We start from the raw sequence: 119,023 nt of genomic DNA, 5'->3' as shown, positions 1-119,023 counted from the left end.
CTTCTTATTCTTATTCGTCTTCTTTCTTCTTCTTCTTCTTTTCTTCTCTCCTTCTCCTTCTTCTTCTCCTTCTTCTTTGTTTTGTTTTTGTTTTAGTTAATTTAGCCAGTGAGGTGCAGGAGACACAGGTATGAGTAAGATATTCCTCATGTCCTTTTTTATTTCATAATTTGCATAATGTAATAGGGAAGACATATATGAAAGATAATACTTTTACTTGTTTTCCATGTGGTGAGTGAATTTCTTGGGTTTGATTTTAAAACCCTAATTAAAGTTCTTTAACTTTCTTTAGGAGTACAGTCATTTAAGCCCAATATTTAACCAATAAATTTGGCTTTTTTAAGTTATTTATCAGTCTCACATCTTTCTGCTCTATTTGAACTTATAGAACCAAATAAAGAGAGATGGGAGAAGAGTGATGAAGTGGGACATTCTCCAGAGGGGAACAGATCCAGGGAAACCACAAGGTACAGGAAGAATGAACAAGTAGGGCCTGGCAAATTGTTGAAATAAAAGTGAACCATGAAGCTTCTCCATCTTAAGCTGATTTAGTCAAAGTTTTAATCATGAAGTGGAAAGTGATCATCAGAGACTTAGATTACAAATCTTGACTGTCACAAATTTGCCAGGATCCAAATCCAATGAATGACTTTTGATTATGGGTTCACTCAAATCATTATTTCTGTATTTTGCCCTTTCTGTTGTGTTCATGTGCCTGAACAGAGGCTGAACAAAGGGAAACATCAGAGTTTGGAGCAGAGAAAGGTTTATTGCAGGGCCGACCAAGCAAGGAGAACAAGGTGGCTCATGCCAAAGAATACCCTGAACTCCCTGAAGGGTTTTAGCAAAGCATATTTAAAGGTCAGGCAAGGGAGGGGGGTCTCAGGGTAAGTGACCAGCTCATGCACAATCCTCTGATTGGTTGATGTCAATGTAACAAAGTGGTCAACACTATTAACCCCTAGGCACCAGAAGGTCTGGGGGCCACATGCTCAAGATCATCAAGTAGTTGATTTCTTCCATATGATGGTGGGTTTTAGCATCTGAAAAACTCAGGAAATATACATGACATAGTACTATCTGGGTACTTCAGAGAGGAGCTACAGCAGAGGATATGGGGGAGGGGCCTGACCCTGGAAGGCCCCACAGGGTCCTGCTGGGATACAGTTGTGCTAAATAATGTTTATATAGCATGTGTGGATGATTTTTCTATAGAAAATGCTATCTTTTAACTCAAAAATTATACTCTACATTTCTCAAGTAATGCCCATGTAACTATACATATTAGAAATGTAACAATGTTCTAGTTTACAGCCATCAATCATAAACATCATTTGCATAAATAGTATTTTCAAAATACATTTGAATCTAAAGAAGATTCATTATAATTATGATGGACACTAAAAGGAGGGGCATCTGAGAAGTAGAGATTTGCTTTCATAGACACATTGAATTGTGTTCTGAATTTTTTCAAAAAAACGTATTTTCATTCCTAAAAATTTCCTTCGTATGTCTTATAAAGATGATTAAATCTTTTGAATTAAATTTTTTTTACCATAATTTTATGTTTTTTATTATAACCTGTAAATTCTTAAAGCCTATATTAAACACTTGTCCCAACACCAAACAAAATAAATGATCCCAGCACATAAGGTTATCAATATATTTGAGTATATTTATGTTTGTCAGAGTCAGACATCCTGACTTTATGTTTAAAGATACTCATGTTTATGTTATAATAATGTATACACAGTAAGTATATGTGTTTTTAGAGAGTGCTTCATTACATCTTTTATTGTGCCAACGAAGATTTATTATGTGGAAAAGACAATCTCACATCTCTTATTTCCTGCGATCTCAAGCAAAAGAATTGTGTCATAATTATGTTCACTGTTATCTTCAAACAAATTCATAATTACTCTGCTGGCTCTTGAGCTGCAATGGATTGAAAGAAAAATAAGATATCAATGACAACAACAAACAAAAAACATGATCTCTACATTCAAGGGAGTGAAACTTCTTGAGTAAGATTTCTTCTTGGATAAGAACCCTTAATGCACTTGTACTGTGGATATTAAAAAAAACAAAAAGCTAATGGTGCAAAATTCTACATGAATTCCAAAGGAAAGATGGAGCTGGTGAATAAGATTCTGTCAGAGTTGGACACGGATGTGTGTGTTTGGGATAGAGATTCACAGAGAGGAGAATCTTAAACTGAACTTTAAAGGATCAGTTAATCTTGAATTGTGGAAAGATGGGGTGGGGAGAAATCTATTTTATATGTCAAGAAGGAAAGGGAGGAAGGAAGGAAAGAACAAAAGGGAGGAAGAAAAAAATGAGGACTTCTAGAGTCTTCCACTTTTGCTTGGGATATAAAAATAAATGAAAGACTAGCTCACAAGGAAATAACAAGAAATCACCAACTGAAATAAAAAAATAAACAATAAAAAAAAACCAACAATAAAAAAAAAATAATAAAAAAAAACAATAAAAAAACCAACAATAAAAAAAAAAAAAACAGGAACAACATATACTTTTTCAAAAACACTATCAAAGATCTGTGGACACAAAAATTTCATAAGAAATATACTCTGGAAAGACAAGTCTTTTCTAAGTAAATAAAAAAATACAGGACAAACTCAAATCTGAGGTCAGGTGTAGAAAGTGGAGCAGGTGGACTGAAGAACAAATCTGTCAAAAAGGACTACCTTTACTTAGACAAGAAGAAACAAACCAGGGTTTTTGATAAGTCTATGGGCGACCATTGCAGACTGAGGCGGATGCCCGAAATGCAGAAGGAATCCTCTCAGTCAGGTTTTCCCTTACAGGGGAATGTAAGTGATTAAGCAGAGGCTGGGAGTAAAAGCAGAAAGATTTTGCAGACTCGCAGTGTCACTTTCGTCAGGATCTCAGTTTCCTGGTGCCTAACTGGGATCTTAACATCAAGTAGCCTCGTCGGCTGTGGTCTCGCAGTCCTCTGGGCCTTGGAGAAATGGCAAATGTCGAGACTACTTTCTTGATTTTCTTAAAGTCTTTAAAAGTCAAAAACTCTTCAAGAGACTAGTTAAAGAAAAAAATTGTACAATATGTATTATGAAGTTTTAATATGTAAAATTACAGTATGATAAAAATAGCACAAAAGTTGGAGAAAGTATAAATGAAATTACATGGTTATAAGATTATTTCATCATACACAGAATGATACAAGCTAATTCAAGATTGATTGTGATAAATTAAGAATGCATACCATAAACTCAAGTGCAACCATAAAAATCATAATACAAAGTATAGCCAACAAAATCAATAAAAGAGATAGAGTAGAACATTTAACATTTCTACATTAATCCAAAGAGAAGATAAGAAAAGAAAACTGAAGAAACAACAACAAAAAAGGAGGGAAGAAACATGAAAACAATAGCAAAACATTTGACTTAAATTCAGACATACAGTTAAGTACGTTAAATGTAAATGGGCGTAACATGTCTCATGTAAAGAAATAAAAATTTCAGAATGGTTATAAACCAAGACCAAGGATATGCTCTTTACAAGAGATGCACTTTTCAAACAATGGATAGGTTGAAAGTAAAGGAATGGAAAAAATATACCATGGGAAGAGTAATTACAAGAAAGTTTGTGTAGTTAGATTAATATCAAACAGACGAGATTGGAAAACAAGGATATTATTGCCAGAAATGAATTGGATCATTTCATATGAAAAAAGCAACAATTCATGTTGATAAAGATAATCACAAAGGTAAAACAGTCCTAAATATATACTCATCTAATCACGGTGTCAAAGTAAATGAAGAAAAATTAGACCTAAAAGGAGATCTAAATAAATGCAGAGTCATATATGGAGATTTCAATACCTCTGTATCAGTAATTGATAGAATGACTGAGCAAAAAATCATTTCAAAAATAGAAGATTTGAACAACACTATCAAAGACTTGACTTAATTGGCACTTAGAGAACATTGCACCAATAACTGAATATGTATATTTTTTTCAATTAAATGGAGACTCTTCAGCAAGTTACACCATATGCTGGGCTATAAAGTACATTTCAGTAAATTAAAAAGTTGAAATCTTATAAACTATTTCCTCTGATATCAATGAAATTACATTAGAAGTCAGAAACAGTAAAATAGGTAAGAAAAACTAAAAACACATGAAAGTTAAACAATTGACTTCTAAATAACCCAGAGGTTGAATAAAATACCACAAATATAATAAGAAATTATTCTAACTGAATGATAAATAAAAATATAATATATCAAAATTTGTGGGATGTAGTTAAAGCAGCTCCTAGGAGAAATTTATACCTTTACATGCTTAAAAGTGAAAAGAGTCAATTTTTAAGAATCTATCATCTAAACGTTCACCTTAAGAAACAAGAGAAACAATAAAGTAAATCTCAAGATGGTGGAAGTAAAGCAATAAAAGATCAAAGCAGAAATTGGTGACGTAGAAAACAGATAAGCAATAAAGAAAGTCATCAGAATGATAAGTAGCTCTTCAGAAAAGAATAAAATGGATAAACCATTTGCTAGACTGATCGAGTAAAAAGAGAGACAAAACAAATGATCAGTATCAAGATCAAAAGCAGGGCATCACTACAGATCCTATAGAAACTAAAAGGATAATAATAGGATATTCGGAAAAAACAATTTTGCCAATAAATTCAATAGCCTAAACAAAACTGACAGTTTGCTTGAAAAAACATGACCTTCTACATGGTCAACAGGAAGACATTGAAAATTTGCATAAACCTATGTATTAGCCAGCTCAGGCTGCTGTTACAAAAGAAAGCAGACTGGGTGGCTTAAACAAAGAAGTGTATTCTTGTACAGTTCTGCAGGCTAAAAGTCCATGATCCAAGTGCCAGTTAATTTAGTTTCTGGTGAGAGTTCTCTTCTTGGCTTGCAGATGGCTGTCTCCCTGCTATGACGTCATCACATGGCCCTTCCTAGACACTCCGTGTCTCTCATAAGGGCACTAATTCTATCAGATCGGGACTCTATGTTTTTGAACTCATTTAACCTTGATTGTTTCCTAGAGGCCTCATCTTTAAATACTGACATAATGAGGTTAGGACGTCAACATATGTATTTTAAAGAACACAAACCTTCAGTCCATAAAACTGTATATTTATTAAAATATTAAATACACAGTTGAAAGTTTCTCATTCCTCCTACCCACAAAACAAGCAAAGAAACAAAAAAATTCTCAGATCCAGATGCCTTCAATGGTAGCTGCTTTTAAACACTTACAGAAAAATTAATATCACTGTCACACAATATCTTTCATAAAACAGGAAGGATAGAAGACATTCTAATTTGGTTTATGAGTTCAGCATAGCCATGATGCTGAAATATTAAGAAACAGAATACAAATAGTACATTAAAAAATACGTTCTGTCTAAACAACATTTGTCCCAGGAAGGTAAGATTGGTTTAACATTCAAAAGTTAAATTCACCACATTAATAGCATAGAGGAAAAAAAATTACACGATAATCTCAATAGATGCAGAAAAAAAATCATTTGTCAAAATTCAAAAGTCATTCATAATAAAAACTCAGAAAACTAGGAATATTCTTAATCTAATAAAGGGCTATTTACAAAGGTTTTTATTGAATTGTGATACATTTAATGTTTTCATCTAAGGTCAGGGCAGCAGTAAGGAAGTCCTATTTTATTTCATTTTTCCTAAAGGTTGAGCCAGTGCAAAAAAAAAAACAAAAAGAAAAAAGGAAAAAGGGCATAAATATTTAAAAGAAATATGGAAAGCTGTTATTTTTCATAGGGAACCAAATTATTACATAGAAAATCCTAAGGAAACTACAAAAAAAAAAACAAAAAACCTAAAACGAATATGGGAACATTGCAGGACTTCAGGTCAACATATAAAAATTAACAGCATTTCTATGTAATAGCAATATTTTCCAAATAACAGGAAAACACAATTTTAAGATGTTGCTATGTACAAAAATCTCAAAGTCAACCATAATACTGATTGAAACCCAGGTAAAGAGGTCAGATTAACAGACCTAAATGCTAAAGATTCATTTTTCCTAAAAATGAAAAAGCCTGTAGAAATAAACCTGTTCTTACATCCTCTTATATAATCCCCCTTGGTTTGTGTCAGTCTCTATTTCTACAAAAGAAAGTTTAGGGCAGAGAGAAGTCTATCTCTCCATATGGCTTATCCAACATCCCTCAAATTTTCCTCCTTTCTGTTTCTATAATATGGATTTTGTTTCTGCTTTCTCTACGACTCCCTCTCTTTCTCACTGTTACAAAGGGTCAAACTTGAAGATTCAACTTTTTTTCCTCCCTTGCATTCACCAAAGTGCCCACTTACACCACAGCATTAGTGAGTCACATTTTTTTTTTTTCTTTGAGTGAGGAATTGCCAGAAAAGTGGAGGAGAGGTTTACACTGAGCAAAGCACAGTGTCATAGTCCCTAAACCCTTTGCAATATCTCTTCCAGAATTTTTTGTTCTCAGCCTCGCAGAACCCAGGTCGTCTCCATATCACTGTAGCTCAGTCTTGCAGGTTTCAATCTTCTCTCCAAATACTCCCTGAAATCTCTTACTGCCATGGAAAGAAATTTATTACTGCCCCAATGCCTCCAAACTTGCAGATCCTCATCCTACTGTGTAGCCATCAAAGGCCCTGAGAGTCACATTCTGACATGTAATTAAACCCCAAAATGGGACCAGTTTTATTAACCTTGATGTGTACACAATTTTGAGAGCCCTCTTTAAGGAAATAATAATAATAATAATAATAATAATAATAGTAAGAATAATAATAATAATAATAATAATAATAATAATAATAATACAGCATCAGGTACGAAGTGCAATATTTATTTAAAATGAAATAGAAGCACAACAAATTGCAAATTTAAAAAGCTTAACAAATGCGACAAATAACACAAAATCCAGAATATTACCATAACCAGTTTTCAAGTTCCCAGTCTGGCATCTCTATACTTTTCCCTTACATCTTTGTCGACACAGTCTTTGAGGGTCTTTTCATGTAACAGTAATTTCATAATATTTGAAATTTGAGGAATAATTTAGTCTTTTTTTTAATAGGGTAAAACTTAGTGTTTTGAAACTATTGAACCTTTTGGGAAAATATTTTGAAAATTCACAACTCTCATTCATGGTAATTTCACATAAAATTAGAATTATTGTCAAACATGGGAAAAATCTTTCTCAAGTCTTTTTACACACGAGCTATGAGAGTTCAGGGCATTTCAGTTTTTCCTGAGAAGTGAAATCCTTTGACATCACTCATTAACCAGTTTGCTTCCTTCTTGTGAAGGTTCCTGTGTAGTTTCTTCAACATCAGTGTTTTATTTCAAATCATGTAATATTGTTTCTTTTTTTTTCCCCAATGTATTGGGGCTTTCAGCTTCCCCAAGCATCAGCCTCTGATTTTTACTGTATCTATGTTTTTGTCTTCATTGCCATCTATAGACATGCTGAAAAAATGTCTATATTTTCATTTATATTTCTTTCCCATAAACCGTCTCATAGCCTATGTGCTATGTGCTCTATGCCTAAAATAGTTTCTCACTGATGGTAAGAGCGAGATACGAGCTTTCAGAATTAGTTGGATGGGACTGAATTTAATTGACAGTGTAAAAAATTTAATTGGGTTGGTTCTTATCCTTTTTATGCCTTATGGCAAAATCAGAAGAATGCAGGCTTTAGAATTGCTTACTAGCTTTCTTTTTTTTTTAATTTAGGGAAAGTTATTTTACCTCCCTTAGATTCTGCTTTCTAACCTGTAAAATGAGGGAAATACTATTATGCCAGAAATTGTTAATTGTCTTCCTATATTCATACTTGTCTTCTGTAATGAGAGGAGCCCTAGTTTCAGCTGGGTGCATGGCTGCCTAAAATAAAAACTACAGTTCCCAGACTCCCTTGCAGTTAAGTTCTGCTGAATGAGATGTAAACATCAGGAAACTGCTCGCCAGAAGCTTTCTGAAAAGAGAGCTGATGCGCGTCCTGCCCGCCTTCATCTTTTCCTTATCTTGGCACCCAGAGTGCATGTGACCACACTTGCCGTCTTGGACCGTGGAGGAAAAGACCACACTCTCACGGGAGTAGAAATACAGGTGGAAAGGCTGCTCACCTCTTGGGTCTTTTAGCAGCAAGGTTACAGCGGCAATCCTGAGTTGCTCACATTTTGGTTTCAAAGAAATACCATACTGTCTCATTTAAATCACTAAGATTTTGAGCTTCTGTTGTTGTTTGCACTGAATTTAATACTGATGACTGCCTTGCAGGGTTTGTGAAGACTAAATAGAAAAGGTGCCTAGGACAGTGTCTTGCACAGAATTGTATTCTTAGTAGCTGCATGGCATGTTCTTATCTGGATCATTTCTGCTTGTCCAATAAAGTGACCCTCAAAAGTATTATATCCCCGAGGCTGGCTGGTACATATCACCATTCCTTAATTTTCTAAAAATAAGCCTTCTTAATTACATCTACGGATTAAATTAGGAGGGGAAATTCCAGGATGAGATTAAAATTTTGCTACCGTGTAGACTTCCCAGAATGAACTGGTATGTAATTTTTCCTAGTATATAATTTTCATCCTGTTTTCTGTTTTTCCATCTTGCTGTTGTCAGCTATAACTTAGAAAAACATCTGTAAATAGATACCTGGAATTTTTTCAAAAGCCATGTATTTTTTTTTAATTTACAGCACAAGTATCTGTGTATGCGATTTAGAAAATGGCCACATTTTATCCTTTTAATAAATGTCTATGAAGTTAGGTTGAAGAGGGCCTTTCCCTGAATTGCCATGAAACTGAAACAGAAAAGAAAAAATGGCCTTATTCTCTTTCCCCAAGATGTGGATTTAATTCAGATTATTATCACTTTTGAATAGTGGAAATTATATACGTGTTCAGTCCAACCTTCCCCAGTCCCCATTTTTCATGAAAGTTTCCTTCATCTAACTTTCTCCACGCAACGGATTATTTCTTTCCTCTTGGACATGTTTGGTTTTATTATCCTGCCAAGTTCTTTGGATCATGACTTATAGCTCTTTTCCTCTAAAGATGCAACATGCAAATAGAGTGCAAGGCAGAAGAGTGATATTCCAGAAGCAGGGCGATGCTGCGGGAGTGAGGCTCCCTGCCTTCCAGGACCTGGCTCCTTCTTCAATTACAACCCCGCCCCCCCTTCCTTTGGAGCCCTGAGAGGTGCACTTATTAGAGAACACACAACGTACCATCAGCTCGATGAAGGGCCCCCAAATTAATCTTGCCCGGTACATTAGGAAACACTTCGCTGACATTTGCTGTCCCTGTCAGCCCTAATAAAGAGATTTTTACCTGTATTTGCCTATTCAACACTTCAGCCCCTCAGCCAATTTTGGAAATTATTTCTGATTTATGGCCCTCTCTCAGGCGGGTGTCCCCCTGCCTGTCAATTACTCCTCAAAGCAAATGCTAAGTGAAGGCTGGCTGGTAAAATTAATAAGGGAAACCTTTACTCAAAAACCTGGGAAAGAGGCTTGAAAAGGAGATCATTCAACCAGGCAGGAACTCGCTGGCTGCCTGTGATATTTATATGCCCAGACAGAGGAACATGGCAAATTCCGTCACACACAGAAGGGACAACCATTTTTCCCCCTCCGTATTTGGCTCTCAGCTGCTCTGGGGAACACAGAGACCATCGGGGTGAAAGTTCACTGGTTCCAGTCCGCTGCCAAGGGGGCCTGGGTCATGCTCAGGCTTTGCAAAATAAAATAAGTTTTTTTCTTCAGTTTGTTACTACAAACTGTTCCTTTCGGCACAAACCCCCAAACTGGAAAGACACCACCTTGTTCGCTGCTTCTTCTCTTATTAATATTTTTAACTGAAGTATTGCGGGGTTATCATCACCCTGTAAATTCAACTGCAGGGAGCAAGCCATGGCTTCCCTTTTAGCTAGTTGTAGCAATTGATTTGGTATTTTTTTTTTTCTTTCTCCTTCCAAAAAAGAACAACGAACAAAGATCAGCAAGCTTCTCAATCTATCATTCTGGTTCGTACATGTGTCATTTTTCTCCTTGACCAAAATGCCTCCCAGCTCCTGCCTTAAACCCCAACAAATCTCAGATAGTTCTGTTCTGTGACAGGAAGACATCCCTCGTCTGCCACTCTGGTATTGGTGTTAGGCTAAACGCTCAGGATGGCATGAAATAGCCAGCGAGAAATGAAAAGTTCCCAGTGACAACACCGCGGAGTAGTCTGTTGTCTGAGGTACCACTGCAAAGGGATAAAAGACTAGAGCCACAGAATGTGTGTTTCATATGTCTTTGTAATTGCCCTCGATGGTATAATCACACAGGCAGGGTTTCATTTCCCCCTAAATGCTGCACATAGAATGACGGCTTTCAAAATGTCACGGCACGAGTCTATGATGTTCAAAGACCAGTAAGTTACCATTGATTATTCAGGAGAGCTGGAGTTTAATGAGTGACTTAAAGGATTTTGACTTTGAACATGGCTCAGATAAGGCCACATGATTGACCGTGGCTTTCCTTTATCTGGATGTTCACCACTGTCCCACAAGGCTGCAAAACTCGACCACCTATGTTTGTGGAAACTTCTGCCACACACTTGCACGTGCTCAGAGATGCCCCGGCCACCCTCCAGCTCTCACGATGAGGGTGAGTAAATTCATTTTTTTCTCTTTCCTCAAAGATACACACTTAAAATTGTGTGAAATATACATGGTCTCTATGAGCAAAATAAGCAGTGCCGGAACTTTCTTTTGCCAAAGAAACAAAAGGAAAAAAGAAGAGAAAGAGTTGTGTCATCAAGTAAGCTTAGCGCTTAGCTGGGACAACCAATTATAACCTTACTTGAAAATGTGTCCTTCATTTCTGAGTCTCTTAAACAGATAGAAACCGTGACATCAGAGTTACTAAAATGCATATTTTTCTCTACATTTCTATGTTTACGTACAGAATAACATAATAGTATATATAATGTTACATTATTATTGTAAAATTGTGTGATATATTAGCCTTGTAAAAGTGTAAGAAAAATTATAAATTGACATTTACAGTTATATACATTTACAGCTACATACATTATTATTGTAAAATTGTGTGATTTATTAGCATTGTAAAAATAGATAAAAACAGAAAATTATAAGAAAGATAATAAATTATCCTTTATTCCAGTACCTAACTGTGACCTCTACTGTTAGGTTTTCTTGCACAAACTAAAAATTTTGTTTCCTAAGTATCATAATATAGACTCTTAAACATACTTCATTTTAATTTCTGCACAATATAGCACTATGTGGGTATACCATAATTTATTTAAGCAATACTTTGTAGTCCAATATATTTCATTGTTGTTTGAGTTCATAAACTATGTTACAAGGAAAACTTTAAAAAATAAAACCTTCCATTTATATTTTAGATTATTCCTTAGGCTTAACACCTAAGAAAGTAATTACTTGGTCAAAGGCTGTAGAGATGTTTAAGGTTTTGGTTATTAATGCTAAACTGTTTTCAACAACAACAAAATAATTTAAATTGTAAGGATAATTATTTCAGGGGAAGAAACTGTATATAAAATATTCAATATATTTGAATCAATGACTCTACTCTTCAGAGCTTTGACTAGTGAAGGAGGGGAAGAAAATGTAGATATACACACAGAAATTCGCATCTACAGATCCCCAAAATGGTCTTCCCATAGTCCCTTTAGCTATGAAGAGCTTTTGATTAAGAAAGCCTAAAAAAATCATTAGCTCATTTTCAAAACATTTGAAAGAGACACAAAGCATGGCAATCTTTAAATGCCATATCTGAACGTCTTACTGCTTAGCATTCACAGTGTCATCAAATTGTACGACCAGAGGAAAAAAAAACTATAGAGGCATTTTGTTAAATGGGGCTACACATTTTGGGAAACAGATTTCTTTGGGGGCTTGATGAAAGCAGTGGACCTTTTTCCCAGGGAGAAATGCTCACAGCCACAGTCAGCCACAGCTTTGATATAACATTGCTGGATTCAAGTGGTGGGTTCAAAGTTCTTCTGAATTCTCTCCTCAGAGTCCGAAGAGTCTCGGCTGAGAGCCTTTGAGTTCTAATCCCACCACCATCTCCAATGTACAGATGAGAAAATTAAAGTATAAAGGAGTTAAAAGATTTGTCCGTACTCATACAAGGAGTTGCTAATAATGCTGGAACTGTAATCTATGTTTTATGACCTCCTGATGGGTACCATTTTAGACCCATTTTACAGATCACAAAATGGAAATTCAGAAAGGGAAAAGATTGCTAACCATCATCATCTATTATGTGATAAAGAGAGCACAAGAAAGTGACTACGCTTCCAGGCACTTGAGTTCATACCTGAGTTTGTATCCCTTCCCCTCACCATGAAGAAAATAAATTTGTTTTTGGGAATATACATCTTGGAAATAGATCAGTTAACTGTAGGTGGTCAAGTTATTTATCTTGATCAAATAATGCTTTTTCACTGAAATACTTTGTGTGAACTATAGAAACTCCACATATAAAAGCTTCACAGGTGTATTTGCCTACCTGGGTAATTCCCAGGACAGGTGTTTGCTTCTCCGTGTGCTTATCCAATTTGCATTGGCAAATATGAACAGACTTCTCACTGAGAGCATTCTCTTCTGCACTTTCAAGTTTGCCCCTTCTAGTTCTGAAGCTGACAGTAGTCATCTGGTTTAATTTTTGAGTGTGCGATGTCTACAACCAGTAAAGTTCATCAAGCAAATTGAATACTTCTACCCTCGGGCTTGCTCATTTACAAAACACACGGAAGAAAGATGTAAATGTCGCTTGGTTTTGATAAGGTCTTTTATGGATCCTAGTTCCCAATTTGATGGCACAGAAGTGAGATGTCACAAATTGTCAGGAAGCCCACCTTCTTGAAGCCAATAGATCAGTAAATATGGAGACAACCAGGTCCACAGGGCATCACTGCCCATCGCCTACTAGCTGTTTAATCATATCACTGCTCTCAGAATCATCAGAGGCAATTTAATCAAACGGTACCTGGCCACTGGGTAATTGTTTTCTAGGCTTGTTAGAAAAATAAAGGTTGGCATTCATTAAATGAGTATCCCCTTGCATATTGATTGCTCTTCTAATTTCTTGTTGGTAATCCGTTGCTCTATCTTTCAAAAAAAGCCTGAATTCCAGCCTAGTGATTCAGTACCCAGAGGGACAAATTAAAACTCAGAACTACATCAGGGGCCTCCAGGGTCGAGACTCCAGAAAAGTCAGGTCACCAAGCAGAGGGGTCACCCACAAGCGAGCCTGCGTTCCCTTTTCCCTGCACGTTTTCTACTTTTCTGCCAGATATATTTAGGGGCCTAGCTTCTTAAATGACCACTTTCTGTCACTCATACTATGAAAACCGTGACAGTTCACACACTGAAGATAACTTTTATGTCCATCTCAGAACCCGCTTGAAACAGAGCGGACAAGTACTTCTCAGGACTGTCTCCACAGTCAGCTGCTGGAGAAGAAAAGCAAAGAAAAGACTGAAGAACAAGGAATGATTCCTTCATTAGGTTTAAAATCAGCTCATCTTGCTATGCGTTAACTAACCTGGCCACCAGTACTTTTCAGCCAATATATGCTTCTTCCTACAGAGATCATGGTCATACGCCATCCAACCCCTCCTTGAATCGACCCTAATTAAGTGGGCCGATCATCATGTCACCCCAAAAGGGGGAGAAAAAAGACCCCAGTTCCTGTCTTACCAGGAGGTGGTGCGTTGCACAGCAAAAGATGTTAAAGGATTTATTTAGGAAAAAAAAGAAAAGATACGCTTCCAAGAATGGGACATAGACTGATCCAAGGGAGGAAAAGCGCTGGTCTTTGCTTGCTCTCTCTCTCTCATACCCTCGCTTAGAGGTGGTCTTTTGATTGACGGCTCTTGCCCCTGGAATGCTTAGTTCCGTTTGTCCCTCTTGGCCATGGCTTTACCCCTGGTGTATAGAGCAAAACCCATGGGGGGCGGTTGGCGGTGGGGTAGCCAAACTGCAATAGCATTATATTATAATGAACACTGGGTCATGTCCACTTAAGTCCTTTTTCTACTGCGAAGTTGCAGCTGTCGGGTTCTAACCGGTTTTTTTTGCTGGAGCTCATTTAGAAGAGGTAAAGTCCCTTTATGCTGGAGGCAGGCATAACACCATCTTCTGGACCATCCTCTCTGTCCTCCACCTGTCTGCCTGGTGCCCCCACTTATCTACCTACCTAACAATCAGATCACTGATTAAGAGAGTCCCCATTTTGGCTGTCATATCTCTTTTGACCAGATCATGTTGGTCTTTGGTGAAATTTTTCCTTAGAAAGGAGAGACAGAAAATAATCTTTCCTTTTCTGCATGGGCATACTTGCCACAGTGGGTCAAACTTCTAGTTATCTGGACTCAGAGAGACACGGAGTGGGCAAAAGTAGGTGGTCAAATCTTCCGAGGTATTAATCCTCGTTAATGATGACCTTGAATGAATTGTTTTCCCTCACTGAGCTTACGCTGACTCATCTGCAAAATGGAGACAGTGAGATGCTTCAAAGGGGAAACGCATGGAACATTTAGTGTGGGGTCCTGGATATAGTAGAAACTCAATAAATGATAGTTACTCTCAGTAATGGAATGTGAATAGTATTATCAGGGCTTTTTTCCATTTCTGTATTAGCTTCTGATATATTACAGCCTGAAGCTTGAACTGAGATGGCAGACTTAAGTTCCAAGTGAGAGAATCTGAGTTCTTCCTGAAGATCTGAGAGCTACCATTACTATTTAGCCCCGTCACCCTCCACTTGCTCCTGTGAGTGGGCAGGTCGGTGCAGAACCCCAGGATACCTGCATAATAATGACGTGCAGAAAAGGCAGTCCTGGGACCTTTTCAATTTCAAGGAAGTTCTGAAATGAACACAGATGTTATCTTTGATGTGGTCACAATTTTCACAGGATGGGTGACAATTAATTTGGAATCATGAGAAGAGATGTCATCTAATTTCTCTGTGATGAAAGAAAAATCAAATATTTCATTTATTTAATTTCTGGAAAAAATCACTGATTTTTTTCAATTAAAAAAAACAAATGCAAGTTTTAGAGAGCATATTTTTCACCAGGTAGCAGACCAATAGCAGATGCTAGTTCAAGCCAGCATATAAGTACCGTGATTTATTTGAACTGGGTAACTTTCCATAAACTCATGCTTAATATACATTTTCTAGTTGTTGAGATACTATTGTATCAACATGCACGTTATTTCCAAATTCAAATAAAAGAACTATAAAATATGATTTGAGCCATATGCTCTCTCTCTTTTCTTTTAAAAAAAATGACACACAGAAAATAAATTGGGGTATGAATTCGTAGGAGCCTATAGAAATTTATTAAAAAAAATTTTAAATAGCCAGGTGACACCTGAAACAGGGTCTTTGTAACACCCTGAAAAGATCCAGGTTACCTTAGCATCTGGCCTCACCAGCCCCGAGGCTGGAAACCTTGGACAATCCAGCTGGTTCCAGTATGATTTCAGAGCTGGTAGACCTAATTAGCTGAATTTCTCCATCTGCTGGTGAGTTTGCTGGTCTAGGTCTCATGGACTATAATGCACGTGGCGCCTGTGGAGTGGAAAATGGAAACAATGATCTGACTCATTCAACGGACAACAACAAAAAAGTGAAAACCTTGCCTGCTCCACCACCCACTTTTAATCTATTAATTCATTGTGTAAAGCAGGCCAAAAAGTTGAGTCTGATCCCAATTCAGAATTAGAGAAACTGCTTCTATGCAAACAGGTGTTCATATAATCATCGTTGCCATTGTCAGTATCACCATCATTCTTACCATCTGTCTACCGTGTGCCGGGAACTGTGCTCGGACCTACATATTTCACACCAGTTAGGTCTCCAGGCCACGTGGGGAATTAAATATCCTCATTACAGCTAAGAAGAAAGTGACATTCAGAAAGAGCCCTTTCGTGTTTGACAATTTGGAATAAGGTGGAAATACCATTGTCCTTTTGGTGCAAATTCCCTCGGCTTCATTTTGCCACTTGTTTCATAAACACACTTTGCACATACCAGTCACAGCATAAGCAGGCGGGAAAAGGGCTCATCCACAGCTCACCGACCGGGGTTTAAATCCCAGCGCCTACATCTACCTACTGAGTGATGGACTCTGGGCACGTAGCTGCTAACCTGTCTCCTATCTCCCACCTAAAAATGCGGAAACTAGTACTTACCTTATAAAACACATCTAGTGCCCCAAAGAGCATAGGTATTAGTAAAGCAGCTTTGTTATTATTTGACTTTCTTGTGGCTGAGGATCCGCAGTTACCTCTAAAAAGGAAGAGAAATGGTTACTGGCTACCTTAAGAACTTTTACAAAATACAGCTAATTGTTATTCACTTGCTTGAAAACAATAGACAAGCCTCCTATGGCAACTCTGAAGGAGTTACTGAAAAATCAATCCGTCCAGTGCCATTAGGGTGGCCCAGTTCAAAGGAGGCCAAAAGTCACTGCTCTGCCACGTCCTCCGGGTCAGAGCGCAGTCCAGCCTCTCAGCGTCCCACTCCCTCCCCGGGGCCTCTTCACAGCCCCTGAGGCCTGTTCCTGCTACCTCCCGAGGAATCTCAGCCTGCCTGACAAACGGGGATGGATATCATCAAAACTGGCCTCCCCAGAGGGAAGAAGTTCAGTTGTTGGTCTTTTGCCTTTTAAAGCGCAAAAAAATGGCATGTTTTTATTTTTTCGAGAATATGTTTTTGCCAATTTGCACTTGGAAAGGCATAAATATATAAAAAGGGAATTTCCTTTTCTCTGAATAATTAGGAGAGAAAAATGTAGCTTTTGCTCAGGGCACATCTGCTTTAGTTTTTCAGCTGTGTATTTAAAGGAAAAGGCTGTCAAGAGGAGACAGTCCTTTTTGTGCACCCACGATATGCTGGACTCCTACCTAATTCACTGTAATATGGATAATATAGATATGTAGATAGACATATATATTTAACATGGATCCTATGCAAGAAGTATTATTATCATTTCTATGTGATAACAGTTTTATTTGTATAGCATTTGTTATTTTATTTGCAAATAAACATATTTGTATTCATTTGTAATTCAGACTTGTACTAAGAAAGTATTTAATATGGCTGATCCCTTATTTGAAAGATGTGGAAAGCTGTTGTCACGAAAAACTAAATAAATAAAAATAAATATAACTGAAAAAAAAAATAGATATGGAAACTCAAAGAAGTTAAATGCTTTGCCTTGTCAGAAGGTAAATGCCCATAGTTGCAAAGTGATAAATATTACAGCCATTACTTTTGGGATCCAAGCTTCATCTTCCTTTGCATGGTTAATAACTCCTTATCAGTCCAGCTTGTTCAAATTTCTGTCTCCTTATTTCAGAAAACATGTTAGGTGCTAAATGAATTTGGTTGATTTTCTGTACATCCTGCTTGAACATGAGTAACGTATCTTGCAGGCAGGATTTGTTTGGATCACTAGGTTCACGAGGACTTTTGAGGGATGGCGTGCTGGGTCCAGTGTGGGTTAAGGAGACCACCAGAGAATCGGGCACTTCAGCCCTGGATGGGGCCTTGAGGGCTGACAGGTCAGATGCATTTCACCTTTGTTTATTTCTGACTTAAAAGTTCTGTATGACTTTAAACATTGTCAAATATCACCCTCTCTCATTCTCTCGTGTTGGAGAAAGGGTTATCAAATATTTCTTTGCTGACCTAGCATATAATAGAAACTCACTGTTTATGGGACAAGCTGAAGGATTAGCCCCAATCCCCTCCCCCTCCCTCTGTCCATATCCTTGGCCAAGCAAGCGCACAGTGCCTCCCACAGAAGCCGAGTGTGCCGCTCCACCCCGACTTTGAACTTGGCCACGTGACTTCTTTACAAGTTAGTAGGTTCGGCACAAGCAGGGGATTGAAATGTGTTTGTGCCCTTGGGCTTGCCTGCTTGTACTTCTGCCACGCTTCCCTCCATGAGGTTTCTGCCCCTTCCTCCTGAGCTCCAGGTTTATACACAGGGCTGACCAGAGCCCAAGCCATAACGAGGCGGGAAGCCAAGCCCAGCCCGATCCGCTGCTTGAAGCAGCATGGCCCAGCTGACCCCCAGCTGACCCTCAGCAGAGCTGCAGACACAAAACAAATAAATGCTAATTGTATCCTCCACGATTCTGTGGTTGTTCCACAGCAATTGATGTTTGTGTAGCCTCTGATCTGATCATTTTTGGACAGTATAGTAGTAAAACTATAAAATGTATAACCTTAGCAGAGTCTAATGTTTATAAATCTAAGGCTTTTTTAAAATGAGCAATTTCCAGAATATCTGTTGGTTACTGTTCTCTTGTAGAAATTAAACTCAATTTGAAATAAATCCTAGACAAGAAAGCTGTTGGTTGAAGAGGTGGACAGAGAAGGCGAATAACCACTTTCCTCTAATGTTATTACATTGTTCACCCAAGTACTGAACACAGCTCTCATTTGTTCATTAATTTATTCAACAAACTGCACTTCTTTGCAGCAGGTAGGAGCTTTTTCCAGATGAGCAGCCCAGGTTGCCCAAATGAGCTCGCAGCTTCAAAGAGAGACAGGGGTTCAAATAATCGGTCTACCACGTGGTAAGAGGCTAACAAGGATGTGTGAATGGTGTGAAATTTGAAGCAGGCTTCCGAATGACGAAAGCTCAGATGGGTTGCGTCCTTATGGCTAACTCAGTGATGATCTGTGTGCTTTATATCAGTCATCTCATTTAATCTTCAAAACCCTCTGAAATACCATAGAAATAACTAATATTACTTCCATTTTACCGATGAGGTGATAGAGGTCCACAAAGGTTGAGTAACTCATCCAGGGTCGGGTATCCCATAAAGACAGTGGCTGTATTTGAACTTGCACAGTCTGATTCCGAGTCCAGGCTCCTCACCAGTGTACCATGGGCTGGAGATGAAGTTCTCCCTAAGCCAATTCTTCAATGATAAACATAAAGGGGATGCAAGAAACGGCTCTATTGTTAGGGTGGTCCCTTGTAGACACAGCAAGGTGGCCAAACTCAACATCCAAGAAGCTGGGGCTACTCTGCCTTGATTCACACTGTTGCTGCTATTTACAGGGACTCAGAGTCCTATTTTTTGACACTCACACTAAACTGCCAGCCTTGTCTCTTCTTCTTCTTATTCCCAAACATTCTCCTCTTTGCTAAGTCTTTCTTTCCGACCTAGAGTTATGCTGGCGTCATGGCTATACTTTAAAGAGCGATGTAAATAAGACCTTATTCCACCCCCATGATACCCTAAAGAAATAATGACACAATTTTCTTTCCCTTTAGAGTCAAAATTCTTAAAAAAGAAGTCAATGTTTGCTCCTCAGTCCTTCAGTCCTCGACCCACTAAATCTAGCCAAGTGTCGCATCCCTGCGCTGAAACCGCTCTAAGTCACTCTAGACTTGAAATACGCAGAGTATGTTTCCATTCCTGTCTTTTTTTTTTTTTTCCATTCCTCTTGTGTTCAAGCTATCATCCATTTTTTTCTCCTCTTAGGTGTCCATAGTGTGATTCCTCTTTGTCTGCTCCTCCCAACTTCCTGACGTATTCTTTTTCCATCTGCTTCTTAAATCCCTCCTATTTCTTCTCATGTTTTTAACCTGTTGATGTTTCTGTGAATTCTGTATTTCTCCTTCTTCTTCTTTTTTTTTAGTTTTTCTTTCTCTTTTCCTCTACTGATGTCTATTTTATACGCTACCAGAATTTCAACCCCTTGGGGTCATCTTGCTGATGACATTTTTTTTTTTCCAGCAATAATAGTGTAGCAGTTAAGAATGCAGCTTCAGGAGCCAAATTATTGGATTCACCTTATGACTCCACTATTTCCTCGTCATGCCACTGTCAGGAAGTCACTTAACCTTTCTATTTGACTTTTTAAATCATCCTTACATGGGTTTAATTCATTCAATCGTTAATCAAATTCATCATCCCTTCAGGATGAAATGAGTTAAAATATGTAAAGCACTTAGAAGTTTCTGGGACTTAATAAACATCCAGTAAGTGTTATCTGTTATTAAACAACTGTCCAGAAATCCAATTCTATATTTAAAACCACCACTGTCCCCAGATGTCCCATGAGTACCTCGAAATCTTATCCAAAGGCTGAACTCATCATCTTCTCACCACAAAAATCTTTTCCCCTGGCTGCTTTCTTGTAAGATTTGTATCACTGTTTCCATATTTGAAGCCAGAGCCTGGCTGTTGGCTGAGATTTTTTTTTCCCATCTCCTTCCTCTCTATCTTCCAATAGTTACCAAGTCCTATTATTTTTCTGATCAACTTTCCCTCCAGCCCGTCTCTCACCTTTCCCCCCTGCTACTGTTGGGATGCAGGTCCACATCTTTGATGTGTGTGGTGATGCTGGAAGAGTGGAGGTCTAGACCATTACAACTGGTGTCCCCTGACTAAGTCCGTCCTTCCAGTGCGTTATTCACTTGGCACTCCGGGTGTGCTTTTCACAACAAACACATTCATGTCACTCCTCTGTTTGACTCCCTTCAACAGCTCTTTGTCAGCTTCAGTGGAGCATCTTTCAGAGTGATTTACAAAGCCCTCCTGGATTTAACCACAGCTCTCTACCTTTCCAGTTTAAACTCTCACCAGTTCCCCAAGGTGCCCTACAATTCAGTCAGATTCAACCACTTGTGTTTGATGATTTATGTTATCCTTCAAATGCCTTTTTCCCACCTGCAATGTAGGCTCTAATTAGAGGCTAAGTACAGAACTCAGGTAAAAGTTCCAAATATGAAGGACAAAAATAAATTCAGATAAAAGGACAACCTAGATGTATGCAAACTACCTTGAGAATTTAAATCATCTAATTCTATAAAGCCAAAAATCTTTCTGGCTTCCTGTAATCATTTTACTAATTTTCCCCTATTTAATAGATAACTTCTTTAGAAAATACATTCTCTTTCCCCCATCTTTTTAGAGCTTGCTTCACATTCATTATTCCATTTGGCAATCCCTCCCCCAAAGCTGAGCTTAAAACACTTTGAGTTCGGAGATTGCAAAAATGAATCCAATTTGGCAAAAAAAAAAAAAAAATCACAAAGAGATTGATTGAACAAAAAACAAAAACAATGAATAATACATTGGAGTAACTTTCATATTTTCCTATGTGTGTTTGTGTGTGTGCATTTGCATTTTCTAAATTTTCAGACTTACAGACTTATCACATTTGTAATAAGAAAAATTTGTCTAAAATTCAATAATTACCAAGCAGTCAACAATTTGTAATATGTAATGGGATCTACATACATGTTCTCTTAGCATAAAACACTTGGAGTTAAGTGTTGCTGAATGCAAATATGGAGACACCTGCTAGTTAAATATGTACCTTTAAACAGATCCCCTGGGGATTTGCCATATTCTTGCCAGATGTAACTTTCAGATTTTCCCTCCAGCCTCCACAGCAGAACCATTGATGAAACACACAGTGGAATCAGCCATCTGACTCTGGGACGCTCTCAGTATCAGTGTTGATTACGTTTGAACTCAACTCTCTTTAACAAGATTTGCGGAATCTTCCCACATCTCAGAGTGCATGATTGTAAGTGTTTCTCTCTTGGCTTCAAGCACACGGGCTCTCTCTGTCTTTTCTGTTCCCAACCAGTTCCCTGGCTCTGTCCCCACACATCTCTCTATTTATCTCTATGAATGCTACTGCTTTGTTTACAGTATCGGTGACAAGACACAAACCAGGATTTGGAAAGAGTGAGTGGGATGGGACTGACTTTAAGTTGCCTTTAGGAAATATGCTATAACTGTAACATTTGATTCTGGCATTTTGTAGCATGTAGCCCCCTCATCTTATGTTATGTGTGAATTCCAGTCGGGTGATTCATCCTGACATGGGAGTTCTTTGCTCCTTCTACTGCAAAAATGTGAGAGAATGAGGGGAGAAGTGGCTCATTCCTTCTGATTTTTCTAAGTAATCTATTTTTTTTTCCCCTTAGCTGGGAAAGAGATTTTTCCGATGAGAAATGTTGCAGTTATGACATAACAATTCCATGTTTCACAACGCAACTCACTTTTCTTGTTGCTCTTTTTTTTCCCCCTATTTCTCACAATTCAAAGTAAATTGTGAGATTACTAGTACAATTAAGGCTTGGTAAAGAGGAAAACTGCATATTATGGCCTTGATAACCCTTCATGGAGAACAAGTCGCAACTCTGCCCCAACTTCCAATTTTAGAGTTGGCTTCAACAATAATAGTGAATAGGAGAAACACAGGAAAGCAGATATGTGTTTTAAAATCATCCTGACCAGAAATGTTTATCTAGAAACATTAGGCTCCAGTAAGATGTCTATCATCTCCTCCTTTGCATATATTCCAGTTTCGGCAAAATAGTCCTTATCTATTATCTAAGTGCTTTTACAACCTTATTTTGGAAAGGTCTCCCTGGTCACACGTACCTTAAGCTGGAGAGGAAGGCAGCTGATTTCATTTTTTTTTTTTTTTAGCTGAAATAGTTTCTGTAGAACAATGCAAATTATATTTATACCATTGCTTGCAAAGACTAAGATAAATGGAATTGTCACATCTACTCGGATTGGGATTGAAAGTTTCTTTGTTTAGCAGCAATGCACATATTTCGTAACCCAGATACAGCTGTGTGCAAAGGGTCAAAGTAAAACTGCTAAAGCAAGTAATCTATCCAGTGCTTAAATATTTTGAATAAAGATACTCATATTTGTACAGTCTGCTTTCAAGCAAGTACGTAAAAGTTATGAGAATGTGCTTTCCTTCACTGGCAGAGAGGCTGTAATAGATAAAATATCGCTGGGGAGATTTCATATCCAACATGTCACTTCTCTATACTTACTAGCATAGCTATATCCAATCCATACCCTATTTCTACCTCATTTCCATTGCCATTGGTTTAGAATTTCACTGTTTCTACATTTTAGGCTTCTTTCTTGTCTTCTTGCCTTCAGTTAAACTTCTCCAGCTCTTTTTCACAACCACCAAAACTTCCCCTGTACTTGAATTAATTCAATAAATTAGTGAGAATATTTTTTTAATTGAAAGTGACAAAAATTCAATTTAAAAGTACCTAAACTGAAAAGGGAATTTATTGAGCCACGCAAATGGGGACTGCGAGTGGCTGATACAGATCTGGCTCTCAAACCACTGTTTAAAAAGATATAATCAGGACTGGATTAGTCTCTTAATTTCATGACCTTGATTAATCATGCTTGCCTTATTTCTCAGATAGAATCTCTTGCTGTGGTAACAAGATGGTTTCAAGAACCCTGGTACAAAATTCCACTCTACTAAACAATTCCATTAGAAAAGGAAAGGTCCACCTTAATATATTTTCGGGGGAAACAAAAAACAACACTTGGGAAAGAATATGGTTACATTTCACCCTTGAATAATCAAATATTATGTCCAGGGGTTGGGGTGGGGGGTCATTTAAATGGCTAAATCCAGATTGAGAGCCTAGATCCAGAACTTTATCAAATGTCCAGTACACAATAATCAATTAACAGACACACAGAGGAACAATGCAATATGAGAAAGAAAAAAAGCAAAATAACTGGCAATAAAAACAATGTTACAGGTATTCCAAGGATTGGCATTATGAAACCTACAGTTTAAACTAACTATATTAACCATATTCAAGGAGATAAAAGACAATGGAACATATAGGCAAAGAACTGAAAATTAGGAAAAGAACCAAATGAAAAAATATAAATCAGATTAATAACTTGATTGCCTTGAGAGGTGATTGGACATGGCTAAAAATAGAATTTGTGAACTGAATATTACTTTGAAAGGACATGTACAGAATTAAGAACAGAGAAACAGAAAGTTATAAAATAAGAAAGAGAAAGATATTTAGAGGATACAGTAAAAAAAAGATAAAATATGTGAGATTAGAATGGATCATAAATAGTTGAAGAAAAAATGGATGACAATTTTTAATATTTGGAAGAACTAATATAATACAGAAATTTAATATAATATTTACTAAAATATTAGTATAATCAGGTAATATGTATAGGATAACCAGTAGAGGATATTCTTCAGGCAGAAAAAAATTACATTTAGAATCTCAGAAATGCAAAAGGAAACAAAAAGCAGCAGCAAAATGGTAAGAATGTGGACAAATACAAATAATATAGTGCATATTTATTAATAATAACTGTAATCACTTAATATTTTTAAAATATAGCTTATAATACACAAAAATAGTGATGTAAAAACTAGGAGGTACAATGCTCTAAGTTCCTTGTATTGCCCTGTAGGAGGGTAATAAGAACTAACATTTGATTTTGAAAACTCAAGCAGAGTGTGATTTCTGTGATAACTATAAAAAAAATAGTAAAAAGTATAATTCGCTAAGTAATAGAGAAAAAGTTTGGATTAATAAAAATAACTAATCAAAGTTAAAACATGAGAATAGAGAAAAATGAACTTGGAATTAGTAAGTTGATATGTTTAATCTCAAACATACCAGAAATTATATTAAATATAAATTGACTAAATCATTTGATGAAAATACAAAGGTTGTTGGACTGCCCAAAAAACTAACAACCAAATTCTGTGCTGTTTAGAAAAGACATTTAAAGCATACATATACTGAAATACTTAGAGCACAAAGGATGGGAAAAACATGTACAGAGTGAACACTAACTGATTTAAAGCTGTCATGTTATATTAATATTAGGCAAAGTAGAATTTACAGGAAAGTACTAATATAGATTAAGAAGGATAATTTATAATAATAAAAGGGTCGATTAAATGGGCTATCAGTTAAATGAGATGATATAACATTAAAAAAAAAAAACTGTCACAAACACTGTGAGAAATTTTAAAAATCCAGAATCATAGTACATGAATTTAATAAATCTTTTAGTAATGAATAACAGAAGTAGGCAACAAAAAGAATGAGTCAGAATGTAGATAGTTTGAGTTACGTAATTGAAAAAATTTGCCAAAATTTTAACAAAATGCCCACACAGTGCATCATAAAGCATGTCTCAACAAAATTTTTAAAAATTTAATTATGGAATATAATCTCTGGACACAATGTTATTAAGCTGAAGTCAACAGCAAAAAAAAAAAAAAATAGAAAAAAGTGAAATTCCTGTATGTTTGAAACCAAGAAATATACTTCTAAGCTATGAGTAAGGACAAGATGGCAATTAGATATGAGCTGAGTATTAATTAAAATTCCACATGTAACAAATATTGTATTGCATTCCTTACTGCAACAAACTGTTCCAGCTTCAGCCACTGGGAACTCTCTCAGGTTGGCTTCTGTGTCTCTATGACATGTCCCAGGCTATTCTTTTGTCTATTAATTATTTCCATATCTTCTGGCATTTCAAGATGTTCCAGTCTCAAATGTGGTTTTCTTGTCCCCTCTGCAGAAACATCCATTTCACCAAGGTGCTCTATATCTATTTTATTTGAGACAAAAATTTCATTGAGTCAAGTAAGCAGATCCTAATTGTACAGCTCAATACATCTTTGCCTGTAGATGTACTTGTAGCTACTTCCTAGTTCAAGATACAGACCAATTTCATCACTCTGGAAAGTTTCTTCAAACCTTTTCTCAGGTATGAATTCGCTGTGTTCTAGTTTCTGTCGCCCTACTACATTTTGCAGGTTTTATACAATTTGTATTCTTGTTTTTGGCATCTTTCACTTACCATGTTGTTTTTAACATTCATGTATATTATTGTGCATATCAGTACTTTTGTTCTCATATAATAATCCATCATGTGAACAGAGAACAATTTGTTACCCTTTCCTGCTGATAGACATTTAGGCTCCTTTTTTTTTTTTTGCTTTGTTTTGTTTTGCCGTTACGAATTACTATGACTAGAGTGCATTTTGGTAGACATTTTCTTCACTTAGTATAGTGCTTTTGAGATCTGTTCATATTTTTAAATGTATCAGTAGTTCATTCCTTATTATAATGCACTAGTATTTCATTCAATGAATGTACCAGAATTTGTCATTCATTCACCAGTAGATGGATTGTTTCAGCTTTGTGCAATTATAATTGAAATAGTTATAAACATTCATGTACAGACATTTGTGTGGATTTATGTTTTAGTTTCTCATGGGTAAAAATCTAGGTTGGGAGATTCCTGAATCATGTGGTAAGAAACTGTCAAAGTGTTTGCCAAAGTGGTTGATTCATTTTGTATTCCCACAATGTACGGGAGTTCCAATTGCCACACATCTTAACCAGTGCTTCATACTGTCATTTTTTTAAACTATGATAATCAATGTGTAGCAATATCTCATTGTGAATTTAATTTGCACTTTCCTAATGCCTAATGATGTTGAGTAGATTTTCTTGTGTTTATTACCATCTTATCTCCTTTTATAAAGTGTTTGTTCAAATCTTTGATCCATTTTTGAACTGGATTATTTTCTTACTGTGAGAGTTCTTTATAAATTTTGGATACTAGTGATTTATCAGATATGTTTTGGTAAATATTTTATCTTAGAGTATTGCTTTTCATTTCAGTAACAGTGTCTTTAAAAAGCAGAAGTTTTAAATTTTGAAATACAATTTATCAATATTTTCTTGTTTCTTGCTTTTTTGTGTGTTCTAAGAATGCCTTATCTGACTCAAAGTCACAAAAATTACCTCCTATTTTTTATGTAAGCTTTACAGTTTTTGATTTATAGTTAGATCTATGATAAGGTTTTTGTTTTGTTTTGTTTTTTGTTTTTTTGTTTTTTTTCCAGCTCAGTAAAGCTCTTTTGCCTTTGATGCTTTTGGATTCTGATCCAAAAAAAATTCTTGCCAAGACTGACGTCAAGGAGCCTACTGCCTATGTTTTCTTCCAGGAGTCTTATGGCTTCAGGTCTTACATTCAAGTATTTAATCAATTTGAGTTAATTTGTGTGCATGGTGTAAGATAGTAGCTTAGTTTCCTTCTCTTGCACTTGACTGTCCAGTTTTCCCAACACCAGAATGTTTTTCCTATTGTTTCCTGCCTTCTTCATCTTAAATTAATTGGTTATATATGCAGGAGTCTATTTCTGGAATCCTGATTCTGATCCAGTTATCATGTGTCTGTTTTTATGTGAATACCATACTGTTTTGATTACTATAACTTTGTAACGTAGTTTGAAATCAGGGAATGCAACGTCTCCAGCTTTGCTTTTCTTTCTCAAGATTGTTTTGTCTATGTGGTGTCTTTTGTGGTCCCATACGAATGTGAGGGTTGTCTGTTCTATTTCTGTTAAAAAAATGCCATTGGGATTTTGATACAAGTTGCATTTTGTTTGTAGATTGCTTTGGGTAATATGGGCATTTTAACATTAATTCTTCTAACCCATGAGCAAAAAATATCTTTCCGTTTATTTCTGTCTTATTCAATTTCTTTCATCAATGTCTTATAGTTTTCATTGTAAAGATCTTTCACCTCCTTGGTAAATTTATTCCTAGGGTTTTTTTTTTGTTTGTTTGTTTGTTTTTTTTTTTTTTTTGGATGCAATTGTAAATGGGGTTTCTGCCTTAATTTCTCTTTCTGTTAGCATACAGAAACACAACAGATTTTTGTACATTGATTTTTAGCCTTCAATGTTACTGCGTTCAGCTATTAGTTCTAAGATATTTTTGGTAGAGTCTTCAGTGTTTTCCATGTCTAATATTATGTCATCTGTAAATAGTGACAGTTTTACTTGGATGAAATGTTCTATAAATATTTAGTCCCTCTATTTCAAAGTTTTGTTTAAGGTCCATGTTTTCCTGTTGGCTTTCTGTCTGGATGAGCTATCCATTGATATAAGTGGGGTCTTAAAATCCTCTTATATTATCAGACTGCTGTCTTTTTCTCCTTTTAGATTTTTTAATATTTGCTCTGTATATTTAAGTGCTCCTATGTTGGGTGCATAGATATTTAAAATGTCTTATCCTCTTACTGGCTTGATTCCTTTATCCATATGTAATGCTCTATTTGTCTTTTCTTACAGTCTTTGTTATAAAGCCTATTTTGTCTGAAATAAGTGTAACTTCCTCAGCTTTATTTTGGTTTCCATTTGCATGAAACATCTTTTTCTATTCCCTCATTTTCAGTCTATCTGTGTCCTTGCTGAAGTGAGTCTCTTGTAGACAACATATAGATGTAGGTGGGCCTTGGATTTTTTGTTTTTGTTTTTGTTTTTTTAATCCAGTTAGCCACTCTGAATCTTTGACTTTAAATTTGTGACAGCTATTATCAAAACCCATCAGAAAAATACTTGCCTCATCTAATAAAATGCAATTTCTTCTAAGGACATCTTTTCATGGACCAGAAGATTTTTCTGTGATCAGATGAATTCTGTGGCCTCAGGATTAATTTCTCAGCAACTGTAATATCATCTATGTCTAAACCAGTCACCCACCACAAACTCTGGGATAAAAGTTGGTAATCTGGCAGTCCTTAAAGCATGTTGTCTCATTATTGGCATATTTTGCCACAGTGAGATTTGTTTCTCCAGTCCATAGCTGTCTGCATCAAGAAGTACACTCATTCTCCTTACCAATGTCCTTTCACTGGAGAGAGCATAAGACACTCGGTTCATAATAAGCTGAGGTAAATGGGAACCATTAAGTGTTTGCCACATACATGCCAGTGACTGATCAATAAAGTTAGTGAGCAAATAATTGGCATATAATGAAGGGTAGCTTTAGAAAGAACGAAGAATATAGTAAAATATAATCCGCTCTTCAAAACTGATACGTTGTAAAAATACCTTTTTATTTACACTTTCTCTCCATAGCATAATTCTCGGAAAAAGTGGTGAAATCTACCTGTTAAATAAATGAGGTCATAAACTTTGCCCCCTGAGGCTTTCTTACCTACGTTAGCGTCTCCTATTACTTTCGCTCATGCTAATTCTCACTGACTGAATTTCCTTTCGTTTAAAAGTACCAGAGAAATCTTCCCAATGATAAAACAAGAGCTTCTAATCCAAGGGATTAGGCTAAGACTCTTAAGATTTCCTTTATTTTTGTTTACTTGCTTGTTTTAACAGTGAGAATATGAAGATTATGGCTGTGGTCTAATTTTATTTCTAGCTTATACCTGCTCTCCTCAGTTATTTCCGTTCCCATCAGCATGTTGAATATCTAATATGTACTTAGATTTTGACCAAGAGCTTGGAGATACATGGGTGAATTAAATAATTTCTCTGCCCTCAAACAGTTGAGAAGTAAGAGAGACATTTAAGTATAAAAAACTGCTCAGAATCACCAATATGAGCCTTCCCTTCTCACAGTCCCTTACATAATTCTAGGAGCAAGTAGAAATATAAAAAGTTCTAAAGTTCTTCATAACTACTCACTTATAAGAAAAAAAAAAGTACACTTTCTGTGTTATTAGTGTACTTTCAATTCAAGATAAAAATAAAATTTACTAGCTGGCAAATTTACCATTTTAAAAATAATCTACTCTTCAGAAGGTTATATATTTTCTTTTAGATATGTTTTAAAAGTCATTGAATTTAAACCGAAACACTTTTGTACTAAGTACTTGTAAGTTGCCACTAAGATAATTTTGGTCATATTACTATTTCTTTAACCAAGCAAAAACTTAAAATTTTTCTTTCATGGTTTTTTGAAAAGAATTGTATTTCTATGTATAGCTATTCAGCTTTAATTACAAAAAATGGAAACTGATCATTTATTCTCTGACCTGACCCTTGACTAGAATGTACTTCTTTGTTGTATATAATAAATGTATTCACTACATGGGCTAAAACAGAACTTCTCATAACTCTCAGTTTTGCCCAAAATTGATTTAGCCATACCCAAAGTTTGACCCAACTTTCTCATGCCTAATTAAACTTAAGGCAAATGTATATAGATCTAATTTAATCAAACGTCCATCGCATCCAGTCAGCCATATCCAGGTTTGGATCATGCAGCCTAGACATGGCTGCCAGAAACCTATTGCTATAAAGGGGGACTAGAGGTGAGAAATTATAATAAACTGAATATACAACTAGAAAGGCATCAACTTCATTTTCCTCTATGGAGGGTGAGCAAATCTTTCACTCTTCCCAGGAGATTCTAGTTTTATGTATAATATTCTTATGTACTTACTAAGAGTATCTTCTTTCACTGTTAAAGACAATGTGTTGGTTTGGCCAAGAATTATTTGATATGTTTAGACTTTACTTGTATGGTATAAATTGACTTTTTGATAATAAACTCATGGTTCATTTTGACTATGATTATTAGTTTTGGACCATAAGATAAGATTGTTCCTAAGATTTTAGTTTAGCAAGTGCATAAGGAATGCCTATAAGTATGGGTAGGCAGATTAAATTTTAGATGGTCAGCAAAAATATAAACTCACATCATCCCAAAATATCTACACAGAAATTGAGACAAAAAATAATTTATACAGTTATTTAAAATGTTTATAACTTATGATCAGTTAAATAAAGCACTAGGATCCTATGTAGTATTTATCACCGGTTTTCTAGATTGCAGGAGGCCATATTGACTTTCTAAGGTATATTTTCAAGGTTCTTTATCACAGCTAACCCAAATGTAAAAACAGCTCTTATTTCAATACAGAGAATGACCATGCTATTCAAAGACACGGGGACTGGAGGAGAAGCTTTCCAGGGAAGGATGTGCCAGTTGAAGAAATAAATAAAATTTTAGCCTGTTTGTTACTATTCTTCAAATCTAGCACAAGCTGATGTAACAATGGAAGATTCAGTATTGGTTATTCATCTGAAATAATCAGTTTTAGCATACATGTTAAGCACAGGGAGGAGGAGGAAGGAGTCTAGATAGAATGTCTTCTAAGTCGATATTCTTCAGAAAATTGTTTTGCAAACTTTGAAAGAGGTGTTGGCAGCTTTCTAATGGATGCTAAAGATAGAGTTGTCAGAGCATACCTCTCCTGGGCTCTGAATGTCATTATCTGCCAAGACCTGAGCTAAGATTATGAAACTCACAGTGAAAAATTTGTCTCCCTGATCATAGCCCTATGTCTATTTCACTCTGGTTTCATTTCCTTACTGAAATGCCAAGAGGAGAGGAGAGAACCAGATATGCAAATTGAAACCAAAACATAAACAAGGATTCAATCCCATGGTACAATCCTCAGAGGAATGAAAGCACTAGGAAGAAAAGAAGTTTATGAACTCCATGTTCCTTGGAAGCAGGCTACAAAGGAATTTAACTGTCCTTCTAGAAAACAAAAATTAATTTGCTTTGGCCAAATTAAAATTAATTAAAATTATGCAATGTTGCCCTTGTGTTAATTTTAACGGTGAGGTTGTTGTGATTTAAGGCTACAATTAGTTCTAGTGTTTGAAAGAGAAGCTCTGTAATCGAGACAGGACATTTTAATAATCCTGGTTATAAACATTTAATACATCATCTTTAGGGACTCACAAACACATTGTAATTAACTTTTACAACTGAAATAAATCAGATTGCATTAGCATATTGCAAAGGAAAAAATCATTTGCATGATTGAAAACAGCTTCAGAAAATTATGTATAACAGGCTTCGTGCAAACACCAGCATAACTTTTACTAGGTTTCTTATATGGGGATTATTTTTAACAAGTACAGTTGAGGATTCTTCAGCTAATTATAGCTTTTACCATAAAAGGAAATATCCTGGTTTTGAGGAAGCAGCAAGAGTCATTCTGTGGTCAGTAGGACTGTGTCCAAGCTTATTGTAAAGTAATTGGGGAATATTCAAATAAAAGTATGATACATACTTGCTCTGTAGCTACTTCTATGCTAGGAGCAGGAGAAGAGAAATTTTATTCATGCGTTATTCATATATCTAGTGCTAACATCATTAGCAGGAAGAGAGATGCTGATATTGGACTCACAAGCGTTCCTATGCACCCAATCCGCTTCATGACAGTCTGCATGCTCACTTTGGAACTGAGCCACCAGAATAAGTCCTTATCAAATATTGCCGATTATTTTTACCAAAGAGATTTCCAGTCAAGTGGACCAGTTGGATATACTATTTATCCTTTGGCTCTGGTCATTTTGTCTACTGAGTGATCACTGGTACCTGGGTAGCTGGTAAAAGCACAGATTCTGTTGTAGTATTTCCTAGGTTTGAATCCGAGTCCCATCCCTTAGTTCCTATGTGACATTGTATCCCATGCCTCAGTTTCTCCAGCTGTAAAATGATGATAATAAAATGTGTATTGAAAAGTATTCTTCTGAGGCTTAAATTGATAATGCGGGTCATTTATCTTAGAATGATATCCAGAACACTCAATTTGTAAGCACTCTATAAATATTAATGATTATCACTGCCATCATTATTTCTGCGGGCTACCCTTAGGTCACTGCCTAAGTGAACAGAAGAATCAGGTTATTATTGTCTGGAAGCTGCTGACTTTCATGCATATTTAACCAGGGCTTTTTCCAAATATACAATTTGGCCTCCACCTTTCTGTTCATTTATTCAATCACTATTGTGCCTCTACGATGCCGAAAACTTTATCAGATTTGCATGAGAGGACCTGTTGGCGACACTGGCACTGAAGCCAGAGTAGACACAGCAAAGTCTGGGATCAATCAGCTGGTCAGAAGTCTGACCACGTTATGAAATCAGAGTGAGGGGCATGGCCAGGTGTCTTAGTCTCCAGGTGTCTAAGACAAAGCAACTGGAGGCCCACCTGCCACCCTTCCCCAGCCCTCCCCTAACTGGTAAAGAAAACAAACAAAAAAAAACCAAAACCCTAACAATCCCCAAGTAGAGTAGGACAAAAATCAACATTTATGGCTCAATCTTTGGTCAAACTAAGGAAGCAGGGTGAGGAAGGTTGATGAGGATACTCTGAGTTGCACTGAGATTGTTCCCAGGACAATTCTGAAACAGCCCTTTCTCCCTGTTAGACCATGTTAGTGATTAACAACAAAATGACAGTGATCATGACAGCATCTTGGAAGGAGTTGGCTCCTGGGCGGATGTTTCTGAAAGGCAGGTTAAAGCTGGTCATTATAATACCAAGTGAGACAGATGTAGTTGATTTTTGGGGGGGGGGTAGTTTTACAAAAAAAGGTTAGCAGTTTCTCTTCAAAATTTTCTATTCAGATTTCCATTTAATCTTGATTCTAGGAATAGACCATGAATGAACTGGAAATACAATTCACTCTAAAAGTTCTTCTTCATTTGGGTCTTTGTTTTGAAGAAGAGGAGGGGTCTCAGATTCTGTCCCCTTTTGGGGGAAGTGCTTGGACTCTTTTAATGGGAACTTCTCATTTCTCCTGAGGCTATAGTTTATTGACTTAAAAGAGCAGTAGCTTAATTAACAGAAGAAATGAAGCCTACTGCATAATTAACTAGACATTTACCTAAAATCAATAATCTAATTGCCACACCTACACAGGGGATAATGTCCATCCTATTGAAAACAGTTCACTTATATCTACGTGTTAACAAGGTGATTGGTGGTTTGTTTAAGAGACTAACCCGATCTGTAAAGTGATAATTTATTGAACAATCAATTAATCTTTTTAGTACTACAAATATAAACAAGCGAAGGAGAGTCACAGTGTGTCTACTTATGAAAGGTCAGATTTAGCAGACTGGCATCCTGACTTCTTTCTCGATCAGCACTAAGATGTGTAGACAGTGAATAAAATTTTATTCTACGACTAACCCCTTGGACATGTTACTTTCATGGGGAGCCAATAACATGCAAAACATTTGCAAATAGGTAAAGTGATTTAGACCTGTTTCCCATCTTTACAATGGGTTCCTAATCTAAATTGTGTTTGCCTTCTTACAGATACACGTTTGCCTGTCCCAGATGCTTCTGGTAAACACAGATACGTATACTTACATACTCTTTGGGCTTCTAATCCAACAGATTGAAGAATTGGTTCATATCTGTAAGAATGAATTTTCACATGTATCTAAGAATATGGGTCAATGTCAAAAAGCTTTAAGGTTTAGGTTGAATTAAGTATCCCACAGTCTTCATGATTGTCCAAAGTTTATTTTAATCTTTTCATCCTGTGTCATTAGATATGAGGTTTCCTCAGATGTAAGTCACTTCCTGTTTTATGACTGTTCTCAAAACATTTAATTTCTTAAAATATCATCATAGCATAGTATGAATTCTCTTGATCTGTCTTCACACTTGACTATCATTTAAATCCCAGCATATTTATACCATGATACATAAACACTATAATAATGAGATCAGCCTGTGTCTACGTAGGAAAAGCAATTTAAATATCTGAGACTTAGAATCGAAGTTCTTTACAAACTTCATAAAGTGGAACTGTATGTACCGAAGGGCAGACAGGGGAGGTGATGAGGAAAAACACAGAGTGCCAAGCCGACTAAGTGAAAAGAAATTTCTAGGTTTTAGACCAGGGGGTTGAACTTGGGATTGCAGCACAGTCACACGTCATTTGGGGTTCTAGAGCAAGGGGCCCATGAAATTGCATGAACAAAAGTTGCATCTTTATTTTTACTGACTTCTAACTGCAATGCAGCATTCCCTGTCATTATGAATGTGGGTAAAACATCATAGCAGTATTGACAACAATACCTATGAATCGTCACTGAGATACATCACAGACGTGCTCCTATTATTGCTTGTAACTCATAATATCATGTACGCTCGATGCATCTTTGATCAATGGGAGACGGCCAGTATGAGACCCATCACTAGGTCTTGTTACTCACTATACTAACAAAGAAACTTAACTTATGGTATAATGCATTTGCCTTTTTAACATTTTAGTGTTTGTGTTTTAAAATGCATTTTATAATCATCTTTGTTTCTGAGACAGGTTCACAGGCTTCTTCAACCTTCCAAAAGAATCCAAGGGCTGATTTTTTTTGGAACGACACCTGCCTGGGAGTCCACACAGCACGATGCCAACCCTCACTGTACAGGACATGAGGCAGACTAGCTCATGGACTGGGGGTCCCAGACAGCATGTCCCTGAGTGAGGGCTCAGACTCAGAGTCCTTATCAAAGCACTATTTCCAAATATAAATACACTTATTACCAACTGATGGTTCTGTAAGTCCCTCATTCCCATGGGAACTATTTGAGGTGAGATTTTCTACAAATAACGATTACAACCACAGCTGCCATTTACTGAGGACTGCGCACTTCACATACGTTGTCTCACCAGGACTCGCCACCGTCCCCTCAAGTGGATGTCATCGTTTCGTAGATTCAAAGAGTAGCTTAGAAGGTGGCAAAGCCAGTTTTCTAAAATCTCTACTTCTTTCGGTATACTGACACCAACAACTGCATTTCTTTTGAGCAAAGTAATGAGATCACATAGGTTCATAGACCTGTATTTTTAGCCAGTGGATACTGACCTAAAGTAAACATTATATCATTGTTGTCATACGTGGCACTTACTCTAGCTTCCACGTGGCTTTCTATGCTGGTTACCTGATGCTCCATTGTTGCTGTTGGAATTGAAAACAGATAATTAAGAGAGAAAGTCAAAGCATTAGGTTAAGAGCGCAAAGAATGTTCTAGTCAGAAGATGTTGGCATGTCTTGAGTCCCTCTTTTTAGGTAGACCTTTTGTGCTTGGTTCTGAGGTGTCACGGAGTCGAATAAAACTATTCCTGCCTTCCAGGGGGCTTGTGAGTGAAGGAGAGACTGCCAAAAGCTACCCAAAATAAAAGGAAAAGCAATAATGAAAGCTGAGGTTTATGGAGGGTTGGCAAATGCTAAATGCTTACCTAAGTGACTTACGCGTAGTAAGTCACTTAATTCTCAAAATAATTCCAAGAGCAGAGCACTACTATTGTTCTCCCCATTGTGCACAGGAGGAAACTAAGGCAAAGAGATAAATTAGTTGCCCGAGGACACACAGCACAGAGAAGCAGAGCTGGGATTCTGACCAGGCGACACCCTCGAAAACCCTCCCACTCATAATGAATCGAACGTCTGAGTGCAGGGGCACCGATGATGAGAGAAGGATGGATTCTGATTGAAAACCACAGATCACTTTCTCAAGCTGTGTGTTATATACATTTGAACACTTAGGTGACTTAATTGACTCAATAGATATTCCCCGAGTTTCTGCTCTGAGAGACGCGTGCAAGTTTAACCATTTCCTTATCTGACCTTTGGAAACAAAATGCTGATTGGCAGGATCAAGGGGCTATTTAAATTCTATGCAAATATCAAAAAATTTCCCTGAACATTTTCCACTTGAAAAGTGAAGAAGTGGATAAGGAGAATATCACCCAACAGGAAGAATCCCAATGACTTTGGAAAGTACTTCAATGTGTTCATAGTGGGAATCCCCTCCCATATCCATATACATTAATGTTTATGTAAATTTTTAATATTTTAGAGATACATTTAAAATAAGGACAGAGCATTAGCTATTTTTTTCTCCACATTTTCATGAGTTTTCTGTTATGTTGTACTTGGAGGTAACAAAAAATTAAAGTCTAAAATAATGCTTTGCTTTTTCATTGATTTCCAATAAGAATTTTTTTTTCTTGAGAAGTTATTTCTCTACTCAATCAGGGAGGGTTTATTTTTTATTATTTATTTTTAAACTTATTTTATGCTTGTTCCTAATACAATTTAAAGCATTTAAGTAATTTCAGCCATTGGAATGCCTTTTTTAAGATGCAAGCCTTCATTTTTCCATTGGGCTTCTGAAGTCATCTAATTTGAAGACATTGCTGCTACTCTGCAGTTTATCATTTTTCTTCTTGTAATAATACATTCCATAGAATCACCTACTAATGGTTAACTAATTTGCTGAGTTGGAGCTAGTTAACAGCTCAGATGGGCTCTCTAGGAGTCAGTGTTCAGGATATACATCAGACTAAGAACTTCCACAGTATATTTCAAGTATTAGAGTAGAACAGAATTTACTCATGACTAAACAGATCTCTATTTCTGGACCAGAGTGGAATGTGAGGCTCTCCAAGTTTTCAGTTTTGAAATCATAACAGAGAAGTCGGGCAAAGACCAGGTAAGGACTGGAGCCATTGGCAGGAGATGCCGCGTCAAGCCAGACAAACACAGATGAGCAGCAAGTCTGAAATTTAGAAGAGCTTAGAACTGATGAGTTGAAGCAAGACAAAAGGAAACTATAATTTGTACACCGGAGATCCAAGCACATTTGTCTAGTCAGGATTCTAGAATAACGAAGCGTCTTTTCAAAATCTAAAGACACACCATGACAATGTTCCCTTGATGGATATTGAAATCTTTGTATTAAAAGCTCCCAACATGTCTACCTTCTTTTACTCTGAATTCTCTTTAACTTATCAGGGCTCCCCACGTCTTGGCCGGAAACAAACTGCAATTTTCTTCAACTCCATGACAGTGGACAGAAGGGGGCTCCGGATACCACAGGAGCTGGAGTGGAAGCATCCCAGGAGGTAGGGGCAGCCCACACAGACGAAAAGTATTGCTTTTTATCATTATAAAGGGACAAGTTACCACTGAGATTTCTTTTCAAATAGAATGTTCCCTTCACCCCTCCAACGGCCCTGGATAGTTCATTTCTAATAGTTTGCCCATTATCAATTCTGGCCTTACGTCTTCCAGAGGACCATTGTCTTCAAGGTCTTTAACCCTTTCTGGGTTTTGCCACCCCTTCTCTGAGCCTTACTTTGACTCCATTGGACTTTAACCAGCCATACACAAACATTCCAGCTAATCTTTCCAAATTAGCCCAGCACCAGCTCTGGAGGGTCTCATTAGATGTGCAGCTGAGATTTATCAGATCTCATTTGCCTAATATGGAGCCTAACTTTGGGCACCTGGCCCTTGCAGTAGGGGGTAAGGGAGAATAGGAATGGGTCTTTTGTCACTGCTAGGCAGACTCGCTAATTTGCTCCGCCTAATAAAATTACAAATGAATACAGCTTTATTCACATTGCCTTTATAGGTTATAATAACCTTGGTACCCCATAACCTCCTGCTAGCTGAATTAATCAGATCATATTAATATTTCTTCTTACTTTCTTTTAACTGGTTCTTCTCTTAATTAAAGGGGCCAAAGACGTAAACAGGGTAGGTGACTAGAAACATGGCGTCAGGTTATAAACAAGGCTCATTAAAAAGATGGATGTGCGGGCAGACTGCAAAAATTGCTTACTTCGCAAGTGTACATTTTGTAATTTCCTGACGGCTAAAAAGAACTAATGCCAGACCCCAACCCCTCCCTTTTCACATGTATAAAAGATGATAATTTTTGAATGCTGGGGTGGGAACGGCAAAACCGAGGAACCTATTTATCAACTGGAATAAGGTCTTTCATATTATAAGACTCTGCTCCTTTCCTCCAAGCCTCCAAATGCAAAATGTATTAGAAAGTGGAGGAAAGGAAACAAACAAACAAATTAAAAAAAAAAAACAGGAAATGATTTAAGAAGGAAAATGAGACGAGATACTTTTAAAAGAGAACCTAAACATTATTCCACCATGGTTAAATTTGAAAGAGAAAATGAGGGACTTCTTAAAAGACTGATACGTCTTCTGAACTGGTATGTGTTCACGGATGCGGAGAATTTGTACACACGTGTTTGCATGTACACAGAGGGCAGTGGAAAGCTTGATCTTTATGCATGAGAACAATAATTGTCAATGAGGACAGTCCCTAGTGTCAAGCTGACATGAAGTTACAAGCACAACAACCCAGTAGAGCTGGAAAGAGTATGATTTAGGAAATTTAATTCAGGTGTGTTTTCCATTGCTGTAAAGACTTTGTTTCCACTTGTGCATTAAAATGACGGTGCACCTATACAATAATGATAAATGAGATGGTTCAGACAGATGGAAGGATTTTTGTATTATATTTAAAAAATGTTATATATATTATGTGTTTATAATATATAGATATGTATATTTATAATAGATTTTTTTTTATTGGTAGCCTCACACACATGGAGATGCTAATTCAGTTCTGGTCCTCGTTTCGGAAACTTTTGCTCATATTCACTTCACTAAGCAAGAAGGCGCCAGCCTTTTTCTTCTCCCAGCAATTACTAGCAAAGCCTGAGCCCCGATTTCCTGTCCTTCCATCTCCCGTCTCAACAAGAGAGAAAGTCATTCTGACAGGATGATGCACAGCGCGACCAGGCAAGACCTCGCTCCTTCATGAATAAATTAGAGATGAAAGTTTAACTGATCCCCTTGCATTTTTATGGAGGGACCTCGTCCTAATTTACCTAAATGCTTTGAGTAGAAGGAAAGAAAATGTAAGAGGCTAGGGTGGAAAGGTTAAAATCCGTGTTTAAATGGGGAGTTTTTTTTTTTTTTTTTTTCCAGCACACCACAACACATGGACGCCTGCAACTATACTGGTGATTCCTTCCTGAAACATTTAAGGAAGAAAGCAAAGAAAGGAAGAATTTTTTCGCCTGCCACTACTGCTTTTTATATGAGGTGCTGCAGGTGTGACCAGTAATTCTTGTTGCAAGAAATTCTGTACAGATTATATATATATATATATATATATATATATATATATAAAATGCAGGAGTGGAGACTCTGAACAATCTGAAGATATTATTTTTCTCAGTGGAGCTCAAACTCGGTGGAAATGGAATTTTTTTTTCTCTTAAAGCACTTCTAGGATCTGCTTCAGCGAATGACCTATTTCTGTACGTTCTCCACCAATGCCTTTTTAGTACCAGGCAGGCATGCTAGGAGGTAGGGATGTGTGGTCGAAATATTAGGTTTTCCCACATAGCATCAGACCAGTGGGCTAATGGTTTTGGAATCTTGCCTCTGGCGCTGGCCATTACCTGATGCTTCAGAAGCCAGGAATGAATTTGCATGACCCCAGCCCTTAAGATGTCCCCTGCGGAAAAATAGGAGATTGGCAAGTAGGATCATTTCGCGGATGTGCTGAGGTCGTCATTCCTAGAAATCTCTGGCTTCAGCTCTGTGCCTGGTGAGTTCACGTACAAATGGTGTATGAACCGTTCCTATTTGCAATGGATCATTTTTTAGGGAGAAGGAGACCCTACATTCACCCTTAGTCTGCCTTGCTGTTGGCTTTTGAAAAGCTTGCTAAATACCACGTCCTGACAATCTGGCAAACTTGCCAGGTGTGACTGAAACAATGAGGGCTAATACTTTTAAAGAAGGTTCAGTGAAGGAAATTAAATCATTCCAATCACTTCACTCTTTTTTTTTTTTTTAATGGCAGTTTAATATTCAGTTGTAAAACAGCAAAAGGAAAACAGAGGCAAATCTATTCACTTTGTAATTTCGCCCTTCCCTTAAAATTTAAGCAAAATATTCTTAAGGTTTAAATATGGCTTTTGTGTTTTAAATTATGTTTTCTTAGCATAAAATCTTTTTGACGTCTCACTTCACTTTGTCCTAATAAGGAAAACTCTCAGATCTAGTCCATGGCATGCCACATAAACATTTTTATCTAAAGCCTTTTGATTTCACGTAAGTTTTTTCCTAACTGTCCCATCCGTTTCAAAAATAAATAAACCTCAAGGGTAAGATATACCATTTTCATCCCAGTGATTTCGAATTTTAATAGCCATTCTAATTTAGTATTAACTACAAGCTCTCTGTGTGACTGGAGATTCTTATTGTACACTGTGTGTTTTTGCTAAAATAACTGAAGTTTCTGAAATATTTACCACGATCCACCATTAAAATTTTTGACAACATCTTAATTAGCTTTGGGGCATACCCTTGCTCATTTCTACTAAACAGAAGCGGAGCATTTTCAAAGGGTCCCAGAGACTAGCTGTATGTATATTTTTTGAATGTTAAAAACTCTTCTTTTTTTTTTTCTCTTTTGATCATTTTTCTGCAGTGGATTCTCTCTCTTCCCTGCTCACCGTGTGTCATTAGAAGAGTGTAATTTCAAGACCCTTTTCTTCTCCTTGCAACTTCCTCTAAACAAAAGGACACAATAAATAAACACAGGAGATAAGGCAGTTTCTCCCCGCCGTCCACCCCCAGCTCACCCCCTTCCTTTGAATCTCTTGAGTAGCCGGGATTACTTTAGTCCTTCAAATACTGTCCTGAATTAGTACCCACGCTGATGCAGAAGGCGAGAGTTCAGGACCATAATAAACCCCCAGTGGGGTCCCCACTGTAGCATGTGTATGGTTATATATTTTTTCTAGTACTTTTGGCAAACCTATCTTGCTGACGACACTGATGAAGGTTGCAAGTAATTGTGTACGCGTTTCTGTGAAAGATAAATGACCTTCCTTCTCAAGGACACTTGGCCAGGCCTTAATCCTGAGAGTGTGCGTGTGTGTGCGTGTGCATGTGTGTGTGTAACTGTTTTTTGAAGGCCTGACAAGGCATCTTGATCATTTCCTCGTTTTGAGGCCTACCCACAGCCGCGCACACGGCCCCCCTCTCTGAAATGTTATTATTCTGTCGTGAGGCCTTCTTCGGCCAGGATGTTACTTCATTTCCAGGTTTTGTCTCAGCCTGAATGTGACTGATGCCACTTCAGCAATATACAGCCGCTTACGCTCCCTGCTGCTGGCTTACATAAATATACAACACCCGTCCCGCTCTATAACTCACTTCAGGCCTGGAAAAATAGTGACTTCCTTTATTGGTCAGATTCTCTCCCAATTCCCAACAGCTGTGTGTTCTCACCTCCGAGGGTCCTTATCTTCAAGTTTCCATTTGTCTCAGCACTATTCCAGTGGATTGCCAATAAAAATCAGTCCCATTTTTATAACCCCGGAGAACACAGGAGCCAGCTTTCCAGACAAACCGATTCTCTCCCCACCAATAAACAAACAAACAAAACCTTCCTACAACTTAACCAAAAAGGGTGTCTTGTCTTCAGGAGAGGTGGTCTGAGAACTGAGTGAGTGAGCAGGGAGATTCTGGAAAATGTGAAGCGTCGTTTTTAAACAAGTGAATTACTGTGCTGTATGCCAGAAATTGTCATATTGCAACTGACTATACTTCAATAAAAAAATAAATAAATAAACACGTGAGTTATATTCAAGAAAATCTGGGCTTATTTTCTTCCTCAAGAGAACAAATTGGGAGCTATGGCATGCAATCATGAAAAGAACACATGTCCAGAGGTGTGTTTAATATCCAGTGTGCGAGAGCCTATACCTAAAAGGAGTGCCACCTTCATCCCACGTTAGCTGCTTTATCTTCGTTCAGAAGTTTAATTGCTTCCCTGTGTCTCTGAATTGAGAGTGATTTTAAAATGGGTTCATTCTATTGAATTTATTTATTAAAGGAGATGATGTAGGAGAGAAAAAGAAGTGCTTTTGAAATTAAAATAGCTATGCCGTTGAAAGATAGTGTTCATGGGTAAAGGCACTTAATTTACTTGTAGACGCCAGCGGCTTGTGGACTTGAGTGCAGGCTCTAGCTGCTCACTGCTGTGGAATGGGGACAACCTGCCACAGATGTCTGAGCCTCAGTTGCTGCATCTGTCCAATGGGAGCTAAACCCCTCCATCTGGTGATGATTTGAGAATTAAAAAAAAGAGCTGCACTCACCAGTAAAATCCAAAATGCTCTACAAATGGAAGATCTCACGTTACTTTTTTTCCCTCTCTGCAGTAAAGTTGTTGTTACCATTGGCGATTTTTAAATACAGATGTTCTGGAAGAGGAGGGGCAGGTGACAAAGGGAACACAAGCAGTGTGGATATTTGCATTTGTGCCGGGAAACCACATACTGAATGGAAGGAGACGACTGTTAAACACTGATGTGTCAAAGCTACACTTAAAAAAAGATGTGAATTTAAGGAGCGGGGAAATTAGCATATTAAAGTGAGTGATACCCCTCTCTTTTATGACCTCGCAACTCTCCGTGGGAGGAAGAAAAATTGCAGATGTACAGCGGGTGTTAGTGGAAGGGACTGTGTAGGAGCTTTGTGCCCAGTGGAACCTGACAATTGATACTGTATTACGTAAAACTCCGGCTTTGGGGATTGCTTCCTCTTTCTGCTCTCTCTGTCCGACATCATGCCACAGAGCATGAATGATCATTTTGGGAAGTCACCTAGCTGCTTTCAACACACTAAACCTGCCCCTAAAGACAGCTCCCAAATTAACTCAAATTATCCTTTTAGTGTTTATGCTCAATATGTCCCAGAAACGGGCAGGCTATCCCTTTCTTCTCTCTCTCCTTGAATGTATGTGCAGAACTTGCTTTTCAGAAATGCTCCTCGACACTCTCAAATCGGACCCAAATCTCCAAAACTCTCTCAGAACGGGAGGTGATTGTAATCTTATAGCCGACATCACTGAAGGCAGCCGGGTCTTGGATTGCCCATTACCTCAAACAGCTGTGGGTAGAACTTAACATTTTCTTGGGGTCAAATGTTCCCTTGTCAGTGGGGAAATTTTTCTGCTCTAAATGAAATGTTGCAAAATACATTCTCCCCCCAACAAAGCCCTGGACTCAGAGCTGTTTTATTTATCTGACTGTTCTGAGGACTGTAAAACATGCTGTTTCACATTGTAACATAAGCTCTTTTTTAAAGTGTGCCCTGAGTATTTGCAATTGTTATCAGGCCCAGATGTATCCGAGTGTCAGCATGAGCTCTTGTTACTTGGCTCCGATACACAGAATGTAATTAGCTCAAAGGCCTCCGTGCTAAGTTTTTAGTAGAAGCATCGCCTGAGAATAACCATTTGCTCCTCTTGCCTCCTCTCCCCAACCTCACCTCCCGCCAACCCAAAATACGGTGAATCTATTGTTCCTGACACTGAAACTGTTCTTTGAAGAGAAAAACACATGTTTTTGAATGACTGAGAGCCGATGGCAAAAGTTACCTAAAGAAAAGAGGCAAGGTTAATAAAACCTAGGACTGGAAGGAGACGGCTTTAGACGGTCTCAAACAGAAAATGGGATGCTCACTGAGTGTTAAGGCTGCGTGCCTGAAATCCCAGATCATATGATTTTGCTTTCTTCTCCATTCAACTTTCTCCTTCTAGATTTTCGGCTTTTAAAAATAGATCCTAGAAGGGACATTGCCATTTTAGAGCCAACAGTTCCCAACTAGAGCTCCATCCTGTGACTTCTTCCAGAGAAAACGTTCTTGCCATCACGAGGAAAGCCAAGCTGGTCTGATGCAACTGAGGAGGGGAGTGGGCAAACCAGAGCTGCATCCTTAAGGAAACGGATCAGTATTTTAGTTTCAGGGAAAAAGGGCAAAAACCAAACAAAAATGGGGGAGTCATTTACCATCCACAATGCCGTCCACATTGGTGAAGGCAGCGTAATTCCTTCCTGACCCTTGCAGGAAATCAGTTTATGCCCTGAAGCATGAAATTTGATTGTAATTATTTGAGCTTGCTCAGCTACATATGTTATTGATGATCTTTCTTAAAAATCACCAGCCTTTTAGAAATCCTCCCACAGTACTTGACTCAGTGACCTGTAAGGTATACATAATAGAAAAGAAACCATGCAGGGTTTTGCTATTGATCGTTCCACAGAAACTCACTCTTCCTAAAGAGCTGAGCACCCGTGTGATTCCACAACAATGCATAAAACAAGATTGTCTCTACAAATGTCTAAATATTTGTAAAATGTGCAAATTCGACATGCTTTAACCAGCTGCCTGGAAATCTTAAGTAGCCTAGAAAACTCAAAGTTCAAGCAGCCATTTTGCCCTTAACTTATAAAAAGCTTTTTATTTATTTTTTTTTGGCAAGTTCACTGAAGTGATGGGTTGAGACAATTATCAAGTTGATATAGGTTTCCAAGCATATTGTTGAAAACATACATTGAGAGGAAGACCCCAACTGGTCATATGCACTTAGAAGAGTTTTTGAATAACTTTCCCATTCCTCACTTTGCTTTCCTGCTTAATAAATGAGCAAAAAGACTAGATATGTAAGTAAAGAAAAAATCAATCAGATAAGCTTGGTAAAACAAAATTAGAACATCCTTAGGGTCCTGGCTCCCTGAATCCCAACACAGAGGCTTGTGGTATTTATGGATCCGGGGCAGAACTAGTCTCTTTCCCCAGCAGCATCTTACCTTAAGAAAATTAAAGACTTGTCTTGGTAGGCAGAGAACGTTCTTTCTCATAATACAGGAAATACATGACAGCATATATATGTTTTCTGTTATTTTGCTCTTTGGAGAATGTCGCCTTCTGTTCTGAGCAAGAAAACCTAACTGAGATAGAATGAAATCTTGACTCCAACTTGAATCTCCACCCAAACTCCCTAGGAGAGCCAAGTTTTGCTCAGAATTTGAAATGGCTTTGGGTACCTGTCTCTTTCTCTTTATGCTCTGCCTCCAAAAATGTAATGCAAACCTTCTATGTCGTGCATACCTGGCCACAACTGTGTGAACAAACATGAACACCCAGCCTGCAGAATTTCCACCTGATCGATTAAGAGCAATATTTTTAAAACTAATACTGCAGTGAATTCTTGGTGATCCTGTGATAAGTATGTGCTCCGGGAGAATGCCCAGAGAAATACGGCCACAGCTGGTGGCTTGGGGCGCAGGGGGAGGGTTCTTCTGGGAGGGGTGTTTGAATGAGATCTGAGGCTCCAATAAAAACAATGCAAGTGGGAGGCAAAACACATTTCACACAGAAGAGATCTTTCCCTTTCCCGGTGAAAGGAAGGCACTTGAGTTTGCTCGGAGGTCTGAACTCTTCCTTCAGAGGCCAAGTCAGCTTCAGCATGTGAAGGACAAGGTGTGTATAAGACACTTGCTCTGTGAGTTGTCACAGGACACGCCTAATCTGGGGGCATCCCTGCGACTCTTTCTGACTCCACTGTGATTTTTTTTTCCCCAGATTCCATTTTCATAACCCCTGATTTGGCTCAGACGAAGCATAAGAAAGCCTCTTGTACAAAGACTATGATACCCCAAAGGTACAACTCAGACCAGGCTAATAAATGGGGAAAGAGGTTATGAAGCAAGAGGTAGAAGAAAGACTTCCCAAGATATCATTATACTCAGAGAAGAGGATGAAAAAGAAGAGGCAGATAATAGCGGGAAAACGGAGTCTTTTCTAAAGAGCTTTCCTATTTCATTAGTAAAAGAAAAAAAAAAGAGAGAAAGGTCTTATTTTGTTAGTAAAAGAAAAAAAAAAAAGGCACCTAAACACTTAAATGAATGACAGCAGGTAAGAGAGAGAAAATGGGAGAAAGCTCATGTGTCTATGTGAAGATGCTCGACTTTTTCCCCTCCCGCATCGTTCCCACCTGGTTAGATTTTTGCAAGCTCTCACACCTCCTCTTATGAGATAATTTTCCCCTGCAGCCTTAGTTCTGCAAAGTCAACATGGCTTATGAAAATCAAGTTGTAGTCTGTATATTTAATACATCATCTCTAAGGATAATCATTCTGGAATCTGAACTTGTTTCTGTTATCTAGCTCTGCTTGACAATGATTTATGAACCAGAAAACAAGACAGCTTCATTTTCATAAGGCAAACGGAACCTTCTGGACCAGGAGGAGCTGTGAAACTTGTTTTGACTAGTAAACTGAAACAAACATGACATAAAAGTCAATACAACCGCACCGCTGGGCTCTCATTTTACAGAATAACTTTTTCCCCCAATCCAGCAGGATGACAGTTGAAATGTTGCATGATCCAATAGCAATTTTTATCTCACTAATTACCAGCCTGGTGTGATCACGAAGGGGGCTGAAAAATGGAAATCAGCACGTGACAATCATCTCCTAGAAATGCCAGTCTCGCTCAGGAAGTGGGAGCTGCAAAAATGTTTTAAAGGAAATATTTTACAGTTTCTATTGAAAACCCTTTGATGCTTTTAACTTAAAACGATGTCAATAGTATTTGCCGGATGTGGGCATCATTTATCTATAGTAAATGTTACTCATAATGAGAATTTACAAAATAATTTAATGATTACACAAACTACATTAGACATTGTGAAGACAATCTTTTACCTAGACACACACATAACATATGCATAATTATAGTGACAATTTGTCCATTCAGATGGGAGGGAGGGTGATTTGTCAGCGTGGTAGAGAGGACAGACACCACAGTTCAAACCCGAGCACAGCCACCTATTTTGGGTGAGAGTCTTTATATTTCCTGTGCATCATTTTTCTCCTCTGTAAGAAACGGGTAATTAATAGTAGTACAAACCTTATAGGGTTGTTGAGAGAGGATAAAGGGAGACATCGTTTATGTCTTGTGTGCCTTCCATTGTTCTTATTGAGTCGTTCAGCAAACATCATGGGGTGTCTACCATCTGTTTCCATTTCCTGTTGGAAAAAAAATAAAGCAAAGGTAAAAACTATCGAACCAGTATGGATTATTTGAAAATGCAAGAATATGATTTATCTAAATCTCCTAAAATTATACAACAATGATGACTTTAAAGTTACATCATGGACACATCTGAGGGAAATGGGATGATGGTGCTTAAAAGGGCCAGATTTAGTCTTTGAAAATTGTCTTAAAAGGAGACAGGAACATAAAACAATGGGCATTTTAATGGACTGCATTTGGCTAACTTCAACGTCTGAATAATTGATTTAAAGTCATAATCCTCAGACACACTGTTCACTATTAAATGTATACAGAAAGTATTACATGGAACACACAGGATCTCATATAACTCTCGTGTATATTAAATAATCTCTGTCTAGCTTTGATTTAAAGCTGATAGCCTACAGAAACACATTTCTATTTGTGAAATGAAATGTGCAATTTAGAGAGGTGCTCAATTTTACTTACACCAAGGGCTACTAAATGGTCGTGTCAGTTATTTTTTTTGTAATGAAAACAAGAGAAAGGAACGGAGGTGTCTTTGCAGTCACCTCAACCTTTTTTTCTCCTTTTGTTCATCTATTGGGGTTTTTTTTGCATTTTGAAATTTATATTCAAAGGATACATAATGTATAAATGCATATTTTTAAATTATTATTAAATAATATATTTTAAATAATTTAAAAATAAATAATTTTTTAAAAATTATTAAAAGTAATTTAATTAAAAAATACCCTTATACTTATCTTTCAAGGTTAAGAAATATTACAGGACTAGTGCAGTCAGAAGTATCTTTTCCTCTCTTTACCCCCTTCCATCACATGCCCATTCCTTAGCCCACCCACTCATCACATCACTATCTTGAATTTTTGTTAATCATTCTCTCCCTTTTCCTTGAAAGTATTTTCACCTTCATGTGAATCTCTAATCAGCATGAGATTTAAATTTGTTTTTTAAAAAAACTTATGGAAATGGACTCATATGTGTGTATCTTTCTCTGTCTTACTGCTTCTGCTCAATGTTAAGTCTTTGAGGTTCACTGAGGGTCATACACATCACTGTTCACTCCTTTCATTCCATTTTTCCAGTGTATATTTTCCATTGTATGAACATGTCACAATTTATTTTTTTAATTCCATCATTGATGAACATTTGGGTTGTTTCCAACATTAGGCAATTTTGAGTATTGCCCATTTATTAGAATTTCTACAGGCACACATCTAGAAGTCAAATCACTGTGTTGGAGATACCTGGTACCTCCAAATTGCCTGGTACTGTCAAAATGTTGTCCAGGATGGTTATATCAGTTTATTCTCCTCTTAGCAGTGGATGAAGCACTCATTGTCCGACATCTTCACCAAGTCAAAATAGTGAGTATATTCATTGAAACATATTTCAGTCTGGGGGCATGAAATCATTAAGGTGACTTTTTGATTTTGCAACCAGCTGTCTTAGAGTCTTATAAGCATAGGAACATTTAACTACAATGTTCTTCGCTAGTGAACTCAGTAGTGGTGTTTTCTGCGGAACGCTGAAAACGGAGGCAAGCTGCTTGGACAGGAATTGGTCAAGAACTGTCTGAGCAAATGGAATGTCACACAGTCTCTGAAACCTCAAAATCGAGGTGGGGTGTAAGTCATGACAGGAGACATACAGAGGGCTGAGGAAGAGTGCACCTTCCCCTCTGTGTGCTTCCTTTAGCCCCGGGGAAAAGGGAATGTGACAGCCACCACCCAGTGCGTATGTCAAGGCAGGGAGAGCTCAAATGGTAAAATCTGGATCGGCTGTGTCTTGTTTTAGAGATTCAGGAACACCAGCCCGGTGACGCTGAAAGGCCTAAGCAGAGTCACACAGTGTCTTTGAATGTCCACACAAGCCTGCAGAGAAGCTACAGAGCTGTTTAGACACATGAATGATGGTCCATAAATCCTTACGCAATGATTTTTGACTAATTGCCTTGGTGTTTTACACATAAAGATTTAATCAAAAGATATTTTCTCTGGTAAGATCAAACGTTGTAAGCTTTGTAAATGTACAGACTCAAATTAGTCTAACTCCGAATGATTTCTAGCAATAAGTAGACGAAATGATTTTACGACCAACCTTGTGACTGATGGGGAACCCGCACATATCAACAGATATTAAAATCGTATTCATGTTAATGAGACAGTGTGAATGGTCGCATTTTCACAGGACAGTTTCTCAGCACATCAAATTAATGGTTCTCCTTCAGATGACGAGGCATAAAATACTTTAAAAAAGGTTAGGGTAGGTCTTCATGGGGTGGCCAGACCCCACTGAAAAAGACACGATTTAATCATTTCCTTTCTAAGAAAAAATCAGCCTTAGTTACTATATAATTAATCCATCAGAGGCAATTATTGTACTGACTATAAAAATAGACAAAAATATGGAGTTGACCCTGCCCTGTCTTCTTGCTCAGGTGGGTAGAGAGATGGTCCAAAGGATGAATTGTCTTTTTCTCACCAAAATCAGGCACACGCAATGGGAATCTAGAATTTAGGGAGGCATTTCTAATCAAAAATTAAAAAAAAAAGAACTACTAAATTGACACTATAACCTGACCATTCCACTTCGTAAAATATATCTTGAAATATTTGTACAACCCGTGGACATAAAAGTCAGGTGAAGATAAAAGTCTAAATTCTTCTTGGATTGTTTATTCTCGAAGTCATAGTTTTGAATGGCTAAGGATACATATTTTAGATTCATTCAAATAATTTGTTAGAAACCATTTTGGATTATCTAGCGGTGTCTCTTTGTCCGTGTGCCGTGCGGTTGCCTGATGTCATCTGCATATGGGCTCGATGGTCTTGCTATAAACACAGAAGCACGTAAATAAGCTAATGGAGAAAAGCAGGGACTAAATGAATCTCAGATCCAGCTGTCATGGCTCCTGTCACCTGATGCATATAATTTTTTTTTTCTTGCAAGTAACCCATTTTGATGGCCGTGGGCCAACAGAAACAGAAATCTCAATGGAAGATGGAAGACATTACAGATTCATTACTCACTCTTCCAACCAGTATTTATTGATTACCTGCTCTGTGCGGGGCTCTGGGCGAGGTGCAATGATTTTGACTGAAAGGAAGGTATCCCACCGATCTCTTCATTTCTTATTTGAGGCAGTGGTGCCAGCAGGGAGGGCACACATCCAGTAACTAGTCGAATACACATTTTGGGCAATGTGTAGTCAATTACATGATACTGATTCTGCCCACATGAGGCGGTTTTGTTCTGAGTTCTAGCACAGAACTGAAGTGTGTATTTGACTTTAATCTTTTTTTAAGTCATAGAACAATTTGAAGTTTTCTTGGATATAATCAGATTCCCTTGATTGTGTGTGTGTGTGTGTGTGCCCTTATTTTGGGTATAGATTTAAGGCTATCATTGACAATAATTGAAATTTTATGATCAAGGTCATAGATGAGAATATTTACAATGTGAAGAATAAACACGACCCCTGTTAAGATGTACGTCCTGTTTAAACACGAGCTCTAAACCAAATTTATAATTTGACTACATTCACCAAGCGATACGTGTTTATTTTTGAAATTTGAAACACTTACAAAACTCTTGCCACGTTGAGTCTCCCGGTTTACATTGGCATTGTAGATAGGCGTACTTAAGTCAATATCTCACCATGGAAAAGAAGAAAAAGCCTTGCAGTATTTCTGTACTTCAAAATAAATGTGGGTCCTTTTGAAATGCACCATTAACTACAGAATATATTGTAATTTATGCTGGTTCGCAAAAAGGAAGACATGTCTGTACGGAAATTTCAAAGGCATCTAATTTAGTCCTTGCCTACCTGGAACATTCTTCCAGAGTATCAGTTCTGACCAAGGCCCCTCTTTCCTGCATGCGGACTCCAGAGATCTTTGGGCAAAGAAGGCAGAATGGAACACATCCTGGCATGCAACACAACTGAAGTAAACAGGAGCCAGATTACCCCAGAAAGCCATTCATTATATGTTTTCAATATCCTCTAAAAGGGTTGCCCACCCCTAACTACGTATTTATACATATTTACTTGATAATCAATAAAGGGAAATGGCTGCATTATTTTGATTAAAAAATCAACTCTACGTGTTACTATAAAATCACACTGAAGAAGCCAGAAGAGCGGAGAGAGCAGAGAGCAGTCCAGGCTACCCTCCAGCCTGTGATGTATGATATTTGCAGACTGCGAGGAGAACAGACACATTAAGAAAATAGTGCTAATGATATTAAAGTACTTTACAAGGCTTGTTACTAAGAGCTGACAAACCTGTCAAGTGTATAACGTAAGAGGCTATCGTAACGTTCTCAGAAAACCATACCACTACCCCATTTCACTGCAATCTCCTAATAATGGAGCTGCTATAAATTCTAGCCAGCAATGGGACAGAGCCATGGCTTCTCACCCCAATGTGAGGACATGATAAATATAAAAGAAAATGGCTGTCAGTTTTGGCGCCCGGACCTTATTACAAAGTCTTAATCTTACTGGCCTCAGCACCTTTTATCACCGCCTTGTTATGAGCTGATGGCTTTTTTATTTGCTGGGAGATGGAGGATGTGTCATTTGATGTCCTTTTATGTAGCCACTGCTCTGTCCTCTCATGAAAAAAAAAAAAAAGAAAACATTTTCTATGTTTATTACAGTAACCGATTAAATGCAAGACTCAGGCTGTTGGCTCAGGTACCACGGGCTTAGGATTTAACAGAGTCTGGATTTAAATACATCATTATGAGTATTTATGTGAATGGGACTCAAATAGGAAATTAATTTTTCTCAGCACTGGAGAGAGCGCACTGCAATATTCATGCTTGTTTATCCTTGCTATTATTGCTATTGGGCTTGGTCATTTTTGGTTCCAAGGTCAGCCGGAAATCCCAGCTCCTCGCTTTTCTTCCTTCTTTAAACATCTAGCTCTGAGGAAGGAGGCCTTGTAAACACCATCCAGCTCCAACTCGGCTCACGTTCAATCGGCTTCATCCTTAAGATGAGATAAGTTGTGATGATCTAAATATTAGTCTAAATTTCTCACAGCTCACTTCCCATCGTCATTGATGGCAGATGAGAGTCTGAACTTCACTTGAGACACTGACCCTGCCAGAACCTTTATCCCCCGGAACTGCTGCAAAGTGCCGGCATCAGGTACTTAGCAGAACCTGACATTGATGGGCTGGTTTCAAGCTGTGGCCGGAGACGCCATCGCTAGATCTTATCTTCAGTTTGTGTCCATAAAATGCGATGGCCTGGGAGTCTAAACACAAAGAACATTATCCTGTCTGTTGTGCCTGCCAGATGAAAATTGGCGCCCCACTGCCCCCCCATCGAGGCTCCCTATTGGGGAAATTAGCAATTTCATTCAGGGGCGGGACTTGCATGGTGTGGTCTGCAGGCATTGGAGCGGATGCTCACCATAACGTTTCTTCTCTCCCAACGCTTTTGCACTCCAAAGTCAAAGGCCAAGGGTCCCCAGAGATTTATTCGCTCTCTATCTTGTAGGAAATTGCCCAGGTTCGTTGTTCCAGTGACTCAGTCCATGTGTCTCCTAGCTCTGAGGCAGTGTCTATGGGAAGCTAGCAAAACTGGTTTAAAAATAAAAATTCAGTTATGTGACTGAGATTTCCTTTAACTACATCTTACCAAATAATGGATCTAAGTTTTGGACATTTAAGTCATTCATTTTACTAAAGGGATGGAATTAGCTAGTAAATTGCGCATGGTAGGAGCACAAGCCAGAGTCACTCCTTTTTTACAATATCCTGAGAAATTGCCTGAGTTGTGCAGGAACCTGTGTTGTTCTGTGGTCTACTTTCAGGCCATAAGAATGGATGGAAAACGCCTCGTGTTCTTTTCTTTGTAAATGAAAGCATTCAAGTACTTCCATTTCCTGAACGCACCTAACATGTGAGAGTTAAAATCTCCTGGAGAATTTTTAGAACCTTGACTTTTCACTTGTAATTCTCGGTTGAAGGAGTATTTATGCTTAAAATGCAGCTTTGGCAGGAGTGGGCACCCAAACGGCCCCTCCTGTGATTGTTCCTGAAATAAGCTGTTCGTGATTTGCCACTCTAAGAGAAAAAAGCTGATGAAAAACCTAATACATCGGAAAAGGCAAATTGCATGTCTAGAAATTTAATTAAAAAGGAAATCACCCTCCCTGTATAAAGGTTGGCAGTCCCCTGCACAATCGCCCTCATACTCCTCCTCTTCCCTCCTCTCTCCAAGTACAAAAAGTACTTACCAATGAGATCCACGCATGCATATTAATGAGGAAAGGCAGTCTGTTGCAAGGAACTCAGAGGTTCTTGGCCCCTGAGAAGAGGTGAACAGGTTAACTGGTCTATAACTTACAGTATCTCCTCTCATTGACTTTCACTGTGCATCCCTCAACCTGCAGGTGAACTGGTGATGACGCCAATACCCACACCAATAATGAGAGCGTTTCCTTTTGCCTGAGTCACGTTACGATTTACAAAACTTTCACACGTACATTTTTTTAATGGCCTCCTCACCCTCACCCTCTACTATAAGATGGATAAACATGAATATTCTCATTTATCAGACAAGGGGATGGACGCTAGGGTCACCAGAGAAAGCTCGAGACACCCAGTTAAATTTCAATTTCAAATAAACAATGAATGCTTTTTTAGCACAAGTTACATCCCAAACATTTCATGGGATACGTTTTATCCTGAAAGAAAACTATGTATTGTTTATCTGAAATTCAAGTTTTAACTGAATATCCAAGTTATTTTATCTGCTGAATACATAAATCCCAATTGAGGGTCAAACAAGAATTCACCACTTCATACAAGGAAAAGATGGCAGAGCTGCTCCTAGACATTATGAATTACCAACTGTAAAATATGTATATGTTATCTCATTTAATCCTGACAATATGAGATTATTTTCCTCATTTTCCAGATGAGGAAACTGAGGTCCCAGGGAATAAGTAACTTGCTCAAAGGGGCAGAGTAGGAGCGCAGGTTCAGATCAATGGTTTCAAGCACCTCACTCTTCTCAATTCTCTACCATGTTTGGGAGCTGGAACTCTGACTCTGCCTTGCAGAGTCCCATTTGATTGCATGTTTCAGGCAACCACTTTGTGGCTTCCAGGCCAGATATTGCAGGTTCCATAAAGGCCCTGGGAGAAAGTCATCCATGGATGCCCAGTGTGCACTGGAGTGTCAGCTCCCCTGAGCAAAAGTGTTTATGTAAGATTGCACTAAGAGCATCCTCAGGAAACCCCTTCTGTTGCATCTTGAGAAAGTCAACATCATCAAGTAAAGTGTGATCTGCACTAACTGAGAGCTAAGACAGAGATAAGGAGGGACTCCTTACAATATGCAGTTGATTCTGACACGTGAGGAGGTCTTGTGGGAAAAAGAGCTGTGACAGCCGGCTTCCTCTGCAGCAGAGTGAAGGAGCCCAAAAGGTCTTCAGCAAAACATCGTCATATGTAAAACACAAATAAAACAAAACAAAAACTCCAAATCTATAGATACATTGTTGTGTCAGAAATCAAATTACTGCTCCCCAAACAAGGAAAAAGGTGGAAAGGGAAATGAACTTTAGAAGGAAGAAAATATGTTGTAGTTTTTACATCCTTTCCACATCTGCACTCAAAGGTTGACCTCAGAGCTTTTATTTTTTTCCTTGTAAGTTTTAAACCCTATTCCCTGTAATTGCCATTAATACATGCATAGCATCCCTGGATACCCAGAGAATATGGACACACACACCGTACTGAGCCACCTTGTGCTTATTTATCTGTCAATACGTCACTGAGCGTTTGAAGCATCAGAGTTCCGAGCTACAGTTTTGTAGGCTTCAGCGTGCTTCCCAACACTCTTATTAAACCATCAGTGCACTTTCTTTCTCTACTTCCTAGGTAGCTGCCCCTTTTCAAATGTCACTGTCTTGATTAATTTTCCATTCCCATGTTCGGATAACATTTGGGAAACAATTCTCCCTGGAGACCTAACTTCCCGTATTCCTGACCACTCCATGGCCCTGTAAGTCAAGGTGAAAATCAGATTCCTCTCGGTATCTCCACACTCAGAAGGTGTAAGATGCTTTAATTACCCTGTTGTGAGTACCTTGTAATCACATGACTAGCGCTATGGTCATGCGTTAAAAAAGTGAGAGTGCATTGACAACAACGCTAAATGGTATGTTTCATGGCTGTTTCCGTGAAGAAGGACCACTACCTTCTCCCCATCCTGGGTGCAGTAAAACTGAATGCAATTTCTTCTGTGACTCTAAAACAAAATTCTACTGGAAAGAAGGCATGGCTAGTGAAACATTCTGAAAATGCCACTAATTTTTTTTCTACTCCCATCCCTACCACTCCCGAGGTTACAATTTAGCCCTGAGGCTAGAATCAGGATGTAGGAGAAAATTTCCCGAAGGACGTTAAAGAAAAGTATGACCTTGTAAGGCAAGGGCAAGAAGACAGGAGAGGTCAGAGGGAAAGGAGGTCCAGCACAGATATCCTAATCTTCCTTCTTCTAAGTTTAAGCCACAAAAATAGGACATTTATATGATAAATTGGAAGGGATATCAAGGATGGAGGTCCCTTTTCCAGCTCAATGTTTGAGACCCAGTAAGAGGTTATTCAGAGCCTTCAAACACACCCCCTTGGGGGCTGCTGTTTTTCAGTAAGTTTGAGAGACAGCAAAGTCAGAGAGGGGGGCATAATTTCCTCTCCCATGCCACCTTCCCAAACATCTGAAATGAATCCAATTAGAGAAGCACCCGTGCGCCCCCTGCATACGGAGTGAGAGACAGTCAGCTTGCCACGGGGCACGCTGGGACCAGAGGCAACGTGACTCCAAAGTAGAAGCCGTCAAGTGCACAGACGCGGGGCCAGATGAATGCTGTGACGGTGACTCAGAGGAGCTGGCCACACTGTGAGGGGGCGCCCTGAGGCTGTTACCGAGTCCAACTTTGTTCTGCTTGCTGCACAACAGACCAATACATTGGGAGGTGAGGTGTTAGGGCAAGGAATAATGACTTTATTTGGAAAGCCAGCAGACTGAGAAGATGAGGGACCAATGTCCTTGAGAACCATCTTCCCCAAGGCAGAATTCAGGCTCCTTTCATTCTAAAAAAGGGAATGGGCATGGTTGGTGGTTGTAGACTTCTTGGTGTCAGAATCCTTTGTTCTTGCACCTGTCCGCGTAGGTCGGGTCATGGTGTCCCTCTAAACCTCCAACAAGACAAATGGTATTTTCTATTCTGCAACTTTTTTATCTTTATATGAAGGGGAGAGTGCTTTACCCTTAAATGTCAGAGCCTTGAGAATGGGTTCTTCTATACATTTCAGGCTCTAGGCAACATTCTTTTACAAAAGGTACAGAACCAGGATGACAAAGCACCTGAAACAGAGCACAGGGTTAGAGCCAAAGGAACAGATCAAAAATAAATTCAGATTTATTCTTCCCTACTACAAGGCTGATTGGGGAGCACCAGTGGGCCTGATAAGCGGAATGAAGCAAACTGTAAGTCAGACCAGACAAAGAGTGCAGCCAAGGGATGTAGCCTTCACGCTGAGTGTCACCTAGGCAGGAAGCAGCCCAGAGCAGAACTTGGTGGAGAAGCCAGAGATACACTGAAGACACCAGGTAGGACCTCATCTTTCCTTGAACCTTGAGAACAGAAGAAGTGTTCAGACACCAGAGAAGAGAGAGGAGGATGGGGATATCTCCAGAAAACTGGACATTTTATCTAAAGGAGATTACACTGTCTTAAGAAACTGTTCAAATTATGCTGTTAAATTAAGATCACCAGATGGTTCTCCAGTGTATGTCCCTTTCCCGTCCATCAAGCAGAGGAAGGGCCCATGAGAAAAATCAAATAAATTAATACAAAAATAAAATAAGGATATGAACTTTGCAACGGCAAGTGTTTTGTGAGAAACTGTCATCCTGCTGTACCTGTTTATGTGATATGTACATTTCAAAGATCTCAATTCTTTATGAGCCGAGCGTTGACCTCCTCAAGGAACACTGGAGAGGGGTGGGCTTGGAGGAGACCAGGAGCCTCATATATATTTCTGTCTTTGAAACATGTTGTGATCACGTGTAGATGTTTGGCTTGAAGATGCTCTGAGCTGTGTAGTGGTCTCTTTCCCTCCGGGGTTATGTTTGATGGAAACCTCTCCCATATAGACATTTGGCCCCTGTGCTTCTCAAGACTTCTCAAGTGACAAATTGCAAGTGACAGAAACCCCAGTTCAAACTAGCATGCAAGAAAGGGGAGTATATTGTTGTGCAGAACCCAGCATTGCAGAGGGATGTTTTTAATCCTTCATCTCTGCTCTTCTCAGCTCACTCTTGCAAACGAGCTTTCTCATAGGGTGGCTTGGCAGTTCCAGACTGACATCTCCCCAACCTTGAACTGTACTCACAGGCTATACCTTAAAAATCCCCGGGGAAAACATTGTTTTGGCTTGGCTTGGTTTACATAACCACCTTTCTGTTAATTTCCCATTTCTGCTATAACAAATTACCACACATTTGCTATCTTAGTTCTGGAGGTCAGAAGTCTAAAATGGTTTTGGAGCCAAATTTAATTTGGCAGAGTTGAGTCAACCTTCTGAAGACTCTAGAGCAAAATTCTATTTTTTTACGCACACTTGTGATTGTAAGGCGATAGCTGTGTTAGACAGCGTGTCACATAGTGATTCCTCTGATGGATCTGGGCAAAGTCAATTGAAACTTCTGGAAAGGATTCATCATTCTAGTTGCCATTAAGAACACTGGTGATGGGAAGAGGTCAAGCTATCAACATACACAGAAGTATGGAATGAGTTGATGCCAACCTTCATGGATGACCTGGAGAGATTCAAGACTTCAGTGCAGATGTGGTAGAAACAGCAAGAGAACTAGAATTAGAAGTCTGAAGATGTGAATGAATTGCTGCAATTTCATGATAAAACTTGAACAGAAGAAGTTGCTTCTTATGGATGAGCAAAGAAAGTGGTTTCTTGAGATGCAGTTTACACCTGGTGAACACACTTGGAACACTGCTCAAAAGACAACAAGTGATTTAGAATTACATAAGTTTAGTTTGTAAAGCAGCAGCAGGGCTTAAGAAGACTGCTTTTAATTTTGATGGAAATGCTAAAGTTAAACAGCATTGCATGCTACAGAGGAATCGCTCATGAAAGGAAGAGTCCATAAATGCAGCAAAATTCATCGTGTCTTGTGTTAAAAAACTGCCATGGCCACCCCAGCCATCAGAAGCCACCCACCCTGATCAGTCAGCAGCCATCAACACAGAAGCAAGACCTTCAACCAGCAAAAAGATTATGACTCATTGAAGCTCAGATAATGGTTAGCATTTTTTAGCAATAAAGTGTTTTTTAATTAAGGTATGCACATTGTTATTTTAGACATAATGGTACTGCATACTTAATAGACTACAGTATAGTATAAACATAAAATTTATGCACTGGGAAACCAAAAGGAAATTGTGTGACTGGCTTACTGTGATTCTCGCTTTATTGTGGTAGTCTGGATCCAAAACTGCAATGTCTCTAACATATAGCTGTATTTTCAAAATGTCAGTTCTTCCATACTTGATGTATAGATGCGATGCAAATCCAGTGAAAATCCCAGCAAGTAATTATGTGGATATTGACAGGATGATTGTAAAGCTTATACGGAGGGGCAGAAGACCCACAGTAAACAACACAAAATTGAAGGAAAACAAAGAGGAAGGACTGACGCTACTTGACTCCAAGACTTACTATAAAGCTACAGTAGTCAAGACAACATGGTATTGACAAAAGAATAGAAAAATAGATCAATGGAACAGAAAACAAAGCCCAGAAATAGATCCACACAATTACAGTCCACTGATCTTTGACAAAGAAGCAAAGATTTTCTGGATCTAGATGGAATAAAGATGGTCTCTTCAACAAATGCTGTAACAAGTATTCCAACACCTGAACACACACATGCAAATTCATGAATCTAGACACAAACTTTATACTCATCACAAAAATTAACTCATAGTGGAGCACAGACCGAAACGTAAAATGAAAAACTATCAAACTCCTAGAAGATAACTTAGGAGAAAACCTAGGTGGCCTCGGGTGTGGTGATACCTTTCTAGACATGTCAAAACCCCAACATTCAATTAAAAACTGGGCCAAAGACCTTAGCAGACACCTTACCAAAGAAGATATGCAGATGAAAAGTAAGCATATGAAAAGATGCTCCACATCATGTGTCATCAGAGAAATGCACATTAAAACAATGAGCTATCACTACCAATGAGAAGCCACCATGCACCTCTTAAAATGACCAAAACCCAGAACACTGACACCATCAAATGCTGTCAAGGAGGTGGAGCAACAGGAATGCTCATTCACTGCCAGTGGGAATGCAAAATGGAGCAGTCATTTTGGAAGGCAGTGTGGCAGTTTCTTACAAAACAAACCATACCCGGGTAGATACAGTCCAGCAGTCCTGCTCCCTTGTGTTAACATCAAAAAGAGGTGAAAACATATGTCCACACCAAAACTTACATATGGATGTTTAGAGCAGCTTTATTCATAATGGCTTAAACTGGAAACAACTATGGTGTCCTTCAGTAGGTGAATGGATACATAAATTGTGATCCATCCAGGCGGTGGAATATTATTCAACACTAAAAAGAAATGAGCTATCAAATTACGGAAAGACATCGAGGAACTTTAAATGCATATTACTAAGTGAAAGAAGCCTGTCTGAAAAGGTCACATACTGTATGATTCCAACTAGGATATTGTGGAAAAGTCAAAACAATGAAGACAATAAAAAGATCAGTGGTTGCTAAGGGTGGGCCTGGGGAACAGAGATGAATTGGCAGAGCACAGAGGGTTTGGGGAGCCGTGAAAATACTCACTGGATTAAAAACATCAAATATATGTCTATGAGTTCCTGGTGGCAATTAAAAGAGAACTTTAAACCTTTAATGAAAAAGAATATGAAAATGAATATGTGTATGTATGTGCATGACTGGGACATTGTGCTGTACACCAGAAACTGACACATTGTAACTGACTGTACTTCAATTAAAAAAATAATTTAAAAAAAGAAGAAAAATAATAAAGCCGATTCTTTAAACCTTTAGGAGAAAAGTCAGTTGGCAGATGAGAGCTGGGAAAAAAAAAAGAGAGAGGGAGAAATTTAAAAACAAGAAATCTCATCTCATTGGTCACTTTCGGAGATTGCAAGCAAAAATGTCTTTATTCTGAAAACTAGTGTTTAAGAAAATGTGACCAAAATTTCCCTTTACTTTGTGCCTAATAAGCTTAGACCCAGCCTGAAGAAATGAAGCAACAGTAGTCAAATCGACTCAGCTGATCCATCTCACTATGTCTCATGCAACGATGGGACATGTGACTAGGACCTTAACAGTACCAGGGGGACTGCATTAAGGAGCGATGATGGCCACTTAGGGCTGCACTCCATGTCTGGTTGGCTCCTCCTTGGCAGCAGTGATGGAAGATCCTATAAAAGAAAAGTGGGGAAAAAAATCTACCATATGATCCAGCAGTCCCAATCCTGGGGATATATATGGAGGAAACTCTAATTCGAAAAGATACATGCACCCCAATGTTCATAGCGGCACTATTTACAACAGCCAAGACATGGAAGCAACCTAAGTGTGCATCAACAGATGCCAGGATAATAAGTTGTGGTATATTTATACAATGGAATACTACTTAGCCATGATAAAGTATAAAATAATGCCATTTGCAGCAACGCAGGTAAACCTGGAGATTGTCATGCTAAGTGAAGTAAGCCAGGAAGAGAAAGAATAATATCATATGATATCACTTATACAGAGAATCTAAGAAAAGTACACAAATGAACTTATTTATGAAACAGAAAGAGACTCATAGACATGGAAAACATACCTATGGCCACCAAGGGGGGAAAGGGGTGGGAAGGAATAATTGGGAGTTTGGGATTTGCAGATACTAATTACTGTATATAAAATATGTAAACAACAAGATTCTACTATATAGCAATATCTTGTAATAAACTATAATGAAAAAGAATATGAAAAGTAATATGTCTATATATATATATACATATATAACTGAAACATTACAGAATTTGACACAGCATTGTAAACTGGCTATACCTCAATTAAAAAAATAAAAAGTGGAGAAGCAGAATTAACCAAGAAGGGAAGAAACATAGCACGTGAGGGTTCATCTCTACGTCAGATTCATCCAGAGAAAGCTCTCAGCAGTGAGAGTTGCAAGCGTTCCAAATGTCCATCATCAGGTGATGACAGCTCTTGAATGGGCAAAATGCTAGAAAGTCATGCATAGAGAACCCAATTTGATCTGGTTAAAAAATATGTCATTCTCAGATCTTCATCTCTCATATTATCAGCGTGCAAAACCAAGAGTACTACAATTATAACGCCAGTTGGTAGGAAAGTTAATAATAAAAAAATATAATAAAAATCACAAGACTCTGGGTATAAAGCCAATGTTAGCTTCTTCAATAGGCACGGTGACTCCTAGATTGTGTGTGTGTCTCCTCTGAGCCAGGCTCTGTGCTATGTCACCTCGTGGAGTTCTGACGGACACCAGCCATCATCCCCACTTCACACATGAGGTAACCAGTGACCACAGATGGGTTAAACAACTTTCGAATAAGTGGCAGACATGGGATTTGAACTTAGCTGTGTATGGCTTCAAATCTTGTCTTAAAAAACACGAGGACATACTCCCTCTGTCAATTACAACCGCGGGAAGAAGTTGCAAATTATAAGAAGAAACCCTTGGCATTTTCTTTCCAATGATAAAAAATCATTTCTTCAAGGAACAGGGCCAGCCCTTCATCAGTATTTGCCACAAGCTAGCAAGCTCATTCTCACAATGGTAATATCTATTTGACAACCAGGGATAAAAGTGATCTTCTTTAAAAACGAGGCCACAATCCAGTTAAAATAAAAATGTCTGATGCAAGGTAAGCTTTAATTTAATTTAAGTCTTGGAAAACAGCTTGCCCAAAAATGACTTTTGCAAGTCACGTACAGTATTTCAATCTGTCATTTTGTATTGACCTTCACAGGCCCTGAAATATATTGCACTGAACTTGTGAAGCTTATGAGAATGATATTAAAGTTGGTAGTATTTTTAAAATCTTATTTTATATCCACTCGAGTTTTACTTCACTGTGTACAGTTCTTGAAGCAATGATATTATAGAGCATCCTTAAATATCTAGCAGTTTTCTTGTTAATTAGAATTGATGGAAGTTGATTCAATAAATCACTGTAGAGGTAGAATGTTTATTCAAGTGAAATGCCGGGAATCGCATATTCGGGAGAATAGTTCCCTCAATTCTTTGATGCTAAGTAGTACGTTTTATTTTAAGGTTTTATGAAAATGTGTTTAAGGTCTAGCACTCAGTTTATTAGAGTTTGCATATGCAAGTAGAATTTGAAATAACTTACTTTAATTAAATCTTACATCGTTGAATATAACTCTTCTATAATCTATTTCTCCTATTTTAATTTTCACCCTTCAATAATCTCATAATAGAAATTAATCTTCTTTAATGTGTGTACCTTTTGCTTTGTTGGCCGATGTGAAACTCAACTCTGCATCACACATTCTGCCTATAGTCAGCCATCCTCTACTAATGTTGGGGATAATCAATTGCTGAAATAATTAATAGCATGTTATTTCAAAAAAATAGCATTTAAACAATATAAATATTAAAGTAATTTTAAGGAAATACTAGGACATGTGGTATGTGTAATTAAAATCTTCTATGAAGGTGGAAAATGGCACATGGCAGTACTTTAGTATTTCTAAGGAAAAACCTTCAAAACCTGCAAAATGCTCTACAATCACAAATAAAATAATAAACTCTACTTTTCGGGGGCTATGTCTTTCATTTTCATTTTAATAATTATCTTAATTACATTATCATCTCTTTGTACATAAAAAAAATGGCTTCTTAACAAAGATACCTGTAAAATTAGAAAGGAAAAGATTTTCTACCCTAGAATTGCAGTCCAAGAAAACTATCAGTTAACAAGGTGTATAAAACAAGAGTATTTTTAGGCTGCAAGGTGTCCCCAATCTTTTCATAGCTGGCCATAGGAGGATGGGCTCCACATATATGAGAGACCAAACCAAGAAAAGGAAAGAAAAGAGACACAGAAAATAGGAGACCCAACACAGGAGACAGCTGAAGCAGCTCACAGCCGAATAGTTGTGAAGGGAGTGCCCAGGATGACAGCTGTGCGCAGATAACAAGGGCAGCTGGTCCGTGGCGAGGTAGAAGGTTCTAGAATGAACGCCCTGACAGAGTAACTGAAGTAAAGGAACGTCTTGAGAGGAGATTCAGTGACTGCCAGAGAATTTAGTGATGTCTTAGTGACAACTACCTAGGAAGCAAGTAAAAGAAAAACCAAAACTAAGCTAAACTAAAAACAATCCTTAACATTAGGGAAAACAGAAACTGTGCAAAAAAAAAAGGTCGCTTATTCCCTGTACGGCCCTGAGTGGAATTTATTAGTGATATTACATATTGAATATTAACAAAAATGCAACATTACGTTAAGAAAATTATGGACATGGGGATAGTTGGGGACAGGGATAGTAAAAAGAGACAAATCTACTTTTGTGAACGATCCACTGAAAATGCCTCAAATTGAAATAATACTAAGAAAGAGCAGAGGAGTAAGAAGAAGTTGCTGAGAAGGACAATGCAACCATGTTGCAGATGGGGGGTGAATTCTGAAGACGTACAATAGAAATGCTGGAAGTAGTTGTCTGAAGGAGAAAGGGAACAAGATGAAGGAAAGAATCAGGGATTCTCATTCTTAACATTTTGGAATTAGATGCTTGAAACAATGGTTATTGTAACCATACTACATACAATCTGTATTGGATTTAAATGCATTTTATTTAGGAGAGCAAGGTAGAAAACCCAAAGGTTAGTCTGCGGAGCTCCATCATAAGAATTCTTAATAAACTAGTCAATAAAATACATGCTCCGTACCAAATAACATCACTTCCCTTTGAAATCTGTATAGAATATACAGTGAACGCAGTACAGAATTTTAGGCCTCGTGTGCATTTTAGGAATCAGTTAGACTTGACAGTGCCAAACAGCACGTGAGCCAAGTTCTTCAAACTTGGTTTTACTAGCACAACAGAATCATAGTTTTCTGAATGAGATATATAAAAAGAAGTATTCTCAGGTTTTAGAAGTAGAAAGCCATAACAAAATCTACTTTAATTAAAATCACTTAATATTCTAAAGCTCATAATTTCATTGCATTTCAATCACATGATGTACAATCAAATACACAACTCATTCATTTATGCATTTATTTGAAAACTGGTTTGGGGGCATTCACCAGGTACTCATCATGTGGGGATTCAGAGATGTTATTAGGAGTAACCAAAGTGTCTGTCTCATGAGTCTGCTCATTCAGTAAGTACAATATTCTAAAATCCCATTATTTATTTTTTACTGAAATATAGTCAATTTACAATGTTATGTTAATTTCCGGTATACAGCATAGTTTTCAGTTATACGTATATATTATGTTTCCTATTCTTTTTCATTATAGGCTATTATAAGGTATTGAATATAGTTCCTTGTGCTATACAGCTGGACCTTATTGTTTATCCCTTATTTACGTTTTTGTCTTCCTTAGCCAAACTACATTCTCAAACTAAGATCACTAGATCGGTCTTTTTAATTAAAGGTTAAAAAAAAAAACTCCTTTAGGTGCAGTTGATTAGAGCAAGAATAGGAAGAAAATGGACAGCTCCATATTCATGAAAAGACATTTCCAAAGTATTCCCGATATATCTTGCTTGGAATTCATTTTCCTCCAGAAATAATACCGACATGGGAGCAGCTAATATATCGCATGGGCTAGGTGTTCTTGGGAACCTGTGGCTTATATATTTTCTACTGGCAATATTCACATGTGTGTATTTGCACATGCAAATATATTCAAATCATGTTTTATGTCTAAAAAACTAATAAGGTAGTCAGTTGGAGTAGTTAGAAGTTTTTCTTTCCTTACGTCTTTTGGAAGGCATACAGTGAGCACTAAAAATACAGACGTGTGCCCAGAGGTTCCACAGAAGATTACGTTTCAGCATGAAATTCGATATTTGATGGTATATTATTTTCTCATTCCCATCAACATTTTTTGCATGAACTGCATTATGCATAGCCTAGGATTTAGGGGAGGAGGTGTACAAATTAAATCTCATTGCTGTGAACAATTTGCTTCAAGGTAAAATGCCAAAAAAAAAAAAAAATAGGACTTTTGCAGTAAAGTTATTTCAATGTGAATCTATTAAAATCTATTCAAATAAAGAGCTTTGCGAAAATAAACTTTTTAAAAACATTATTTCGAAACAACTACAACATTTCAAAATAGACTAGCACGGACACGCTCTTTCTTGGGCATATTATTCCATATATGTGAATTTCTCATTTCAAAAGAAAGGATCCTTTTTGTAAATGCCTTTTTCTAAAATGTGGTCGAACAATTTTCGTTCCAAAGTAGGTTTTGCACAGACTCTGTGATCCTACCTAAATTATTAATTTGGTTCATCAGTCCATTCCCTTCACAGATATTGCAGAGGGAAACTGGCCCCAGTCCCTGTCCAAACTTTCACACAATATTAACTAGTAAAATTTTATTTTTTTAAAGAAAGACGACATCAAGTCCAGTCAATGATTAATTGTCTTATATGATACATGATGCAATCTACTTATAACCAAAAAATTGGTATATTTCATCACAGTTTACACAAAGGAATTTGGTCTATAGTTTCACTACATACACAATTTGCATTTTATAACCAAACGGTCCCCCTCCCCAAATCCACTACAAATAATGTTTCAGATGTATAGTCAGAACACCTGCCTGGGATCCTTTGAAGAGTTTTTAGTTCATTTCTTGGGAGAAGCGTTCTGGCTGTTTCTTTTTTAATCAAAGCTACTTTGCTAAATTGCTTTCCAACCAGACCTTGGAATATTAGCTCAGTCTGGCTCTGGCCTTGTCGCAATTTGAATATTAAGAGTCATAGTTTTACAACCGTTCCATTCTGAGTAATGCACCCACGGCAACTCCCACAGTTCAGCCCTCATGCCTTCCATTCCTCAGCTGGCCCTGGCCCTTGGAATGTTTGCGTGGTGTCATCGTGAATGTGCTCGGAGCAGAGTTATATGGCATCATTTGGAGAAACATTGCGTTAATAACCAGAGTTCAAGGGCAAAGGATATAAACGGAGCAAATTACAAGTCTGAACAGATATATGGCTTTTGCTAAAAGGGACATGGGCTGCTACGTTATTTACTGGGCGCTGGTGCACTTGGCGGAAGGTGCCGAAATGCACGAAGGCATTTTTAAACGACCACATCACAGCTTAAGAAAACAACACAAATTTTCAGGCTAGAATGAAAGATGGTGCAAGGATCAATGATACTGAGTTTCCTAATGAGACAATACGATTTGCTATAAAGTATCTTAAGTTTCGGGGTAATTTCACAGATGATAATATCATTTTATGTGCCACCATGGAGAGAAAGCAGAAGCTTGCCGGAAACCTAAATTCAACAGATCATCTCAAACTGCAGCTCAGCCCGGTTTTGTCCAGGATTTGCTGCTATGATTATTTTAAGCAGAGGTTACCACCTTAGTTCAAAATGAACACCATGAAAGAGTAATTTGTAAAAATGCAATATTTAATATTTAGATGTTGAGGGCTTCAGGGCTACCTCAATGAGTCAATAAAAAAGGAAACCAAAAATTCAAGAGGGGAAGTGCAAACGATTTTTTTTCAAAAGGAATAAAAAGTACAGCGTTATTAATAATCAAAAGAAAAATCAAAGAATTAATTTCCCCCTGCTAGTTACTAAATCGTTTTATTAATAGTCTCAATAACACTGAGAATACTGTAAAATATGTGATGTAATATTTTCCTCTGGGTAGAATAGAAGGCTACAAATTTTGTGTGTGTGTGTGAAACAGTTTGGAAACTAACATAAAACTATTGAAATGTTCATAAAACATGGCCTATTCATTCCAGTTAAGAATTGACTTGAAATCAATCATTTCAAACATGGAAAGTTAGCCTTAAGATGTTCCTTACTGTATTATATACTTTACTTAAATCTAGAAGCAACCTAAATATCTAACAATGCATAAATGATTAAGCAAATTATATATATACTCCATGAAATATTAGCTACTATCAAAATTTATTAATGGGGTATTCTCTACTAAAATTAAAAATTTCTTTTGATATGTAATATTATATGAGACAATCCCACAGGATTCAAATGTACTCTTTTACAAAAGTATTTGAGCATGCATAAAAATAGTTCCAAAATGAAACATGCATGAATTTATGTGTACTTATTTTCTTTCTTTCTTTCTTTCTTTCTTTCTTTCTTTCTTTCTTTCTTTCTTTCTTTCTTTCTTTCTTTCTTTCTTTCTTCCTTCCTTCCTTCCTTCCTTCCTTCCTTCCTTCCTTTCTTTTCCTTTCTTTCTTTCTTTCCTTTTATTGTATAAGCTGTTGGTGTCAGCCTGACGGGATTATTAAGTTTCCTTTAAATTTTTCTTTTTTCTAAACTTACTGTTACTGTATTAAAATATGGTTCTTCAAGAGAAATGCATGTAACTAAGTTCTTTCTCCCCCTATTCACTTTTCAACCAGAATGAGATAAAGCACATCTTTGTGACATGATTCAGTCTCACTTACTGCTATTTTAAAGACGGCTTTCATTTTCTTACTGGTGGTAGTGGTGAGGCAAAGGTGGGTGGTGAATATTCTAAAGCACAATTAGATAGAATAACATTTTCCTCGTGTATTAGAAAAAAAGCCACTATTTTCTCTAAACTCTGGCTCTCAGAGGTGAATGAATCAACGTGCAGGCAGGACTGCCTTATTCCCTGACATGAGATGTATTAGCTTCGGCGCTGTGGCTTGTACAGGACGAAATACTCCCCCTGAACCGACCTGTCCTTCAGTTGCCAAAGAAGAGCCCGGATGATACACTAGCTTCCTACCAGCCCCATTTCCATGATGGTCCAGGACATAATTTTCTTCCAGTTATCCGTCTATCTGCTTCAATCCCTGCTCTCAACCTAATGAGTTTTAAAAAAGGCACAGGAAATCAACTTGCCTAAAACCGCACGCTGTCATCTTTTTGCAAGGATAAACAGAACATATTCAAATTGCTCATGACTTTTAGACACGTAAGAGCCGGACAAATTATGAAAATTTTACACATTCTAATGTGCATCTCTGGAGCGCAGCTTCCTATCTTGCCTTCTTTTTTGAAATAAAGTTTTGTCCAGCATTTCGTATCCAATTGCCATCTTTTTGTCCTGCAGGGACCATCTAAAGTGCATTGTCTTCCCCCACCTCAATTTTTTAAACCTATTTTCATTGATTCTGTATTGCTCAAGAGGATGCAACTGTTCAGGTCTGATTTCATATTGTATCTCAGATACTGATAGGGCATCATTCACATACACGACACACAGGAGTTAGAAACTGTTTGCAATTTGGGAAGGGAAGGCTTAGGGATTGTTCTGATGGTGAAATGATTTGTCAGACATCAGTCCTAAATTACGCGAGGTTCTTCGCCCTCCGCTTTCCCAGAGAGCGCTTGGCTTTCTCGCGCAGAGATATAATAGAAACTAATCTTCAGGATCTAAACATTCCAAGCCGGGTCCTTTGTGCCGGCGTCCTGCTCTCCTCCTTGCTCTGTGCGGGATGGAGCGCGGCGCGCGTATTTACATTCCCGGCCCCCCGCCGCTCGGACCCGGGCCGGGAGACAGGCCATCCATCACCCGCCCTCCTCCCGCCGCGCCCGCCGCCGCGGCCAATCGGGCGGCAGGTGGGGCCGCACCTGCGGGACAACCCCCCGCTGCCCTCCGCTCCCCTCGCCGCGCCCCGCGGGCTGGCGGGGCCCTTGCGAGCCCCGGGTCCTCCGAGGTCAGCACGGCGCAGGTACGCCCAGGTGACGGGGACGGTGTGTGCGCTGAGCCCGCCGCTGGCGGCCAGGATCGCGGGAGGACTCGTCTTCCCGGCATGCACACGCCTGCTCTGGATCGCTCGGCCACCCCCGGTGCGTGGACACACGGGCCCTCGCTAGGGTTAGCCGCCAGAAAGTGGAAGAAGTCTTATGCTTACCTTTGGAAGGGAAGAGTAAGTGTGAACACATTGTGGTGACAGAATTCGTTGCCTCTGGTCCGTTTCTGGGATAGTACGAACCCATGATGGAGTTTGCCCCGCAAGTCTGAGGTGGGCAGGGCTCGTGTATACTTCAGGCAGTGTCCCCCAAGACCTAAGGGAGCAATATTAACAAAATGCTAATCTCCAACTAGTCTCCAAAAAGGTGCAAAAACTACCCAGAGCAAAACCTAACCGAGATCTTAAGGGCCATGGAAACAGATGGCAACAATTCAGAAAAAGAGCTGAACTTCAAACCACTGGGAAGTCTTCGTGTTCCAAAAAGGCAAACTAATTTTACAGCAAGCACCTTGCCTTTGCAGTGCTGAGTTCCTAGGCTGCTCTGTGGATGCAGCTACAATTCGGCCTGATTAATATGTTATGGGTCTTAGAACTGGACTCCATTCCTCTTTCTGGTTTAAAGGATCCGAAACATCCACTTTATCACATCATTTGAGAACAATTGAAGACAAACAGAAATCCACCCCCCCCCAACCTTATATGTTCCAGGAGTGGGTCTATGTAGTTGTCACTTATGTCCAGACAAGACCTTGGAATAAAACACAGTGCTGCTGGTCTGACTTCAAGGCTTCCAGGTTTCTCAAAGAAGCATATTTCTTTAAAATGAAGAAAGAAAGAACAGCAACCACAGCAGCAAGCATCACCCTGCAACCCTCCACCCCTGTCTTGCTTCTGAACCATAAATCATGAAAAAGGGAGAGAGCGGTGACTCCAGCTTTCCTGCCTTTACCAACAGGAACTGATAATGCCAAAAAGGAAGAGAAACAAACATTTGAGCCCGATCGCTGCAGGGGGAGGGTGCACGTGGGAAGTTCAGGATTCCTCATCTCCTAGAGACCTCCCACGGCTAGAAAGGGTCTCCCCTCAAAGTTAGTGGTTCTCAAACGGCTTTGCAGGAGATTCACCCCGGGGGCTGTTTTAAGAAAAATACCAATGCCTAGAGCAACATTCTGATTGTCCTGGTCTGGGGTGTGGTCCGGACACAAGCACTTTGGAAAACCTTTCCAGTCATTGGAATGCACCGCCCTCCAGCTGCACATTCCAATCTTGTTCTGTTTGACAGGATATATGAATGGGATTCATTAGATATCATTCTGTTCTGTTTCATGGGATACAATTGTCCTCTCTTCTTCACCCTTTATTCTCCCACCAAACACGGCACAGAGCCAAGTTGGAGAAACAGTGTCTGTCCCTCTCTCTGACTTTTTTTTTCCTTATCTATCACTCACTTCTAGTCACACCCTGATCTGTTCATTTCTAGGTGCTAAAAATGCATCACTGGGGCATTTTAATACCTGGATAGCAGGGTTTATTTGGAGGGTTTTTTTTGGTTTGATTTTTGCTATTGATATTTTTATATTTCATTGTTATTTAAAATACTGCCTAGGGAGGGGCATGGAGGACAAGTGATAGACTTGCTGTAGAAGTCTGAAGTCTAAAATATTTTTCTGGGGAAGGATAGAGCTCAGTGGTAGAGCACGAGCTTAACATGCATGAGGTCTGGGGTTGAATCCCCAGTACCTCCATTAAAATAAATAAATAAACAAACAAGCCTAATTACCTCCCCTCAATTCAATAACAACTTTAAAAAAAATAAATAATAATAAAAATAATAAAATAAAATAAAATAAATAAAAAATAAATAAAATAAACTATTTTTCTCAGAACTTGCAAAGTTCCACCTGCAGCTGGTGGCTTTTGTTCATCCAGGTCAGGCTCACCTGAGCCGCGCCAGGTCGCCCTCCGCCATCCAACCCCGCGGCGTGTGTGAGCAGCATTCTTTCTGTTCACCAAAGCGGAACTGCAGTTTCTCTTTCCCGAAGTTCTTCTCACTCTCCGTGGCCAGCAGAGCCGCCTTTCTGGATTATGTTGTACACTTTTCCTTGAGAGATAGATGATCTGTTCTTTGATTAGACACCCTGACCTTTTCCGGGGGTTGATCATTGATCTTGATCTGGGCTGGATAGAATGCTCTTGACTCTGAAAAGTTCCTCTCCTGCCAACACCACGGGGAAATTCAATGTCTGTGTCCGCGCAGCGGCCGCAGCAAAATTTCTCCTCAGTTAGGATTTCTCTCGTTATTATTTTACTTTTATTAGGCAAGCGGCAGCCTCTGCTTTCCAGCTCTGCCTTTTAGTTACAGTAGTCAATTTTTCAGTGTAACTGGCTGTAATTGTTGGCTTGGAAATTGAACTTTCGTGGGGCTTAGCCATGGTGTGTTCCCACGAAGGGTCTTCTTCATACCTCGCAGACAGATGGGTAATAATGCCATACATTAATACCTCCACATCGGTTTATGTGTGTTTGACCACAGTGCAAGCATAATTATTTTTGCCCAGTAAAAGCTATTAGAGATCTATTTGGTAGGTTTTAAGATCAATAGCTCCTGTGATATTTTTGTAGCAGCCACAGAATAATCAATTGAAGGTCATATAAAGTAAATTACCATCCTCCTATAATGATTCTTTTTTTTCTGGATGAGAGTTGGGTTTTATTATTTCATCAGGAGCCTCTCACGACGCATGCTCTGTCTGTTCAGCAAAGGGAGAGAAAAGTTGAGAGCGTGTTTTGGACATCGTATTAATATCCATTACTCGAATTTATGTTATTGGATGATTGAATGAGTGGGTTCACCCTGGAATTCCTTCAAAAGCCTTTCTTATGGACTCGGTGACGCAGTTAATAACAGTGGGGAGCAAATGGACGGCTTTTGCTGCACGGTGGACGGAGTCACTTTGCAAAAGTCAATCTTTGTAGCTGTCTCTTTAAAGCAAATTTAGAGTTGGTTAAATGTGTTATATCGACAGCGTGACTGAGCTTCTCTCTTCAAACCCTTCTGGGAGAGTGACTGGGGAAAAAAACAGGAGATGGAATCAGGAATGCTGAATACTAATACACTGTCCAGCGGTAGCTCAAGGTGCGACTGAGGTCAAGGTGGAGGGGGCACCTGCTTTCCTGGGGGGCCTCTCCCGCCCCCGAGATGCCTAACCTGGATTTTAGACTTGCGGTGCGAGCCGGAGCAATGGCTGAAACTCTATAAAAGATTGCAATTTGCCAACCGGAGGCATGGAATCCCCCAACTGTCTTAAAGGGACCCATTTTTAGAGTTTAGCCTTTCTTTTTGTGGGTGCAATCAGTTGTGCACTGAAAAGCTGCAGCCACAGTTGGATAACCGTGGGCACAACAGGCCACGAGAGGCCTCTTTGCTCCAAATTTTGTACCTGCAACTAATTGCACTTACACAAAATGGGAGTGTTGTAGGAGCTTTTTTAAAAATTGGGGCCAGTAAATTCTCCATGGAGGGAATAGGCAAGGAGAGAGACAATTCCTCACTTTCTTAAAGACAAAGGCAAATAGAGACATCCTTTTCTTCACACACTCCATCTGGTCTGTAGGGTATGGTTTGGGAGCCAAATACCAGGTACCACAACTGCCCTGGTCATTTGGGAAACTAGCTGGGAATGTGGGACATTTTGCAAAAGTACCAGAAATAAATAATCTGTTGAAAAGTACAGTCAGAGGCATATTGGTGAGTTGGAGACCACAACTTTGGTGATGGATTAATGAACTGTTTTAGAATAAATGACAAAAGGCTTTTTTTTGTCCGTTCAAAGAAATGGTTGTATTGCTATTTTCTTTTGCTTTCGGGACAAGTAATGCAGAATTTAAGATTAGTCGTGTCTCTAGATTTTGATCAATTGGTAAATCAGAAGGCATTTTTAAATTTCTACAAATATAGTATATTCGTGTACTTATACATGTATAAATGCATTTATACAAATTATACCTGCTTGTCTTTATATACATATGTGTATGTTTGCACATATATATACACATGTATTTCCTATATACACATATTTTATTTACTTTCTTTACACAAGTACATATACATATACTTCATATACAAGTACATATATTATTTGTTATTTTTATATTGAGCCCCAGGAAAGGGCATTCCCAAGTTCCAGTGACTGAACCTTTGTGGGGGAGCGTCTTGTGGATCTATGTCTCAGGGACCTCGCCCGGCCATCTCTTCTGTGCAATGTAATGACAAGCCAGCTAAGCTTGAAACCAAGATCTTGTTTTCCACTTTTTGCTGATGACCATAAATTAAGCACATATTCTGGAAACTAGAAATCAAGTACAGATCACGTTGGAAATTTCAGACACTCTTCCTACAGAAATAGTTTGAAATGTAATTTCATCTGAATGATCATTTTAATGACCAAACAAACCAGGAACAGGTCTTAGTGGTCCTGACCGTTCCCAGGAAGTTGAGGAGGAACAGTATAGTAGTAGTAGTTAAAAAGTAACAAAATCCAAGATACCACGGAGACTACTCTTGAAGTAAGATAATTAAGGGCCAGGAATGTTCCCTTGTCCCTTTCAATATACCTATTGTCTTCTTATCCCAACTCGGGTGTAAATCACATTTCAGTAGTTTTTCCCATAGAATAATGTCAGAAGGAATTGTTAGGTTTTCCCAGAAGTTTATTTTTTAAAAATTGGCTCTTAATGTCAATATAAAATCCAGCCACAGAGCACTGAGTGAATTTTGATACCAATAATGGCATTTATTTTCACCTAGGAGTGTTGGTCTGGGAATTTAGTCTTCAAGAGCAGAGTTGCCACCAGAAATACAAATTAACCCTCGAGCAGCGTGTTCGGGGCCACCCAATGTGCACCCAGATTGGAACATTCCAGATTGTAGAGCATGCCCTTCATCTTTCTCCATCTCACTTGTCATGACGCCTCATAAAATGAAGCCTCCACCATGGCCCTTTGGAAAATCAAACCTTGCATCTGCCTTTGGTCCTACATTTCAAAAGAGGACGGAACTTGGAGAGGATTCAGAGAAAAGGAATCCAAATGATTTGTGATAAAATATTAAGATGCGTATAGAGAATTGCTTGTTCTACAGAGAAGGAAGGTGGAAGCTGATGAGGGTATGAAATGATCTATGGGGAAACTGCAGGACTGTTTTCCTTCTGAGGTGACAGTAATAACAATCTGGGAAATGGACTTAAGTGAGGAACAGTTCCATCCATACAGAAAAACATCCTCTGAACCATTGAAAGTTAAAAAAAAATTAGCTTTAATAAACAACACAGAGAAGCTACAAAATATCAATCTTTGGAAGTAAAAAAAGACCTTATGCAAATGAGGCATTAAATAAATAAACAACTGTTACTGGAACAGCTGATTGATGATGATAATGGTGACGATCGTGGGTATCACTTCCATCCATGTTTCTGCAAGAACCTCCCTTTCTCTAGTCTCTCTTAGTACCTGCCTTTCCAAACCCCAATCCTCAATTAACTCAACCATCTACCTTCTCCACATCTGTGTCAGGAGCATCCTTTGGCTAATGTGGGCTGGCCATGCCTGGCTCAACTTGGTTTTACTCTAAGAATAAAATCCCAAGCCTCAGATGGGCTTTTACCACTGCCCTGAGGCTCTATTGAGTTTCCCCGCCAAGTTGGATCTCCAAGATGAGAAATAATTCCATGCTTTCTCCTTTCTCCTAGAACTTTCAGTTTCAGCAGAGCTTGCTTCAGAGGTCACTGGGGAAATAGATGCCATCAGGGGAGAATCTCTCATTTCTTACATAATTTTTTTAAACTGAAGTATAGTCAGCTCATAATGTTGCATCCATGTCTAGTATACAGCATAAAGTTTCAATTAGACATATACATACGTATATTCCTTTTTATATTCTTTTTCATTATAGATGACTACAAGATATTGAATATAGTTCCCTGTGCTAGTGGTAGAAATGTGTTGTTGATCTGTTTCATATAGAGTAGTTAGTATCTGCAAATCTTTGAACTCCCAGAAACAGACTCCCAGTTCATTTCTTACATAATTTTAAATATTAAAGCTCACCTATATCTGCCGTGTCTCATCTTCTCCCTTCAAAATTGCAACCCATGAAAGTTGCCTTCTGTTTTCAAAGGGCAGCCTTTTTACCTAGGTTCTGAATCATCCCTTTCAAGGCTTTTGTGGACCTGGGTCCTCTGCTCCCCTGCATTCATCACTTCTTTACTGGATCAGTTTACAAACTCAACAGTGGTTGACCTGAAACAAATAGACCACCAGATAGTTCTCCGGCATAGATGGGTTTATTCAGGATCAGCAGAGAATTGCAATTCGAGGTCTGCAACCATGGCGAGCCACATGCAAGTCCCCACACAGCAAAAGAAGAAGACTTTTATGGAGAGAAGGAAGGTGGGAGGGCTGTAATAAACAGAGTCCCTGGCTTTTCCTTCTTTGCCAGGAGCAAGAGGAGTCATTCTTCTTCCTGTTGGGCTCTGTTATCATCACAGGGCAGGAGGGTGCCCCCTTCTGGTCACCTGACTATTTAATTGAGGTTTCTATTTATTAATTTTTTTGCACAGTGAAAACACCTAAGCAAAAAAGCTAGCAAACAAACTAGCAAAAATCAAGCCCTTATCTTTGGCAAAGGATGATGGTTGATCTCCAGTATCCATTGATTAAAAACCTTGTGCTTCTAGCTGAGCCCATAAACACCTGAAATAGACAGCATCCTCCAGTTACTTGCACCTAGGCATGGCCATATGAATGAGCAAGCAGATGCAGGAAGCAACCTCAGAATGGGAGGACCTGAGCTTTTCATCACTTCCTCCCATGCTGCTTGACGTAGCTATACGGTTGAAGGATCTGGGCCCCTGATGTTTGGGGAGATGCCATTGCAGCCCAGAACTTCTTACTGCCTAATGTAATGGGGGAGAAAAACAGACATCTATCCAGTTTAAGTTGCTGTCGTGGGGTTTTCTATCATTTGGAGCCAAAATGATTGAAGCATTATGCTGTACACTAGAAATTGACACAACATTGTAAATTGACTGTACTTCAATAAATAAATATATATATATTTAAAAAAACACTAAACTTAACAAATACACTAATATTCCTTTGATCCCTCATTTCCCTAAAACAAATGCCATACCCTCATCTCCCCTTCACGTCCAAGTACTTTGAATCATCTATATATACAACTTCTGCATCCTCACTCCCATCACACCTGCCTCGACGGATTCCGGGATAGCTTCTACCATCATCTTTACAGAAACTCCTTTGTTAGGCTCACGGACCTCCACTTTGCCAATCCTCGTCTTACTCAGAGAGTTGTCCACTCTCTCTTTCTTCAGAGTCTCTTTTTCATAAGATTCTGCATTATCACACTCTGCTGCGTTTTCCTCCACCTTCTGGTCATACTTCTCAGTCTCCTTTGCAAACCTATATTTGGGTTGCCTTCTCCATCACTCCTCCTTTTGTTTCATAGGCATTTCAAATTTAATGTGTCCAAAATGGAACTCTTGATTCTCCACTCCCCAAGTCTGCTCCTACCTCAATCTTTCTCATCTTAGTAAATTCACTAACTAGAATGTGGGTGTCATCTTTGATTCCTCCTCTCTCTACCTCTCTTCAAAACCCAAGTTGCAAAGCAGCTATGGTTGGATCTCTCTCAAGCATAAAAATTACTTGTGTCTGTGTCTGTCCATCTTTACTTGGGTCTTCCTGCCGTATTCAATCTCAGATGAATCTTAAAAAAAAAAAAAAAAGAAGCTTACTGTTCTGTTGTCCAAATTTTGCAGTGCATTAATATTACACTAAGAACAGAATCTAAGCTGGTAACACGGATCACATGGCCCTATACAACATCATACCCTCTCACAGGGACTTCATTTTAGTTCTTCAGAGAGACCAAAGTTTACTCTACCCCAGGACCTTTGCACAAGCTGGTCCTAACTACCAGTCTCTCCCATCAGTGGTTCTTTGGTTGGCTCCATCTCCCCCTTCAGGTTTCCTATTAAATGTTATTGCCTCAGCAAACCCCTCCCTGGCCACCTTATTTAAGGAAACACCTATGCACACTAATTATTTATCACTCTTCCTTCTTTAAATCCTTTAGAGCAATAATCATTATTTTTAACTAATACTTTCTGGGGTTTATTGGCCCAACTAATTTTTAAAGATTTTTTTTAAACAGCTTTATGGAAGTATCATTTTTATACTATGGAATTCACCTATTTTAAGCATAAGTTCAATGTTTTATATTTTAAGTAAACTTAAAGAGTTGTACAACCATCACCATAATTCAATTTTAGGACATTGCTCTCATGGCCATTTGAAGTCATTCCTCATTCCCACCGCAGTCTCACACAACCACTAATCTGTTTTCTGCCTCTGTAGAATTACCTTTTGTGAATGTTTCATATAAATGGGCTCATAGAACATGCGATCCTTTGTGTCATCCAGCATCATGTTTTCAAAGTCCATTCCTATGTGTTATGACACATACCAGCACTTCATTCCCTTTTTAATGCCAAATACTATTTCATTGTATGGATCTACCACAAGTTTGGTTTCCTAGTCACCGGTTGATAGTCATTTAGATTGTTTCTAATTTTGAGCTATTTGTATAACGCAGTATAGTACTTTTTCCTTTTAATAAAACATTGATAACTTGTTAACTGTATGCCTCCTCTCTGAGGCTGTAAGACCTAGAGCAGTGGCTTTGCCTGCCCTGTGGCCACTGTGTGCCTGGTACCCAGAAGATGCCCGCCACAGAGCAGATGCTCAGAATGCACCTGTCTCAATGAGTGAATGCTAATGAACTCCATGTTGATTTTCAAAAATCTCTTAAAGATCAGAGGTCAATTCAGATGATTGGAGAGGATGGGAGAAGGGTGAGTGTCTAATTTTTGGATAGCGTCAGCTCTGGGGGACATAATCTTCGAGATCTGCCTTCCCGTCTCCTGGTTGTACCTCTTATGATGATGCTACGTGTCTGTTTAATTGAAACAAGGATATTTTAAACATGTTGCCTGACCTGCCCTGAGTGTCAACTTTTGCAAAGAAAAGCAATTCTCATTACTTCTTTATGAAACCATTAAACAAAATTCAGAGAATCTGCAAGTCCACCGAGAGCTGTGGTGATTGTAGCCTGATCCCCAGGGAAGAAAATAGCCAGGAAAAAATGGAGAAGCTGAGGAAAGCAGGCCTCAGCTGGAGCCAGAGAGAAGCCAGAATCAGGCACATGAAGTAATCTAGCAGGTGCCCTAAAGGGTCCTGGGTCCTAAGAGCCAAGAGGATCAGAGAGGGAGGGTTGAGCTATTTTCTCCCCATGGAGACAGAACCAACTCAGTTTTACTGAGTAAGTTAACCAGAACTCTAAAAAGAATGTGGCAAATAAATGCATATTCTGTATTTATTGGAGGGAAATAAAACAAAGCAACCCCAAACAATGCAAGTGAACTAGATTTTTTTAAAGTAAATATCATATATGAATAAAAAGTAAGCGAATGAAAAAATTACCTGTAAGATAACACAAACCTGGCTGACCTCAGCCTTTCCTGCTGAAACGCTGAGCATAACAGAAAAGCATCTACTTTTAGGGGAAATTGACTGTAACTCATCTATATTGTCACTAATCAAGTTTCCTCTAGTATATAACAGCTTCACAGGTACATTTTCAAGTATTTTGAAAAATGATCATCCATGGATTAGGATTTTTGAAAATAAATTCACACATACAGGCCAACAGAGAGATGAACCAAAAAGAAGAAATCAGGAAAGGGAATTTCATGGCACTTAAGAGCCCCATCCTCACTTTGGCAAACTGTATTCCAATTTTAGAAACACAAACGAGGAAACTAGTTTAGAGGATGATTATGTGTTGAGGGGTCTGTTTTGCCATCAGAGGCAAGGATGGTTCTGCATGGCTGTCCTCAGCTACTCCGCTCGAAGACACCTTCCTAGAATCGGGAAGTGCGTTTTATGTGTGTAACTGGGTTACTTGCGTTTGGATTACTTCTTAGAACAGTAACTGATGAAGTTCTGTCGCAGCCCTAGTTACAGATGACACCACTGTTTACATTTTTAGGACATGAACTATGCCCTCCTTGCTACCTCTGCTTCCCAGAACCAGGGATACACAGAACAGCAAAATGATAGACATTTAATTTCCAAGGAAATAGCCAGATGAATTTTTGGCATCATCAAAATTCACACTGAATGACCTGAGTCACCAGTTTCTGTTTTTAACTGAGCACCAGGTATTATAATAATCCTAAGAGTGGCAGGTAGATGCTGTCATGAAGCCTTATTTTTATCTCCAGTTGCTTAGTTATAAAAAGGGCTATATTTTGTTTTTATCTTTCAGTATAAATGTATGTATATGTAAGTGCACGTACAGAAAAAACAAAAGCAGTGCAAAAAAATACACTTCATTTTGGGGTCCACTTTTTTGTTTGTTTTTCTTTTTCTTTTCAACTTGTAAACTCACTTTCCCCCTCGTCTCTCTGTATGCCCATCAGCCTTCTCCTCCACAGGGAAATAATGTGAATCACCCAGCAATAATCCTTCCATATGTCTTCAAGCACATACATGTTTATACAAATACGCTCCTATGATCCTCTGTGGGTGATATAGAGGGTACATGTGTGTGTGTGTGTGTGAATGAGTCCTTGTTTTTCCAAAATGGGCTACACTTCCTACATAAGGATTTTCCTACCAGCAATTCTGCGTGGAATTTTGTCTGAGTCAATTGACAAGGTGCTAATTTTTTTTTCTTTTGCATTATACTCCATGGAGTGGATGTACTGAGCTTGAATGTTTTTTCTTTTTTTTTTAACCCCTATGAAGAGTGTATATATATATATATAAATTTTACATACTGCATAAAAGAGGAAAGTTTTTATTTCTTGGGGTAGACTTTTAAGAATAGGACCGACAAGTGGAAGGATCTATATGCTTTTAATTTAAAATATACTATCACTGCTTTCCTTAAACACAAAAAGTCTTCACATTTTTACAAACTGTGTATGAATGTACACTTTTCCACATATTCCTGTCTGTAGTAGATAATATAGCTTTTTAAAAAAACGTTTGCCAGCTTGATGACTATGAAGTGATACTTTGCTATTTTGTTAGTTTCGTTGTCCTGCTGCGAAGTGACTTCGACCATCTCTGTATCTGCCCGGTGCCCACCTGGATGGGCTCAGCCTCTGTCTTCTCCCCGCCCATGCTCATGCTTCTATTGGGCTGTTTGTCTCCATCTTGACAGTTTCAAAGCGCTCTTGGTATGTATTCCTATTAACCCTTTTTCTCTATTACCTTTGTAATTAAAAGCAGCTTTGTTTCAGAAAGAGGGGCCGAAGATAAAAGGATCTGAAATTCATTCAAAGATGAAAATGCTTAAAAGTTTCTCTCTTGGAAAGATTTGCATTTTAATTGGTATCAAGCCTGAAGAGAGGGAAGATCGTAGAGATGCTTGTAATCATCAAGGAAAGGGTATAAATCAAACCGCCCTGCTGGCTTGATTCACGCTTCTCCCACGAATGTTTAGTTCACACGCACCATGGTTATCTGCATACATGATCAGGCCCAAAAGCTGAGTAGGCGTTCTGTCCAGGCTGACAGTGGAGAAGGGTCAAAGGCCAAATGCCAGGGGAAGTAGTGTGTAGAGACCTTAACTTTCACGTCTCAGGTGACCATAGTGGACCGTTGGTTTTGCTTTGTTTTGTTCCAATGTTTTAATTGCAGTAAACTACATGTCGCATAAAATTTTAAGGATAGGGTTCAGTTCAGTGGGATTATGTCCATTCATATTGTTGTGCAATCATCACATCATCATCTATCTCCAGAAGTTTTTCATCTTCCCAAACTGAAACTCTGTCCCCATTAAATACTAACGCCCCATTCCCTCCTCCCCCAGCCCCTGGCAACCACCATTCTGCTTTCTGTTTCCATCAGTTTGACTACCCTAAGTACTTCATATAAATGGAATCACACAGCATTTGTCTTCTCTTGTGTGACTGGCTTATTTCACTTAGCATAGTGCCCTCAAAGTTTATCCATGTTGCCACATAAGTCAGAAACTTCTTCCTTTTCAAGGCTGAATAATATTCCATTATAAATAAATGCCGCACTTTGTTTATCCATTCATGCATGCATCGATGAACTCTTGGGTTGCTTCCGTGTTTCAGTTATTGTGAATAATGCTGCCATGAACATGAGTGTACACATATCTCCTTAAAACCTTGTTTTCAATTCTTTTGAGTATATATCCAGAAATGGAGTTGCTGGATCATGTGACTATTCTAGTTTTAATTTTTTGAGAAACTGCCATAATGTTTTTCACAGTGATGATGCCATTTTACATTCCTATCAACAGTACACGAGGGCTCCAATTTCTCCACATCTTTGTCAATACGTGTCATTTTCTGGTCTTTTTTTTTTAATATGCTAGTCATCTTCATGGCTGTGAGGTAGTATCCTATTCTGGTTTTGATTTAATTTCCCTAACGATTATATATGCTGAGTATCTTTTCATGTACTTATTGGCCATTTGTGTATCTTCTTTGGAAGGACCTTGGGTTTTGAGGTTGCCCCAGGCTTGATTCTGTACAGGAAGAGGATATGCAGTTCTTCTAGGCACAGAGAAAACAAGTTCTCCAGTATCTTCTGAGCACCCAGAATGTCTGGAAGAAGAGTGGTGATGTTTATCTGCACAAGTTAGAGGTGACAGAGGCAGCCTGATGTCGTGCGGCACCCTCCCCTCCTCCCACCGACTGAATGAAACAGACAAGGACAACGACAGCGGTCCCTGGGCAGATCCTCTCCTCCGTCTCCGTATCATGTGGCCATGGATTCCCAACGTGCGTACTAGTGTGGGCTCCACCACTGGCTGCTTGTATAAACCTGGACAACGTAGACGTGATGCTCTCCTTACAGGATGAGCCTTGATTTGCTTTTCTGTAAAATTAGGAAAATAACCTCCAGGAGCTGCTTGAGCTTTACAGGCCCAAGAGCTGGATGTATATGAAGCTGCTTTGAAATTTATTCCAAACAGTAGAGAAATGGGACTGCTTTGGCAGCTTTTTCAGAGAAAGTCTGATTTCATTCTGTGAGCTGGTAAACCCTGAAGAGTCACCATTCAGTTCCCTTTTTAGAGGGAGGGTAAGATGGCGACTTAAGGCTGGTTCTTCATAAATCTTTATAGATTATTAAAACTTCCTCTTCAGTGAAGACATCCAAGAGACTTGGCCACATGGTAGGATGTCCTACTGCAAGATACGATTCACCACCTAAGGTATTCTGTCATGGCATCTGCTTTCCCCTATTCAAAATTTCAAAAAGCATGGATGAGCTACTGGCCAGTGAAGACATGCCTACATGCGTGAAGATCAGCCTTTTATAGATGAGAATTGAGGCCCCGGGGGTGTGGACAGGCAGGCAGAGCCCACGCCAGACCTGCTAAATATGGCCCACATTCTTCTCTTTACCGCCTCCTCATGGCAGCCAGATGCTTTGTGAACCCAGAGACATTATCTCCACCATTTACATCACATTTAAAAAAAAAGAAAAAGCTTGGAGAATATAAGTAGTAGACATAAAATCTGTTGGTAGGCAAAATATGTTATGAATCACGGCATTTCTCTGCAGAATTTGAGCCAGGAGGCTATTTTGATTTGAACAAGTAATAGAATTCAGGCCAAAATGGCTTCCAGATTTGAACTTCCAAAAAAACAGAGACAGTCCACCACATGGCTTGGCTGACAACAGACAGGGCGATCCCCACGCCTAGGATGAAATGAAACTTCTAGGAAGAATCAAGATCAGCTAGTAACTTTCATCTCTGGAGGGCATGGGAGGAAGAGAGATGAAATAGTGATCATGACAGCATTGTGATCTGTGAGTCATCAAACAATCCCTTTCTCTATGTTCTGTAGATTCTATTGCAGCTGCATAAACTGCACTAGACCCGAGGACAGCCTCCGTACACACACACACACACACACACATACACACACACACACACACACATACACACACACATACACACACACACATACACACACACACATACACACACACACATACATATACACACACACACATACACACACACACACACATACACACACACACACACATACACACACACACACACACATACACACACACACACACACACACACACACACACACACACACAGGATAGAACCGGGGGCCACTTGAAAGGCAAAGTGGTCGTAAACCAGTGTGTTGGAATTTCATCAATATGACATCACTCCCAATGTGACATGGGAGAGCCCACCCTCCATTTCCTCTCCCTCCCTCCCTCACACTCGCCCCCTTTCCTCTTAAAGAGATGATGAAGCTGCCCGCGCAGCCCAGAAGGATAATAAAAATCTGTATCCCTGAAGCTGAATTCAGCCCATTGAACTGCACAAACAGCAATAACCAAAACAAAGCTAGCAGGAAACGTTTGCACACAGCATCTGTTATGATCACATAACCACGAGACAGCTGTTTAATCCCAACTGTTAACATAAGATCATTTGTGTGTTTGAAAAGCAGTCCCATTTGGATTTCCCCCTTTATTTATTTATTTTCTAGCTTTTTCCAAGAGAGAGGCTTTCTCAGCTGGAGGATGCAATTTGTGTCTCTGGGTTTTTCCACTTTCACCCTGGGCTTCCGAAGGAGAGGGGTGGCGTGGATTTTTTCTAACTGTAAATACTCCGAGGGGAGAGAGGACGGCTGTGTGGTCTCCTCGCTGAGCAGGGCACGGCCCTTTCTCAGCCTTTGGGACCTGCCTTTTGCTCCCCCGGAACATTTATAAACCATTCTGGTCAGATTATGGGAAAAAGGCTCTCACATGAAACGCGTCTGGTGGTCTCAGCCAAATTCTAGTGAGACTTGAGTTTTCTCAGCACCACCCAGGATTGGAACCGATTCCTGCGAAGTTCAGTTCCCAAACCCAATCATTAGGCTCACGATTGCTTTGAAAGGGTCAGGGAAGGAGGTCAGCAGTTTGGGTGGCCTGTCTGAGTGCCACCACTTTGGGCTCCTAAGCAGGACACCTCGATGGCTTGTGACGGTGAGTTTTAAGGTCATACTTTTTCTGTTTTTCCATTTTCATCAAACCTCACAGCCTGAAGGCTCCCCAAATTCTCAGGAGAGAAGATGCATGCTTCATTGTTGAATTGTAGCCAACCTGTCACCGAAGTGGTTGATGCCAGTTGCAAGCAAGCCAGAGCTGACCACGTGGTCCTGGGGTGAGGGGAGTGGGCCACACAAACATGGATGAGAATGAAGGTTGAAAACTGCCTGAAATTAGCAGTACACAGATCTTTCTTCACTGCCTTCTTTAACCATTTCATTCCAGCGAATCCTCTTCCACTTTGATCCCAACATGATAATAACGCAGGTGGTACCAAGTTTATCTTTCTGAGAAAGCTGAAAGCTAAATTCCTTCTAAAATTTTGAATGCATGGCTTAAATCTGCTTTTTAGGTCAAGTTCATTTCTAGGTCATACAAACCTTGGGGATGGAAGGGACTTTTGACTCCTGTCTCATTTCCTTTTCTTTTTTTCTTCCCATCATTTGAATTTTATGCCTGATGTTGAATTGAACTGAATTGTCAGCTTTTTTGAGTTACAATCAACAAACAGAAGTTACATACATTGAAGGAATACAGCTTCGTATTTTGATACACGGTATTCATTGTGAAGCGATCACCATATGCAAATGGACATTTTTGGTTTTAACTTGTGAAAAATATAAGTTTGGCTAAGAGGAATTTACATCTTTTTGAAAGGAAAAATATCACAAAAACAATTTTTGAATGACTTCTGAACTTCGGAAATCAGAGGTCTCATTCTCTCATGTTGTCCCACAATGTCCGTCCCTGTCCCCTCAAAGAAAAGTGATGGAGACTTCTGCAGTGGTCAGTTTTCTGAGATGCAGTAGGAAAAACAAAAAGGGTCAGTGACGGCAGCATCAAAAAATAGTGACCCTCAATGTTGGAAAAAATTAAATATTTAGGTCAGTCGAGGTGGTGATTTATTCTCATACTTAGATAAAATACTTTTACCTTTAGCTTGACATTCTTTATCAGGCACACACACAAAGTGTGCATCCAGCTGCACGGGGTGGGAGGAAGCTACAGATTTTGAGCCTCCGTCTTAATGTGCAACTTCCCCTACATGAGACAAAATCACCAACATCGTTAATGGGAGAAAATCCTTTATCGACTGATTCATTTCCATGCTTTGTTTCTGCAGCTAGACGGGATATCCTGTAAGGTGGCGAAAAGGGAGGGAAATTTAGTTCTATCCGTTTCTGATTTGCCATTATTACTATTGTTATTTCTACTCTCAAAATGGTATTTTATTTATCTCCTGATTTTCATATATAACATGTATTTGGGGAGTTTTTTCTTTTTTTTCCTTCTCTCCTTTCCCATTCTACCCTAGTTAAAAAATTCCTCTTGGCAGGATTTGGAAGAGTTTATCTTTGCTCCATAAAGAAGTCATTAAATTTAGGAACATTGAAACAGTTATTTTGTACCCCAATTTACTGAATAAAAGCTCTGGTTTATTTTATTTGCTTTAAGTATGGGACCAGTTGGGGAAATAGTTTTGATTGCCTTTAGAAGACGAGGAGCTACCAGGGTGGAGAGAGAAATTCCACTGTCTGAGCAAACGGACAGAAGTTATAAGTATTTCTTAGATGCTCATTAGTCAGCAAAAACCAGGAAATCAATATCCTACTGTTTTGAGGTCACTTCCAGTTACTGCTTTCACAGGAAACAGAAATGAGAGGGAGATGATCTGAGAAAAACTGGAGTCCCTGTTGGACCGTAACTGTTTCACACACCACAAACACCTCACCGGGACGGGACACATACCCCTGGGGGAAAGAACCAGATAAAGCCGCGGCTGCTCCCAGGAACGTCTGAAACCAGCTGCATTTACTTCTGAAACTTCAGTCTAACACTCAAACTTTTCCGAAAGTATTTTTCTGGGTTATGATTAGGTTTTCTTGCACTCTTGTTAAGTACAGAGTGCTACTTTGCAAGGCAGTAGAGGATTTTCCCGTTCCATACACTTCAATGTTCTACAAAACCTAAGACAGATCTTGGCAAGCAACTATTCACAAAATCATGATTTTTACCAGGAAGCACGTTTGAAATGAGGACAGGTAGACAGTAGATTGCTTGACATCAGGGGGAGAAATTAACCAATTCTAAATTAACCAAAAGCTTCATTTGGCAAGGTGGATCCTTCCTATGTTAAGTTTTCTTCCTTTTTTGTAGAATGTGACTCCCGGAGTGGCAGCCTTTTCTCAAGTTGTTCATCTGGAATATAAGAAATAAATAAACTAAAAAAAAAAAAAAGAGTAAACAGACAATGGAAGCAGAGGTAAGGATGTGGGCAGTGTGCCAGTAGGAAGTCGTCCTGAGCAGAGCAATCCATCCACTCCTAGAATTTCTCTGTCCGCCTCACCTCCCTCCTGTCCATCCATCTCTCTGTTCTCCCTGGTCTGTGCCCCCATGGTCTACCCAGGTTGTGCCACGCCGAGTTCCAGCTTTGCTTTTTCTAATCTACATTTCCCTTCAAGATCAGATCACGGGTCAAAGAGAATTTCTGCTTGCCCATCATCTCCTCCTCTGATTACTGCATATGACATCAATGTTCCTCCGGATTCTTAATAAGGAGATCTACCTAAGAACTTACCCCACATCTTTTCATGTAAGACACAGGGGAAAACTTAGAAGCACCCTCAGAATTTACCTCCCACATATCCTTTGGGAGGCTTGTATCTCAGTTAAGTCTTGGGGGAAAAAGATATTTGCAATCTCTTCTAAATTGTTGAGCGGAAGCCCCTCTTTATTCCCTCTACAAACCACCTCCGTATTCCCTTCCCAACAAAATGCACATACTATGGAGGTAACTGGAGTCTCTGTCCAAGACTGGCTCCTTCCCACAACGGGGAAGGAGCCTTGTATATCTGATCGGACACAACTTGGCACAATATGAAGTGTAGAGGCCAATTCACCTGTTAGAAATATTCCAGGGAACATTGAAATTTGTGTTTTAAATTTGTTAACTAGTTTGTTTGCTGCTGTTTGTTTTTTTTCTTTTTTCTTTTTTTTTTTAAATGAAATTGATAGACTTGATTGGTGATTGGGGCATTAAAAACATAAAGATTTTTTTTGACAGTTGAGTCAAAGCACATTTAATATAAAAAAGGTCTTTTCATTGAGCAAAAAAATACTTCCAGAAAAATAGACTGATGAAGCATTTTATACAACCGAAAAAGAAAACTCAGGCCAGACAATTCCTGATTCTTCATCTTCTCAAACAACTAAAGTGGTAAATTGGGGCGATTATCCCAAACACCTTTCCTTAATTATAGGGAGTTTTCTAGGTAAGCAGCTTCTGGACCTAAAATTTTACAATAATTACCTTAATTGGCACTTTGTTTTGCATGTGAAGACACATCATGGTCACTTATAATTTTGTATCCGAACTCTGTAACCAAACGCATTTAAAAACAGTAATTGATCCAAATGATATTTTAATCCCGCAGCTAACTTTACTTTTTCATCTTACATTTAAAAATGTTTTTTCCCAATTTCTTAGAATGAGCGTGCATTACATTTATAATTTAAAACAAATGGGCATATCAAAAATGATATGAAAAGAGAATACCTTGAATTAATTCTCAGGGTCTCTCGATGTGTGGTCCGGGACAGGAGGGTGTTGCATGCAGCCATCTTTGGGAAACACAACTTGTCACTGAGCCCTTCTGGCTACATGTGGTACCTGACCACTTCCTCTCTTTAAAAACCACATGCTGGTTTTAGGAGCCTTTTCTAGTTCAACACATTCCAAGATCTTATTCAAATGTGTAGGGTTGGTTTCTGTGAACGGGATGCTCACGTAACAGTGAGCGCTGGTCCCTGGTCTGTCCCCTGGGACTGCTTCTCTCCACCTACCAGGCGGCCAGCCTGGTTCTCCTTCCTGTCCTCCCTCGCATGTCTTTAAAGGAAACCAAAAGCAAGAAGAGCAACTCCTCCAAATTACTGTAATTAAGGCAGGCCCTCAGCATCGCCTAGCTCTGGGTTAGGCTTGGCATTATTTCCAGGCTAAAATCACATCTGAAAGATGAAAGTCCTGATCCTCATTTTGCACATGAGTAAAACTGAGGCTCGAACAAGGTCCTCTGTGCCCGAGGTCACATCGTCCAAGGTCACATAGCCCAGAAATGCAGATGTGATGTTTGAATACAGGTCTGCCTGCCTCCCAGACCATCACGTTTGCTGCTCACGTCCCATAAAATCAGTGATGCCGCTGGAATTGCGACCAGAAGGATCCCAGTGAGAACTCAGCTTCCCTGCAGCCCTCCGAAGTAATAAGACTGAAGCTCAACAAACTCTCTCTGGCGCTCATTATTTAAAAAACGAACAACGAAACCTTGAGATCTGGCCAGGCCGGAGAAAAACAGAAACATTTCAAAAATGATTTTCTTCCAGCACTCACTGTGAGGTGGAGCCTTGTACTGTACGTTGTTGTTTTTAGGCAACGGGAAGGAAAACCTAATGGCTGAGATGCTTTTTTGGCCAAATGGTTTACATATACCTTTCCATATGCTTCTCACATCAAACCTGTGGAGTCAGTTCCCACTTCAAAGAGGAGGATCAGACGGCTTAAGTCACTTACGCCGGGTCACGTGCTGAGAAGCCACAGACTGAGATTCCAACCCAAGTCCTTCACTCTCTCTTCAGCGTAGTTTCCCAACTTAGCCTATTGTTATTTGGGGCAGGATAATTCTTTGTTGCGTGGGAGTGGGGAGGAGGGCCACCACATGCCGTCGGCATCCCTCTAACCAAATTATGGCAACCAAAAAGAACTGAAAGTGTCTCCAGACACTGCCAAATGTCCCTCGGGACGCAAAAATCACCCCAGTTGAGAACCACTGTTCTCATATTTACGTACATACAAACTGATGCATGAAGAGAAAGAAAAATGTTTAAGTGGGCTGGTCTGTGAAACTGATTACATTTCAGGATGATTTTCTGTTGTTGTTGCTCTTGGAGTGAATTAGAGTTTTGAACAATAAAACCCTGAATTTTAAGAGAACGCCACAGTGTCCTCAGTTGAGTTATCCCAGAATATCTCCTAGAATAAGGGGAAAACATGGTAGCTAGGAGATTTCTGATTAGTTAGGTTAAATTGGATAGGAGTTCATGAAAATTCAAAATTTTTCCTCCTAGTTGTCTATCTAACTACAATGAGGAAGGAGTTTTTCATATTTGCCCAATGGGGTCTTCAAGCACTGAATAGAGGCAGTCTTTGGAGAGATTTTGACATATATTTCCCATTTTGGGGTTGAGAAATCAACCACAGAAGACAGACACACTTGGAAAGGCCACAACAGCTGAGCCTATAAAAATATCACCATTGCTCAGCCTAAGGAGATAGCTGATATCCAAGGAGACTCACATCTCACAAAATGGTACGTGGCAGCTTCCTACTCCAAATGAGATGGATGTTTCTAAAGAAAGAGAATATGACCCATAGCCAAGGTGAAAGAAAGCAGAAGCAAATAAAACATGACCTTCAGAACTCTGCAAAAGAGTGTCTGTCCACCCCACATTATACCCCACTGCCCGATGAGACCTGCTCCCCCCAAGTCAGTCAGAACTGCTGCCTGCATCTTGGCAAAGACTTTGGAGTGCCCGTGTGGTCTTTAAGCATTTCATATCTCCGTGTGGCTGGACTTGTCCATATCAGGCAGGGCTGTGACAGTAAAGAGCCATTCACGTTTCCCCCTGTGACCAATCCCATCAACACTCACATACTGGAAAGACGCCATAAATACTGTTCACTCATTTTGTAGCGTGGAATAAAAGGTCTTTCCAGGAAGTTATTATCAACGGTCTGTAAAGAAAGGGGTCAGAGCTTTGCTTCCTCCCCTAGCTGTGGGAGTCACCCCAGCCTGGCTGGGACAAGTGAAGGGGTTGTGCAAGAAGGAAGCCCTACCCAGTCTGGGGGGGTGGGGGGGCCCAGGGTCCCCCCTCATGACCTGACCAAGATATCTCCATTATCACCAGGTCCTGCAGAAAGTGTACTTGCCGGAAACCCAGGGAAAGGGAGGGAGCGGAGACAAAACTGTTCACCTGCAGAGAAATGTCACAGTGTCCTTCAAACCCAGAACTGGAAGTTCTCAAAACCCCTCCCCACAAAGGAAGACTGCTTCCCCTCTCCCTGGAATGGCCCAGCCTTGTCCCGCCCCTCCCTCCCCCCCTCCCCTCCCCCCTCCCCTCCCCCCACCACCCAGAGCACCAAGACTCCCATTCTGGAAACTTGCTGGCTGAAGAAAAGTTACCTTGGCACTTGTCTTAAGTATTGACTATCTGTCTTGAGGGTGAGGGCTGTAAATTCTCTCGCCTAAGATCCAAGTCGATTTGTTATCAAATCAGGCATTGAGAAGCTGATTCATTGCTATTCAGCGCTTTGCTGATTTATATGCAGAATGTAAAACAGATGCCTTATGTGATACATATTTATGGTGAGTGCTGTTCTAGGAAGATTTATTGCGGATCCCTTTGTCGGGGTTTGCACGAGCAGAGCCATGATTGCTTGTGTTTCCTCTCAGCTGCCAATGCCAAACTCATTAAAAAGAGGTGTGACTATTAATATACATTGTAATCCTGACAGGCTCTAATTTATAACACCCTGGCCGGTTGGAGTATTCTCCTGACTTGAGAGGTGGTGTCTGCATTTCCTTTTCTGGAGCTAAATGGTACAAATAGAGACATATCTTCTCCCTTGGTCCCTCTCTCCTCTCTCTCTCTCTCTCTCTCTCTCTCAGTTTCTCCCCCTCTCTCTCCCTCTCGCATATCTCTTTGTCTTTTCCAGGCATCTAAGTCAAGTCACAATGTGCTGGAAAAAAAGCCAAATTCTATGTGATCTTTTTTTTTTTTCCTTCCAGGTCAAATACGCCAAGGGTTTAGAACAGTGCAGAGCTGTGCTTTAATGCCCTGTAAGCACGTGTTCTTGTCCCCGCTGGCATGCCATCTCTCTAGGCTGAGCTTACAAGGAAGAAGTTTGGAACAGATCACATCAAGCATGCTTGGCAGTGGTCGTGTCCGACTTGAGGCCCCAGAGTTGAGCAGTATATGTTGTTCTGTGCCTGAGAACTGGAAATCCACTGCCCAAAGGGGACCATCAGGGAGAGACATGTGACTGATAGCATTAATCAGGTGAAGGATGGAGGAAGATACAGTGTTAACTGACAGAGCTGGCAGGGGATCCCAGGCCAATGAGAAACTCTGCACCTGGGAAGCGATTTGACCAGTGGGCTTGGATGGGAGTAGAGTAATGACACGAGACAAACAGCGCCTGGGAAAACAGCTTTTCTTCATCCTAAATTTGAGATAAGTAGTTCCTAGAGAGAGAGAAACAGTGTGTGTAGCCACAGCATTTATCTGAGTGTTGGTCGCCCCTGAAAAGCAACTTAAAGAGATGCTGGGGAAAGTCACCATTTATGAATGTGTTTTTAATGATTCCATGAAAGAAGTTTTGGCTCAAATCGATTGGCTATCAAATCTCAAAAAGCTAGACAGATAGAAATAAGACAATTGGACTACCATCTTCCCCCACGCTCTATAAGCAGGGCTGGGGACATGGTGAGGGGAGTGAAGGCACCAAAAAAATGGATAATCAAGATAAATAATATTTGAATGCAATACGCTCAGAATCAAAATTAATGCAAAAATCCATAAGGAACAAAATATCAAAATGTAAAATAAAGACAAGATCGGTATTACTGAGTTTCCTGTTGCCTCGGGGTCCCATGTGGCTGGTGAAAATCACTGCTGCTCCTTTAGTAATATTTATATTATATTTGTCTAGTAGTATTTATTATTATTTAAAATTGATAGGCCTCACTTACCTCCCCCTCAATCCCAGCTGAGGTGAAGAAAACTTCTTTTAGCTTTCTGTGGCCTGAGCCTAGTCCCTTTCACTTTGTAGGAAACCATTCCAGAATGGATGAGGGCGATGGTGATGGTGATGTGTGGAAAACCCAAGAATGACTTCAAAATGAGGCCACCCTTTACATCTCTTAAAATCCACATAGCCAAGTGTCACCAAAGCATTTCTAAATTGCAGTGGATTTTCTTTGGTAACCAATGAATGGGAATTCAAAAAGATGATGAATTGGGGGAGGGTGTAGCTCAGTGGTAGAGCACATGCTTAGCATGCACGAGGTCCTTGGTTCAATCCCCAGGATGGCCATTAAAATAAGCAAACAAATAAATAAATAAACCTAATTACCTCCCCCCCAAAAAAAGAAAAAAATAAAATAATGGTTTCTTTACGTCCCATTAATTTGTCCAGGCCATCCTGTATTTCTAGAAAGTATCCCTGTGGAAATCACTGAGACATGTTGAATGACTGAAAATGAAATACATATATAATCTGTATGTCATGGACATTTAAAAAAAAGATGTCATCCAAATTCCATGCATCACCTTTGGCCAGAGTTCTAGAAACAGCCACATCAGTGACACCAGGAGACCAATGTCATTTTGGGTTGTTTTCAGACTAAATTCTGCAAGGAGGAGAAAGAAAGTCTGCAATCCTAACACACCACAAAATGTTCTAGGCTTCCTAATATACAAAAAAGAAAAAGAAAAAAAATTGGCATCTGAGATGTCCTAGTATGAATAATTTTTGCCTGTGTGAACAGGGCTGAAAATTTCTTTTTCTAATTAAACTCCCATGAGACCCAAGCCGCCTTGGAGCTAGTCTTAGTCAGAGAACGCTTTTCTCCTCTCCTCCTCCTCTGCCTCCTCCCCTTCCAGTTTGTAGAGAGCTTCCCAGAACCCTACTCAAAATCTCAGCGATGTCAGCAGCCTCTTTCAAACCACATGGAGAGGGTGGGGAGCTGTACAGCAGGAGAAGTGATAAGAAGCGAGCGCTTCCCCGGCTCCCACAGCGTCACGTGCTTCCCTAGAGCAGTTTTTCAAGAACGGAATTAAATTGACATGGTTGTAACCCAGCTGACATGCTTCGCAATAAGAAAAGCCATCCAGTATATTAATTTTTGTTTTGGACCATTCTTTTTGAGTAAAGTGTTTGCCTATCACGGTGAAATAAATAAAATGATAGTCAGGATGCTTCTTCAAAAATGCTATTGATTGTTTGACATCAAAACAGACCCAGCATTATTTCCTGGAGAAAAAAAAAAATCTTGACTTCACGTCCTTTGAATTCCAGTCCATACACCTTTACAAACCAGGTACTAAACCTGCAGAACCAGTCTGAAAAAAGAAGCGTATCCGAAGGCTCCCCCAACTGCCCAGATACAGCCTGGTGGCAAAAGGGCTCAGGAAAACATGTAGCTGTGACGAGCAGTCAGATATGGGTAAGGAGAAAACCTCTCTCTTTGTCCGAAGGGGTGATCACATGTTGACAGCTGGAATTTACATGGCTCCTTATTCAACAAACTAGCGCCTTCCCTGCATTCCAACATCAGCAGCACAATAGTGGCACAGAAGAAAACTGACACATTACACACGGTCCAGCTGTCCCGTCCACTCTCCGTGGACGCCTCCGCCTCCTCCTCCTCAGTCTTCTCCATCTCTCTCCAACATGAGCTTTCCTTTGTGCAAGACCTAAGCATACAGGCGCGGGGAACGGTCCCTATATTACGAGTGCTTGATGTCACGTTGCTTTCATACGCTCGCCCGCCTGCAGGACATAAACTCTGCATTAAAGATGAAAAATAAATAACCAAACAAAACAAAGCCAGGACAGCGTAAAAAACCCGAACAAATCCCTTCGACTTTGTGGTCAGCTCCAAAGGAGCTGGGTGTGATCAGTGTTTCCCAAACCGAAAATCTTGTGCATATCTCAAACGCCCTTTTTTACCTTGGGTGAACGTGGCTTTCTTTATGAACTTGAACACTGAGGAAATGTGACCTGTGGAGTAGCCAGTGCTATAATTAGAATGGTTTTTATTGCCTTTTGTACAAGAATAGTCATCTGAGAAGAAAGGTCAGCTTCAACAATATCTGACAATACACAATGCTTTTTTGGAATATACATGTTTATGTATATATATATATGTGTGTATGTATATGTGTATGTGTGTGTATATGTATATATATATGTATATATTTCTGATTATTTTGCAACACCATACACTCCTTAGTTAAAAGCTGCCATTAAGAGGACTCAGAATTTTTCCAGGAAGGATTCCGTAATGGAAAAAATGCCTGTTTATAATTGGTTGAGCTTATTATCCAGGCAAGCACAGCAAAGTGCATGAAAGTTACATGGAATGATCCCGTGGTTTGTAAAACAGTCCATTCAGAATAGTTTTCCTGGGAAAATCCACGTTTCACTGATTATGAAGAAACTCATTAGTACTTCCCGCACTACACAAAATCCTTAAAATATGGGAAATTGGGGGGTGGGGGAAGGCTTTATGTATTATGAAGCAGTCATTAAACTTTAATCTCTACCACTAGGGGGCAGAATGAAGTTCTTTTCTAAACTGACGGCTAGGCAATCAACCATCACATCATTGTAACATTGAAGGCACTTCAAAAAGACTCAGATGTTTAACTATTGTGCTAGTGATCATACATTCATATTGGGCTGCAGGCCAAAAGAGAGAAGAAAAAAAAAAAAAAAAAGCCAGAGATTTGCAGCTGAAAAGCTATAAAGTGGTGAATTTTACCTTAGAGCAAAACCATCTTCAGTGACAAATTTCAAAGGCCATATGTATGCGATTTTCATGAAAAGCAGACGACCCTAAATTTCTTTGTTTAACTGGAAGCGATCTTCCTCGCAGAACAAGCAGGTTCTTTTCGGCAGTTTCCCTTGTTTATTGCGCTGTTACAAATTTCACTTCCCTTTCTAGTCCTACAATCAGGATTCTAGAAATGCTGTTTAATGCCAAAGGGTATTTCATTAACACTGCCACCTCCAGCGTCTTCAAGGGTATCACCTCAGGCACAACATTGCTGATGGAGAACGTTTAGAGTATTCTGATAAAATAGGTTTTTTTTTTTTTCCTTTTTCCCTTTTAAATGAAACCCTCCAACCCAACCTTTATTCCAGGCTAAGAGCTCAAACTTCCCAATTAGATTTTGCCCATACAGGATATTAGGAGTACTTCCCCCAAGTGGTTAAAACACTGGAAGTGATCAATCATTAGGATTATGAGCATTATTTCTCACAAATATAGAACTTCGATTCCTAGGACCTGTTCAGAGCATTTGCTTTTTAGACTTGATAGCCAGTTACTTCTAAGACACTCTGGAATATTTACACACCAAAACATAATCCATGGCGGGTTTTCTAAGTTAATAAATGGAAGGAATAGATTCAGGGTGACGGGGCCAAGTCCACCTGTCAGCTAGACACTCAGAGAGTTTGCAAATTCCAATTCCAATACATTTTGTTGTTTTTGAAAAGAAGCGAATGCAGTGCGCTTCTTCTTTTCACTAAATTGCGGTCCCAGGAAAGTTGGAAAGGCCACAAGTGAAGTGTTGGGTTTGGCGTCTCCCCTGCCCCCACCTTGTTTCCAAAGCACGAGACAGTTTTGTAAATAGAGATAGTGCCGAGAGGAATTCCATCTTCCTTTTTCCATCAGGAGTGTTACTTGATACGTATCAATATTTCCTGTCAGCTCCAACAAAGCAAAATCTTGGGCCTTCTGGTCTCTTTAGATGGCTAAATATCGTTTGCTTAAGTCAGCGCGTTCCAGACCTTTTATGTGGCCTGACAGTTGACTGGGAGAAGGCCCACTAACTTTCTTAAAGTGTGCAGTCATCCGTTTGGCGGCCGGCTCCGGGAGTTCCACATGAAATCCTCTTTAGATAAATTCATACTCGCCCAGGGTGATTAGCTTTCCAGCTTGGCTTGTCTTTAAAAGCAGGACCTTCGTGATCAATGTGGGGTCGACGTTGTCTTCGACGCCTTCAGTATTTCTACTGCAGGTTCCAAAGCTGGTGAAGAAAGATACAAGCAAAAAAAAAAAAAAAAAAGAAAGAAAGAAAAGAAAAGCAACTTTTTTTTCCCTCCCCAAAGATGACAGGCTGAAATTGACAACCTAATCCTTCAGGCTTGTCTTACTTACTGAAAGGCTCAAATAATGTCAAAAGAACCATCTGATAACAGTCTTCATGCCAAACCTAACAGCTTTATTGCAACAAGAGACTTTCACATTAAATTTCCATGTGTTTTCTCTCCACACTCTTTCTTAACTTCCCTGCCCACCCTCCCTGTGCGTGCATGTGTGCGTGTGTGTGCGTGTGTGTGTGTGTGTGTTTCCCCCCACCCCCCAAAGAAAGATAAGGCTTCTCTGCTTCAAAAACCAAGTAGAAACTGCTACAGAGGGCCAGCTGGGATAAAGTCAAATTAGTGGATTATTATTACCTTGGGGACATTGGAAATCGAGTTTGTTATTGGCACTTCCTGTTTCTGTGGGAGTCGTTAATAGCTAAAATTTAAAGGGTGTTGGCCAATCAACAGAATGTTATTTTCTTAAGTGGATAACTGCTATTTGTCTTTTTCTGCTTTGCTCCTGCTGCCACACTACCTGCCACCAGGTTTACCTCTAATTCTAAACTCCCACTTAATTAGAAATAAAGCCAGGCTTCACAGAAGCATAAAGAACGTTTTTCTTCAAATCTAGACTCTCCGACTAAGAGGGCAGGTGGGTGGGTTAGGAGGCTCCGTCTGACTAAGAAATCTTTTAAGAAAATGGTATCAAGTTGTTAAGCATACTTGAAAATACGATAAATACAGGCACTGTAATGTAAATAAGAGCAGCTCATTCTTTGCGTATTCTTTGGATGTTATGGAGAGAATGTTTGCAGTAAAATACAGATCCTTCTGTGCTTACACTTTGTGACATTCTTGCTGGGACAGTCTTACATTTGGAAGCTAAGGGATGCGTTTAAGAATTTTAAAGTCCATGTTTTTTTGTTTGTGTTTCAGTTAAGGATGGGCTTACTTCTCCATGTTCTGAAACCATTTTAAAGAAAAACAAAAACACATATACACACACACAAAAACAGACAAGAATCTTGCAGGGAACTCAGAGTAAAAACAAAAAAAAAAAATTTTTTCTGTTAAGTAAAATATTTCCCTAAGGTAAGTTACTTTTCCAAGGGAGTTACAGTACATCTCAGTTGAATACATCATACAGTTGAATAGCACCGTTTTTACTAGTCCGATTGATGTTTAGGAAAAAACAGTCTTGAAAATTAGCCTATTGTATAATTATGTGTCTGACTGGAAAAGCAAAGTGTCTCAGTTAAAAATATGGTTTTTTTTTAAAAAAAAAAAAGACTTCACCATTTCCTTCCAAACATTTGTTAATTTAATTGTGTTTACTCTTGGATCTGCATTCTTGGTCAGGTGACTAGACTGATAAAGGACAGACAGGGTTCTAGATTTCCACCTAAAGAAACTCTTATCCAGAGGTTAATCTGCTGGTAACCTTACCTACAAATATATGAGTTAAAAAAATTGGTATTTTTTACTAAGAGCTCTCACAGCATATTCCCTGACTACTTTTGAAAACTGTATCCACAATTTACATCACATCTCTAATAAACTCTGCACGGGGAGCTGCAGAACCTTCCAACAGATTCTGCCCAGTTTGCGTATTTTCTGCATTTCTATATTTAAAACAAATTCCCTACTCACCCACCCCCTCGTTGAATTCAGGGAAACACAAACAACTCATAAGCTTTGCACTGAAACCAGTTTGTTTTGCTTTCCTGCCTAGAATTGCTTTTGAAATTGTTCAGCAGTAAAGAAAAGGCTGTTGGTATTAACTTTAAACGCCAGCTACAAGCATATTGACTTCTTATTTATTCTAGGTTTTATTTTACCCCAAATCAAGGGACAATATATTTATTTATAATGGGTCTATGTCGTATACGGTATGTGAAATATCATATAAGTGATATAAACATATATGATATAAACTCATACGTATATATGAACTAAACCCATTATAAAAAGAACTTAAATTATGCAAAAACTAAAAATTCCAACTTTGGTGTTATGCTATGTCCATTTTGCAGATGGGGAAACTGAGATGAGATTACCGATCATGTGCATTAATATCAAAATCTGCTAGAAGCCTGGGAGTTTTTAACATCAGGAAACATACAAAAATGCCATCATTCCCAGCAAACCGATCCAGGCTGTTTTGTCAAAGGTGTGCCTGGGAGGTAGGGGCTGGAAAAGATAAATGCAAATTAAATCCAGTGGGGTTGGGGTGGAGGGGCATCTCTTCTTGAGGAGCAGGGTGGGAGGGAAATAGTCGTGCCCAAGTGTGTTCCTGTTTTTACAGAAACCCCTTCCGAGGCACCGAACTTGCCTGCTGCTCTGGAGAAACAAGGCGAATTATTTCAGCTCTCTCGGGCTTGGAGAGTGTGTTTGCAGGAGCATGCTCATAGCTGCAGTAATAAACATCTCCAGCTGCAAAAGCTCGGCTAAACAGGCCTGGGCACAAGGGTCCGAATTCCTTTCCTTTGACCATCTGAGATTTCCCCTGCAAAAGGCGAGTCGGGGAGCCGGCCCTGGAAGGGTCCCCGGGCCCCGAGCAGCCCTGCGCTGCTTCCCCAGAAACACGCGCCCTCCCCCCAGCCCGCCTCTCCACTTTTGTTTTATTTACGAATATGTTGCCAGAATTCCAATGAGTTATCTATTCTGTGGCCCCGTCCATTTTCCCACCGAGGCCTTGTCGCCGGCTGACTCAGGGTCCAGTCGCAACAGTGAGAAGAAAAGACGAGAGCCAAAGAATTCTTTTCAACTTTTTTTTTTTAGGTTTCACTCATTTCTCTCTCTGCCTCCCCGCCTGCCTCCTCCTCTCCCTGACTCCCTCCCCCCCGCCAGCCTCCTCCTGCTCCTTTACCCCTTTCTGTTACAAGATCGCTCAAATTGAAGCCCAGGAGGGTCCTATAGGGAATGCATAGGGTCCCTGGGAGAAAAAAGCCCCCAACAAGCTATACACCAGATGTATAACGTTATATGGTCAAACTGGCAAACACAAAAGCCCAAAAAACAAAAGGCGTGAATTAGGGAGAGGCATTCAAAGGCGTGTTTTCAAAACAGCCCGGCCAAGAGCCTGGTTCCCCCTCCTGAGACTAAATGCTTGAAAGAAAAGGTGCTAAAGAAAGAAAGGAAAAGAAAGAAAAAAAAAAAAGCCCATTTTTTCTAATTAGCTGAGGCCTAACAGGCACTGAATTTCGCAACTAGTTTTCATCAAGGGGGTTGTGGCTGGTGCAACTGAAAAAAATATGCTTTTGAAATCTGTGATGGGGGCCTTCCTTCCCTTCACTCCTCCTAGGGCTCTTTTTTTTTTCTCCCTGTCCCTGGCTTTTTGGGTTCTGCCTGGCTTCCTCCATCCACCCCATTTTTCACACCCCTCCCCCAAAGTACAAATATTATTTAGGTTTAAAAAGAGAGCACAAGGGAAAGCCACAATGGTGCTCAGGCTCGCCTTTCTGTCTCTTTGGCAGGGGGCTCTCCGTGCCAGAAACAGTCCCTCTGAGTTGCTATGAACCTCTGTCCAAAGCACGGCCAGCAGCAGAGGAGGGAAAGGTGTCTCTGCAGACCCAGGAGGGGCTGGGTGTGTGTGTGTGTGTGTGTGTGTGTGTGTGTGTGTGTGTGTTTTCCGTAAATGCTGGGATTAAGGTGAAAACCTCTCCATCACTGTGAATTTAAGATACTGGGAGGATGCTCTGTCGCTGTGACTTTTTCCCAGTGCAACCAGGCAGGTTTCAAGGCAGCTAGGTGCTATCCCCCAGCCAAGAGTTTGCCCCAGGCACCTTGCCAAAGGACACGGGCAGACGATCTGCATTTTTTTCAAATTCTTCCTGAAAGGGGACAAAACGGTGTCATGGCCAGGGACTGAGGGGTCCTCGGCTGCCTGATAAATTACGAACTTGCATTCTTCAATGTCATTTCTCATAAGAAAACACAACAGAACTCGTGGGCCAGAGCTGGTGGGCAGCCTGAGTTTTGCAGGGAGGCAACTTTAATTGCCACGCTGTCTGGCTCGGATGCCTGTGGTCCTGCATGGTGTGTTTTAATAACAAACGCTTGTTTTAATGAATTAGCCTTATTAGGGGCTCCTCATCTTCCTTCATAAAGAGCAGAGCTATTCTGAACTTCTCAATGCAACAGTCTCTGGATATGTTCACACTGAAGGGAGCGTGTGGGATTGCATACCCTCCCCTGTATTTTCATGAGGCATATATATATATATATTTTTTTTTTTTTTCGTGGCAGAAGAGTGAGGGGCAGAAAGGTAAGAAAACTACTGAGCTTGCATGTATGGGCCCTAGACAAACCCCAGACCATCAAAGATGCTTGCAAAATTACTGTGCTAAAAAATGTATTTGCATTTACAGCTGAACAACCAGGATTTTAGTTCGGTCACCTCCTGCTTTTTTTTTTTTTTTTTTTTTTTGATAAACCCGTGGCCTTGGCTAAAACAGATTCATTAGCTTTGATTAACCTTCTTTAACTAGAGTTAAAAACCCGCTGTAGACAGCTGGGCTACCAACGCAGCTTTAAGATACTTTATCATGTTTAAGACCCAATTACTGTTGCACTGAGTAAGAATAAAACATCACAGTAAACTGTGGAACAAACAGCCACCCTCACGTGCTTGGCAAATAATCATTAATTTATAACAGCAAGTTTCTCATTTCTGTGGTTTTTCTGATGGCTGCACTTAATTCAAGTTGAATACTCTGGAAAGTGATCCTGATGTAAGAAACCAGTTCCCCTGACCCCACTGGCTGTTGACTTATTTTTTTTTTTTCCCTTGTCTTACACCTTGAGTTTGGAGTCTCAGAAGGCTCTTTTATAGAGTTTAAACTAAAATAGGAAAAGGGGGAACTAAAGCTAAAATGGAATCTGTGAATCTAAGTCTGGGTGAGAGAGAGGATTAAAGTGTGATGGAAATTCAGAATTTTAGAACAAGTTGTCGATAACTGGAAACACTTTGAATTAGAAAATTTAAATATTAGAGAAACACAGCCTTTGGAAAATCAGCTTTAAGTTATTTAAAAAGTGTTCTTTATACGACACCCACAAACTTTCTAAGAGCTACGGCAAGGTCCATTTTGTGCATGTGGTCTAGAAAGAAACAGAGCGAGAGAGTAACTCTGGCACACAGTGAGTTAATTTTGGACAGGATTTGACTGAAACGGGAATAATGAACAGTGAGATACTGCAGCTTTCAGGCAAAACAGAGTAACAACAATTAAAAAAAGAGAGAGAGGGAAGAGAGGGGGGAAAACAATCTCCAGTCAGTTAACTAACAAGAGCAGTCCAGTGTTTGAAACAGATAAAACAGAGGCCACCAGGAACGATGCCGTGACCGCTGCATCCCGGCTTTGTGCCTGGATGCGGAAAGCGGACAACATTTGTGAGCCAACTGTCTGTGGGTTTCTTCTCATCTGCTTTAAAATATCTGGTTGTGCCGTATTTCCATAATAACCACAACCACACTCTCCCCTCTGAAAACCCCCCACAACAACAGATGTGTGTTCTAAAAGGAAATGGAGACACTGATATAATCAGACACTAGTTAGAGTGCTTTCATACTAAATTCTCCAGCAAATTCACAACAACAACAACAAAAAAAAAACCAAAACACCGCTCAACCACTGATGGAATTAATCTCAGATCCTTGATTATTTGAAGTTCTAGAAGTTTGCATTTTGCATTTTGTTTTTGAATGTATAGTGCTTTATTTATCAAACCGTGGTGTAATTTTCCCTTCAGTTTGAGGATGTGATTGTGAAACAAATAAATTGAAACTTACGGGCCAGTTCTCTCCAAATTTAGTTCCATTATCACTTTAAGAATGCACAGTACTTGATGATACAAAAGGGGTGTCTGTAGCTGGTTATTTAGTTGCTAAATCAGCAGTATGTTGGTTCTTTTATTGTTGGGGGTGTGTGTGTGTGTCAGTCTTTCTGTCTGTCTGTGAATATATGACAGCAATACATCTTCCAGATATTTAAGATCTTCTATTTTAAAGTGAGAAAGTAAGAAAGAAGTCTTGCAAAGACTTAAATAAAAAACAATAAAACATTTTAAATAAGGGCATACTTTAAAATAAGTTGGAAAGGGAAAGTAGTGGATTTTTTAAGTATCATATTTTATCAAGAGTACACCTTGATCATAGCTGTGACTTTCTGGTATGTCTCAATTGCATTTAAAGTATATTATGTATCACACATAATACTGGATATTTTAGATCATAAAAGAACGTGAAGTACCTTTGATTGTTTCTGGCAGTAAATAATTTTGGCCACAGTGCAGTAGCCCCTGGGTTTGACTTGGAATAGTTTAATTTAAACTTCTTCCTCCAAACATACTCTTAGAAATATGTCCACATAACTAAACTACAGTTGGGAGAGGAAAGTCGAATTGAGGATTCTCTTTGGCTTCTTGCTTCTATAGCTTTCTAACCTTAGAAGCTGGAAACACTTAACCCCAACCTACAGGTCCAGGCCTGAAATGACTCTGGAAATCATCCTGACCTGGGGCAGGGGGGGAATTCAGGGAGCTGTAGACCAGAAGTTCATCAGTCAAGCATGAAGTCCCCTTGGCCACTGGACAGTCTAGTCCTGATTTCTAGAGGCCAGGCTGCAGGCTTATCCCACAGGACAAGCCTTTCACACTTGGCCTAGTTTAATATACTCCCTCCTGCCCAAGGGCCCAAACTCAACTCATTACCTTGCTTTCTAGATGATGCAGTAAGTCCTCCTGGAGTCTAGCCTGCGTCCCATGCTTAGAGTTCCAAGAAGCTTTGCTGTTCTTACTCGATGCTGTTTGCTGTCTGTCTTGGACCTCTCTCCACACCTGTTCCTAGGCAGCCCTGAAGCCCTCCTTTGCCCTCCTGCTTTGACACAACTCCTTTTGGACCTTTCTAGAGGTCTAAATTGTTTAAAGACCTGCTTCCTCCTAGATCGGCCTCTGATGCTCTGTCAGAACCTGGTTCCAGCCAATTCTGCCCTGGCTGGCCTCTCTCATAACTTTCGGAACTGGGGCGAACTCCTAGCACAGAACATAAAGGAAGATGGAAAGGCAGCATCTGGGATCATTCAGTTGTCTCCTTACACACATCCCTTGTCCTAATGACCTCCAGATCCCTGAGGATCTCCTAGATCCTTAGTCCTTCTGTAACTATCCAGTCTCCACTTTGAACACCAGTCATCATGTCCAAAAACTGTGGGAATTTGTCTGCATTCCCAATGTACAATCCCAATGCCAGCCCTGCAGAAAATTTGTATAATCTGTGGCCTCAAACCAGAAGCATCAGCGCACTTTGCACAAATGCAGTAGCTGCCTGCAGCAGTCAGAGAGAGAGAGGTCGGCAGGCGGGCCAATTTCATAAGGAGGCAGTCCCCCGAGTCTGGGGGTTGAGAGTTCATCAGAGGAGGGGGAGAAGCCTATCCTTGGGACTTCTCTGTATAATCAAAGAGATAAGATGCTCAGCATGTGCCCTGTGAAACAGACCATACTGGGTTCCTAACCTGCTGCCTCTTCATTCTTAATGTGGATCAGGCCTTGGAGTTTAGGTAGCAGGCAGTGACATGATAAGACTCACCAAGACGGTGTCAGTGTCTACCTGCCAGAGTAATCGCCTTCTAACAATTGCCCTTTGAACACATCCAGGTGTCACCTTGGATAACTGACAGCTGAGTCATGATGGGAGTGGTGATTTGAATAGAATAGCATCTCCTGGCAAATTTTCATCTTAGAACTTCTAGATCGATGGTTTCCAAGCCTGACTACAATTAGAATCACTTGAGAAATACACACACACGCACACACACAAAGACCAACAAACAAAAATACGTACACGGCCAAGTTCCCCTCACTAACGGGTCCGGTTGAATCGGTCTGAGGTTGGGATCGCTATGGAAACGTGATTGAGAGAGATTCGGGGATTATTAATATTTCTACAAAGCTGAGAGCGGTATTTTACATCTTCAGCCAGCCAAATACGAGCCCAGCTATTGCTCTGCTGAACAACGTAAATCCCAAAAGGATCATCTACTTTCATCACCCCCTAAACTCACTTGTCCGTGCTTTCCCCACCAGTCAGCTGGCAGATGACCTCAGAGTCCCGCCCACCTCCACACGCCCATCTCTCAGGACCCACACTGTATAATTAAGGCACGGGTACAACTTGGTGGGCCTTTAAGGCAAAGGACCCTTTTCTTAAGTCCCAGCTAACCCTTGACTAACTGTCCTCCCTGATGTATCCAAATCTGGCTCTTTTCTTTCCAGATCACCGGAGCCCGATTTGTTCCCGGAACACTGCAATCCATCCTGCCCCTCTCCTGTTCCTGTACGGCCTGCCTCTGTTCCTTGAGAAGCTGCGGGAATGTTCGGCTGTAGACACTGCTAGTTATTAGGCCCAGAGTTAGAGGTTAGGAAGTTTTCTGTGAGATGCCAGCTTCAGAAAATATTTCCTGGTCGGGGATCTTCATATGTTTCTTTCCCAATTGCAACATCCCCTGGGGAACAGACCAGCTTTGTCTTCTCTGCGATCAGATTCAACTCCAGTCTGGTGGAACCCTTGACTTCTAGGTCTTGGTAAGTCAGGAAGGCAAGAAAAGCCTTCTTATTCATTAGTGAGCTGTAGATATGATAGTGAAACCTCCCAAGAACTGACAAATTTTCCACTAATTAGCTGTTTAGTATTCCTCCACCCCCTGCAAGTCATTCCCCAATGAGAAGGACAGCCAGCCCTCTGCTTTCAGCAAATTGAGTCTATAGGTCTATAAGAGCCTGAGATTTCTTATAAATTCATAGACTCTGACAATATCTAATAGTGCATGGCACCCTGCCATTTAGATAACACTTTCCATGCATTATCTCATTTAATCTTCACGGAAAGTGGCCGACTCACGACTGATGTACGTAAAAATAAGGAGGGAGGCACAGCACTTAACTACGTAGCATCGTTGAGAGGATGAAATAAGGTGACGTTTAGTGAGGTACCACACACAAGCTCTGTAGACATCTTTTTCATCTTCTCCAGAATGTGCCTGTGGCTTCTATAGAGCCAATCCACACAAAATCGTTGCCACATTATTTATTCTCCTCTCTCTTGGTATGAATAGGGCACAAAGTAGGAAGCTCGGCCAGGTGACCCTTAAGATCTCTCCTAGTCCTTTGTTAGGACTTTTTAAAATCAATGACCTAAGCATAAATTAGAACATTTCTAAATTATTTTTCCCCTGGGAGATTGTATGTTTTTAACTACCTCACAGATCAAAAAATGAACAAACAAACAAAAATGTAATTTGATGCTAGACCTCAGTACAGGGTAGCATTCAAGGGTTCTTCCCTTTGGTTTCAGGTTTTCAGGTGGTTTTCCTGAGCAGGTACACAATCACTGTTCTAGTCCTGGATGTAAATAGTGTACCTTTAAGGTAACCTGTGGTCCATTGTTATTTTGTCTTCTAGAAGAGCATATGAGATCACACGGGTTCATTAAGGTTTCCAAAATTTCTTACGCTCAATGGCTTTTTCACAAAAATGAAGAATTCCAGACTTGCTAACCGGAATTGTGCAACTCCTAACTGCTATGCAGGGAAAAGTGGCCCCTGTGAATGTATGAACACAGTCCACTATGAAGGAAGGGACATACCAATTTCTGGTGTCACCCCAGGACCACATCAGAGAGAGATACAGCCTCACTCCTGCCACCAAAGTTTAAAGTACCAGACTCTTTACTAACTGTAGGCAATTAGTAAGATTCGTCTGAACAGTCATTCATTCATTTAACAAACAGGTAAGCAGCAACCATCATGTGCCCTGTGTTATTTTAGGTGCTGTGGGCACCAAAGGGAATGAAATAGTAAAAAAAAATAAAAATAAAAGTAAAATAAAAAAAAAATTCCTGTTCTTAATGTGAATTTCTAAATTGAATCACTGAGTCTCCCTGTTTTAAGACCTGGAGATGGTGAAATTTTTCAAGAACTAAGGTAGGTGAGAAAAACAGTTTATGATTTTCTGATAGTATCCAAATTCACGATGCTGTTTATATTAGAGTGATGACAGTAAAAATGAATCAAAGGATAAATTTGTACCTCGGAAATCCCGTCGCCAGGACTGATGGTCAGCTCTGGAGTCTGCATGCAGAGACAGCTGTGTACAGACGACAGAGGTAGGACCAGCACGATGTGTATTCAGACACACAGCAGAGAAAGGTCATGCAGGCCCTCTCTGATCTCCCTTTAGTGCCTGGGGAGAAACACCAAGGTTATGGAAGTCAACTTCCAACAGTTCCCCTGGTCTTCTGTTCCATTCCCTAATTTTTGTGAAATGGCATTTAACATTTTGCTTTTGCTTAAAGTCAGGAGATTTTTGGTTGTGCTTTGGTTAATTTTTTTCTAAAATAAGTCTGGCTTTGATCCGGTCAATAAAAGTTGACCACAGAGCAGACAAAAATAAGCGTCTGAAGGTATGGTATGTTTCTCAGACTCTAGAAGTGACTTGAATTAGATTCAAGAAGGCAATGTACTCTTTCTTGTCCTGATATAAACCAACAAATAAACAATTCTAAAAGCCCAGTTCTACAGACATGAGACATCTGGATACTTAAAAAAGGAATCCACATACTTGGCAACGGGTCCAAACTTGGGATCCAAATCTTCTGAAGTTCACACATCACCATTGTGTCAAAATGCTATCCTGTCATGATGTGTCTCCATAATGTCATGTCAACATTGTCTGTTCTGCAGAACATCTCCTTAAAAAGTTGACGACCTAAGAGGAAATGTAGTTTTTATCCCATGAGGCCCCAGAATTTGATCTTATTTGTTCATTATGCACAGAAGGTACTCTATGTAATACGCGGTTCATGATGAGAATGCTTGAAAAGGTCATTGGCTTAGTTCAAATAAACAAAACACATTCTCTATAACATTCTGGCATGCTAGGCAGAGATTTAGAGCAGTGAGAAGACTGTAGAGTGTAATGAAAAAATCAGAAGGCCAGTTTCGTGAGGTTTAGGGTAAGACTATTTTTAGTATACTGAAAAATTGCTGGGGAGAAGGGAGTGGTGTGTAAAATAAAATAAATAAAAACTGGTCACAGAGGTCCAGTTTTCAAATAGGGAGTGATTAATTATTTTAAAAGAAAGTCCCCTTTAAGTCAGCGGTACCCTTTTTCTGTCTAATGGGTAGAAACCCCTGCCATCCTGAGAACTTGGCCCTACTTTTCTCAGTGCAGAGTTTTCCATCACTTCAGTCTTGATGGTAACAGAAGGAGAGAAGAGGCTTTTAATACTTTAGGGAAATTTCCAAAACCCTCATGCTGAGGGAGGAAAAGCACTTAAAATGATCTTTAAGATGTTTTCTTATTTAAAAAGAAAAGTCCTTAAGAATTGTATTCAATAGATTTGTGTTTTATGTTTTTGAAAGACCTACTATGCACTGGGCTCTTTACATATATTTTTAATTAATCCTCCCAATAATTCTAAATCTATATTAAACATAGTATATTCTGCTATAATTATGTGAAAAGCTGGCAGGGGTTAAATAGCTCCCCCGAAGTCAGAATTAAGCCCCAGAACATCCTTTTCTTCAAAGCTCAGTCTTTTGACTACCCATAATGCTTCTTGATAAAGAATGAAAGCGAGGCATCCAGAGATCCCCCCACCCCAAGAAGAATTTCAGACCTTGTAACTGACAACCGACCGAATGGGGACATTAAATTATTTTTCAAGTATGGCTTCACCAGGTGCTGAGTTCATGGACTCGGCAAAGAAATCAGATGTGAAAGGAAAGACTGGGCATGTTTGCAGTGGACTTTAGCTATAGAACTCCTTGAAAAGCTGATGGTTTTCCAGGGCTGGCTGCAAGATTTATGGGGAAGGTCTTGCCTTAAGGACTTGTGAAAGTTCCCTGCAGATATGATAGCACGCTGAGCCAGGAAACCTGCTGCATTCTGTACCCCGTCAAAGGAAAGCCACTGATAAGACTTCATATCACAGTGCGCTGCTTGCTTGCAGTAAGAAGTCAGGCTAGGGTGAGCCTTGGAGACCAAATCAGGGCTCAGAAGGACACACAGTGAGATGTCTTTTCTGGCCTGGAAGAACCGTCCAGCAGGGTGGCTCAGGGGACTGCTTTCAAATGTACACTCCCCTGTGTACATTAGCAGTCAAGGACCTGGGGAATAAAAATGCCAAAGTGAAGATTCCAAGGGTAAGAATAACACCCAGCAGTGACATTATCATTCCAAGCCTCTGTGTATTTATGGTTTTATCTGTGGTTGCAAATGGTGTTCTGAGTGCAAGATGGGTCACAGCTTCCACCGTGGGTGCACAAATCTTACACAAATGTCTGTGGCATCTAATAGAAGTGAAGACTAAGGAAAAAAGAAATCAAAAAAACCTCTCCTGAAGCCTACTGATTACAACTAGACAAAACATCAAGTGAAATGCCAGCTTCAAAGTTTAAAAAGAATGAGTAGTAAGTTTCCAACCTATCTATGATATGGAATAAAAATAACATAAATGTATCGATAGTGAATGTTGATCTATGTTGTATTAATTGGCCTTGACTAAAGATTTTTGCCACATAATACATTGGAGAAAAGCAAACAAATAAACCACTAACAACAATAAAGAAAAAATAAAAGGAAGCTAGAAACACACACACACACATGCATGCACACACCCCAAGTAAAATAATATTTAAAATTTGGGGGAAATATAATTAGACTTACTAAAAAAGTGTTCATGTAGTGGCCTATTACTTTCATAATATGAAGTTGATCTGATGTGTTGAACAACGTAAGGTTTATTTTATTTTCTTAAGCCTTCTCAAATAATGTCAACTTGAAACATACTTGGCTGTGTATAAGATACACATGACATTGACCAGATCAAATATACATTTGGTCATACATTTGCATGTACCATCATGCAGAAGCATATGTTCACTTGTTTCTATTGATGATGCAATTTATAAAATGTTGTCACACCTCTTGTCCCAATGATCTGCTCATAAAACATATGAAGTGCTTCTTGTCCAACTTCTCTAGGCAGATTCCAAAAGTATACTGTGTCAACAATGTTCAGTTTGTACCACAGTTAAAAACCTTAGGAGACTATCAAAATGAATCACCTGCATGTGAGTAACTGTTCTCACCATCTTTGTATCCTGGGGTCATGCCTGCCCCATGCAGACCCATGGGTTCCACTAGAGAGCTCCTAAGATAGTGGGTTTGCCATTAGAGAACATGATGATTTATAGGCATCAAGGTGATACTATATGCAGTACCTATCCTGGCATCTGGGAAGCATTCTGCAGGCCCCCCATCTCCCATGCCTTGAGCATCATGGGCCTCATTGAAACCCCTGTGAGGTTTGTTGAAGGATCATGTACATAAGGTGCTCCAATTACGACGGTAGGAGGTGGTGGGCTCAGGACTTGAACCCAGGTCTTGGATCCCGGAATTGAACCTAGGTCTGTTTTATGTTCTCGATGTTAGAAGAGTAAATCCTTCCTTCTATTCAGTGAAGATTTCCAGTCTGCCCATGATTCTTGTGTGCAGGCATTTGAATTAAGAATGGGATAGCATAGAGGGACACACAAAAAATTTAACTATGTGATGTCACTTTGTCATTATCATTTCTCTTCTGCTTTTTAAGCCTGAATTACATTACCCCAAAGAAATAAATGAAATTCAATCAGCTTTTACTACCACTCATTTACTACGTGCAAGGAGCAGCTGCAAAAAAAAAAAAAAAAAAAAAAAAAGTGGCAATCACGAGCTAGTCTACCTGTTTATTGGTTTCAGTCTTGAGCATGTCGTGGTTCCTGAACTTCTTCTGCTTTAATGTGGAAAGAGCAATGAGCTCTCGGGTTGGGGCACTTGTTTTCCAATTTATAACAAGTGGGATCCCAGATGAGAACACCTTAATATTCCTTTTGGAACTGGGTAGCCCTTCTGTTCTTGAGAAGCAATTACATTTTCTTTCTGTGATTTACATGATGGAGAGTGTGTGCATTTTAGCAATTTTGGCCAGTTCATACCAATCCAAAGAGATTTCAGTTGATTTGACTTTCCACAGTTCATCCTTATCACGAAGACAAATAGCACGGACCCAGAGGTACCAGTCCCGTTTTGCGCTGATGACACAGCACCCACATTTTCCAGAAAATCAGGCTAAAGACATTTTTCAGTCTTACTCCATTTCATCTCCAGTTATGTAGATCCAGCCTGAATGTGCCTAAACCAAATGAGGTGTGATTTCCCTCCCAATAGGGCACAGCGCTTTAAATAACTATAAAGAACGGAGAAAAGTGTGATTTTTGTTTCTAAATCCAGAAAGAAAAAAAAATAATAAGGCAGTAGAGGTGCCTTTCAAATCACTTCTAAAATTGGAGAATCAGCTGGACAATTCCATGCAGACAGTACTTGATCAACTGTCCAATTTCTTCTGCTGTTTACCATCTAAAAGAATGAATCAATTAAACACTAAGTTAACATAGCTCATGAGGACTGTTTTATAAAAATAATTGTGAACTTTGGAAAATGGACATGCCTAATGAGTATTTATACTATAAAGTTCATATTTGGACACTGTCAGTTTTGTGTTTTTTTTTTCAGTAATTTGAAACATTTAACTTAAACTTCATTTCTCATTTCTGCCCAAACCAGAAAAAATTAAAAATATGATGAAGGCGCAGGAGATTTCCAGCTCACATTTCCGATCTCCAGAGGTTTGAAAAACTTCATCTATCTATTTGAATGTCTTGGTCATGATCCAAACTGAACTTGAACTTTAGATATTTGAGAGTGACCCACCACTGTTTTAAATTGGCCACAGAGAGCCCAATGGACCATTACCTCATTGTTTATTCTTGTAAATTATAAATATTTTTAAAATCCCAAGTTATGAAGTTAGAAGGGACATTTTCTATCTGTCAGCCACTGTCACTTTTTTCTCTCCTGTTTTGGGTGTCGGCCATGTATCTAAAAGTTGAGTTGGTAAAACAATCAGTCGTATTGACAGGATGATGTACTTGACTTAAACCACATTTCTCAGCCCCTTCAGTTCTCAGGAGACAACAGGAAATGTACTTAGCAAATCTCGATGCTAAAGATCTCATTGTTCCAATTATTTAGTTACAGTTTAAGTCAAATCATGACTTCATATGCCCAGTGAAGTAAAACATAATGGTCTCAAGGTATGATGGAAAGACAACTAGCATATACATGTCTTCCTCTCTTCCTCTTAGGATATTATTGTTACAGCATAACAATATGACTGGGCTTAATTCCATATATATTATATGCATAAATACTATGGAAGGAGGAGACATATTAAAGTCCTGAAAACAAACAAAATGAAGACATGGCATGTTGTAGTTCCTAAGCTTACTGACTATGTAGCTCAGATTTCTTGGAGCATCTTATAGTAGTAGAGTTGCTTGGGAAAAAATAACCAATGAAGAGGGGATGGTAGGATGCTACAAATTGTAGGGTACCAGATGGATCTTCTGGGGGAGGGCAGCAGGGGATAAAATTAAGAAATTAGGAAGTGAGAGGCCTGAGGAAAAGAAGCAAGGCTTTGAGTTAGAAATAACTAGGTGGAGATAGAAGGGACGTATGAGGGCCAGCAGAGACATGCACTGAAGGAATGAATACTATGGTGTGTAAGCCAGGCGACTACTGTCTTCTCAAGAAATCAGCAGTGAGATATTGTTCAAAGTTTAAGGGAAGCTACTGAGGTATAGGGATGTATTTTGGACTCTACTATGGAACTGTGAGCAAGAAGTAACTGGATGTAATGCCAGTGGAACTATTAGTAAAGCCAGTATCAACATCTGGGATGAGCAGGTAGCTTGAGAGGTGGGATGCAGAAACACAGAGGGTGGTAAGTCCAGGCTGAGAACAAGCACAGGAGTGTAGGAAAACAATAAGGATGCGAGAAACTTGGGTGCCTGACTATGTCTGAATATGGGATGAGGCAAGTGGCAAGTGAAGACAGCCCAGAAAACTAGAAATTGGAGAACAGAGATCTGAATAAGAAATTTGTTCTGTAGCAATGGGGATGGGAAGGAGAAAGGAGATTGTGGTCTGACAGCAGAAGCTCTGAGAGACTGTAGAGGTGGAACAGTTCTGAGAGACATTCATTCACACACTGAGGATGTCCAACATGCCCAAAGGCATAGATAGATAGATAGATAGATAGATAGATAGATAGATAGATAGATATCATGTTATGGTAAGAAATGCATCAGGCACCAGAGAGAGAAAAGTTAATAGAAACGTCCATCATTCACATAGAGACTGGTGGTAGACACAAGGATAGAGAATTTAAATCCAGTGCAGTAAAGAATTTCATAGAGGTATGTTCAGGCTGTAGTTCCTTTGCTTTTACTGCCCGGCCATCATCAGCAAGGTCCATACCTTTTCTGTCTCATGGTTACACCTTCCCCTTCTTCAAACCTACTTCTTCTAGCAAAGCCTTTCTGACAATCCCAACATGGATTTCTTTCTTCTTCTTAGTGACTTAGCCTGTAAGGGTTGGAATCATGCCTTGCTGATTGACTACTCCATTTAGAAATGTCTTTTCCATTAGTAATTTTTTCATAATGATAATAGATACATCCAACTACTTAATAATGCTAAGTCCTTGGATGAACATTCATCCCATGGGTTTTCATAACTGCTCTGTGAAATACCCAAAGCAGGTAGGATTGTCTCTACTCTTCATCCAAGAACACAGTGATCTTAGACTGGTTGACACAAAGTTCTGTAATTGATGTGTGAAGACTCAAGAATTCAAGCTAGGTGTGTGAATCCAATACAGAGCTCTTGCCAATTGTTTCTCATGCGCTGTGGCAGGGATATGAGATGCCTTAGGGATTGAGGGCACCTGGGATAATCAATTGCCCCAATGCCCAAGTGAACAAATACTTACATTTTTAAGTGCTTGAGTCATTGAAAATATATGCATTTCTCAAAGCATAGACTTATTTAGAAGCATGCATGTCATCTAGAATAAGATAAAAATAGAACAAGGAAGTATGAAATTACAGCCATCAGTCCTGGTTCTCCACCATTTCCTCCACAATCCACATTATTTGACTTTTCTATATTCTATTTTCAAGCAGACAGAAAGTTTCATCTTAACATCAGAGGTAGCAAGGATAAGAACCATAGGAAACAAAACATTCTACAGGATAGCCAAGCTTGGGTGCAGGAAGAGGGAGCTGGAAGTGGACAAAGGAAACTCTACTCCACCTGTATTTCAAGTATGCAAACTTAGAACTTCTTGCCACTCAGACTTAGGAGACACACCATCTCTACCGTTTTTTGGTTTTTGTTTGTTTGTTTGTTTTTCAGTGCAATATACACTAAGTGCAATGTGACCGATCATAAGAATCTAAGAAGAGAAAGAACAACACCTAAGCTGTTTCTAGGCTGCCTCATGACAGAGATTCACCAGGGAAGGAAGACAGGAAGCTACTATTGCCTTAACCTGTTGGTGAAAAACCACAGGGTCATCCTGGATACTTTAAAATCAAGCAAGCTCCGTTCTAGAAGAAACAGATCTTGCCATGTCATAGTTGCCACCGGTTACCTTTGGTTTTGATTTTTAACTCAGTTTTTTTTTTTTTAACTCAGTTTTGACAAGCAGAGTAGCTCTATGCATGTCTGCTGGCTGTTTAAGACCCTCTAACCCTGCCTCTGAAGGGTCTCTCTGTCCTGGACCAGATTTGCAGAGATCCAACTAAAAATCACAAACAGCTGGTAAAGTTCAATTATCTCTTTACCAAGTGTTAGAAAGCACATAAAATTTAAATTTCTTCAATCACTAGGCACTCAGAACATTTAAAAGAATCAAATGACAAGAGCCCTGACCTTCAGCATAAGCAGGGGGAGTGGGTGGGGAGGGGAGGGGAGGGAGGGAGCTGCTGGAGATCATGTGACCAATGCAGTGATGGTAAAACATCCACCACCAGGTAAACGAAAGGTTCAGATCTTATCTTTGGGAACTTCATATATTTATGAGTGTTTATTTCATCAAGCCATTACTAGGGACAGAAAAAAGGGAGCTTTTTATGGGTTGAAAAATTCCCACAAGACTCACAAAGTCAGAAATTAGAGATGGAAAGACCATGCTGGGTTACGCGGGGCTAGTTCCTCTTGGCTTGGTCTCCCTGTCTCATCTCCTGCCTGAGTTTTATCCAAACTCGTCTGACTCAAGCAGAGGGAATTCTCCCTCTTCCCTTGAGGTGTTATTTCCCAGCTGGAATATTTTTTCTAATAGCCAATCTGAATTGTTGTCTCATGAATTCATCACAAAATCATGAGATCTAAAAATTCCTTAAACAGTATTCATTTTTTTTCTTTAAATGGAAACATTCAAAAGCTCTGTCAAAAACCTGGGTAACACAGGACAGTGAATAAATAAATAAAATCAAGGCATGTTGTTCTCTCCTGAAGTCCACCAGTGAGAAAGAATTCAGATCTTATTGAGAAGGTGTTATAATGATAAAAATTCACCATCCAAAAGGGGAATAAGGTAAACTTCTTATGGGCACTGGAAACCCCAAAGGAGATCCTCTCTTTAAACTTCCATGATTGGACCATCTGGTGTTCTCAAGAGCATCTTAGTTCTGTTAAGCACCAACAGCTGGAAATGAAGTACAACCAGATCTATTTACACAAGACCTACATGCCGCAAAACCTTACAATCTGAAATGCCCAGAGTCTTCCCGGGATGAACGCAAGAAATCTTGCTAAATAAAAATACCTTTCCTTTAGTACTCTACACCTGTCTCAGATATGATTTTAAAACAACACTAATGCTTTTTTTTTTTTTTTTTTTACAATTTGAATAATAATGTTTCCTCCTTGAGATAGACTAAAAGGTAAAAGCAATTGGAAAAGTCTTTTAAAAAGGGACTGTTGCTTCGGCTGTTCTAATTATGAAATTTTCAATGGTGGGGTCTTCATTCGGGGTTTTGAAAGCCCGTTAGAAGTTTACCATTTCTCCCTTCTGATGCTGAGTTTTCATCACTTAACACTTTGCTAATGTGATCTGCCTCACTTCTCAGTGCTAGACTTCAGGACAGTGTTAACATGTTTTGATTTCACATATTAACTAACTGTTGTTTCATGGGGGCATTTTGAATCCTTAGGATCTAGGCTTTTGACAAGGTCTTTGAGTTTTCTACTTTTATAAATGAATGCTAGTAGAAAGCTGTACATATTATTTGAGCTCTTCCCTCCCAGAGAAAGTGAGCCCCATGAGTATGTCTCCTAGAGGCTATTACTCAATCAGGAGAAAGATGAAAGATACGAAGAAAATCCACTCGCAACTATTCCATCGTGCGAGGATGGTGTGGACTCTGGGGAGCCGATTATTTAACAGGTAGCAGGAAACAGTAGCTTGGGAACACCAGGGGCTGCAAACCCAGGACCCATGGGACCTTCCAGAGAGACAGATAGCATTTTAACAAAGAAATATAAAAACGAATCCAAATTGTGATGTGAGAGGTTGTCAAGAGATGAGCTGCCATAGAGAACCGACAAGAAGAATGAGAAGGGGGTGAATGCTTCAAGTAGGAAAGTGAGAAAAAGGTCTCAGACGAAGTCCCAACATGAGAAGGATCTAGGCAAGGTGGGTGTGGAGGAGGGACAGTGCAGTCAGTACCTGTACACGAGTCGTGCGGCCGGAAGAACATGGAGGAACTTCCCGTGAAATGGTCAGAAGGTTTTGTGGCCGAAGCCCAGGAAGGGAGGACATGAGAGTGGAGAGTGAGCAAGGGACCCGCACTGGGCTGAGCCTAAAGGACCGATCAGCAGGGCCTGGCCATGGAAGGGAGAAGGGGGTACCAAGGAAGCCCTGCAGGTGTGAGGCTCAAGCAGATGGTGCGTGAAACGGAGGAGCCAGGAGAGACCAGAACAGTGTGTGGGACCTGGGGTTGGGAAGAGTGGAGATGTCCCGTTCAGACCTCTTAAGGCCAAATATAATGTTTTATGAGACATCCACGGCCCTCCTCCTTCACTCCCTCCCAGTTTCGTTGTGCAAGATAGGATGGGGACAAAAACAAATAAGATTCAGTTTCTGGCTTTAAAAAAAACACAATCTCCAGGAGGTGGGTGAGGACACAAACCAGCAGACTAACAAGCACCGTGGTCAAATGGTGAAAACTGGGTGTGAAAGGACCCCACGAACAAGGAGGGAACAGCCACGTTCTCTGGCCTAAGGACTGAAGGGGTTCATGGAAGTAGGAAGGTATGTCTCGATAGCCACTGGAGGGTATAAATCCTGGTATGGGGTTGAGAAAATGGGAAGACTCATTCAATCAGCTGGAAGTGTAGGTGAAAAGACTTGAAGGGGTACAAGAAAAGAACAAGATCAGGACAGTGAAGTAGTTCTGAGGGACCAAACACCGGTGTAGACTACTGAGAAGCCTTGAATGCCATGCTTAGGAGTTTGGTCCTAATCCTGTAAACAAAGGGTTACCCCAATGTGTTCTTTAGGACAGCTACTCTGGCAGCAGCCAGGAGGAAGGCGTGGCTTGGTGGGAGACAAGAGGCAAGATCCATTCACCAGGGGCCAATCTGGGGAAGCCAATCCCTGAACCGTGAGGATGATTCCAGAAGCCATGATACGAACTCCCAGGATCGTGGGCTGTGGTTCCATACTATCTCCATCCTACTCAAGCCAGTGACAGCTGGGACATGCTGTCCTCATGTAGCTATGTAACGCAGAGCTACATGAAGAAGCAACAAGGATGGCTATCTTATGAGTCAACAGTAACTCTGGGCTTAGAAAACAGACTCCCAGCTCCCATTTTCACTTATTGTGTCATAAACCCACTTCTGAAAATTCAGACTCCCCAAAATAAATAGACCAAACACTCTACGAACCTTTATCTCCAGACTAAACCTGCTAACAGAGTCTCGTATTATAGAAGATGATGAATGTGCATTTTCCTAGTAGTCATGCTAACATTCCTCAAATATAAAATACTGTCGCTGTTATAAACTAAAAGAAGCATTTACAGTTTCCTGGAGTTTTTTCTTTTTTTTTTTTTTTTTGAAAGTGCATCAGCAATTACATTTGAATTATAAAGTCAGCTGAGATGTGGGGCCAGACTGAATTCCAAGGCTGAGACAGAGCGGTACATTAAAGGGGCTGGAGCTGGCCAAGCCTGGAAGGAACGGTTCTCGAAAAGGACAAGTTGAGCAAGCTGTTGACAATGACCTTACGACTGAGTATTGTTCTGAGATCCGCTTAAAGAGAAAAAGAAAAGATTCCACAAACCCTAAATCATTTATTAGTTTAGGATATGACTGATTCAGTTCCCAGCCCAGAAACAGAAGTTCAAATTCTGACTCTCTGGGACGTCTGCATTCAAGCAGAGTTCAGTTCCAAGACCAGCAGCGGATCCAAGGAAGGAACAAGATGAATTCCATTGTTACTACAAATTTCAGGGGGGATTACTTCAAAAAGGAAAGAAAGAACACGCTGGGGAAAGGAAACTGAAATCAATACACCTGTGGTGATGGATTCAATTGGAAGAAGAAGAAAAGCTCATCGGTGTATCAACAACAAATTCCCTTGCTTTAGGATGATATTTGGAGAGAGCATAAATCTTATGGACGACTCCTATAGTCACAGCCCTGCATTTGGGTTGCTTTATCCAGGAGAAATGATAGATTTTTTCTCCCTGTGAGTTTCTCTTTTGATCCACAACAAACACAGGAAAAACAGCAGCCAACGAAAGGATTGTTAGTTCCTTAAACCAGCTGTATCCGACAGGGGGAGAGCAAAATAATAAGATTGTGAAGGTGGCTTATTTGATGTTCTTGCCATTATTATGTAAATGAACTAAAAGTCTTGTTAATTTTTTAAAACTTATGGCCCCAGCCCACAGCGGAATCTTTCATATTTTGGTTTCAAACTTTGATTTGGAATCCAAGCAACTCTAACAACGACCTGCAGGAACAAATACTGATTTGACCAAAAAATTGCTCCCAACTGTCTTCCTCAGGAGCTCTGCTCGTTTGCTTTAGTAGGTTAAAAACTGTCAGATTTGATGAAGAAATTACAGGTAGCAGATGAGCTCATCCCTTGCACAAGCCCATGAAAACAGCATGACTGGTCGTGTGTGGATTCCGTTTCTTTTAACAGGAAGTCAGGACACTTCTTTAAGCCATGGCTTCACTAGATTCTGGGCGGGAGAGATTGTCAAACTACCTAGAAATCAAGGCTTGCCAATTGAGACAGTTTTGTTTTTTTTTTTTAAATGGAAACTTTTATTTAAGCAGAGGTTCAACCTAGAGAATGTGAAAAAAAGTTGTACCTTTTTTGTAAACAGGCACCCCCTCGCACAAAGCTTCCTGGTATGTGGCATGAGCACCTGGATTCCCCAAAGATGGCTTTGCTCTTCTTGGACTCAATTTGGGAGGTAACTGGGGCAACGTTTGGTGAAAGTTTTATAAAATAGGTCACCTACCACAAGTGAAAGGAGAGAAGTGGCTCAGAGGGTAGCCGGGAGCAAGGATGGATCACGATTCCGACAGGATAG

At 39.5% G+C, this 119,023-nt stretch overlaps 1 protein-coding gene and 1 long non-coding RNA gene across 16 annotated transcripts; both read right to left on the bottom strand.

Moving 5' to 3' along the window:
- Positions 1 to 4,683: 4,683 nt before the first annotated feature.
- LOC106728892 lies at positions 4,684 to 72,211 on the bottom strand. 15 transcript variants are annotated; one of them, XR_004315544.1, is made up of 11 exons: positions 69,493 to 70,012; positions 54,625 to 54,720; positions 53,525 to 53,595; positions 52,696 to 52,865; positions 52,380 to 52,537; positions 51,097 to 51,164; positions 47,139 to 47,257; positions 25,319 to 25,512; positions 16,279 to 16,375; positions 15,499 to 15,655; positions 4,684 to 8,836 (listed from the first exon to the last, which is right to left on the bottom strand). XR_004315544.1 is itself a non-coding variant. In XM_032468903.1 (5 exons), the coding sequence occupies exons 1-5, from the start codon at positions 71,300 to 71,302 to the stop codon at positions 25,358 to 25,360; spliced, it is 504 nt and encodes a 167-aa protein (XP_032324794.1). In that variant the 5' UTR covers positions 71,303 to 71,663; the 3' UTR covers positions 21,885 to 25,357. The 15 variants fall into 15 exon arrangements, 5 of the variants coding, with proteins under 5 accessions (XP_032324794.1, XP_032324792.1, XP_032324796.1 ...); XR_004315541.1 differs by lacking the exon at positions 4,684 to 8,836 and adding an exon at positions 14,910 to 15,044; XR_004315547.1 differs by lacking the exons at positions 4,684 to 8,836; positions 25,319 to 25,512 and adding an exon at positions 14,910 to 15,044.
- Positions 72,212 to 91,341: 19,130 nt separating this feature from the next.
- On the bottom strand, positions 91,342 to 106,753 carry LOC116660227. The gene is made up of 3 exons (XR_004315633.1): positions 106,544 to 106,753; positions 95,128 to 96,400; positions 91,342 to 94,133 (listed from the first exon to the last, which is right to left on the bottom strand). It is a non-coding gene; the product is annotated as an uncharacterized LOC116660227 (long non-coding RNA).
- Between the last annotated feature and the right edge of the window lie 12,270 nt (positions 106,754 to 119,023).

The sequence above is a fragment of the Camelus ferus genome, chromosome 27 (genome assembly GCF_009834535.1).
Source record: "Camelus ferus isolate YT-003-E chromosome 27, BCGSAC_Cfer_1.0, whole genome shotgun sequence".
Lineage (NCBI taxonomy): Eukaryota > Metazoa > Chordata > Mammalia > Artiodactyla > Camelidae > Camelus > Camelus ferus.
Note: the sequence above shows the minus strand (reverse complement) of the source record. Positions and strands in the feature narration are given on the sequence as shown.

Coding starts and splice junctions, on each gene's coding strand:
- LOC106728892 (XM_032468901.1), bottom strand. CDS start 70,233: ATGGTTCAGAAGCAAGACAGGGGTGGAGGGTTGCAGGGTGATGCTTGC. Junction 47,258..69,492: donor CTTACTCTTCCCTTCCAAAG/GTAAGCATAAGA, acceptor TTTTTCCAACAG/GAAATGGAAACAGATGGTAG. Junction 25,513..33,903: donor ATTAGAAGCCCAAAGAGTAT/GTAAGTATACGT, acceptor CAAATAAAATAG/ATATAGAGCACCTTGGTGAA.